Below are 144,179 nucleotides of genomic sequence, written 5' to 3' on the forward strand. Positions count from 1 at the left end.
TACTTCCCCCTAGGACTGGGGAGCCACCTCATGCTCTGCCCTCACATGCTCGCTGAGTCTGGCACACCACCTATGATTCAAAACTTCTTGCTAGGCTTCTCGCACTCCACTGTTGTCCAAGTCCCCTCAAAAGGTACTACCCAGGGTGTTTGAGACTCCATCCGCTGTCCGGCCACGTGTTGTCCTCTCTCCGAGCGAACCCCTCCTACAATCACATGCCAAATGACCAATCCATATACACCGTAGACACTGACCTGGTAGACCCAAGATCTCAATGTGCTGCCTAAACTCTCCTCCATCTAGAGTCTCAAGAAGAATCTCCTTTGGTAGGGTCTTTGGGCTATCAACTATCAACCTAAGACGAGGAACTCCATCATCTGCAACCACTCTGCTATCTGAGGCGGAAACTCAATTACCGTGCCAAAAGCTCTCCCAATGGAATGTAGGATAGTCCAATACTCTCTTGCGAGTCCAACGAAGCGGAGCACCACTAGGAATCGGGGCACATAAATGTGTTGAATCCATATCATCAACTGTAAACCCGTGATACCATGGGATGATGTATACCAGATGCAGGCCAAGGAAAAAGGGGCTCCTCTCCACAAGGTCCAAGGTGGTGTCAGGGAAGCTCAACTAGAGGAAAAAGACCTCTCCCATAGATGGTAACCTCATGTATGTGTTAACCCTCTAATATGAGGCTCGCCTAAATCCAATCATGCATTTGGCTCCTCATGGGTGTGAGTCCAACTATCCTGCCCAACACTGTTCTGTCCTGTAGTGACTTGACTACTTGCTTCACTTGTTTCTTGTCTTCTCGATACAAAAGAACCTTAACGGATTGGGGAGTCAAGGGTGCTGCCATGTGAGTTCCTCTGGCCGACCAAAGGTCACCACCAAGATTCATTCTTCAGAAGGGACAAGCAATAACACTGCGCTGCCGGAAAAAAAGGGCAAAGGGGGAGGGGGGGGGGGGGGGGGGGGGGCTAAAGAAAACCGAGGCCCTCACAAAAAACCCTTTAAGGATGGCTGTAAACAACCAGGAAAAAACAAGGTCTCTCAAAAAAGTGGGAAGGTTTTGGTCTTCAAAAACCTCTGGCAAAATTACAGAAAAGAGAACCCACAACCAGTCAAGAAGGAGACTTGCCAGTGGGGCTGTTCCGCTCAAGAAACAGCACGAAAAATCCGCCAAGGAAACTTTGACGCTCCTAGAACACCTCCAAACTGTAGCACACCGCAAGTGACTGGAAAGAGCCCTTGCAACAGCACACCCAGAAATGGCGACCTATGGCGAAAGCACCAGCCTCCAACTGCCAGCAGGACAGCCAGCTCCACAAATTGACCAGCCGAGCAGAGAAGTGCCCAGCTGTGAGGGCTACTGATGAAATGTGAGCTGGGGGGACCACCAAACACTCCCGGCTGATTCATGACACCCCAAAAGGTGACCCATGCTTCACCCATCTGTCCACGGTAAACCCACGACCTCAGCAGCTGCTACAATGGCCACTCCAAAGGCACGAGTGGCAACTGCAGCCCACCACCATGTTGAGGGTGAGGCACCAATGAACAATGGCAAGGCACAAAAGGGGAAGAAGGTGCACAAATGGCGGGGGAGAAGGAGAGAAAAGGAGGGAAGTGGGGGGAGGAGAGGCGGGGCTAAGGTGAGGGGGAGGAGGGGGCAGCAAGCAGTGAGCAGTGAGCAGGGAGCCCAGTCGTGTGTATGTGTCAGCTTTCTCCTGTTTGCAGTCTCATCATTTGTACCAACTTATGTTGTAGCTATCCTAAGTTTCTATACTGGCAGTCACTAATAGTGCTTTGTCCAGGACAACACCATTTTGACCACCTGATCATGCACTCACCTGGCCATATTTTCTTTTTTAGGGACAAAAAATAGAACTTAAGCATGACCAAAAGTACAAGGAAACAAGATATACTCCTGTTTAAAACCTCTAACAAATCAAATAGAGAAAAGGTGAGGCTGTCATAAGAGTGGAATCGACACAACTTCTTTTTATACAATTGGAACAAAATAACATTTGTAGAAGATAATGAGATACAATAAAAATGTGACTTAAAAGTACAAAGAATACTATATTTTGCAAAAGCAAAGAACGAAATGTGGAGTCAAATAAATACAAATACTTCTCCCACCACGAACTATTGCATAATTTGGATGCTCAGTATGCTAGACAGTACCCAACATGATTTGCTACAAACGCATCATGCCATTCGTGCTCCAACATACACAGTGTCGATTTGAGGATGGTGAAAAGGATGCCATTTTAAACAACCCTAGCAAGATGATGTACAAGGAATGAAGCAGCTCTGATCTTGGAGTTACTTTCTTTGGTCAGAACTTGAAGAGGATTGCAGAGCAGATGCTGGTAATACTTTGTAAGGATTCAGGATACCCTTGCCATCCAAAAGGGTCTTGAAGTTTGCCATAAGTTGTACCTGTCAACCAGACATGTCATCGAAAGAAACTTAGAAATGAAACAAAGACTTCCTACCAGATAAAGACACAACATTGCCTTTTAACACTGTAATTTTGAATAGACTTGTGATCAACCACCATACAAGCCTCAAGAAAGAGATGTTGCTTTAGGTATAAGACAGAATCTTACTGCCTTGGGGGGCTTGCTGTAGTGAATTGCATCTGGTTTCATAAAACCAAGTCCATGCTCTGCACTAATGCTTCCTTTGCGTGATGCAGTCCATTCATACACAAATGGTTCTATTTGTGCCAGTAGCTGCATCCATACCATGAAAGGTTTTGGTATACAAAGAGATCTGAAGAAGACACGCACAATCTTATGAGCCTACTCCTGTGCATATCATGCTTTGGGCTTCCAAAAAAAGCCATCCTGTTGAGCATATTTGGAATGGAACAAGTGATTTCTCTATAGGATTCTGACGAACAACATAACTTCTGGGTAGAGATAAAAATTTCAATCAAAATAAGACACTGTTAATTCAAGAATGATAAAGTCCTGAGAGAGAGTTTCGTTAATTGTGTCAAAAAAAAAAAATTGTACTGGGAAAACTGCTTAAATCCTATTCACTTATGGCGTACTCTCATTTTTTCCTTTCTTCTTTTCTTTTCAAAGGCTCCACAGGATGCAAAACTATAAACAGTAAGTCCAACTACTTTTGTTTGTTATCTCTACATAGCTATGAGGCCACAACACCTAGCACACTCTATGCCTTTACCTGCTACTGATAATTCCAGCTAGACCATGAACTGAAGGACTAAGCGACACAGCTCAAAGATGAGCTGATAATTTTCAAAGTCTTTGTTTGATTTATAACTGATGACCATGATTGTCAACAGCATTTACACCTGTTGGCAATGGCAACGTTTGCTGCCAAAAGTTTGCTATATCTATATAGTTATGAGGCGACAACACCTAGCACACTCTATGCCTTTACTAGCTATTGATAGTTCCAGCTAGACCATGAACTTATGGACAACCATGATATAGCTCAAAGATGAGCTGATAATTTTCAAAGCCTTCGGTTGATTTATAATTGACACTGTGATCATCAACAGCATTTACACGTGTTGGCAATGGCAAGGTTTGTTGCCAAAAGTTTGATTATGGAGGGGAATTGTGTGAGACAAAATTCAATCAAGACAAAATTCAATCAAACTACGAAGTATCTTTCATTCCAGCCAGGACCTTGAGTTTTTATAGATTACAATTCTTTTATGGAAATAAAAGAATTACCCCACGTGATATTTTCTAGCTTGTATTTTCCTATATCTATCTGGACCACAATATGAGATTTCCCAGGCCGTTCTGAATACCAGGTTCTGCATGGATAACTTACCTTATTTTTTGCAAGAGAAGCGTGATATTTGCTAGTTTACAAAAAAGATCAGCAGTCAAGATCTCACAAAAAGAACGAGTACTTAATAAGGCCCCCGCTCTACCTGGTCTCTTTTTGTAATATGAGGCATGAAAAACCAATTAACAAAGTTCCATCAATATTAAAAAAGGACTGACCTTATCATCATACTTTGGAGCTGAAACATTCAGATGAAGATTGCCATCTCCTAAATGGCCATACCCCACCACAACTGCTGATTCCCCTGCAACAAAGAGAAAATTATATTGGGAGCACACACAATGCAAATAGAAGCACATGAACCCTTGGAATAAAGAAACACCACATTCATGAAGTTGCTAAAATGTACCAAGTCTTTCACGCAATTCCTCCACGAGGTTATACAGCTGTGGCACTGGGATTGACAAGTCATATTTGTAAACAGCACCTGCTTTTGATAAAGCTTCTGCCACACCCTGCACACTTGAGTCACATTTTGTTGAAATTTACATTAAGCATATATGCACGATGTAAAATTCTAAGTATCATAACATGTTAAATATCCCTTTTGAGATGGCACAATATCAGTTACCTGAGTCAGAACATATAATTGACATGGATTGGATCAACGCCCTGTTTAAGATCAACTTATAAGATGAATCAAATATGAAAGAGTTGCTCCATGCATCAACACCCCCTTCTAAAGCTCACTATAAGATGATCAGATAAGATTAGATCATGCTTTGATGACTACCTGAATGCATTTTTCACGAATATAGCCCATACAGGGAGCCAAGGAAAGCTGAATGGCAGCATGCAATGTGAAATGAATACAGCTAAATCATACTACTTTGGAGTTAACTGATTCACAACTAGGTAAGGATATTGTAGGCACCAACGGGGTCTAAAGTACATATGCACATGACTACATGGAGACCTTTGCTCCAATAGCATACTCTTCATTTTTTGGCAGTCGTGATGGACGTTGTATCAAATGGGCGTTATAATCTCTAAGGGGAAGTACATAAAGAAACTCCATAGAAACCCCAGGGATTTAAGGCCACAGGGAAGGAATGCAAGTATGTAAATTGAAGAAAGCTTACTATGGGTCAAGAAACAAGCCCCAAGAGCTGGTCTAGACCATACATTCCTTTGTTTGCCCAAGGGTTTTTGAGAACCATCCTTCAAAACACAACTTTTCTATTCTGCAAAAGTGTTTTTGCTCCTCGTCATCGTCTCTCTGCATAACATCATACTGCATGACATCATACCCATGGCAATATTTTGTCCTACATGGGAAGTTCCCCCATGATGTATTTCAAAGAGTCTCATTGGCCCTTTTGTCCTTATGCACATGTTAATACATTTTTCTTTCTTTCTTTCTTTCTTTTCTCCCCTCCCCACTCTTTGTTGTGAATGGAGTTTGGGCTTGTGCCAGCCCACACTACCACGTTTCCACCCTTGCAGCCTTGGGCACATTTGAGGTGAGTTTGTTTCGGGTGTGATTTTTGGCAATAAAAAGAAAGGCATTTTCATGACCCAAGAAAGAACATGTCATGAGTATTTTGCAAGATTTAATAGGAATGACTGCAAAATTAGCAGAAACTCTGCCTTGAGACAAAGATCAAGCTCACCATACATGAGCATAATGAATAGATGGACAGCATACTTTATATGCAGGTTTGGGCAACTTGATATATCTTGGCACAATAGGCAGGTATTGCGCATGATGTTATGCCAATTCATGCACCGACCAAAGGTCACACACTAGAGAGTACCAAAACAGGTTGCAGGGACATTCAACCTACAGTTCAGTTTGAGATACATTACACAAGAGGAGGTGACCTTCAGTTACAGGGATACTGATGGGTTGGTGACTTTAACAGGTGACCACAGCAGCTCTGCATCATTTTACTGCTTTTCAAGGGTTTTGCCTGCGTAACTTGGCTCAGTAAGGAACAACCATTTTATTGTTTTTCAAGGGTTTCGCATGCATATCTTAGATTAGCAAGAAACTATGGCTCTCTCATTCAGTGAGGTTGTATATATGGCAGCATATTCAGTTACAGCTTACGCATGTGAATGAGATTATTGAGTTTCCTGGCTCATCCCCAGGAAATGGTTGCTCGACTTTACAATGTTAGTCAAAAGTGGAATTTTCATAGCCAAGCGTCATCAATTTCATGCCGATAAGGAACACATTGATGAAGCCTACGATTATTAGGGAGGCAGACTAAGGATTAGAGTGGTTGGGCAATGAGGGAGGTGCTGGGCTATTGATCCCACTCCCTTCCGGGAAGTATTTTTTCAGTGGGCCGCCCATTATGACAGATCGAGTGGAATTCCGGGGAGTGGTTTTGGCCTTCTTGAGTCGGAGCTTTGACAGAACTGAGGAGATAAGAGTTACTTTCCTACACCATGCGGATTGGTAGGCGGCCACAGTTGGAGACCCCATTATGGAGCCCATATAGGGAGGGCCACTGGGTGGAACAACAGATCTCCAAATTTTGGTCTTGACTGTGGACCAACCTCGGCCCAAGGAAGATCTCATATTTCTTCTATTTTTGGTCCATGGAGGCCTACCCATTGCCTCTCGGCTGATACAGATGCAGACTAAAAGTGGGTCAGAGGTAGAGTTTCCCACCACTATCTGATGAAGTTCCAGAATTATTGTGCAGTAGATGTCAAGTGGATGGAGGAAGGTGAGCTGGCAAATTCCCCGATGGACACAATACTCTGCAAGCACCTCAACCTAGGCAGTCCAGTGTTTCATGCGCGTACCAAGCACATTAAAGTTTACTATCATTATGTTCGAGAGCGGTTGTCAGCAGGAGACATAGAGTTGTCCTACCTCCCACAGAGGACAACATAGTAGATATGTTTACAAAGGCACTTCCTCATCCCAAGTTCGAAGTCTTTTGACAGGCTTTACACTTGGTTCCCTTTGTTACATGATCTTGCATACCTTGTACATTCATAGGTGGCTATATCCTTGTGGATGAACATGTGCCACCATGACCAGAAAATACCAGGTATTTTGAGACATTTCCAGAATACTTCAGCCCATACCATGGAGGGGGGTTTGTAGGCCATCTTCTCTCGGTTGTAGTGATGCCCTATGGGCCCTGGTATGTGCCTTGTAGGCATAGTTATAGGCACTTTAGTGTTTTAGTGCCTTTTATGCCACATAGGACATTTAGTCCTATGTGATACCTAGGACACTTAGCCTAGGGTCGATCTTCAAGTACCTTGTACTTTCGTTTCTTTCTTCCTAGTTGATGTGACAGCTTTTCAGCCTAGACTCTTGTGCTTGCTCCCACACTCACCGCACCTACAAAACTTGTGGCAAATAGGGCAACTTTCGTCAAACATGTTTAACAATAGAACCCAACTTTCCAAGCTAAATTTTATTGATCTCAATGATATTTTGCACGATTAATCTCACGTTTTAGTTTTGGATTATTACTATTATCCAATACTTTGATGACAACTTGAATTAGTCTAATTCAACTTTATAGAAAGGAAAAGAGTAAACTACCATAGACATTGTAGGCCACTCCTTGAGAGCAAGTATCTCTAGAGAAACAATATCCAAAAGAGGAAATATGACATTTTAGTGGCCAATGGTAGCTCATAATTAAACTGACCTCTCTTATACGCCAGAAAGACAATGACTGGACTGTGTCTTGAGCAATAGTTCCATCTGCAACAAGGCCTTTCTCAATGCAGCTCTCCAAAAAAGTATCAAGCTTTTCCCTAAGATATCACACATCCACCAAAATAGTATTTTATACTCTTTTTCTTGTTATCTCCAAAATAAAGAGAGGACGAGATAAGGAAAAAGCTAGATAAACGTGCTCTATTTAGATAGTATCAAGACTATTCAATAAAAATCAAAATCATTATATGTTTTTTGCTCTCGAAAACCATGTAAATACAAATGATACTTGCATTCCAAGTAAAACCAATATTCACTAGAAATCGGAATAACTAGAAACAAGAAAACGGAGATGCGAATCAGCAAATAGCTCCCGGGATGGCCCTGGCAAGGTGTGAATTTATAGAACAGCTCCAGGAAGAAGCGCTTTTTCAAGGTGGGATCTAGCAGCTCCTGGCTGGTGGCAAATCAACAAGGCGGTCTCCTGGAGGATATGTGGACAGCTGGGAAGCAAGAAAAACGAGATTCTGTACTGAGATGGAGCTGGACCATCTCTTGCTTAGCCCCCAATCCACTTGAGCCAAGAATAGTTGCCTTTGCTTGCCCTGCAAGTCACTGGATTTTGACCCTTCTCTAACCTTCAAATCCTTTGCCTTGGCCCATGGAATTAATTGCACTGAAGTGTGCTGTACGAGTTTAATTAGTTTGAGGCCAGGTCAGTCATTGTGAATTCCCAAAAATTAAAATTTTACATCCCCGTGACAGACCCCCCTCTTCAAACACACCAGACGTCCTCGTTTGCAGGTTAAAACAGCAAGCACAAAAATCAGAAAAACCAAAATACTGAGTCGTAGACTCTGCCAATAATACAGGTACATGTTCAAATATGTGCTTGAAACATAAACAACGCAAAAACAGCATTGAAAAATCAGAAAGTATATTCAAGGTATGGCCTGGTAGAGCTCGAGATAACCAGCCATTCCAGATATATAACAGAATCTTACAGTGACTAGTACACTGATCCAAAATTCTTACAGCAGATATACCGTCGGAGCAAGCGGTACCTCGGGCAAGACCGATAGTGACACCAAGCGACCTCTAAATATCAGGAGCAGTCTGAAGCAAAGGAGTGGAGGTGCTACCCCCCTCTTGAGCATCAGGAAATGCTCGAGACACACGCTCTGCTGAGTTTACACGCTCTGCTGAGTTTTAATGAGTCCCAACCGGCTCAAGCTAAAATGCCTCTAGGTAGAGCTGCAGCAACTGAGGTGAATTTGTCAGTGCACCCTCCTTCATCCACTTCACATTTATAGCTGGATAATTTTTGAATTTAACTAGATAGCGGTGGATAACTCTACCTTTTACCTTGTGTTCCTTGTGTGCCAGAATCTGTTCCGGAACTAAGATTTCATCCAATTCTTCAACTTCAGGCTGTTCTTCAAGAGGCATATCTTCTAGCACATCTCCCTAAAAAGTTTTCAAAAGGATCACATGGAACTCACTGTGAATCTTCCACTAATTTGGTAGCTTCAGCCTGTAAGCTACATCATTGATCTTTTCCAGAATCTGAAAGGAGAACCCAATCGTCTTCTTTGAATATCAACTCACAATGATGACGGTTGGCTACTCTCTTCTGCTTGTCTTGAGACCTCTAAAGAGCGATCTTGATTTTCATGTAAGCCTCATCCAAGTTTTTTACAAACTTATCAGCTTCAAAGATTTTATCTTTGGTATGCAAAATGGGAGGAACTTTCCTATGACCTTCCACAATTTCGAACAGAGCTTTTCCTGTAGAAGTATGCACTATGTTGTTGTAGGTAAACTCAGCCAGTGGCAAATACTCCTCCCATTTGGCCTTGTGCTCCCCGACATAGCACTTCAAAAGGTCGAGGACAATGGAATTCGCCTCCTCGGACTGCCCATCAGACTGTGGATGAAATGAGGATGAGAAATTTAGTGTAGTCCCCATATTCTCAAACAATCATCTCCTAAATAGACTTGTTATCTGTGGGTTCCTGTCACCGACAATAGACTGTGGCATTCCGTGGTATTTGAAAACATGAGACATGAAAAGCCTTGCCATCTGGTATGCTGTAATTTTCTTCCTCACTGGAATAAAGTGAGCATGTTTGCTGAACCTGCAAATAATGGTCCAGATACCATCATGCATTAGGGGAATTTTGGACTCAAAAAGGGCCTCTTGCATTAGGGGCTTAAGAATTGGGATTAAGCTCTAGGCCAATGAGGAGGCTAGAGCATTAAAAGAATCGAGGTTTCCTTTCTCCTCCTCATTTGGTGGAGAGGAATGGTCCCCGCTCCAAGTTACTATGATTACCTAAGGTAAAGGGATGAGGAGAAACCGCGGGCTTGTGAGGATGGTTGGATCATATTTGATCCAATGGTTGTCATCTCTCAAATCATATCCATTGGATTATGCACAATCTAATGGCTATGAATCACTCATAGCTTGGAGCGTTTAGAGGCGTTGGATCCTTTCTTGATCCAACAGTGTACATAGATTGTCATAGCGGTAGACTGTGCCCTCTATACATGTGGCAAATGCGCAAGGGAGAATCTCTGCCCTCATAATGATGACAGCCGCTGATTATGTAGAGCCCTTGGATTGACACTTGCATCTAATGGTTGACAAGAGGCGAGATATGCGTGCCCTTGGATGGGGAATTAGATCCAAGGATCTACAAAAGGCGCTTTATGTGAGCCCTTGGATCTACTAAAGGATCGATGATGAGAATTCGCACCCACCTTTGCCTCCATGGTCTATGGTGCGCCCTTGGATCAACAGTCAATCAACATTCTAGAATAGGTGCGCAATTTGAACCATTAGATTAGAATCATGATCTACGCTTCATAAGTTGCGTACAATCTTCACTTGTCAAAAATACATCAATCCTCATTATGACACATAAAAATTTCCCTCTACCACAATGTTTTGCCCTAGAGATTAAGGAATTAATATTTTTCTTAATATCCTCCTTATGAGGCCCTTTTTGAGCTCAAAACTCCCTTAATGACCTGACGGTGTACGAGGAAGATAAAAATGAAGTTCATAGCAATGCTTTGCCACGGTCTATCTGGAATGGGGAGTGGTTGTAACAATCAGGAGCTTTCTGCCTGTCATACTTCACTTTCTGATAGGTGATCCATGTCCTGACATACGATTCAACATCACGTCACAAAGCTGGCCAGTAAAAGAAGCGCTCAACAACCTTCACAGTTGCATCTATTCCTCTCTGTCCTGCATAAGGCGGAACATGACTTTCAGCCATAACCTTGGCCCTCGACTGCTTTGTGACACACAAACGGCCATGCATCAACAGAAAGCGATCTCGAAGAGCATAATGCTCATTTGTTTGTCCCTCAGACAATTGATCATATATTCTTGCAAAGTCATCATCCGTAGCATATTGATCTTTCATGGCATCCAATACATCATGATTGGCAATAGAAACTGCAGAAACCTGTGGTTGCTTTGATACGGCATTAGGCACTGGCCTTCTAGAAAGTGCATCAGGAACCACATTCTTGTTTCCAGGCACATGCACAATCTGAAACATGGTTGTTAAGACACTCGTGCCTTATGATAAGACACTTAAGACACTTAAGACACGTGTCTTATCTTAAGACACCTTTAGACACTCTAGTGTTTTTTTTTTTTGGTGGGTGGGGAGTAATAACACACATTGAGTTTGACTTAGCCATGCTATCATTGATGGCGACTTTGGATCTAGCAGTGGCAGTGACCTCATAGATTCAGATTAGGATGAATCTTTAGAGATTTGAGTCTTGAGAGTCGAAAGCTTTCTTTCAATTATATGTATCGAGATGCAGTTTTCATTCATGTCACGTGTGAGAAGATTCAATTGTCAGTTTAAACCTTTTAGTACTCAAAACTTGCGAGCTCTTCAGTCGTGAGTCTTAACTTTAACTTTTAAGTCTTGAGTGACGAGTCTTGACTCTTAACTACATTGTACAAGTGCATTGTTTCTTCTTGCATTATTTAAGTGTAGCTTATTGTACTTCTAGAATCTAGTAGCTAGCTATGCTAGCAAGTTGTACATTTGTATACTTATACATATATTAATTAAATATTTATTATTATAACCACAATGGCGTGTCTTACGTGTCTTATCTTTAAGACACTTTAGACACTCGTGTCTGAAGCGTGTCTAACGTGTCGTGTCTTAACGTGTCTTACAACCATGATCTGAAAATGAAACATAGACAGAAAACTGGGCCAGCACATGTGTTTCTCAGATAGTTTTCTCTGCGTGAGAAAATACCTCAGCGAGGAATGAACTATTTGAACATAAAAATCAGCACCTAGCAAGTAGTGCTTCCATTGTGAAAGGGCATGAATTACAGCATGCATTTCCTTTTCATAAATCTGGAAATTCATTTCTGTAGGCTGGAACACCCTACTCTCATAAGCAACGACCCTTACGTCCTTCATAAGAACACCTCCAGTGCTGTTTCCACATACATCACACTAGACAGCGAAGGGCTTTCTCAAATCTGGCCAGATTAACACAAGGTCAGAGCACAACTTTTCTTTCAGCTCTTCAAAAGCTGCAATTTCTTTGGAAGTCCATCGAAAAGATATTCCTTTCTTTTGCAAAGCATGCAGAGGTGAAGCAATCTCAGCAAAATAACAAATAAACCTCATGTAGTATGAGCATAACCCAAGAAAGCTCCGTACTTTGTGAATGTTCCTGAGTGGTGGCCGATTCCGGATTGCTTCAACCTTCACCGGATCCATCTGGACTTCATCTTTGGAAATGATATGCCCAAGAAAGTGAATTTTTGGCATGAAGAATTCACTTTTCTTTGCATTAATGACCGGCTTATGTTTTCTCAACTCTTCAAACACAACCGCCAGATGTCTCCCCCTCCTGCTCTGGTCCACTGTGTTTCTCACTCTCAAGCACCTCCTGTAGCAGCTGCTCATTCTCTCTCCACTCCTAGCTACAGCACCTCCTATAGCAACAACTGCTCATCCCCCTCTGCTCTTTCTTCCTCCATTCCTAGCTACAGTACCTCCTATAGTGGCTGCTCATCCCCCTCTGCTCTTTCTCCCTCCATTCCTAGCTACAACACCTCCTGGAATAGCTGCTCATTCCCCTCTACTCTTTCTCCCTCCATTCCTAGCTACAGACCTCTTGGAGCTTCTCTCAAGCTTCAGTTGCACCTCTATACCTTCTCCCTCTCTCTCCCTCTATCAGAGCTGCTCTCTCCCTCCAAGCTGCACTTTCTAGTCCACTATTGCTGTTGTGACCTCTGTACAAGTATCAATGCTCTACCTCACTTTTGGAGAACACAATGATGACATCAAAGAATGTCCCCATAAAAGACCCGTGCTCTCTAAAAATCATGTCCATCATAAGATTGAATGTAGCAGAATCATTGGTCAAGCCGAATGGCATCACAAGATACTCATATAGCCCAAAAGTGGTTCTAAAAGCAATCTTGTGTACATCTTTTGGTCTGATGCGGATCTGGTGAAACCCGCTCTTCAGATCAACGTGGCTGAAAATGGAAGACCCCTCAAGTGTGTCCAAGATGTCATCAATTCGAGGAATGGGGAACCTGTTCTTCACTGTGATCTTGTTAAGTGCACGGTAGTCGATGCACATCCGTCAAGATCCATCCTTCTTCTGCACCAAAAGAGCTGGTGAATAGTACGGGGAGAAACTGGGCCGAATCAGTCCCTTATGCAACAATTCATTTACCTAGTTCAATATTACTTCTCATTGAGTAGCGTTGACCCTGTACGGTGGTATATTCGGTGGGTTACTATCGAAAGCATGGTCTTCGGGTCTCTCAGGCGGAAGTTCCCCTGGTAAAGACTCAAAAAAAAAAATCCTGAAATTGAAACAAGAAATTTGTCCGCTCTTTATCCAAACCAGAAAGAGGTGGCCGATCATCTTCTCTCTCTTTTTCTTGGGCAAAAATCAAATACGCAGAAATATACTTTTTCATTACTAAAGAAATTGCAGAAGCAGATACAACTGGAATGGACTCTCCTCGAGTTTCACATCAAGTACACGATTCTTTGCCCTGTGAGTCAGGGTAACCGTTTTATTATAGGTATCAACAATAGCCCGAAGACGATAACACCATGGAATCCAAAAAGCACATCACACCCATTCAGAGTCATAATATAAATTCATCTGTATCAACATAACTCTGGATATGAAGGCAGAGCTTCCCAATAATCGTAGTGATGGATGTACTCCGCCCATGTCTGCTTGCACAAGTGAACCCATTTCTTCTAGTCAAATACCGAGCTTGCATGCTAACTCAGGAGAGATGAAATTTGCATTAGCACTTGGGTCAAAGAAAAAGTCACGAACTTTTCCCCAAGCTCTGTGTCATCCTCCTGTCTCTTATCACTAATCATATCAGGCACAAAGTCCAACAGATGGCTTTTGCTTCTTCCCCTTTTGATTGGCATTGGGTTCTAGTTTTCGTTCACTTTTATCCTTCATGGGCTGCTTTCTTTTCTTCTTATGTGGGCATTCATGCACCTGATGGCCCTCTTCCCTGCAGTAGAAACATCTATTTTGCTCCCTAAGGACTTGTATCCCTACTTCTGTCAACCTCGTGGGACGAGACCTGAGAACACGCCGACGTCTTACAACAAGGGTAGCTTTTGTAGGCTTACTGAAGTTGTCTTTCTTTTTGAACTCTTCCCTCTTGCTGCCCTTAAAACAAATTGACCTGTCCTGTAGCAAAGCATAAGCTGTATTGGCATTTTCTATCAGCCGAAACATGTTGACACCTTGGATTTCATGCAAAAGTCATGAATTTCCTTCAGCAACCCACAACAATATTTCTTCTGTCTGCTCTGTCTGCTCAGACAATGGAACATGCCGATAGGAACTCACTAGCAACAGGGCTTCCCAAAATTTCTTATTGTATTCTTCCAAATTGCGGCAACTATCTGCATCCAATTTATGCCAAGCAGTCATAATGTCAACTTTAAATGTAGTAGTCAACCATGCAACTGAAAAGACTTGGTTAAAATCCACCGAAGTGGTAGGTGCTCTGCCTTGCAAAAAAAGATTTGTCCAACATTGTAAAGCATAACCCTTCAAGAAAGTGGCAGCTTTTCTAATCTTTGATGACTCCGTAAAATTCCCACTTGAGTGGGCTGCATCAAACTGCTGAATAAAAGTAAGAGCTTTTAACCTGTCTTGACTCCCATTAAAGGTGTCAAATTTTACAACTAAGCCACCCTCTTTGTAGTCCTTCTGCTTTCCCTTGGGTGTGAGATTATCATAGGTGGGTGGCTGTAAATACGGAGGCTGCATAAGATTACCAAGATTAGTTGCACTTTGCCCATAACTCACAACAAGATTGACCATTCCTGGTCCCGTTGCAGTCATTCTAGGCATTCAAGAAAAATTTCCCATCATACACTAGGCATAGTAGTCTACATCCTGAGCTACATCCCAATGTTACCATACATCATGTTAGGCATCATAGTAGGCATACCTCCAAACATCTGTCCCTGATAGCCTTACATGCCAGGCTGAAATCCAAAAGGGAAATTTCGAAGCATCCCCATGTCTTGCTCAGGTCCAACCATAGCCTAGAATACTAAACCTCCTCCAAAATAACATGTAGGCATAGAAGATGGGGGGAAAGTCTGCTGTCTCAAACCGAAAAATAAAAGATTTTGGGGATTCCATCCATACCAGATGCAAGAAGGCATTGCAACTCACACCAGGCTGCTGCATTTTCTTCTTCTTCTTCTTGGGTTTAAAAGGAGCATTCAAAAACTCTGCAAAGCGTGGATCTTGCATCAACTGTGCGAAAGTCTGAGCGATTCCTTGAAGTTGTGCCCTGAACTGTGCATCAGCATTTGGCTCCTCAACTTCTTCCTCTTTCATGTCGAGAACCCTCAGTAGCCTACTCTGATTGAATGGGTTGTTCCTAATCTTCACCATGCAGTATAATCAAAAGATCCTAATTTCTCCCCTCCATCAGAGCTATGTGTCATGGCTGAAAATTTCTCTGGGCTGCAAATTTATTACAGCAACTAGTATTTGTTGTCCTGACCCAAGCAGAACCACGGCTCACTCTCTTGAGGAAGATGGCGATATCCCGACAAGGGAACCACTGAAACCGGCCTTCGGAATCTCCAAAGGGAAATGAACAGATAATAACCAACAAATACTTAATTTCCAGCCATTTAGAGCTTTCTAGGACAAACCAAAACAGTTTAGAACACAACACCCAAGAGCTAGATTGCCCTTGTCTTGCACCGGAGACTAGACTGGCCCTAAACTTAGTGCCCCTTTCGGTATTTCTTTATTATTCAGAAGGCATCCAAATACAAAACGTAGCATTGTCGTGTGTCAGCCCAAAATCAGCCAACTGAATAGTCCATTCACAAGCCCTTCCGTCCTACTATGCATCAGTTTCAATCACACAAAGGCATCCCAATCTAGTGCAATATCCAATGGCGGCCTTTCTTCCGATTCTGGCTGATGGTTCTAACCTAGCAGCTCTGATACCCTTCAAGGGAGTCCTGGCAGGACAGAGGCTGGCAAGACAACCAATCTTGTCTGTTCTTGGCGTATAGAAAGGATAGCTGCAACAAAGCAATAGGATCTAAAGGTTCTGAGGCAATAGGAAAGCTTCTGGGAGGCAGTCGATCGATTTTAAGGCCCTGGGAAGCAAGAAAACAAGTCTGTCTGGAGCAGTTCTCTGGCACTATGGGGCAGGCGAAATCAACAAAACCAGCCCTTGTCAGGAGAAAAACAGCAATTCCTCTTCCCTCTGCCACTCCTCTGATCCCTGGCAGTCCAATCTTGATAGGAGATTGAATCTGTTCTTTTTAGAAACCTTGAAAGCCTGCTGGAGAAATTCTTCAAGTCTAGAAGCCCGGGATGGCTTCTGGTAGGTGCAAAACTACTGCACGATCTGCTAGGAGACCCTGGAACAGCCCAGATGTCCACACTATCCCCATCCTCAAACCACATGGTGCTCTTGCGTGATAAGCGCTACCTCCATGTTTGTTCGGAGTCTTGAATAATACAAAACTTCTCCAATAGGTTGACACTTGCATGCACAAGGTTCTAGAACTGATGATTGTAGATGATCAACAGGCTCACAAGGTGAATTGCAATTAAAAACATGTGCAAGTGAGAAAGATGTAGGCAAGCTATGGGCAATGGCACATAGATCTTGGCATAGAAAAATTTCACAATTAACAAGGGAGGAAATGGGCACTAGAGATTGGCACTGCTATGGCGATTGTGAAGATAGGAGACTGATGGAGACAAAAGCAAGCTAGATCTCAACAAACAACATGGAAAAATGAACAAGAAAGCATGCAAACATCTATGAGGTATGAAAAAGCTATGAAAAGATTTTTAAAAGAAATTATTTAAATGTTTTTTAATTAAATTATATTATAATTTAAAAGGATACAAAGGATACAAAATTAATATATTAATTACTTTAAGTTAAATTTTCTTTTAAAAATTTGCCCATAATTTCCTCTACCCATATACACAATTGATTATAGAATAAACCAATAAAAAATAGAATATCCTACGCTTGCTAGGACTAAAACTCAAGCCCGACGACTCACATTTAACTTGGATTGAAACCGCTACTTAGGGCATGATGTGCACTGACTCACTAAGTAATGTGCATTTGAATGATCGTGGTATTTCTCCATTAACTAGAATACTCTTTTAAAAAATTGGTTTTGGAGATTTTGTCTGCCTTATAGATTGGAACTATAGATCTTCATTAATAGGCATTGTTACATAGCACAAGAAGCCTAGTCTAAAGGTACTACGATAATTATACGGTATATAAACCTAATAAGTGGGTATGGAAAGCATGTGGATGTGCAGAGCATCCTTTTCTAATGAGGCATGCTAAAAGGTGGAGGATAATCCAATAAAGTGAACCAACGTGCCTAATCAACCCTATGAGCTGTAATATAATCCCAAACCTAGTGAGATCCACCCCATGCACTAGCTCTCAACGTCCTATCACTAGATTTGATTGGATGAGAACCATCAGAAGTGTGACTATGGCTAACATTGCAAAGATGCCATCAAAAACAGCAAGATGGTGTAAACTCAGGTGAAGACCATGGTAAAGAGATATAACTGAAGATGACCATTGCACTTGATATGAGGAAGATAACTGGCTGGATGTGCCAAGTATTGAAACAAGAACTCAAGTGAACATGTGTACAAAATCAATAACAAACCATTGAGATGAAAATATATAATGAGTATGGATGTGAAATGATGACCTATTACACCTTATTCTCTCCAAATCAAACTTAGATTGGAATGATTCATGGTTTTACAGAACAATATGTAATAATTTTCCTAAATGAGAGAACTCGGAGAACAAATAGTCTTTAAAAGATATAATGATGAATATTTGCATGCACCTAATTCAGGTAGTTTACAAGATATGAATAAAAGGAAATTTGTGCCCAAAATTCATAAGAAACAGCATAGTTATGTCTGCAATCTCTGGATTTGGGGGTATTAATAGAGATTTGAACATGTCAAAGAAGGTGCTACAACTAAGTTAGCATATAGACACATTGAAATTTGCCCTCATGATGATGAATTCACATATTCAAAGACAACATGCATCCCCTTGCTGTAGAGAATAAGCCACCGTGACTTACCATGGACATCACATACATTACCCTGACTTACCATGAACATCATACATTTGTATTTGTCATGGCTTGGATTAGGTCAATCCCCCACTTGATAGCCACACGTAAACTTTAACAAATTTATTCCTTATTAATAGACTATCAGTATATACAGAAAAAATGTTTATACAGAATTTCTTTTCATCAACACAATTACGCAAGGAATATTTCATCCTGAACAACGTTTTTGAACTAGGTACTAAAGTATATTTGCTCAATTGCACGATCAATTGGCTAGTTCTACCTTGTCATGGTTACGCTAAGAATGAGATTACCTATCATGACTTTGGCTGCTACCAGTTGTCTCAATAAGCAGGTAGAAGTCCTGTTTGGAGGTTGGTAACGGATCTCGAGAACCATCCAAATGATTTAATACCTTCATGATCACAAAACATTTAAAATTTGTGAGATGAAATTAAATATTCCCATCAAGGCACCTAAAATTACATTGTCAATGCAGCAAAACAAATTACAGGAAAGTGATTCATGATTACAATAAAAACTTAATTGAAAAACCCATTTGCAATTGTAACTCTCATTTGCAACCCCTAAAAGCATAAACATCAGATTCATATTTGATATACAAGAGCTATGCATCCCAAAATGTTCCAGCTAAATCAGATAGATGGATGGATGGATGCTTTTCCAGGCACAAGCGTCCTTCTTCAGGTCATACGTCTCATGTGGTGGGTCTTCACCACGAGGACTAGGCTCCATAGTAGCAAACTGAGGTATCAAATTTTGCAGCAGCAAATGAAGAGCCAGCAAGCTTAAATGAATAACCAGCAAATAGAGGGGCTGATCTAGGGCTCTGAAAGAGATCAGCAGCCTTGACAAATGCAAGGCGGTCGAAGAAATGCTTGAATAAACATTTTCAGCAGCTTGTTGATGACCTTGGAGGCTCCAAAATGCAAACCCTAATGAAAACACAGCAAGGAAATGCTTCGAAATGCAGAACTGAACCAGAAGAGGAGCCCTTGTGGTCAAGATAAGTGCTGGAAATGTTGCAGTAGGTCCGAAATCAGCAAGGCAGTAGTTGTAGGTGCTCCAAGTGCGAAGGTAGGTTGTGTGAGTCATGTGTGAGTGCCACTTGTCACCATGGGACTTATCCCATATGCACTTGGTGCTGCTGTGTGAGTGTGTAGCCTATAAAGGCTTGTACTTGTCATTTGACACTTGATGAATGAATATGAGCCTTTCCATAATGTCTCCATTTCAGTATCATTTCCTTCCTCCCTAGCCTCTCTCTCTCTCTCTCTCTCTCTAGACGACAGGACTCAGAGCCAGAGGGCAGGCTGGATTTCGCAGGGATCATTCGACACTTGACCACATCCTCACACTCAGGGCACTGGTAGAGGAGGCGAAGTCACGAAGGCAACGGCTTTATTGTTGCTTCGTGGACTTCAGGAAGGCATTTGACACAGTTCCGCGATTCAGATTGTTTCAGAGGATTCGTCAGATGGGCTTCAGTGGAGAGATACAGTGGGCTATCATGGCTTTGTATGAGAGGGTCACTGGTCGGGTTCGGACACGTGAGGGGCTCTCAGAGGAGGTATACAGCACGATTGGGGTGAAGCAGGGTTGCCCGCTCTCTCCTACTCTCTTTGGATTATATATTGATGAGCTAGAGATGTTTGTACAGATGACAAGCGGTGTGGGCTCTACTCTCTCAGGATCCTCCATTCCTATCCTCCTGTATGCGGACGATGTGGTTCTCATTTCCTCTACTGCTCAGGGCCTCCAGGCACATATTGAGGCACTCCACAGGTTTTGCCAGGACAGGGGGTTGACCGTAAGCCTTGGCAAGACCAAGATTATGGTTTTCAACACCTCTAATCGTATTTACAGCACGGATGAGTTTTGCTTCACTTATGACGGACATCCCATTGAGCTTGTTAGAGAGTACACTTATTTGGGGGCAGTTTTCAGGGGACCGGTCTTCACCATGACATATGCAGCACGAGATAGGATTAGTAAAGGGTATGCTTCGTTGGCTCATCTTGAGCGTCAATGTTTTCAGTCCCACTTTCAGCATCCCGATACGAAATCTTTGCTTTTTGATACATTGGTAAGACCAGCTGCGATGTATGCAGCTCCTTTCTGGGCAAGAGACCTCGGCGCTGCAGATTGGAGACGAGTAGAGAGGTTACAGATCATCATGTTCTCTCGGCTCATTAGGGCCAAGGCTACAGTTCCGCACGAGATCATGCTAGCAGAGTTTGGAGCTACTCCCCTTGCATTGGATGCAGCGTTTCAGTCGGTCATGTATTTGCACAGGGTTAGGGAGTTTGGAGACTCAGCAGCAGGCAGAGCTCGGTTGCCATGGTTAGCACTTGCATCTTCTATGGAGTTGGCACGATCTGGGGCCCGATACTGCTGGTACTTCAGACTCACTAGGTGGCTCACATCTCTTGGACTAGACATGGATAGACTGCCTCCCTTCCGATACAGCATGGATGCCCCTCATCTCGAGTTGACTCGCCACAAGCTTAGCCAGGTCACGAGAGCAGACTTGCTGCAGCTTCATACGTATCGCACTTGGATTTATCCCAAGCAGCTTCCGACGAAGATGGCCACATATCGTGACCACTTCCTTCGGATCTCAGAGGATGGGTTTGTCATTCCACCAGGCTATACAGGTATCCACATGTCCCACTCACTGAGGATTGCCCTTGGCCAGCTTAGAGTCTCTTCGCATCAGCTCGAGATAGAGGCTGGTAGGATGCGACGCATGGAGGATGGACGGCGACCAGGCCGAGAGACCAGGAGAGATTCCTCATGACGCGTTCTATATTGCATAATTTGATCCTGAAGGTCCAAAATTCCTATGCAATACCTTTGTGTCCCATCCCCTGATTCTTGTCTTTGTTCTTTTTCCTTGTTTGATGAAGGCATACCTTTCTATCTTTCCTTGCATTCTTCACTTTTTGTTCTGTCATTTTCTGAGACTATCAACTTTTGTTGAGGTCCTCATTAGTCACAATGGGATTCCCACACTAGCATGTGCATACACATGTGCACATGCACACACACTTTTTTTTTTGTGAAACCAAGATACTTATATTACGAAACTTTCATTTACATCTGGGCAGTGCTCAAAAGAGAGCCAAAGCCCTATGCATCAGAAGCAGTAAAAGAAAAGTTGAATACAAGAGACATCCAAATCTTCCTCATGTAAGGCATCATATAATGATTGCCGCAATGAGGCTCGGAAGAACTCATATGGACGCTGAAGGGGAGAATTCAGATATGCTTGATTACGCTGCAACCAGAGGGTCCATAAGGCCCAGTATCTGATCCAGTGGAAGAAAAGAGCATACTGTGACAGAGATGCTGATAGTTTGCCATACATCCAGAAAAACCTGGAGAACCTGTGTGCTGGAAATCTGGAGATAAGAAATAGGAGATTCTGTCTAGAAGGTTTCTGGAATGTGAACAAGACCACAGTAGATGTGGAATACTCTCAGAAGTAAGGTGACATCTTGGACAAAGAGGTGAAGCTATCCGCCTTTGAGCCAATTTCACCCCTCAGGAAGAATACCAACAATACATCTCCACAAAAATAGACGTTGCTTCAATGGCATTTTACAATTGCAAATTCCCCTTCCACCAAGCTAATGGCTTGTTCAAATGCCATAGAGAATTAGCATGATGGGCAATCCAAGGAGGAGGTAATATCAATCGATAAGCCTGTATAGAAGTCAATAAATGCAAAGGCTTAGAGGAGATGCTAGTATTTGAAGACTGGAGGTGCCAATCTTGAAGCCTGTCTCTGACATTCAATGTCGGTATCGGAACTAGAGGGAGTAAGAGATCAGCAATAGCTTTCCATATAGGTCTATGATGCATCCCCAGATTGTATTGTCGACATGCTACTGGAAAAGTGAGGATATTTCCTTGCATATCTACTACATCATCAATGAAACGGATACCCATTTTCATAAGATTATAAGCTCTGATGGGTTGTTGAGCTGCAAGGGGAGAGGAGAACACAGCACTCCAATGAATACTTTCCAATCTGAGTGAGGAATCTGTAGAAGTAGGAAGGGGAGACCATTTGATGTGCGAGAGTACTTGCTTCCAGTCCTGTATCAAGGAATTAGAAAATGGACAGCGAGGTATTTTACCTTGAAATTTGCCCAGTACTACTTCCGATGGATCAACTAGTCAATGTCCATAAGCATTTGTGGTCATCTGTCCACACAAAAAAGCCCACTGTCTCTTCACGGATGGCTTTGGACCTCTCTCACGAGTGATGGACTACGAGGATCAACACTGCCTAGCTCTTTATGTCAGGGAGGCCACTATGCTTCGACGAGACTACCTCAGAGACCATCAGCACAGACCGGAGCGTGATAGAGCCCAGCCTGATAGAGCTCAGGCACACGCTATACCAGAGGACAGAGACCAGGAGGAGCATGAGGAGGTCAGAGCTCACACAAGACACATGCCTCCACCCTGTGGATGTACATATGAGATGGTTTGTAGACGCCGCAGGATCTTGTTACATAGGGGACGTACTCGCCGCTTCATCTCCAGACGATCCAGGATGATGGCAGCTTTTCGGAGGAGACTTACTCATGGAGATCTCGCCCCACCAGCCGCTCACCTCACCTTTGCTCAGATTTGTACTCTCATAGCAGGAGGCAGAGTCGATGGACAGGATTTCCAGTATTATTTTGGTTCTCAGACTCCGTGACAACTGGACTTGTATCTTTGCATTGGCATATTGTACTCATCCCCCCATCTTGCACCCAGGGGCGGTTTTCTTGCATCTAGTTTACTTTGTATTTAGGCTCAGATTTGACATTATGTACTTTCACTTGCATTGTATTGCGTAGCACTTAGATGATATTCGACGATGCCTCTTCTTTGTGGCACGTTGATTTTGTGCTATCTTGTATGCAGAGTTCTTGATGTCCCATGGGCCCATTTTGGCCTTTAGTGGACAATAATACACTTTCTTTCTTTCTTTCTCTCTCTCTCTCTCTCTCTCTCTCTCTCTCTCTCTCACACACACACACACAGTATGTTTCTAACAGGAGGATCCCACCCGTTGTGTAAAATGAGATCGATAGGCAGCTAATTATGTTGAATAATTTCATTTTGGATGAGCTTGATCTCCGAACCCAAGTGAAGCCAAAATCTAAATCCAATCTAAAGAGTCCTCACCCCTAACCCAAAAAGCCATTGGATTTGTACCAATTACTATGGCTCCTACCGCAGGGCAAAACACACTCAAGGCTTCCCTAAAAGCATGAAAAGGGTCTAAGGGAAGGCACACAAAAAAATACCATGTCATCTGCAAGCTTACTATCCAATAACTCCTCGTCCTTTCTAAGAGAGAGTCTCAATCCAAGAAAGTCAAAACAGTCGAAACTAGATCTAAGATAGAGAAACTCACGGCCTCTACCACAAATGAGTACAATAGAGGAGCAATTGGACATCCCTGTTGGACTGATCTCAAGATCTGAAATTTGTCTCCTTTGGAATGGGAACCTGGCTACAGGCTGATCTATAAATAGATGATACCTCTCTGATCCAAGAGTCATAAAAATCAAAACTTAACATTGTACCTATGTGAAGTCCAAGATTCGCAAACCATCTGGATGTCTAAGTATACCAACATCTATGATCTCCCTCGGCCGATAATGTCACAGATGAAGATAAGGCCAGCCGTGATAGTGGAACCAAAGTGTTTGAATCGATGGAGGTGATCACTTCGAAGGCTGTGTCAAGCTAGAGGGAACTCAACATCCAGCGGGGGAAGGCTTATTGCGGATCATCTGTGCGAGAAGTAAAACCCAGAGCCTCTCTACTAGAGCCCAAGCCATCTTTGATAGGTCGAGGCCCTAGCAGGGACTGCCATACATACTATGTGGGCAGACCAGAAAGTCCAAGAGAAGACACTTGGTCTTGGGATCTTGGACGTGAGAATGAAAGCACTAGCACTCGATCCTGGGAAGTGCACATGGCCCCTGCTGAATCGGGCCTGCATAGCTGGTCTCATTGTGAAGATTGGGCCAGAGAAGAGCACTCCCAAATATGTATAGGAATCTCTATTTGGAAGCCCGTCAAAAGTGAACTTCTCTCTATGTGAGAAGGAAGAAAAGAGAGAGAGAGAGAGAGAGAGAGAGAGAGAGAGAGGAGAGAGAGAGAGAGAGAGAGAGGAAAAGGGAGAACGGGAAAAGACCAAACTATTTAGTGAGCAAATCTATGTTTATCAAATACGCCAAACAATGTTAATACATGATACATCACATTAGTCAAATTATGTTTGTTGAGCATCCATAGACTTGGCTTTTAGTTTTTCAGCTTTAGTGAGTGCACATAAAGTTTTCAAGTATTGAAAGAGTGTCAAGCTAACTGAACAAAGGGTGGAACTCTCCATATGACTTACCATATCCAATGCAGGCCTGTCCAAAAACTCAAATGCTGAAAGTATTTCTCCAAGCCTGTTTTTAGCTTCCCATAAAATTTTCTGTAAATATCAAAGACTCTTCAACATCTGCTAAATAAATAAAGTCCATTTATGACACATGCAGTCTTCCTTCAAAAGTGTTTACCATGGAGATAGATAGAAGTCAAACCACTGAAAAGAGGAAGATACCTGGCAATGGAAGTAATCCTTGCAGCTAAGAAATGCCAAGTTCACAGAGGATAGCCTTGGTGGGGTCAATATGGACACTTTGGTCACCACCCCCAACGTCCCTTCAGAACCTTACAAATAGAAGAGAAGAACTGTTACTAGTGATACAAGGATAAACTTCACCCAGAATTTGTAACAGAACTGCCGAATGTTTAGTTTTCCCTACCAATAAACAACTGCTTCAAGTCATATCCAGTGTTGTCTTTTCTCAATGTTCCGAGAAGGTCAAGTATATTGCCATTTGCAAGAACAACCTCAAGCCCTAGACATAAACATATGCAGTAAATATTAGTATATGGGTCTACACGTCCTTTAAGACTAAGAACCATCCTGGTTCACTGGGTGCTGTATTTTTCAAACAAAAAGCAAGTCCAGTTCACTCTCTGGCATCAGTAACTCTCTGGGACATTTTCACAAAACATAGGAAAATGTTGTTTCCTCATGAAAAACGTTTGCAAACTGGATGAAAATGTTGGGGTATGACTAGGAAATCATTTCCCTTGGATTTAGAACCCCATGCACCCTGCCAACCTCTGTCCATCACCTGATACCCTCCATTTCTTTTGTTTTACGTATGTATGTACGTATGTACACACACTTTTTTTGGTGCGGTGAAACCACTGTATTGATTCTCATTGTATGTACACACACACGCACGCGCGCACACACTTTTTTTGGGGGTGAAATCCAGATAATTATATTAGGCAAATTTGTCTCCAAGAAGGAGAGCAATTACATCTTCAGAAAACTTGCATATATGCCAATTATTGAGAGTAATGAAATTGGTCCACATGCAGGCAATCATAAAAGGACTGCCTGATGGACCCTCTGAAGAAGGAGAACTTATTTAGAGAAAGGTCACCAAAAACCCAATGGTTTCTATCCTTCCAAACAGTCCATAAAGCCCAATAGCAAACCCAAGAAAAGAAAAGATCTATCCCTGCCGGTCAGGATGCAATCCAAACAGCCAAAATAGCCTGCCAAAGACAGCCGCTGAAAAGTGAGCCCGCAAGATCCTTTCCAAACAAAATAAGAAAATCTCATGACTCTTGACAATGCCAAAATATATGAGCCATCGATTCCCAAGCAGCTAAGCATCGATGACACGTAGATGGCCCCATATGCCTTCGAGCCAGAAGGAAAAACACCCACAACTATTCTCCAAAGAAAACCTCTTGGCGCAGAGGGAGTTTGCAATTCCAGAGGTGACACAGTCTACCTCTCCACCACCTTGCATTGCGCCTTATAGACCACATGATTTGTGCCACAAGACGAATCCCCCTGACCATATTAAAAAAATAAGAGTGCCTGGGCTCTTGCAAAGCTAGAGGAGCAGCAAAAGCCTTTGACCAGTGAATACTTTCAGCACGCAAGGAGTTACAATCCGAAGAAGTCCGACCAATCCATTTTAGATGTGAGAGTATGGATTTCCAATCAAAAAGCACCCGAGTAACGAAGGGACAACCCCGAATTTTGCCCTGAATGTGCCCAAGGAGGAAATCCCATTGTGTTGGCTCCCAGAAACTATAAACTGTAGTAATAATATGCAGTAGAAAATGACAAATCATAACAGTCCAAGGCTGATTAGCATGAAATGGAACATCATTTTTCCCTTGTGAGTCAAGATATAATATTAAGAATATTCAGTCCCCCATGCATTTTTGGAGTGCATAAGTGTTCCACAAAAAGAAGCCTGAGAGCCTTACAATGATGATGTGACCTCCAGAAGAGTTCCATAATAGCAGACATGAAGGAGTTGATGTCCTTTTTAGTAAACATCATCAAAGGCAGATAGAACTGAATATAGGCTAGTAGATTAGATTGGACAATTCGCAGAAACGAACATGCAAAGGCCAAGTATCAAATTTACAGTATTCTAGTTTCTTATTAAGTTTCTGAAGCACCCAATCCAGTTGTTGTCTGCGAGTCAGTTTCCACCCCAAAGGGTAACCAAGATGTCTGACTATCTGCATGGGCTGTATTATTTGTCCAGGCTAAAGCAGGGAATGCCATTCCTTGTCATGCAAAGGAAGGAGCTTAGATTTTCCAAAATTGACATGCAAACTAGCAGCCAATCCAAACAAAGAAAGAGCACTCATCCCTTTCTGTATTTTTTGGAACAAAGAATGAATCATCCGCATAGGCTTGTGCCACAAACGTTCTCGTATCAAGGATTTCCAGACTATGCAAATCACCCACATCCACCAGATGATCCATGTAAAGAAGCATGGGGTGAGTAGCAATGGCATACAACAATGCACTGAGAGGACAACCTTGCCAATGCACTGAGAGGACAACCTTGCCTCACAGAAGAAAAGAAGAGTCCATTGATCTGTAAGATCTCCTGGAATGATTCCCGCAGCCTTTCTGCCTCGATACAGTCAGTATATAACATGTTGCATCTTATCCCCAACACCCAGAGCCCACATAGTTTGGGCAATAAAGTCCCACTGGACAGTGTAAAATTACTTAGCAAAATCCACCTACATCGAAAGGACATCTTGCTGGGTCTATTTTGCATATTCAATTTCCACATAAGCATCGGCCATATTATCTGTAATATGCCTACGCGGGACAAAACAATACTGAGCAGGATGCAATCCTTCATGCAAGAAATCCTTAATGCGAGCAACGAGCATCTTTGATACCAATTTGTAAATGACCGACATAAGGGTGATCAGCCTCCAATCCTCAAATGTCTCACACACTTGTTTTTTGGAAAATAATTGTAGGCTCACGGAAGAAAAAGGATCCACAAGAGTGGAGCAAGAAGTGGAAGCCGTCACATCAACTAGAATGAAAATGAAAGTACAAAGTACTATAAAAGAGAACCCTAGGACCTAGTGTCCTAGTGGTACCACTAGTACTAGGTGTCATAAGACACAAAGTACTAGGTGACCTAAGTGCCAATAACTAAAGCTACATGGCACATACCAGGGCCTAGAGGGCATCAATACGACCGAGAGAAGATGGCCTACAAATCCCCCTCCATGCTATGGGCTGAAGTATTCTCGAAACGTCTCAAAATACCTGGTATTTTTTGGTCATGGTGGGACATGTTCATCCAAAAGGATATAGCCACCTATGAATGTACAAGGTATGCCAGATCACGTAACAAAGGGAACCAAGTATAAAGCCTGTCGAAAGACTTTGAACTTGGGATGAGGAAGTGCCTTTGTAAACATATCTGCTATGTTGTCCTCTGTGGGAGGGAAAGAAAACTCTATGTCTCCTGCTGACAACCACTCTCGAACATAATGATAGTGAACTTCAATGTGCTTGGTACGCGCATGAAACACTGGATTACGCGCAATGGCCAAAGCACTTTGGCTGTCAGTGTAGACCATAGTGGAGGATGTCTCGCGAATACCAAGATCTTTAAGTAACTGTTGAAGCCAGACACACTCTACTGTAGCGGTGAAGGCTGCCCTATACTCAGCCTCACAGCTGGATGTGGCAACTGTTGGTTGCTTCTTGCTGAGCCAAGAGATACATGAACCGCCAAGCAAAAAACAATTGCCGGTATGTGACACTTTGGTGTCGGAACAACCTGCCCAGTCACTATCCGTGTAAGCATGCATCGTAAGTGAACCCTGATCACCATAGAAGAGGGCTAAATCTTGAGTGCCTCTGGGATATGTGAAGACTCTCCACTGCCTGCCAATGCTTTGAATTGGGCATGTGCATGAACTTGCTGAGCTGGGATACTGCATGCTGTAAGTCAGGTCTGGTGTGGCATAAGTAAATGAGACATCCAACAGCCTGCTGGTAAAGAGTGTTAGCACATGGTGGGCTCCCATCATGAGCTGAAAATTTGAAGCCAGGGTCCACTGGAGTAGAGATTAGCTTGCAATCCTCAAACTGAAAACGATCAAGGAGCTGTCCAATATACTTGGACTGTGACATCATGATACCCCCCTCAACATGAGCAAACTGAATGCCCAAATAATAGTGCAGCTGTCCCATGTCTGACATTTCAAAAGCTTGCTAGCCTTGAAAACTGCAATATGCTCAGTATTAGGGCCCGTGATCAGCATGTCATCCACATATAAAATCAACACTAAAAAATCAGATCCACTCCCACGGACATAAAGAGTGGGCTCTGTGGGGCTATTCTGAAAACCAAGGGACAGTAAGTGTGCATGAATTTTAGCATACTATGCCCTGGGTGCCTGCTTCAAACCATAAAGGGCTTTTCTCAGCTGGCATACCTTGTTTTCAGAGCCAACAACCTCAAAGCCAGGAGGTTGTGTCACATAAACTTCTTCCTACAGATCCCCATGAAGAAAGGCAGTCTTGATGTCAAGCTGGTGCACTTGCCAATGGTGATGGGCTGGAATGGCAATGACACATCTAATAGTAGTAATCCTAGAAGTGGGAGCAAAGGTCTTCTCAAAGTCAATGCCTTGTTGTTGGGCATACCCTTATGCTACCATCAGATTTCCTTTTTAATTTGTAGACCCATCGGGTACCAATGGCATGCTTGCCGGGAGGGAGATCTACTAATTCCCATGTGTCATTTTTGGCAATAGATTGTAGCTCAGCTACGGCTTCCCACCAGTGTGGAGCACCACTACTATCGTACCGATACACAAAGCAAGAGACCCCATGGACACCGAAAACTATCGTGCCCTCATGATTGGCCACATACTAGCCAAGATCTATGGATCAGTGCTAGAGAGAGAGATCAACAGTCACACAGAGGCACAGGGGCAACGAGCACTAGGGCAGGCAGGATTCAGGAGGCAACACTCTACTCTAGACCACATTTTTACTCTGAGGGCTATCATTGAGGAGGCGAGGTCCAAACATCAGAAAGTCTACACATCTTCGTAGACTTTCAAAAGGCCTTCGACACTGTTTCCACAATCCCGCAGATCCCAGAGATACTGATTTGGGGCGTGATGAGCTTATATGAGTCAGTCAGAGGCAGGGTCCATGCCCGAGGCAACCTATCAGAGTGGGTCAAGAGCACCATTGGGGTGAAGCAGGGCTGCCCTCTCTCATCGACTCTTTTTGGACTCTACATTGATGAGATCACATCTTTCATAGATCGCCTAGGTGGTGAGGGCTCATCACTAAGGGATCTCCTCATACAGATACTATTATATGCTAATGATATAGTCCTCATATCCTCTTCAGCGGAGGGACTACAGAGAGATCTGGAGGCCTTAGAGTGTTTTTGCAGAGAGAGAGATCTGACGGTCAACCTTGGGAAAACTAAGGTTATGGTCTTCAACACCTCACGAGCAGTGACTAACCGACTCACTTTCACCTATCGTGGTGAACTAGTGGAGATAGTGCAGTCATACACATATCTAGGAGCAGTCTTCACAGGACCCATCTTCACGATGAAACATGCACTCCAGGCACGACTCACACGAGGGCATAGTGCTTTGGCTAGACTAGAGCGGCAGTGTTTCCAGGTGCACTTCCAGGATCCACCAACGAAGGGCTGGCTTTTCGACACACTAGTGCGACCAACTGTCATGTATGCAGCACCTTTCTCGGGGTGCGATCTTCCGAGGACAGATTGGAGGAGCTTCGAGCAGCTACAGGTGACGATGGGATCCAAGATGATCTGATGTAAGCCCTAAATTCCACATGAGATAGTACAGGCAGAGTTCGCCATGACCCTTCTCCGGGTTGATGCCATCTTTTAGATAGTGACTTTCATCCACAGGGTGTGGGACTTATCCCATTGGAGACTTCCGAGATTGGCCCTAGAGTCATCCGGACGACTCGCAGAGAGCGGGGCAGACACATGGTATGCACGCATATCTACATGGTTTGCCAAGCACGGCATCCAGATGGATAGGCTTCCCCCCTTTCAGTACAGCATGGATGCACCTCCTGAGTTGATCCCGCGAGATGAGATCAACCATATTATACGGTTAGACCTCCTTCAACTTCACACATCCCAGACTTGGGGGGAGGACCAGGAACTCCCCACCAAGACCCAGTTTTGTCGCGACCACTTCCTGCGAGTATCAGAGGAGGGATTCATATCAGACCCCAATATCTCGAGGATAGAGGAGTATCTCATGCACTGAGGATTGCCATTGGTCAGATGCGGGTTTCATCCCATCAACTGAGGGTTGAGGCAGGGAGAGCAGCGGGTATACCTAGAGAGCAGCGGATCTGCACGCTATGTACGCTGGGAATGGTTGAGACAGAGTAGCATTTTCTTTGTGTTTTCCCAGCCTACTATGAGATTCGAGGATGCTACCATTGTCTCTACCTAGAGGCGAATGGCTTCGGTCCTTTGTCAAGACGGACTCTATCTGATGGAGATGCGGTGACACAAGGAGGTGCTTCTACGACAGATCAGAGAGCAACAAGGGTTGGTCAGACCACTACAGGACATAGAGGGTGACCGGAGACAGCGGCACGTCACTGACTTCTATACATTTGAGTCAGTCCTTGGACACAGTGGAGTGGAGGAAGAGGAGCTAGCCGATATGAGAGCAGTCTAGATGAATAGCCAGCACAGTACTGCCGAGAGAGGGACGCAGAGGCCACGTGTGCGACAAACAGCCCCTAGAGTACACTCTATTGAGGTCCGACCCATCACAGCTTTCTTCAAAGGAGACCGACAGAGACAAGGGATCACTCTAGACATAGCCCAAAAAGAGTCCAGAGAGCGAGGAGACTGCGCCCCCCGCCGCAGCACGAGATAGCTCGACAGATGCAGATACGAGATATTTTCGCAGCCCACCAGAGAGCCATCACTGTACCAGGCTTCGGTTTCGTCCCAGCGCTTGGATAGATTGATTGATATGATATGATTTATGATTATGTTTATGATCATGATTCTGTTAGCATAGATTAGTACTCAGCAAGGGTCCTAGCGTACCCTTTGCTTCAGCCCACTGAGGCTTGTATGAGTTCGCTTTTCTGTGCGCATTGTCCCATAGGCCTGCGAGGTCTCCCGTGGACGTTAATATATCTTTCTTTCTTTCTTTTCTTTCTCATTGCATCCATCCACTCTTTGCTGTCAAAAGCATCTTTGTGGCACAAAGGCTCTTCATTGCAAGCTGTAGCAAGGAGTGCAAACTCAAGAAAATGACCATGCATCTGTCTATTCCCTAATCTTGTCCAGGCAGCAAGAGGTTGATCTTGTTTGCTGTCCCTCAATGTGTCAAGAAGCCATATGGGAACTTGCCTTTGTTGTCTATTGACAGCTCTTTCTTCAATCACTGCATCATGAATAGTGGAATCATTTTGTGCTAGAAGAGGAACCTGCAAATCAGCATGGGGTGCTGGCTGATCATTGCTTGTTGGAGGGCATGTAGGAGGCTCATGTTGCTGACCAAAGTCCCCCTCTGAGGGAAGCAGAGGTAACCAAGAGTCAAAGGCATCAAACATGTCAACTTCTGGCTTAGCTTTGCAGTCCACAAGAGGAGAAGCCAAATGTTCAGCAAAGATTACATCTCTACTAACAATAATCTTCCCAGTATTTGGTTGATACAACTGATACTCTCTGCTCTCCTGGCTATAACCAATAAATATGTATTTGATTGCCTTGTCATTAAGCTTATGTCTCAGCTGAGATGGTACATGAACATATGTAAGAGACCCAAAAACTCTCATGTGTGAAAGTGAAGGCTTCCTGCCTTTCCATGCTTCATAAGGTGTAATAGTCCTCAATGCCCTTGTAGGTGATCTATTCAGCACATAGTTGGCACACATCACTGCATCAAGCCAAAATTTATTGGGCAGGGACTTGGCCTTCAAAATGCATCTGGCCATCCCAGTTCTTCCTTTCAGAAGGATTATGCTGAGGAGTGTAAGGAGAAGTGCATGAGTGAACAAAGCCCCGTGAAGACAAAAATGCATCAAACTCCTTTGACATATACTCTCCCCCCCTATCTGTGTTGAGGGTGACAAGCTTGCAGCCACCTCTGAAAGCATGAGAACACTTCATATTTGACTTTTAAAGCATATACCCAGCAATATCTTGTGAAGTCATCAATTATAGTCATGAAATATTTGTACCCCCCCCAATGGCATTTGTCCTCATTGGGCCACAGACATCACTGTGCACTAGCTGCAATTTCCTTTGTGAGAATTTGGACAATTCTTTTGAAAAGGAAACCGATGCATCTTACCCAAAAGAAAACCCTCACACACATGTTTGGAAACTGTGTGAGTTTGAGGTACATCATTTGCCATGCCCTGTGAATGAAACTTGGCAAGAGGTCTATAATTGAGATGACCCATTCTCTCATGCTAAAGATGAGTTGCAGCAAGCTGTGAATCTGAAATAGCAAATGCTTCAATAGAAAGTGCAGCTGAGTGATGATCAAGGTGATAAAGCACCTTTTGCAAAGTGCCACTGAGAACTATGGCATTGTCATCACAAAGATCATATACTAAGCATCTGTATCCATCAAATATCACTCTGAAACCTGAAGTGGCAATTCCTGAAATTGAAATCAAGTTGACTTCAATTCCAGGCACAAAAAGAACATTTGTCAAAGTGATAGAATGGCTTGAAATGGATGTGAGCTGCACATCTCCAACTCCTTTTACAGCATAGGAAGCATTATTAGCACATGTGACAGACCCGCCTCGTGGTGCATTAGCTAAGGAATGAAATAACTGTCTGCAAGATGTGACGTGCTTGGAAGCACCACTATCAAAATATTAAGACTGAGCATCATTAGCAGTAAAGAATGCATCAACTTTGGAGGGATCAAAAGAGCAATGGACAGCCCATGCCCAATCATCCTGGAGAGCATGTGCATGTGAGGCATCTGCAGGCTCATGGGATTCAATTGCATGTGAGGCATTGACTGACAATCCTGCTTTCTTTTCCTCCAAAGCAATGTGCTTCCTGCATTCTGAAATTTCATGCCCTGGCTTGCGACAATAGTTGCATCTTTTCTTCTTTGACTAATCTACTGTATTTTGAGATGCATTGGAGGAATTGCCACTGTTAGGCGCATATTTAGGCTTGCCCATAGGCTTGGAAGCCTTGCCTTTTCCTGTCTGTTGTGAAGCAAATGCATGATCAGCAATAGTAGCTTGCCTATTAGCACGACTTTGCTCTTCCTGCAAAAGCAAAGTGACTAACTGAACAAAGGAGTAGTGGTTTGGATTACCCATGGCCACTAGTCGAAGGGTTGTAGCAAACCCTTGATATGTATATGGCAGCCCATTCAATGTGGGACTGACAAGCTGAGAATTTGGCACCACCTCATCAATATTGGCAAGTTGTTCCATGAGTTCCTTGACCTTTGTCAAGTATGCATCCATAGAGCCACCTTCATTCATGTTGGCTTCCTGCAATTGCCTTCTTAAATATGCAACACGTGCCTCATTGCGAATCTGATAAAGAGAAGCCAATTTGTTTTAAGCATCCTTTGCTCTCCTGCATGATCGGATGTGTGGAATGTCTCTTGCATGATAAAGCAATACAAAAATGTGCATTTGCATCTCTTGCATCCCATCTTGTTTGTTCCTGAGTTGGAGGAGCGGCAACAGAGGTGCTAGAGGATAAAGCATCAGGAGGAGTACCCACTGTAGAGGGACCAGCAGTAAGGGCAGCCACTGTAGCATTGGCTGGCCTCAGATCAACCCCTGAAACAATGTTCCAAATATGCCTTGCAACAAGAATATGTTTCATGAGATAAGACCACATCAGATAGTTGGTGCCATCCAACTTATCATCTTCACGAAGAATGCCAAATAAATCATGATTGTTGCCAGCCATTGCAAATGGGACAAGTCAAAAAGCACTGACAAAGTGACCCAAAAGATAGCCTCAAGGCTTGCAACTGCAAAAAATAGGACTTGCTGTCCAAATCTCAAAAAAACCCCCAAAATAAGCTGTAATTTGCAAATGTGATCAAATGGCCTGCAATTTCTTGCCAAATTCACTGCAAATCTGAAAGTATTGTGCAATCTACCTACAATAGCCCCAAAAGCCCCAATTTGTAGAGCAAAACTAAGCCAAAAGTGGGGCAAATTCAGGAAAGCCCCAAATTGTCTGCAAATCTGGAATCTACCTGCAAAATCGTAGCCCGAATGCAAAAGCCACAAATGTCACCAAAAAATTGCAGATCTGCTGCAATGTCTACTCCGGACGGTACAGAATGTATAGAATAGTACGACTGGTACGGAACTGTATGGATGCCGAAGTGCAGAAACGTACGAAAATCGAAAATGTATGGAACTATACGAAAATCCATGCAATTGTACGGACAGATTCTGACGTGCTGTATGGACGGCCGTACGGAGCTGATGCGCCATACGGAAATCCGTACACGTGTACGGAATCGTACGGATAGCAAGTCGCGTTGAAGCTGTGCGGGACATCCGGTAGCTGAGCTTGACGATGGAGCTGAAGTGCGGGAGCTGGAGCTGGAAGCAGGAAGCTAGGAGTAGGAAGCAGGTCCGAGAAGAACGTGCTCTGATACCACTGTAGGCTCACGGAAGCAAAATGATGCAGAAGAGTGGAGCAAGAAGTAGAAGCTATTACATCAACTAGAATGAAAATGAAAGTACAAAGTACTATAAAAGAGAACCCTAGGTTCTAGTGTCCTAGTGGTACCACTAGTACTAGGCGTCATAAGACACTAAAAGTACTAGGTGACCTAAGTGCCAATAACTAAAGCTACTTGGTACATACCAGGCCCAGAGGGCATCAATACGACACTGAGAAGATGGCCTACAATAATTTGAGCACCCCTTTTTCCAACTGGCAGGTAGACACTGGGAGTCCCAAGCCTCGTTAATCATGAAGAGTAGGATAGGGGAGGGATCATCCTAGTATTGCAAAAAGAATTCCACTGTAAGACCATCCCAACCAAGAGTTTTCAATTTACCACAGGATCTAATGGCATCTTTTAGTTCTCTATCAGTGAATGGAGCTTCCAAGTCTTCAGCCTGACGGGGTGCCATAATGGAGAAATTCCTGACGGGCAGCCATCACATCCTGCGATACAAAAGCAACTTTTGCAAACTGAGTGGCATAACAAGGTACAAAATTCATCAGCCAATTGAGCCCCGTATTTGGTCCAACTGACATCCAATGTCTCAACTCTACATATGTTATCAAACTGCCTCTTATAATGCAAGCTCTTGAAAAACTCCTTGGAAGAGCAGCCCATCTATAAAGGCCCTTTGCCTTGCCTTGGTTTCCCATTTACTAAGTTTTCTATGATCATTGCTCTGAATAAAATGGCGTGCCCAACATAAAGAAGTTTCTTCAACAGGAGATAATTCCCAAAGATGACCACGTTGGGTAGTTGACAGAGGGCTTTGGCATCCTCGACTTCTTCGCGAAGAGAAGACAAATAAGTTTCATCCTCAACTTCTTCGTGAAGAGAAGACAAATAAGTTTTACCATAGTTACAAATGACATGCTCCATTCGAGATGCAAATGCCAGCCACGCAAAGTCCTGATCAATATGAGCCTGCGCCCAAAGCGGAGCAATTGCATCTACCACCTTAGCTTTATAGGCATCATGCTGCAAGTAACTGTTATTTACAATAAGCATCCTTATTTTGTGCAACAAGAGGCATAGCTTCCGGAGGCATCTTGTGCATGGCCAAGGGACATTGCGAAACTATATGACCAAATTTACGACATTCAAAGCATGCATCTGCAAAAAGTCCCCATTTAAGCCTTATAAAAAGGACTCCCCGTGCGAACATTATTGACAGGGACAGAGTAGGATTCAGGAGTGGGGATATCAATATCCCAAAGAATGCAAAACCTGTTCAAATTTTCATTCTGCCTTGGAGGGCAAACCACCTTTCCCAATGTAGCAGCAATTTTGGGCAAAAGTTTTGCCATGCATTGGGGGAAGTCCACTACTTCTACCCAGACTGGGCATCGGTGCTCGATGAGAGAGGGGTAGTCCTGTGTAGGAGACCAGGGGAGGGAGACCACCTTTCCCAATGTAGCAGCAATTTTGGGTAAAAGTTTTGCCATGCATTAGGGGGAGTCCACAAATTCTACCCAAACGGGCATCGGTACCTGATGAGAGAGGGGTAGGCCCATGTACCATCTGTTGCCCATAAAATAAACGAGAATGTTCTAAAGCATCTCCTTATGCTGCTCATCCATCATAATGACCTAAAAAAAAACCCTTCCAGTAGAATGTACCTTTTGCACAAAACATCCTCCCAAAGTTCTAGTCAACCAATTACCCACATCAACTGCCACGGGCATCCTACTTAATATCAACTTGGAATAGCAAAACATCATGCTACATGTATTTGGCATATTCAATTCCAACATTAGCATTAGCAATGTTATTTGTGATATGCCTACGCGGAACAAAACCATATTGCGCAGGATGCAACCCATCATGTAGAAAACCCTTTAGCCGATCAACAATCATTTTGGCAGTAACTTTGTAAATGACTGGCATAAGGGTGATTTTCTGATTTTGCCAAGCAGAGTTCACCATATGCAGCAATGTATGCTTCAAAAGAGGCCCATATTCTAGAAAAAATTCAACTGTAAGACCATCCCATCCTAGAGATTTCCATCTACCACATGATTTGATTGCATCTGACAATTCCCTTTCAAGTAAAAGGTTCCTCCAATTCCAAAGCTTAGGTAGTGGAAATAATAGGAGAAACATGCTATAAAAGTAAATTTCTTGCAGACGGAACTTGCTGCGAGGGAGGATCTGTAGAACCAAACTGCTGAGAGAAATGGTGCACACAAACAGAAGGAAGTTGTGACCGTGATGTAGTCCATGAACCATCACGTAGAAGCACCTTGCAAATGTCTGTTTTTAATCTCTTCTTATGCAAGCTTTTGAAAAATTATTTGGACAAGTAGCCTTTATCTGTAAAGGCTCTTTGTCTTGCTCTAGTCTCCCATTTAGTCAGTTTCGTGTGATCATTGATTTGAAGACAATGTCTAGCTTGGCATAGTGTTGTTTGCTCATGCAGGGACAACGAACGAAGATGACTGAGTTCGGTGAGGTCTTGACAAGTGAATTTGGCCTGAGCAATAGATTCCCTCAGAGTCTTCATGTAAGACTTGCCATAACCTCTAATCACAACTTGCATTTTGGAAACAAAAGAAGCCCATATGGCCTTGAAAGCAACATACTGCAAATAGCTATTGTTCACAATCAGATGTCGCCTTTGAGGCAGTCTATCATCTGGCATATCATAAAAGGATAACCTCAACCATAGAGATGCATGATCTGAATGCACAAAGGCATAGTCAATCCACATTTTGCATGTAACATCACCATTTTGTTGCGGAGCTACACTATACCATCGATCCAGACGTGCCTGATATGAAGAAAGGGCATTATGTTGGAAGGTGTATCCGGGTGACAAAGGCTGCAATTCCTTCCAAAGATCAACCAAATCAAGATGCATCAGTAATTGAGACCATGCATGCCTTTCAGGGGTTAACATATGAGTATGTCCAGACGTATTGTCACCCTGTTGCGGAGCATTATTGAAATCCCCACATATAAAGGCATGATATCTCCATAGACATTGTTGCATGGCATCCCAAATTGCAGTTCTTTCTCGAGAGGATTGAGGTGCATAGACAGAAGCAAATTCAAACACCTCTTCTTGAATGATGCATTGAAGAATAATCCATCTGCCTTGATTGTCATTTAAAGCAATAACTGGCTGAAGCTCATGCTTGATCAGAAAGACTACCCTTGAAAAAGAGTGCTCCCCATCATAGAAAATATCATATCCACAGTAGTGACCTATCTTTCCTGCATAGACATGTTGATTATATTCTTGTAATGCCACTATGTCAGGCTGAAATCTATTGATATACAGCCACACAGATTTCCATTTCCTATTGTCACACATCTCCTGAACATTAAGTGTAAAGCATTTGATATGAGCAGTCATATTTACATATATTTATAGGAGGATAACAGCTATGTACAACAACAACCTTCAGAATATCAACCCTGCATTTCTACCTCAGGGTCAGGGCCTCTTCCCTGAGAAGAAACATCCGCCTGAGGAGGGGACAGTAAAGCAGCAACCTCTTCTTCAGGGAAGAGGGTTCTGCTAGCTGTCACTGCAGCCCATGTGATCCCAATTCCTGAATTGACCTCTCGAGAGTTTCCACTGGAAGATGCACCATTCCAAGTGCGAGGGGGTGGAGGTCGTCGAACAGAAATAACTTTTCTTGGACTTTGCCATCCATTAATTTGAGGTTTCGGTCCTTTTGCCGAGGTTGAATAGCAAGAATCGAAGGGGAAGAAGCAGGCCCATTTGAAATCACTGGGGCTTTGCCTTTATCCTGATTCACAAAAAGCTGTCTATTACCTTTATTTTGATTCCCAATAGAGGCAGGAGCATCCTTAGGGGGCATCTGAACAGGCAAAGTGGTAGGAGGCATTTTATGCTCACTCATTGGACACTGCAAAGCCATGTGCCCAAATTTTTTACAGTCAAAGCAAGCCCCTGCAAATAATCCCCATTTCAATTTATAGAAAGCGCTTCCCATGTCAACATTATTCACTGTGACTGAATAAGACTCTGGTGTGGGATTATCGATATCCCAGAGAATGCAAAATCAATTTGAGTTGCCATTAGGCCGCGGTGGGCAAACCACTTTGCCTAAAGCCACTGCAATTTTAGGCAAGAGTGAAGCCATGCATTGCGGGAAGTTTACAACTTCAACCCAGACCGGACATCGATGTCAAATCAGAGCCTAATAATCCCTTGTGGGGGACCATGGCAAAACATGCACCATTTGCTGTCCAAAAAAAAGTGGCGAATGTTCCAAAAGCATTTGCCTGTGAATCTCATTTACCATGATGACCTCAAAAAAGCCTCTGGCGGCATAGTGTACCTTACGAACAAACAAACCAGCCAATGTGCGGGTCAACCGATTGCCTACCTCTGCAGCAGGTGGCATCCGACCTGGGAAAAATAAAATGACTGCATTTTTTGCATATTCTCTGATCATAAACCAGTTGTGCTTCAACAGAGTCATGCACAGGGTCATGGTGGCCCTCAGCTTGCTTTTGTTTTTTGCATTGAATGGATCTGTTCTTTTGAAATGTTTTTTCATATGAATACTCAGCCATGTCTTTTGAAGAAGATGGAACCAAAAAAGAGGATACCTGTAGGGTGATAAAAGAGAAAACAGTCCCAAGAAAATGGCCCACCAACAAAAAAGAAATAGTGTATTTGCAAGGAGAAGAAAGGGAAAGAGAGATTTAGGACTTTAGAGAGAAGAAAATACAAGTTCTGAGGAAGGAAAAGAGAAAAAACCAGGAAAAGATCCAAAGTGAACTATAGATCAGAGACAAAAGAAAAGTTATGGCGATGGAAATAGTACACAAGACCCAGAAACCAAGGATGAGAGAAAGAGGGAAGAGAAAACCCCTCAAACCAGCGTGTAGAAGTAGCCCGTGAGCAACCCAGAAGCAGAGAATGAGCCGCAGCAACCCAGAAGCAGAGAATGAGCCGGCAGCAGCAGCCTGAAGGAGGCGGAACAGTCCATACACCTGTACGGAAGTCTGACGGGACTGTATGGCAGTGATTTACAGCCTCAGATAGCTGTTTATGACCACGGAATTGGCACAGGTAGCTGAAGCATGCGGGCTTATCTGAAGAGGCTAAAGGGCTGATAGGAGGGCTGGAGCAAGGGCTGCAGGTCTTCTCCTCTCTCTCACACACACACCTTTTTTTTTTTTTTGGTGAGAAAACCTGTTGTGAAGGAGGATCTGCAGAACCAAACTGCTGAGAGAAATGATGGACACAAACAGAAGCAAGCTGTGACCGTGATGTAGTCCATAAACCATCAGGCAGAAGCACCTTGCAAATGTTTTTTTTTAATCTCTTCTGATGCAAGCTTTTGAAAATTGTTTGGAAGAGCAGCCTTTATCCGTAAAAGCTCTTTGTCTTGCTCTAGTCTCCCATTTAGCTAGTTTCCTATGATCATTGATTTGAAGACAATGTTTAGCTTGGCATAGTGTTGTTTGCTCTACAATGACAATGGACGAAGATGATTGAGTTCAATGAGGTCTTGACAAGTCAATTTGGCCTAAGCAACAGTTTCCCTCAGAGTCTTCATGTAAGACTTGCCATAACCTCTAATTACAACTTGCATTTTAGAAACAAAAGAATCCCATGCATTATCAATATCAAAGTGGCTCTGAGAAGACAGAGAGTGAGATGCATCAATAACCATGGCCTTGAAAGCAACATGCTGCAAATAGCTATTGTTCACAATCAGATGTCGCCTTTGAGGCAGTCTATCATCTGGCATATCATAAAAGGATAACCTCAACCATAAAGGTGCATGATCTGAATGCACAAAGGCATAGTCAATCCACATTTTGCATGTAAAATCATCATTTTGTTGCGGAGCTACACTATACCAACAATCTAGACATGCCTGATAAGAAGAAAGGGCATTATGTTGGAAAGTGTATCCTGGTGACAAAGGCTGCAATTCCTTCCAAAGATCAACCAAATCAAGATGCATCAGTAATTGAGACCATGCATGCCTTTCAGGGGTTAACATATGAGTATTTCCTGATGTATTGTCACCTTGTTGCGGAGCATTGTTGAAATCCCCACATATAAAGGCATGATATCTCCATGGATATCGTTGCATGGCATCCCAAATTGCAGTTCTATCCCGAGAAGATTGAGGTGCATATACAGAAGCAAATTCAAACACCTCTCCTTGAATGATGCATTGAAGAATAATCCATCTGCCTTGATTGTCATTTAGAGCAATAACTGGCTGAAGCTCATGCTTGATCAGAAAGACTACACCTGAGAAAGAGTGCTCCCCGGCATAAAATATATCATAGCCACTGTAATGACCTGTCTTTCCTGCATAAACATGTTGATTGTGCTCTTGTAATGCCATTACGTCAGGCTGAAATCGATTGATATACAGCCACATAGATTTCCATTTCCTACTGTCACACATCCCCTGAACATTAAGTGTAAAGCATTTGATATGAGCAGTCATATTTACAGATATTTATAAGAGAATAACATCTATGTACAGCAGCAACCTTCAGGATGTCAACCCTGCATTTCGGTCAGGGCCTCTTCCCTGAGAAGAAACATCCGCCTAGGGAGTGGACAGCAAAGCAGCAACCTCTTCTTTAGGGAAGAGGGTTCTGGTAGCTATCACTGCAGCCCGTGTGATCCCAATTCCTGAATTGACCTCTGGAGAGTTTCTACTAGAAGATGCACCATTCCAAGTGCAAGGGGGTGGAGGTCGTCGAACATAAATAACTTTTCTTGGACTTTGCCATCCATTAATTGGAGGTTTCTGTCCTTTTGCTGAGGGTTGAATGACAGGAAGTGAAGGGGAAGAAGTAGTCCCATGTGAAACCACTGGAGCTTTGCCTTTATCCTGATTCAGGAAAAACTGTCTATTACCTTTATTTTTATTCCCAATAGAGGCAGGAGCATCCTTGATGGGCATCTGAACAGGCAAAGTGGCAGGAGGCATTTTATGCTGACTCATTGGACACTGCGAAGCCATGTGCCCAAATTTTTTACATTCAAAGCAAGCCCCTGCAAATAATCCCGATTTCAATTTATAAAAAGCACTTCCCATGTCAACATTGTTCACCGTGACTAAATAAGACTCTGGTGTGGGATTATCAATATCCCAGAGAATACAAAATCGATTTGAGTTGCCATTAGGCCGTGGTGGGCAAACCACTTTGCCTAAAGTCGCTGCAATTTTAGGCAAGAGTGAAGCCATACATTGCGGGAAGTCTACAACTTCAACCCAGACCGGACATCGATGTCGGATCAAAGCTTGAAAATCCCTTGTAGGAGACCATGGCAAAATGTGCACCATTTGCTGCCCAAAAAAGAGGGGCGAATGTTCCAAAAGCATTTGCCTGTGAATCTCATCTACCATAATGATCTCAAAAAAACCTTTGGCTGCATAGTGTACCTTCCGAACAAAAGAATCAACCAGTGTGCGGGTCAACCACTTGCCTACCTCTGCAACAGGGGGCATCCGACTTGGGAAAAATAAAATAACTGCATTTTTGGCATATTCTCTAACTGGATCCACAATTTCATCCACTTCAACCATGCGACCAACCGAAGGAGCAAAGTCTTTCCACTCTTTCCTTGTGTCTGCAAATACTTCATGCATGACATCATAAACCAGTTGTGCTTCAACAAAATCATGCACTGAGTCATGCTGACCTTCAGCCTGCTTTTGCTTTTTGCATTGAACTGATCGATCCTTTTGAAAAGTTTTTTCATGAGAGTATTCAGCCATGTCTTCGGAAGAGGGTGGAACCCAAAAAGGGGGTACCTCTAGCTTAGAAGCAGCAACACTTTACAAGGAGGAAAGCACAACAGATACAAAACTGTACGGACTTTCGTGGCTGTACGAATTTTTGACAGTACGAAAAAATTTTATTATTATTATTTTGGACAGCAAAACTGTACGAAATTCGCCGACTGTACGATCAAAACTGTACGGACTGTATGCACAAAATCGTACGGGCTGTACGGACAAAATCGTACGGATTTTTGTTAGTACGAAAAAATTTATTTTATTTTATTTGAATTTTCTGACAGAGCGTATGGACACAAAACGGGCGTCAAATTCTCTACAACACACACACTCACAATATCTCACACTCACAATCTCTCATAATCACACACACACACTTTTTTTTGTTGTAATATCCAGTGCAGTATATTTATATGTTCATAAATTTACAAGATGGGAAGTCTCCGAAATGGAGAGGATCCCAAAGGTCATAAACATAAAAAGAAAAGCTCTATGCAAGAAGTATCCATATCACCCTCATGGCAGGCATCATATAAGGATTGCCGCAATGAGGCTCGGAAAGATTCATATGACTTGTGAATCTACCGACCTAAGTATGCCAAATTATGCTCACTCCAGATTGTCCAAAGAGCCCAATATCTCACCCAAGAGAGAAATAGTGAGTATTGAGACAAAGACCTCATAAATCTGCCAAAGAGCCAGAAATGTTTCCCAAAAATGTGACTCGGGAAACGGAGCCGGAGATGATCTGAAATTTTCCTGGAGAGGTTCCTAGAACACGGGCAGTGCCAAAGCAAATGAGGGACAGTCTCTGAAGGAGCCTGACATCTTAAACATGTGGATGGTGCAATGCGACGTTTGGCAAGCGTGACTCCCACTGACAATGTGCCTGTCATGCATCTCCAAAGAAAAAGTCTTTGTTTCAATGGCATTTTACACTTCCATAATATCCGGAGATTCTTCCGCCACCATGAGAGGGGCTTCCTTATATGCCACAGAGTATTAGCATATTGCTGAATCCATGGAGCAGGCTGAAGAAGCCTGTAGACTTTGATGGAGGTCAAGGCAGGAAGAGGAACAGGATGTGTGCATGTAGCAGAGGGTTGCAATTGCCAATCCATAAGCCTGTCTGTGTCAGCCATAGGAGGAACAAGTAGAAAATGAAGTAATAGATCAGCAATTTTCTTCCATATGGACCTATGGTGCATTCCCAATGCATAGGAAGCAGTGGCCTGAGGAAAAGATAAGACATAGCCCTGATTATCTACCACATCATTTATGTATCTAATTCCAGATTGTATGCCCGCACAGGTTCCTGTAAAGCGAGTGGAATGTCAAAGATGGCACTCCAATGAATACTTTCTTTCCTCATTGAATTTGTCCCCGAGCAATTATCAGGAGCCCATTTGACCTTAGAAAGTACTTGCTTCCAGTTTGTATCAGAGCAGTAGAGAAAGGACAGCCTCGTATCTTCCCTACAAATCTCCCAATGACAACCTCCCAATAATCAGTAGTCCAATGACCATAAGCACAAGTCCTCGTGTTGACACACATGGATGCTATCATACAAGTCCATGGCTATTGTTGGTGGAAAAAAGTATGGAGCATAGTCGCCTTCCTAGCAAGTACATGATATCTTATATTAAGGACATTGAGTCCACCATGCATCCTAGGAGAGCACACCATTTCCATCTTCATTAGTCTCAATGCTTTCACAGCAGTTTTTGTCCTCCATAACATCTCCATTGCTTGAGACATAAAAGCTGAAATATCTCTGGAGGACCAATGCAGTAAAGGCAAAAAGAACTGTTCATAGGACATTACAATGGACTGTACTATTCTGAGCCTGACATGAAGAGGCCAAGTAGAAATTTTCCAATAGTCCAGTTTATGTTGAAGTCTTTGGAAGATCCATTTTAACTGCTGCTTCCTGGTGATATGCCATCCAATAGGATATCCCAAATGCCTGACTATATCTTTGGAATGCACCACCTAACCTGGCCAGAGAATAGAATGCCAGTCACATTGTTTCAGGGGAAGCAATTTAGATTTGTCAAAATTGACATGCAATCCCGCTGCCAAACCATACAATGATAGGGTGCTCATGAGCATGTGAACTTCCCGGGGAGAATTCTGTGGCATAAAGAAGGAATCATCAGCATATGCTTGTGCCAAAAAAGATGCAGCCCCAGGGATTTTAAAACCAGTCATCTATCCTGTGTTTGTAAGATGATTAAGATACATTAAGAGGGGATGGGTCGCAATGGCATAAAAGAGAGCACTAAGAGGGCAGCCCTGTCTAACTGATCTGCCCAATGCACTGAGAAGTAGAACCAGAATAAAGCCAATAAACTGCATTTGCTATCTTGGAACCAAAGCCCATCTTTGTCATGATTTGAGAGATAAAATCCCATTGAACAGTGTCAAATGCCTTAGCAATATCTACCTGCAATATGAGCACATCTTGAAGTGAAAACTTAGCATATTCAAATGCAGTCAAGGCATTGGAGATATTATCATGGATTTGTCTGCGCGGCACAAACCCATATTGATGAGGATGAAGTCCCGCATTCAGTAGCCGTGAAGCCTATACACAAGCATTTTAGCAATGAGTTTGTAAACTACAGGCATCAAAGTAATAGGCCTCCAATCTGAAATATGGTCACACAGATGTTTTTTGGGCACAAGTTTGACTATGCCATGCTTCCAAGAGTGCGGCAACTGATTTTCTTGCTAGGCAACATTGATCGTTTGCAAGAGGATGTCTTTCAAATCATCCCAAAAGGAAATATAAAATTCCACCGTAAGGCCATCCCAGCCAGGGGACTTGTATTTATTGAGGTGGAACAATGCATTATCAAGTTCTGTGTCAGTAAAAGGTCTCTCCAAGATAAAAGCATCATCCATTTCCACTATTTCAGAAACATATTGGAGGAATTCAGTCCTAGCATCAATCATTTGATTGGATGGGGAACCAGGATCAGAGAACAATTTCTAGAAGTAATTTTGGCATTCATCTTGGAGATCAGAGAAAGAGTGTGTCCAAGAGCCATCAAGCTTCCTTACCCTTAGACATGAGTTTTTCTTTCGAGTAGCATGTAAGCCCTGGAAAAAAGCTTTTGATGAGCAGCCCTTATCCATGAGGGGTTTCATTCTTGCCCTGATCTGCCATTTATGCAATTTCCTCTGATCATTAGCAGTCGATTTAATCTGAGCATGTGATAGGGTATCATTTTTTGAATCAGAGAGAGGCCGCAACTGAGAAAATTCAGTCAATTGTTGTGCTGTCCTTTTTGCCCATTTAACCTCATTCCACCATTCAGTCATGTGCCATTTGCCATACTCCCTAATGACATTCTGCATACGAGAGACAAAACTGTCCCAAGCATAATTCATGTCCTCCTGGGCATGCAAAGGCAAGGGATGAATTGCAAGTCTGATCATTTGCTGGAAACAGTGATGTCGGAGATAAGCCTGATTGACATTCAATAATTTACTGGAAAGAGGTGGCAAATCATCTAGAGGCATGCCAAGCTGCAAATTCATCCACAATGGGGCATGATCTGACAAGCCCAATGAGAAATCTATAAAGAGATGAGGGCTAAAATCTACAAATTGTTGTGGGCAAAACAAATACCATCTGTCAAGCCTTGCCCAGTATGTCGTAAGTGCATTATGATGAAAAGTATATCCAGGCACTGACCCTTGGAGTAGTAGCCATAAATCTTCAGCCTGCACGGAAACAAGCATGCTATCCCATTTCTGCCTTTCCAATGATAGCATATGAGATCTTGAAGTGGTGTTATCTCTTGGTAGGGGGGAATTATTGAAATCTCCACAGATGAATGCATTGGATCTCCATGGATATCTGCATAAAGAATCCCATAATGAAGCCCTCATGGCAGAGGTTTGGGAAGCATAAACTGATGCAAACTCAAGAATATCACCATTAATATTAAATTGTATGACCATCCATCTGCCACTGCTGTCATTGAAGGCCAATTGGGGTTCCAGCTCATGTCTAACCAGTATGCATACACCTGAGTAGGTAGTGGTACCAGCATAATATATATCATAACCGCCAAAATAATCATGATGACCAACCTTGGAGTGTTGATTATGTTCTTGCAAACAAACAATATCTGGCTGCATTCTATGTACATAATTCCAAAAAAGCCTCCACTTGGAGACATTGCAGAGGCTCTGTACATTATATGTAAAGCACTTTAGTGTTTGGAGCATGAGAGAGGTATTCTCACTAAAGTGCTTGGAGCATGAGAGAGGTATTCTCACACACACACTTTTTTTTTTTGGTAAAACCAAGATACTTATATTACGAAACATTCATTTACATCCAGGCAGTGCTCAAAATAGAGCTACAGCCCTATCCATCAGAAACAGTAAAAGAAAAGTTGAATACAAGAAACATCCAAATCTTCCTCATGTAAGGCATCATATAAAGACTGCCTTAATGAGGCTCTGAAAAACTCATAAGGATGCTGAAGAGGAGAATTCAGAAATGCTTGATTGCGCTGCAGCCAGAGGGTCCATAAGGCCCAGTATCTGATCCAGTGGAAGAAGAGAGAATACTATGACAAAGAAGCTGATAGTTTGCCATACATCCAGAAAAACCTGTAGAACCTGTGTGCTGGAAATCTGAGAGATAAAAAATAGGAGATTCTATCTAGAAAGTCTCTGGAATATGAACAAAACCACAATAAATGCGGAATACTCTCCGATGCAAGGTGACATCTTGGACAGAGAGGTGAAGCTATTCGTCGTTTAGCCAATTTCACTCCCACTGGAAGAATACCAACAATACATCTCCATAGGAATAGTCTTTGCTTCAATGGCATTTTCAACTTCCATATCATTTGCAATCTTCCTTTCTTTATGGCATCTCACACACACACACTCTCACGCACAGACACTAACACACACACACACACTCTTTTTTTTTTTGGGAAATCTTTGACTAATTATATTATATGAGTAGCAACAAAGGTGCTACAATTACATCAACTGAAAATTTCAGTACATGCCAAAAAGACCTCATGATCTATGCAGCGGGTCTGCAAGCAATCAAAGAAAGATTGCTGCAAAGAATGCCTAAAAAAGCCAAACAGAGAGAAAGTAGGATCACCAAAGACTTTATAATTCCCATATGTCCATAAAGTCCATAGTGCCCGGTAGCGAACCCAAATGAAGAAAAGATGAAACTCCGGTCTGGATGGATGAAACCCAAATAGCCAAAAGAACTTCCCAAACGGAACAGATGGGAATCTTACTCCATCTATGGCAAAGTGTAGGAGCAATGTGTCGATGAGCTAATAGCTTTCCAGATGCAAACACTCCCAAAAGAACTCGCCAAAAGAAAACCTCTTACCGTACTTTATAGGCCCAAAGTTGCTGTAATCTTTTCCTCCACCACTTGGCTGGGCGATGCATTTGCCAAACAGAATCACCTCTCTCTGAAACCGAAGGTTGAGGCAAAAGGATTTTATACAATGCAGGTACAGTAATCTGAGATAGCCTCAAAGGACGAGAAGAGAACCCTTGAGAAGTCAAAGTCCAATCTTCCAGTCGGTCCTAGAGTTCCAAAGGAGGAATCGGAACAAAGGGCGAAAGCATAGAAGTAATTTGTCACCACAAAGGACGATAATGAGAGTCCAATCCATATGTAGTGGCTACTAGAGAAAAGGGAAGCACAGTACCAGCATCATCTATAACATCAGCAACCGAGGTGATGCCTTTAAACGAGACAAAGTAGGAACGTCGAGGTTCCTGTAAAGCCAAGGGAGGCTGAAAGACTTTCGACCAGTGAATGCTTTCAACTCTCAAAGAATTCCCAAGCAAAGATTGCCGTCCATTCCATTCCAGATGAGAAAGAACATGCTTCCAGTCAAGAAGCAAACGGGAGACAAAAGGGCATCCAGGCAAAGTGCCATCAGTGCAGCCAAAAAAGAAATCCCAGTGATCGAGTTGCCATTGACCAAACGCAGAAATACTCATACGAGTGACCAGAGTCCTAATCATAAGAGCCCAAGGCTGATCACCTTGCAGAAATTGCAGCAACATTTTCCCCCTGTGGGCAAGAATATGCACATGAATATCCGTGATGTTCAATCCACCATGCATCTTGGGAGAACAAATGTGATGCATCGAAAGCAGCATGAGACTTTTTTTGCCATGTTTGGATCGCCAAAAGAGTTCCATAAAGACAGACATGAAAGATGTAAGATCTGCCTTAGTGAACATGATCAATGGAAAGTAAAATTGAATATATGCCACAAGGATGGACTGCACTATTCGAAGACGAACATGCAAAGGCCAGGTTGCCAGTTTCCAATACTCAAGCTTTTTCCGAAGCTTAGCCAAAACCCAATCAGTTTGTTGTCGGCGAGTGAGTTCCCACCCCAAAGGGTAACCAAGATGACGAAAAAACTGAGTGGGTGGAATGATATCCCTGGGCCATAATAGACTATGCCAGTCTTTGGAATGCAAAGGGAGCAGCTTAGACTTCTGAAAATTAACATGAAGACCAGCTGCCAAACCATAAATAGAGAGGGCCTGCATCACAAGGCACCAAGATCATGGGGCGTATTCTTCGGGGTAAAGAAAGAATCATCAGCATAAGCTTGAGCAACCATGCTGCAATTAGCATCCAATTCCAAGCCATGAAGTGATCCTGTATCCACAAGATGATCAATATATTGCAGCATAGGATGAGTAGCAATGGCATACAGTAAAGCACTGAGAGGGCATCCCTGGCGGACCGAACAACGAAGAGTCCACTCATCAAAGATATCCCAAGAGATAATGCAAGCCGCATTGCTATCTCTGTAAAGCCAGTAAATAACCTGCTGCATTTTTTGTCCAAACCCCAAAGCTCGCATAGTTTGCGAGATGAAATCCCATTGAACTGTGTCATAGGCTTTTGCAATATCTACCTGCAAGAGTAGAACATCCTGCTGCGTGTATTTGGCATATTCAATCCCAATATAAGCATTGGCAATGTTATCTGTGATATGGCGACGTGGAACAAAGCCATATTGGGAGGGATGCAACCCATCATGCAAATAACCTTTAATCCGATCAACCACCATTTTGGCAATGATCTTGTAAATGACTAGCATGAGCGTGATTGGCCTCCAATCACCCAGTGAATCACATAGCTGGTTTTTTAGAATCAGCTTGAGAAGGCCCTTTTTCCATGACAAAGGCATCTGTTGATTTTGCCATGCTGTATTTACCATTTGCAGCAAGGTGAATTTAAGAAGATCCCAGAAAGCAAGAAAAAATACAACAGTGAGACCATCCCATCCTGGAGATTTCCATTTGCCACACGATCTCAGTGCATCAGACAGTGAAGGGATGTTCAAGTTCCAAAGCCTAAACATCAGACAGAATTGGGTGAATATGTTGCAAAAGAAGCTGACGTGCAGACACGACCCAAGGAGAAAGAGTATCCAGATGCCCAAAATGAGTGGAGAAGTGCTGCACACATAAATCAGCAAGCTTTGAACGAGATGTTGACCAAGAACCATCAAGCATCCGGATCTGACAGATATTGGCAGCCTGTCTTTCGTAGTGTAAACTCTTAAAAAATTGCTTGGAAGAGCAGCCTTTATCCAAAAATGCCTGTTGTCTAGATCGAGTTTCCCATTTAGCAAGCTTTCTGCAATCATTAGATTGAAGAGAGAATTGAGCCTGGCATAAGAGCATGCTTTCCTCTAAAGACCAAGGGCGAAGATGAGCAAGCTCAGTCAAACTCTGACATGTAAATTTGGCATGTGCTACAGTCTCCCTTGTGGCTTGCATATAGGATTTGCCATAATCTCGAATAACTGTTTGTATCCGAGCAACAAAAGCCTGCCAGGCATAGTCCAAACCAATGCATATCTGACAAGAGAGAGGCTGAATAGCATCAGAGACCAAGGCTTTAAAGTCAGCATGCTCCAGATAACTATTATTAATCAGCAAAAGCCATCTGCAAGGCAATCAGTCAGTGGGAAATTCATGTAAGGAAAGCCTCAATCAAAGAGGAGCATGATCCGAATGTGTGAAAGCGTGATCAACCCAAATTTGACAAGTAAAGGCATCACAATGCTGTGGATCAATCTAATACCATCTGTCCAAGCGTGCCCGATAAGAAGATTGAGCATTATGCTGAAAGGTATAACCCGGAAGCATGGGCTACATGTAATTCCTTCCAAAGATCAACCAGGCGCAACTGAAGCAAAAAATCAGACCATGCCGGTGTTTCAGAAGCCAACATATGAGTGTGGCATGAGGTGTTGTCACCCGATTGAGGGGCATTATTAAAGTCACCACAAATGAAGGCATGTTGTCGCCATGGATAAGTATGCATGGCAGCCCAGATCAAAGCTCTATCACGAGAAGACTGGGGGGCATAAACCGATGCAAATTCAAAAAATTTTCCTTGAACAAGGCATTGAACAATAATCCATCTACCATGGCGATCATTGAGAGCCACAACAGGTTGAAGGTCGTGCTTTACCAAAAAGGCCACACCAGAAAAGGAGTGCTCTCCAGCATGGAAGATATCATAACCAGCAAAATGGCCTATTTGACCAGCATACATATGCTGATTATGCTCTTGCAAAGCAATTATATCAGGCTGCAATTGCCTGATATACATCCAGACCAGTTTCCATTTGTGACCATCACACATTCCCTGTACATTGAGAGTAACACACTTCAGATGATCAAGCATATTTACAGTTATGGGACAGGTATGTACAGCAACTAACGGGTTGTTTACGTCTGCATTTCCACCTCAATGTCCGGGCCTCTGCCCTAGGATGAAGCATCAACCTGAGGAGAGGACAAAAGTGCAGCAACTTCTTCTTCAGGAAACAAGGTCCGATTTGCAGTCACAGCAGCCCAGGTCAAGCCAACACCAGAGTTTTCAGTAGGTGTTTTCCCATGAGAGGATGCACCACTCCAAGTCCGAGAAGGCAAAGGTCGCCTGGCGGAGATCACTTTGCGAGGGCTTTGCCATCCATCAGTCAAAATTTTTTCCCCGTTCCCCTGAGGTGGAGAGGACAAAGGCACAGGAAAAGAAGCATTACCATGTGAGACAGCCGGGGCTTTGCCTTTGTCTTGAACAGAGAAAAACTGTTTGACCCCTTTGTTTTTTACCACAGAAGAGGCATTTGCATTCTTATTCAAAGGCTGAACCATTTCAGCTTGCACTGGCATCCATGGAGCTCGGGAAGGGCATTGTGAAGCCATGTGCCTGCATTGAAAGCAAGCACCTGCAAACAGCCCCCACTTGAGCTTGTAAAAGGCACTCCCCATGGAAACATTATTCACAGTAACCGAGTATGAAGCTGGAGTGGGATGATCTATATCCCACAAAATGCAGAAGCAATTCGAATTTCCATTGGGTCGCAGTGGACATACCACCTTACCAAGGGAAGCTGCAATTTTAGGTAGAAGAGAAGACAAGCATTGAGGAAAATCCACAACTTCTACCCAAACAGGGCAACGATGCCGAATCAATGCCTGATAATCCCGGGTGGGAGACCAGGGCAGAACATGGACCATCTGCTGGCCATAGAAAAGAGGAGAGTGCTCCAGCAAAACATGACGGTGCTCCTCATCAGCCATGATGATCTCAAAAAAGCCCCTCGCTGCATAATGAACTTTTTTGACATAAGGACCACCCAGGGTTCGAGTCAACCAATTCCCAACATCTGCAGCAGCAGGCATCCGTCCTGAGAAGAAAATTATAATGACATGCTTTGCATACTCCTTAACTAGATCAAATATATCATCCACTTCCACCATAACACCACACACACACACACACACACATGCATACATACATACATTATGTATATGTATACATATACTTTTTTTCATAGTTAAAATTTTATTGCTTTATATTACAAGAGAGCTTCCCAGAAAGGAAAAGCTGGACAATACATCAACAGAAAATCTCAATATAAGAAAGATAAACATCAAAATCTATGTAGTGAGCTTACCGACAATCAAAGAGAGATTGCTACAAAGATGCACACACTTTTTTTTTAAATAGTGAAAGCTTTGATTGATTATATTACAAGAATAGCCACCTCAAAAAAGAGGCGCTAGAAAATACATCAACTAAAGATCTCAATATAAGCCAAATATACATCTTGGTCTATTTGGCGAGTTTGCAAGCAATCAAAGAAAGATTGCTGCAGAGAACGCTTAAAGAAAGCAAACAAAGAAAAATTGGGATTACTAAAGACTTTACAATTGTGGTCTGTCCATAAAGTCCAAATTGCCCTTTCAGATATAGGACAAGTATGTACAACAGCCCAAGCCATACCGTGTAGCTGCCAGAGAAAAAGGTAGCTAGAGCCATCATGAATAACATCAGCAACAGAAGTGATGCCCTTAAAAGAAACAAAGTAGGCACGGCGAGGTTCCTGTAAAGCCAATGGAGGCTGAAAAACTGTAGACCAATGAATGCTCTCATCTCGCAAAGAATTACCTAGCAAAGATTGTCGACCATGCCATTCCAGATGAGAGAGGACATGCTTCCAATCAAGGTGCAACCTGGAGACCAAAGGGTAGCCAAGCAAAGTCCATTGATGTGACCGAATAAGAAATCCCAGTAATTGATTTGCCAATGACAAAACACAGAAATACTGATATGAGTGACCAGAGATCTAATCATGAGAGCCCAAGGTTGATCACCTTGCAGAAATTGCAGCAACATTTTTCCCCTGTGAGCAAGGATATGCACGTGAATATCCGTGATGTTCAATCCACCATGCATCTTGGGAGAACAAATGTGATGCATCGAAAGCAGCCTGAGACTTTTTCTGCCATGTTTGGATTGCCAGAAGATTTCCATAAAGACAGACATGAAAGATGTAAGATCTGCCTTAGTGAACATGATCAATGGCAAGTAAAATCGAATATATGCCACAAGGATGGACTGCATTATTCGAAGACCACCGTGCAAAGGCCAAGTTGCCAATTTCCAATACTCGAGCTTTTTCCGAAGCTTAGCCAAAACCCAATCAGTTTGTTGTCGGCGAGTGAGACCCCACCCCAAAGGGTAACCAAGATGATGAACAATCTGAGTGGGTGGAATGAATTCCCCAGGCCACAAAAGACTATGCCAGTCTTTAGAATGCAATGGGAGTAGCTTAGACTTTTGAAAATTTACATGAAGACCAGCTGCCAAACCATAAACAGAGAGAGCGTGCATCAAAGCAGAAAGATCTTTAAAGGATTTTGCAATATCCACCTGTAAGAGCAGAACATCCTGTTGCGTGTATTTGGCATATTCAATCCCAATATAAGCATTGGCAATATTATCTGTGATATGTCTACGCAGCCCATCATGCAAATAACCTTTAATACGATCAACAACCATTTTGGCTATGATCTTGTAAATGACTGGCATGAGCGTTATTGGTCTCGAATCAGTTTGTGAATCACATAGCTGCTTTTTTGGAAGGAGCTTGACAAGTCCTTTTTTCCATGACATAGGCATTTGCTGATTTTCCCATGCTGAATTAACCATTTGCAGCAAAGTAGGCTTGAGGATATCCCAGAAGGCAAGAAAAAATTCCACTGTGAGACCATCCCATCCTGGAGATTTCCATCTTCCACTGGATTTAACAGCGTCTGACAATTCTCTTCAGTGAAAGGAATTTCCAATTCCAAAGCTTGAGCATCAGAGAGAATGGGATGGACATGCTGCAAAAGAAGCTGGCGGTGGGCAGACACAACCTGAGGAGAAAGAATATCCACATGCCCAAAGTGAGATGAAAAGTGTTGCACACAAAAAGCAGCAAGCTCTGAGCGAGATGAGGACCAAGAACCATGAGGCATCCGGATGCGACAAATATTAGCAGCTTGTCTTTTGTAATGCAAACTTGTAAAGAATTGCTTGGAAGAGCAACCTTTATCTAAAAAAGCCCTTTGCCGAGATCGGGTCTCCCATTTAGCAAGCTTTCTTTGATCATTCGATTGGAGATAAAATTTAGCCTGACATAATAGCATGCTTTCTTTTGAAGACAAAGGCCGAAGATGACTAAGTTCAATCAAACTCTGGCAAGTGTATTTGGCATGCTTCATGGTCTCCCTTGTAGCCTGCATGTGGGATTTACCATAATCCCAAATAACTGCTTGCATTCTTGCAACAAAAGCCTGCCATGCATAATCCAGATCAATGTGCATCTGATGAGAAAGAGGCTGAATGGCATTAGAAACCATGGCTTTAAAATCAGCATGGTCAAGGTAACCATTATTTATCAGCAAAAAGCGTCTGCAAGCCAATCGATCATCTGGAAAGTCATGCAAAGAGAGCCTCAGCCAAAGAGGAGCATGATCAGAATATCTGAAAGCATGGTCAATCCAAAGCTGACAAGTGAAGGCATCAGAATGCTACGGATCAACCCGATACCATCTGTCTAAGCGTGCCTAATATGAAGACTGAGCATTATGCTGAAAGGTATAGCCCATAAGCATGGGCTGCAATTCCTTACAGAGATCAACCAGAGACAACTAAAGCAAAAAATCAGACCATGCCTGCTTTTCAGAAGCCAACATGTGAGTGTGGCCCGAGGTATTATCTCCCGGTTGTGGGGCATTATTGAAATCACACAGATAAAAGCATAATTCCGCCAAGGATATTTATGCATAGCATTCCAAATCAAAGCTCGATTCCTAGAAGATTGAGGAGCATATATTGATGCAAATTCAAAGATGTCGCCTTGAACAAGGCATTGTATGATCATCCATCGAGCATGGTGATCATTGAAAGCCACAATAGGGTGAAGATCATGCTTAACCCAAAAGGCTACCCCAAAGAAAGAGTGCTCTCCAACATAGATAAATGTCATAACCAGCAAAATGTCTAGATTTACCAGCATACATATGCTGATTATGCTCTTGTAAAGCCACTATATCAGCCTGCAATTGGCGTATATACAGCTAGAACAGTTTCCATTTTCGACCATCACACAATCCCTGTACATTCAAAGTGACACATTTGAGATGATCAATGTACAATAGCAAAAAGCCTTCTATGTCTGCATTTCCACCTCAGTGTCCAGGCCTTGGCCCTGAGAAGAAAAGTCAGCCTGAGGAGAAGACAATGAGGCAGCAACTTCCTCTTCTGGAAAGAGGGTACGATTTGCAGTCACCACAGCCCAAGTCAGACCAATGCCAGAGTTTTCAGCTGGTATTTTGCCCTGAGAGAAGACACCATTCCAAGTCCAGGAGGGCAAAGGTACAGCAAAAAACTGTTTTACCCCCTTAGGCTTCATCAGAGAGGGGGCATTAGAATTCTTGCTCGGAGGAGGCGGTGGCAGTTCAGCCTGCAATGGCATTTTGGGAGCACGTGAAGGGCATTGTGAAGCCATATGCCCGAACTTCTTGCATTCAAAGCAAGCACCTGCAAAGAGACCCCATTTCAATAAGGCACTGCCCATCAAAACATCATTCACTGTGACCGAATTCTGGGGTTGGATTGTCTGTATCCCACAAAATGCAAAATCTATTTGAATTGCCATTAGGCCGTGGTGGGCAAACCACTTTGCCAAGATAGGCTGCAATTTTTGATAAAAGAGAAGCCAGACATTGAGGGAAATCCACCACTTCCACCCAGACAGGGCATCTGTGTCTGATCAATGCCTGATAATCTCTGGTAGGTGACCAGGGCAACACATGAACCATTTGCTGTCCATAGAAAAGGGGAGAGTGCTCCAATAAAATCTGTCTATGCTCTTCATCTGCCATGATCACTTCAAAAAAGCCCCTTGCTGCATAATGAACTTATTTGACATAGCAACCACCCAGGGTGCTAGTCAACCAATTACCAACATCTACAGCAGCAGGCATACGTCCTAGAAAAAAGATAATAAAGGCATGCTTGGCATATTCCTTAACAGGATCAAAAATATCATCCACCTCCACCATGATGCCCATGGTGGGAACTGGATCCTTCCAACTCTTTCGAGTGTCTTCGAAACCCTCATGCATCACCTCATAGACAAGCTGGGCCTCTACAGAGTCATGAAGGGGGTCATCCTGACCCATAACCTGCTTTTGTTTTTTGTGTTGTACTGATCTTTCTTTCTGAAAAGTCTTTTCATAAGGACAATCTGCCATTTGAAGGCGAGGGAAAAAAGAACCCAAGAAAGAGGAAGCTTGAAAGGGAGCTGTAGAAGAGGGAACCCATAACTAAAAGGAAGAAGCTAAGGAAAAGAGCAGGAAAGAGCGCTGAAGTTGAACACACACACACACACATGCACGCATGCATATATATATATATATATACACACACACACACACATGCATGCATATATATATGCATGCATGCATGCATGCATGTGTGTGTGTGAGTGTTCAACTTCAGCGCTCTTTCCTGCTCTTTTCCTTAGCTTATATATATATATATATATATATATATATAAAGGAAAGACTCATTGTCAATCCAACAAGCATGTTGAAATTGGTTAGGACAAGACAATTAACTTACCTAATACATTAGCTCGTAAGGACCCATAGCGTAGCAAACGTAGCCCACCAGCATTGGTTGATATATTTCCTCCAATTTGACATGTTCCTTTGGCACCCAAGTCTAGGGGCATCATATATCTTTAAAAACCAATCAGTGTCAAAAGTCAACAATAACATTGACCAATCTTAGCAAACGGAATGAAGACATGCAAAAACACCTTTAAGATCAACAATCTACCTGCCTAAATAAACACAATAAATTTCTCATAAAACCTACATAGAAAACAATGAATAAACTCATGCCTCCTTTTAAGAGATGTTAGATGCTACATTGACAGTTACCCTTTGTTGCCAACATAGTTATCAAGTGTTTCGAGGATACAGCCTGCTTCACAGTTCAACACTCCATTAACCTACAAGATAGCAAAGATAACTTCTTAGGATAAACACAATGATTTATCAACTTATACCTAGTTAAATTTAGGCATTGCTCTAGATTTTTCGATAGGGACTTCATCCCAAGAAAGTTGTTCGATATAACACTATAGAATTGCAAGAATGAAAACTCCGATGTAAGTTTCAGTAGTGCTTTAATACTTGCTGCAAGGGAGAAGCAAAAAAAGAGTAGGATGTGTAAACCCCTTTCATACGATTCAAATTGGGGCTATGCAGCACCCCCCCAAGCTGTCCCTAAGGCAGCCCCTCTTCTAGGTTGTTGCAGAATGACGCCTTAGAGAAGGCTTAGTGGTGGTCGAGCTTTGACAAGTACGCAGGCCATCCGCCTAGCACAAGGCCTGTGAAATATTTTTTTGAGGCAGAATTATTGCCCCTTCCAGCTAACTGTCCACCACCTCATGAGAACTAGCCAATCATTCTCAAACTTGCATATACACACATGGAGAATCGAGATTATCAGCAGCTTCTTGCTGACACAAAAGAAAAGAGATCTCCTATGTTTTGAGATTATCAGCAGCTCCTTGCTGACATAAAAGAAAAGAGATCTCACTATGTTTTCACCATACCCTTGCAAGAGGCGTTTGATGGCACCCACTTGTTACTCTACCCTTGATACTCTTGCACCAGCAGAGGCCTTGGAGTCACTAGAGGATAGGATGGCAACCCTTGCTTGAGGAGTATAGCAAGCTCATTGGCATGACCAACATGATGAGATTTTGTGACTCCACAGGCCTACTTGTTTCTTTCACTTGGTATTTGCTCTTGGACACAGCTCTCAGCTTTCATGCTTCAATTTACAGTTTTTGCTCTTAGAGATGATGTATATATGCAGACTATACTTCTCCTTGAAGTTGGTTTTTATATCTCTCATTCACACATGGTAATGCTGACCATCTTTCTCCTATTCATTGGGACACATGATGATGCTAAAGGGGATCTAGAAGGTCACTCATTAGTACAAGGACGACCTAAGGACCTTGATTGTAGGAAACCTTGTACAAGGGGATGACCTAAGGGATGACATATGACCTATGGTGCAAGGATGACTTCAGTGCACTGGAGTGAGTAGGCAACATTGCTGCTTGACCAAGCAACCATGTGGTCACCATGTACAAGGTTGCTAAAATGCTAGGTGATCTAAGTGGAGGATCACTTGGTCAACCAGTGTGCATCAAAGCGGCACGCATGGAGGAGGATAAGTTGCTACCGACCGGGTCCAACTAAATATGACATATGACCTATGGTCCAAGGATGAATTTAGTGTAATGGAGTGAGTAGGTGACCTTGCTACTTGACTAAGCAAGCATGTGGTCACTAGGAGAGTAGATGATGACATGCAAGGTTGTTGACATGCTAAGTGTTCTAACTAGAGGTCACTTGGTTGAACCAGTGCACATCAAAGATGCATACATGGAGGAGGACAAGTTGCTATCAATCAACATGCTCTAACTTTGTCCATCTCAGTACCAATCAGAGCTACCAGGAGGTGGACATGAAGGAGTTATGATGGCACTAAAGAGTTAAAGGATGATGGGACTTTGACATAGTCCGATATTCGAAAGCCATTAAGAGATTGAGTGATGGAATGGATGAGGAGGAACTAATGAGAGTGGGGAGGAGAGACTCCACCACCCCCAATGGGAGAAGTTACAAGTCATCGCTAATGGATGTGATCAGTTTAGGATGAAGGCAAAGGTGTCGGTGGTGGGAGTATGATTCAATAGAGGAGAGGGGACGAGCTTCCTGTGCAGTGGTATACTAGTGAATGTGTAGGGTTGTACCAGTAAATGGGATTGAGACTGATTGAATTGTGTCTTTGGAAGCAATAGTTCTCTACACTCTTGTACCTATGAAACGTTTGTTTTGTACTCCATGGCACTCGTAGAGTTAGGGTTAGGGTTTTCATCTGTTACCCCCTGGTGCCTTTTTAGTACTTTCTAGTATATTCACACTATTCACATAAAATGGTGTTGAGATGTCATGCCAACGCCTTCCCTCAAGTGATACTTCAATCCTTCCTCGTGCTTTTCTAGAAAGGCCTAAAATTTTGAATTTCTTCTCCCTATGGATTTGTGCCTATCAAAAGCTATAGAGAGGATCATTTGGGAGTTGGACTTGTGCTTTTTCCTCCTCTAGCACAGGTATGTACTGTGATAACAAGGGAAATGAGAAATAGAGTGGGGGTAGGCCTGTGGACAGCAGCAGGAAGATGATGGGCTGTAGAGGGGCTGAAGACATAGTTACCAGGGAACATCGTTCCCCCTTCTGGAACCTGAAATGCCTGGATATTCCTCGAACCCTTACTGGGTCCGGAGCTCGAAGGAATGCCATTCAGGTGTTCCCAGAACCCATTCCCTAACATTCTAGTATCTAGGTCTGGCACCGTCGCAGGACGGGGTTAAAACAGCCAAACAAGCCGACTGGGCACCGTTTGTCATCACTCCAGCTGCTTGGACCTTGCACTCCTCTCAACCTTCTCTCAGCCCACCCTTATTCCTCTCAGCCCCGACCTCTTCTCAGCCCCCTTCTCTCAGCCCTGTCCTCCTCTCAGCCCCTCTTTCCTCCTCTCGGCCCCAGCCCGCTCCTCTTCTAAGTTCTCAGCTCCCTCCTCTTCTGCAGCAAAATTTGCAGCCCTTTTGCTTCATTTTGTTGCAGCTCCTCCCTACCTCTCTCTCTCTCTCTCTCTCTCTCTCTCTCTCTCTCTCTCTCCATCCTCTCTAAAAATGACTCCTCCACATGGCATCAACAAAAAAAAAATTTCACTTGGTGGTTGGAGGTTGATTCCCTCGCCAAGTATGAAAAAGTGAAAGGAGGGGAATTGTCGCTTTTGTAAAGCAGCAAAAAACAGAGGCACAGACATAGTACAGGCTCATTTATAGGGGGTGACAAGGCAAGGCATCTCCCCTTGCCCTTCAACTTCCAGCAACAGACCTTCCACATTTGAAGGCAACACAAAGAGATTGGACAGCATTAGATGACAACCTGTGATTCTTGATCCTCGAATCAAGCATCACCAATCCTAGGCTCAGCAGGGTCTTCCATATGTGGTAGCACATGTTCTTCTGCCCTACATCTATTTCTGTCTCCTTAGAGTAGAGCTTCATCTGCACATACAGGTGGGGCTAGCCTTGTGGCCTTGTGGCCTCCTATCCTGGAAGGAGGGCATGGATAAATGCAACAATGGGACGTTTCTTTTATGAAGCAAATGTACCCAAAGTAAAAGCCCACAAGCCTTACTTCATTAATATGGTGAAGGAGGTTGCTTCCTTTGGACCATCATACACTCCTCCCTTATGTGAGGCTAGCCTTGCACCTCATGGCATCCCAAAAGGAGGGCACAGCAGATAGATGCAACAATGGGCCGTTTCTTTTATGAAGCAGATGTACTCCGTGTAGGAGATTGCAACCTTTGGACCATAATATACTCTTCGCTCATGTGACACCCTTCGCACCACAATGTTTGAGCCAGAATCTACCATAGAGCAAGCTTTGATTCCTATCAAAGGCTGGTGGAGCTTAGGATTAGGGGCACTATTGTTGCACGCGGTACAGTATTCAACAATGATGCATGTGGCTTATGTCAAGGTGTGCAAATGGGTTCTTCATGTGTATCTGTGTCAGTTGATGTTTATTTTAATGCGGACATTGAACTTCCATTTCCAACAATGGATACATGCAAACTTGGAGATGCGGCGGGAAGCACAATTAGGTGGGAAATGAAAGAATTAAATATCTATGATAAAGATACTCCCATGCAGTTGGGAGTCCCTTCTCCAGAGACAAGTGCCCATTATACTAGCTCATCACGATAGGGCAGTGGTATCTTGATAGGATATGAATGGAGTGACACTAGGAGCTACTCTATTCATGGGATAATTGCATACGCTAGAGAGGCCAGATTTTTTGTTAAATTCAGAGGAGGGAAAGTCAGCCGAGAGGGTGGCTAGCATTCGGATGGAGGCCATTGAGTATGTGGGTGCAAATAGTGTTATATTGCATGTTTCCGATGAGGCAGTATGTAAGATTCTTGAGGATAAGTACTTTCACATTACTTTCACTCCTTGCATGGCACATGGGCTGAATAATCTTTTGAAAGACATTGGTAAGTTGGTTGGGAGGAGCCTTCCATTGAGATGGGCAATCATGTTTTTACTTTCATCGCTCGGCACCACTATATTTTGGTTATTTTTTGCAAGGTATCCCCAAAAATTCTCTTGAAGTATTCTGGCATTGCTTTGATTACAATTGCATCATGCTGCACCTGCTTTTTAAGCTGAAAACTTATTTGAGGAAGCTTGTTGTTTCTTGTGAGTAGGATGCATGGCATGAACCTAACTCTATAGGGGCTCAAAGAGTTTAATCCATTGTTTTAAATGTCATCTTTTGGATTGATGTTGACCTAGTGCTATAGGTCACAAAGCCTATTCCCATTATGCTGAGTCTTCTTGATGGGGATGACCCTTGTAACATGTAGGAAGGGTTCGATAGGATGATTGACACAATTCAAAATTTGGATGCTTTGCATAGTTGGATGGGGGAGGAGTTAAGGACACTTGCAACCTCTTTATGGACATAATATCATTCGCCTTTGGAGGCTGCAGCCTTTGTTTTGGATCTAGAATTTCAAGGGAAAGGGCAAGAAATGGATACTAGAGTGGTGCAAGGATGGGAGATAATATTGAGACAACTAGTCTCAAATGCAAAAGATAGAAGGAAAGTGTGGGAGGAGCTGTCATATTACAAGAAAAGAAAAGGGTTGTTTGGTTTGGAGGATGCACAAAATGACAAGTTTAAGATTTCCACCATTTGTCAGTACGAGGACTATGGGGCATATGCTTTTAAAGAAGAGAGGAGAGTGAGAAAGTAGACCATGAAAATGAAGGAATAACACTCATATACAATTAGGGCTCTCCATTTGCCCTAGATTTGCCCTAAAATTACCTTTGTCTATACCACTCTACTCTTAACACTAGGTGTTTACATGATGTTGAGATTGTTTTTCTCAACACCTTCCCTCAAGATCCACATCATGAAGTTGGATTTCCCTCAAGATGATGATTCTAGGGTTTGAAGAAGGACTCGGCATTACTTTCCATCACTCCCCCTTGATCGGAATGTCCTTCCTCTAAGTCAAACCAGGAGCTTGTTAGTGTTTCTCTAAAAGCCCTTCCCAAGCAATTTGGTGAATATGACTGCGACATTATCTTTGTTGTCACAATTTTGCAGTGCAATGTCACCAAGTAGCACTTTTTCTCTAATGAAATGCACATGCTTTGTCCTTAATTCTTATAATGGATTGTCTCATCAAAATAGTCAATTTCTAACACTAGTCTTCAGAGCCATATAGCTTCATATGGTCTTGTTGTGAGAGCTCTAATATGCTACTTCTACTGACGACAAAGAAACTGTTGGATGCTTATTTTATAACCACGAAATTGCTCCTTCACCAATAAAAAATGCATAACCTTAGCTTGACCTTCTTGTCTTCTAATCTCCTGCATAGTCACTATCACAATAACGATGCAACTGGATATGACTTCCTCTATATTCAATTCCAAACTATTTGGTGCCTTTGATGTATGTCAATGCTCTTTCGGCTACATTCTACTGTGATTGTTTGGCTTTGACATAAACCCTATCAATGAAATAACAGCATAACATATACCTGGCCTTGTTATTGTCAGATAAATCAAATATGCAATAAGTTGTTTGTAGTACTTAGAGGCAGAGGATGTGATGCCTCTTGCCCATTTGCCTTTGCCAAAGGGTAGCGTTTGGGAGATAGTGTCCAACATCACTACCTAAAATATCTGGTAGCCAGCTACAGTTTTGTGATGAGAGGCCATCAAGTTCCCCCAGTAGCCACCCTCATCGCCACCTGGTAGGATATCATCTACACCCTGTGTGCAATCTGGAAGTGCAGGGCTTTAGGTTCTAGAGCAACCAATGAAAGGCGGGAGCATTTCTGCAAGGATTGCAGGCCTGTAGGTATCTTTTATGTAATGACCACGTGGGGTATCCACTGGATGTATAGACCTCTACCTTGATTGTTATCCCCTATTCCAGAGATTCCCAAGGCAATGCTAGGTTCTCTGGAAACAGCCTGGTTTTTCTGAGAACCAGTTTGTTTCTCTTTTTCCATGATCAGTGCCTTGTGGATTGCTGATTTGTATGGTACATGGAACTTTTTCAATAGATTGCCAACATATTTGTGTTGATTCATGAATATGTTTTCTGCATCTATCTAAAATTCTATTCCTAGACAAAAGTACATGAGTCCAAGGTCTATTATGTCAAATTCTGCAAATAGATCTTTCTTCAGCTTTGGGATGAACTCTTCGTTGTTGCCTATCACTATAAGATCACCTCCTCTCTTATAGACATTCCTCTGCTTGATGTGAGTACCTTGATTTTTCTAGCTGTTTAGTTTTAAACACATGAACTTAAATTCTTTAAATTTATCAAAGACTTTGACTTTTCTTTGATAAAGTAGACCCAGTAGTATTTGCTATAGTCATCAAGAAAAGTCAAGTAGTATAATGTTCCATTAATGCTTCTGGTTTGTGCATAATCTCATACATCAGAGTGTATCAAGTCAAGGGCACCTTTTGCTCTAGTTGTACTTCTATCAAAGTTGGCTCTAGCTTGTTTACCAAAGCAACATGCTTCACATTTTCAAGTCTACCTCTGGAATGTGATTTATATTTGTTTGTTGTTGATGTTGATGATGATGACCACCACCTCTATATGACGATCTTCCTCTTTCTCGTCCTCTATTTGAGGCTGCAAAGGTTTGCTCAATTGTTTGTCCTTCCCTTGCTTGAATTGCCTACGTCCTTAATTCTTCATCCAACAAAATTGATTGTAGCTCTTCCAATGTTGGTATCTGTCTTTGAATGGCGATGCTTTGAATTAGGCTCTATAACGTGGATCTATGGCAGGGTAACACTTAGTGCAAAGGAGATAGATGCCTCGACTATTGAAAGAACTTAGTTGAATAGATGCCTTGTCTATGTAGAAGAATCCAATTAGGTTGAAAGCCCTCATTTCTTTCCTATCCCAACTCTTCATGATGTCTCGGATGAGATCATTAGAGTCTTAAACCAAAGGTGCAAAACAGCTGACAGCTCTACATGCTAGAAATAGGATATGGCACAAGGATGTCAAGCATAAGATCTCTCTCCCATAAGACCCTAGGGCAAGACTTCACTGTTTGATCCTCCACACTAGAAAAGTAAACCATGATCGCCAAAAATGTCTAAGGTGGGAGCTTGTTTCATCCAAACAGATTACTGGAGGCCTAAGGCCACTGGTATGAGGAGACTACTTTGACACCAAGGAATAAAAAGCAATGTAGTGCAACCTATGAGGAGTGCCCGCATACAAGGAGCATCATGGTACAAGTATGCAAGGATGTTGCGACACAAATGCACAAGAGAAGGGATGCAAGGTCACTGAAACGTTGGGGTGCAAGTGTATGACGATTGTTGTCGTACAAAGGCACTCAAGTACGAATGTAGAAGAGATGCAATGGAACGAGTGCATGAGAGAACAAATGTTTGATAGATGTAAGAGTGAGAGGGGCATATAGAGAGAAAATACACCCCAAACCTACAAGCGGGTATAGAGAACGAGTGCTAACAAAAAAAATCCATCCACTAGTACAATGCTACACATTCACTAGTATACCACTATATGGGGAGCCCGTAGCTCAAGCCTCCCTCCTCTCCTATGATAAATAATACTTTCCTTGACATCCACCTTTTCCTTCATCCTGGCTGGTCGCATCCACTAGCAATGCCTTGTGACTTTTCCTATTGGTGAAGACTCTCCTCCATTGTCATTGCGTCTCCTACTATCCCCTAAGCCATTCCCTCGCTCGGTTTCTTCATGACTTCAAATAGGGCAAGTTGTTGCCAACCAACGTGGCAGTGAAGAGTAGAGGATGATGCAACTTCGGCACAATGGGATCCATGTGCACCTCCATGTTGCGCACTGGTTCGACGGAGTGCCTCCAGTTAGATCTCCTCGCATGTCATCATCACCCTCTACATGTGCTGGTGACCACATGCTTACTCTGTCAAGCAGCCACATCGCTTAGTCACTCCGGTGCACTCAAGTCATCCTTGCACTATAGATCACATGTCATCTCTTGTACATGGTCTCTTATGTTCAAAGATCTCAAGTCATCCCTTATACAAGGTTATGATCAAGGTTTTTAGGTCGTCCTGGTACTTCCAAATTCCCTATAACAACACTCCACATAGTATCATGCTCACAAAGAAACCCCTAGACAAGGGCACCTCTTATATCATCAGCTACATCAATCGAGCTTGACAATAGGGCCATCAAATGAGGGAAAACATAGGATACCTTGGAGGGCACTTCCTTGTGCAAGTAGATATAGCAAAGGGAGATCAAAATTGGTGGTGTGAACGAGCTACTAGATGGTTTCATCTCATGAAATGCCTATAAATCACCTCACACCATACGAATACTTGCTAGATCTCCCTACAATATTCGTGATTCACTAGGCAGTCCGTTAGATTATCAAAGACGACCTATGGCAGGTGGGCATTCAGAAGACATGATTTTCACCACCAATTAACGCGACTAAATTGATATTCGACAAGAACATCAATGGTTATATCAATGTCGGCTGTTTAGCAACGGCTGTTTAGCAACTGGCAGCTCTTGGGTGGGAAAGGCTATTAAAACCTTCAAGTCTAGCCATATGATCCTACTCCAAGAGCCTAAGATTCAATTGGACCACTTCCCCTTAAAAGGCCTCGAAAAATATCCATTGTGCAAGGCCTCCAAAATTCTATCGTGTCAAGGAGTTTTCTTGAGAGGACGATGCTACAGACTAAGCTTCCAAGGTTTGGTACCTAGATTGAGAAATCAAAAGGGCATGCCGTCTCTCTATTCTAAGAAGCATGCGTGCGTGCGTGCGTGCGTGTGTGTGTGTGTGTGTGTGTGTGATTTCCCACTGACAGATTACCTTGCCGAAGGCTTTTGCTGATTAATAATAGTTATATGGAGCATGCTGACTTTAAAGCCTTGGTCTCTGATGCTATTCAGCCTCTCTCTCGTTAGATACGCATTGGTTTCGATTATGCCTGGCAGGCTTTTGTTACTCGGATGCAAGCAGTTATTCGAGATTATGGCAAATCCTTATGCAAGCCACAAGGGAGACTGTAGCACATGCCAAATTTACATGTCAGAGTTTGACTGAGCTTGCTCATCTTCGCCCTTTGTCTTCAGAGGAAAGCATGCTCTTATGTCATGCTCAATTCTCTCTTCAATCAAATGATCGCAAAAAGCTTGCTAAATGGGAAACTCGATCCAGACAACGGGCATTTTTGAATAAAGGCTGCTCTTCCAAGCAATTTTTTAAGAGTTCACACTACAAAAGACAAGCTGCCAATATCTGTCAGATCCGGATGCCTGATGGTTCTTGGTCAACATCTCGTTCAAAGCTTGCTGATTTATGTGTGCAACTCGATCCAGACAATGAGCATTTTTGGATAAAGGCTGCTCTTCCAAGCAATTTATTAAGAGTTTACACTACAAAAGACAGGCTGCCAATATCTGTCGGATCCGGATGCCTGATGGTTCTTGGTCAACATCTCGTTCAGAGCTTGCTAATTTATGTGTGCAGCACTTCTCCACTCATTTTGGGCATCTGGATACTCTTTCTCCTAGGGTCGTGTCTGCACGTCAGCTTCTTTTGCAGCATATTCATCCAGTTATGTCTGATGCTCAGGCTTTGGAACTTGAACATCCCTTCACTGAAAGGGAATTGTCTGATGCACTGAGATCCTGTGGCAGATGGAAATCTCCAGCATTGGGATGGTCTCACTGCTGAATTTTTTCTTGCATTCTGGGATCTTCTTAAATTCACATTGCTACAAATGGTAAATACAACATGGCAAAATCAACAGATGCCTTTGTCATGGAAAAAGGGCCTTCTCAAGCTCATTCCAAAAAACCAGCTATGTGATTCACTGGGTGATTGGAGGCCAATCCTGCTCATGCCAGTCATTTACAAGATCATTGCCAAAATGGTGGTTAATCGGATTAAAGGTTGTTTCCATGATGGGTTGCATCCCTCCCAATATGGCTTTGTTCCACGTCGCCATATCACAGATAACATTGCCAATGCTTATATTGGGATTGAATATGCCAAATACATGCAGCAGGATGTTCTACTCTTGCAGGTAGATATTGCAAAAGCCTATGACACAGTTCAATGGGATTTCATCTCGCAAACTATGCGAGCTTTGGGGTTTGGACAAAAAATGCAGCAGGTTATTTACTGGCTTCACAGAGATAGCAATGCCGCTTACATTATCTCTGGGGATATCTCTGATGAGTGGACTCTTCGTTGTTCGGTCCGCCAGGGATGCCCTCTTAGTGCTTTCCAGTATGCCATTGCTACTCATCCTATGCTGCAATATATTGATCATCTTGTGGCTACAGGATCACTTCATGGCTTGGAATTGGATGCTAATCGCAGCATGGTTGCTCAAGCTTATGCTGATGATTCTTTCTTTACCTCGAAGAATACGCCCCATGATCTTGGTGCCTTGATGCAGGCCCTCTCTATTTATGGTTTGGCAGCTGGTTTTCATGTTAATTTTCCGAACTCTAAGCTGCTCCCTTTGCATTCCAAAGACTGGCATAGTCTATTATGGCCCGGGGATATCATTCCACCCACTCAGTTTGTTCGTCATCTTGGTTACCCTTTGGAGTGGGAACTCACTCGCCGACAACAAACTCATTGGGTTTTGGCTAAGCTTCGGAAAAAGCTCGAGTATTGGAAACTGGCAACCTGGCCTTTGCACGTACAGTCCATCCTTGTGGCATATATTCAATTTTACTTGCCATTGATCATGTTCACTAAGGCAGATCTTACATCTTTCATGTCTGTCTTTATGGAACTCTTCTGGCGATCCAAACACGGCAGAAAAAGTCTCAGGCTGCTTTCAATGCATCACATTTGTTCTCCCAAGATGCATGGTGGATTGAACATCACGGACATTCATGTTCATATTCTTGCCCACAGGAGGAAAATGTTGCTACAATTTCTACAAGGTGATCAGCCTTGGGCTCTTATGATTAGGACTCTGGTCACTCGTATCAGTATTTCTACATTTGGTCATTGGCAACTCGATCACTAGGATTTCTTTTTTGGTCGCACTAATGGCACTTTGCCTGGATGCCCTTTTGTCTCCCGCTTGCTTCTTGACTGGAAGCATGTTCTTTCTCATCTGGAATGGAATGGATGGCAATCTTTGCTTGGGAATTCTTTGGAGCTGAAAGCATTCACTGGTCGAAAGTATTTCAGCCTCCCTTGGCTTTACAGGAACCTCGATGTTTCTACTTTGTCTCGTTTAAAGGCATCACCTCAGTTGCTAATGTTATAGATGATGCTAGTACTGTGCTCCCCTTTTCTCTAGTAGCCACTACATATGGATTGGGCTCTCATTATCGTCCTTTGTGGCGACAAATTACTTCTATGCTTTCGCCCTTTGTTCCGATTCCTCCTTTGGAACTCCAGGACCGACTGGAAGATTGGACTTTGACTTCTCCAGGGTCCTCTTCTCGTCCTTTGAGGCTATCTCAGATTACTGTACCTGCATTGTATAAAATCCTTTTGCCTCAACCTTGGGTTTCAGAGAGAGGTGATTATGTTTGGTGAATGCATCGCCCAGCCAAGTGGTGGAGGAAAAGATTATAGCAACTTTGGGCCTATAAAGTACCGCTTCGGCAACATGTTTTCTTTTGGCGAGTTCTTTTGGGAGTGTTTCCATCTGGACAGCTATTAGCTCATCGACACATTGCTCTTGCACTTTGCCATAGATGTTCTGCTTCTTCGGAGACTGTGCCTCACTTGTTTTGGCATTGTCCGTGCTCTCGTGAGTTTTTTGATTTGCTTCAACAACACCTGCGAGCGAGATTCCCATCTGTTTCATTTGGGAAGTTCTTCTGGCTATTTGGGTTTCATCCATCCAGACCGGAGTTTCATCTTTTCTTCGTTTGGGTTCGCTACTGGACCTATGGACTTTATGGACATATAGGAATTGTAAAGTCTTTGGTGATCCTACTTTCTCTCTGTTTGGCTTTTTTAGGCATTCTCTACAGCAATCTTTCTTTGATTGCTTGTAGACCCGCTGCATAGATCATGAGGTCTTTTTGGCATATACTGAAATTTTCAGTTGATGTAATTGTAGCACCTTTTTTTTGAGGATGCTACTCATATAATATAATCAATCAAAGATTTCACAAAAAAAAAGTGTTGTGTGTGTGTGTGTGTGTGTGTGTGTGAGAGAGAGAGAGAGAGAGATCTTTTCACCCCCCAAAAAAAAGTGTGTGTGTGTATGAGACTTCTACTAAGATTTCCTCGGGCTTCCTTTGGCAAGCTTTTCTGGCTATTTGGGATTTATCCTAGATGGCCGGATTTTGAGCTGTTTAATACTTGGGTTCGCTACTGGGCACTCTAGACTCTCTGGAAACATAGAAACCACAAAGTCTTTGGTGATCCAGTTTTCTCTCCTTTTGTTTTTTCCGTCGTTCCTTGCAGCAATCACTTTTTGATTGTATGCAAACACAATGCATAGATCATGATGTATATTGGTCTTACATGGAAATTTTCTCCTAATGTACACTTTCAGCTTACCTGCTTTTCTGGGTTAGCTTTCTTGTAATATAAAGTACTCAAAGTTCTCCCCAAAAAATAAAAATAAAAAGTGTGTGTGTGTGTGTGTGTGTGTGTGAAAGAGAGAGAGAGAGAGAGGGGGGGAGAGAGAGAGAGAGAGAGAGAGAGAGAGTGTGTGTGTGTGTGTGTGAGAGAGAGAGAGCGTGTGTGGGTTGGGCATGTGTGCATGCTCTACAAGCTTGACTGCTTTTTATAGTTGCACAAGCTTAACATTAGCAATGCATTGAATGATCATCATCCAATTCTGCAAGCAATGAACTAACCTCATCAAAGGAGATGATATTGTTCATTGCACCAAGGTTGAGAATTACCTGCACCAAACCGAAACACCATTGTCACCCGAAAGTCTCCAAGAGCCGTGTATACAGAGACATTTGGTAACGTTACTTTTACTTTTTAACTCAGCAGAGCCCATAAGGTTAGTCAATTACATACAACAAAATAAAAGGAGAGAGATAATAAAAAATTTCAAAGGATTTTGAAAATCACGATGTTAGCAACCCTCAGGCTGATCAGAATCCAATCCTCATCCCAAACAGATCTGCAGACAAGCACAAGCAAAACTCTGATCTCTTCTATTTCTTTGAAAATGGTAGAACTCCATTATTACCGATGATAATATGATAAAGCCAAGTCCACAACAATCTGGGTGCTCTCAATCATTTCTGACCGATTATCCTACCTCTATGGCCATATGAAAAACTATACTGTTAATACAACCACGCATTTCCTCATCTGAGCATGAATACATGTATCAATATTTAAAGTATCAAGTCAATGGTAACATATCCTGTTGTGTAAGGCAGCATGCAATATTGAGAATGTGACATGCTCTTCTCATTTTGATGCAAGATCTGCTGCCATGATTGCGATTACCCTTGAAGGTGGAATCCTGAGTGCGATCAAAATCGAAATTGTTGAGGCAACTATAGAATTAAAATGTTGATGCAACTATAGAATTCAAATGCTACACTCCATGACTGCCGGTTTGCTTATAAGTTATAGGGAGAACCCAATAGCAGGCTTGCTAGACTGCATTGCCCCACATTGAATGAAATGCTACACTCCATGACTGCCGGTGTGAGTATAGGGAGAACCCAATAGCAGGCTTGCTAGACTGCATTGCCCCACATTGAATGAAAATGCAGCAACTGAACTGCACATAGCACTGAGGTGCAGAGTCTGAGGAAGAAGCAACCCTTCAACCTTTTAGAAGGATCAGGATCAAGCCTCCTCCATCCTGCCACCACTCCCTAAAGGCCAGACCCGACCTCACAACCTACACCCAGCACATCCCTCCACCTCACGTCCTACACTGTCATGTGCACGGATTGGTATCCGACGTGTACTGGGTACACAAGACTAGCTCAGGTAGCCTGCGGAGGCTTAGAGCTACGCAGGCTTGATTCTCAAGTTGAGTGGCAAGGGTACGAACCAGTTAGAGGTCTTCGCTATTTTTGGCGCTTGGGGTCCGAGTCTATATAAGGGGCCCAGAGGTTCAGTTCTCAAGGAGCCGATGGGAGCAAGTCTCATTCCCAGGTGCTAGGTCTGATCCTGGATTGAGTCGCGGACGCGCGCCTGCATCATAGCGTAGCCCAAGGCCCATCAACAGATCCCACGCTTCACAGCGCTACCTGGTGGTATGGGACACCAAGCTGGTTAGGATCTGGTTGGGAGTTCATGCCAATAGCTCAGCTCGTGGCTTGGAGGGGACATCTCCTAATTCGGGATCACATCCCGTAGATGTCATGATTGGGTGGTGAGCAGCTTGCTCAGTTTCCTCACGTTTGGTGTGCTCTTGTGTTTGCTTGCAGGTCAGAGGTTTCAAGAGTGCTGGGGTCGTGTCAGTTGGTATCAGAGCTAACTCCTGAGGTAGGAACTTCTGTTGCGAGAATTTTGGACAATTTTTTCTCCATGTATGCCCTAATTTCGAAATTCGTGTTCATGCCTTGCAAGTATCTGTTGGTTCATCGGTTAAGGGAAGTGGTATTAGATTGGGATAGAAGAAGGAGAGAGAGAGAGTGCAAGGTGATTTCGTTGCAAGATGTGACAAGCTAAGTACCTTTTATTGGCCTAAGATGCGTGCATTTATTGAAAACTATGTGGTAGGTTGCTGGGTTTGTCAGGTTACTAAGGCAGAACGCCTTAGAAACGCGGGGTTATTACAGGCATTGCAAATCCTAGGTAATAAATGGGAAAGTATTTCCATGGATTTTATTACCGGTTTGGTTAGAACGCGCAAGGGTCATGACTCCATTTGGGTCATAGTGGACCATCTGACAAAAATGGCTAGATTCTTACCTACTAGAACAACCATCTCAGCTATTCAGCTAGCTCATGAGTTTGTGGACCACTTGTTTAAGCTGTATGGTTTGCCGTCTGACATAGTCAACGACAGGGACTCGAAGTTTACAAGTAACTTCTGCGACACTTGTTTTTGAGAAGTTGGAAACTACTCTAAGTATGAGTTCCTCAGATCATGCACAATATCTGATGGCAGTACAAAGAAGGTCAACCAATTGGTTAAAGATATGCTTCGGGCATATGTTTCTAAGAGACAGTCTTCATGGGAAGATTATCTACCTATGATAGAATTCGCTTATAATAGTGCAAAGCATTCGAGGTACTGGTTGCAGTCCTTTTATGCTTATGTACGGGTTTCAACCTAAGTCACCAGTTATGGTTGGGTTAAAGGGAATCCAAAATGATGCTGCAAAGACATTCTTGCAAGACATGGAAGAAATGTTACTGTTTGCCAAGGAGTCTATTAGAAGTGCCCAAGATCGGGACAGATTTTATGCTAATAGACATCGTTCACCTAGAGAGTTCTCTGAAGGAACGATGGTATATTTACGTATTTCCCAGGAATCCAAGAGCCTAAGAACTGGTTTGGTTCTGAAGTTATCCCCCAGATTCTATGGTCCGTTCAAGGTTATTAAAAGAATTGGACCAGTTGCATATAACTAGAATTGCCTCCTGATATTAAAGTACATCCAGTATTTCATGTCAATAGACTGAAAGAGTTACTGGGTGCGGATGATCAACTTGTTTCTCAAGAAATAATAGAAGTTACAGATTTGACTTTATTCCACATGAACCTGAGAGTATTCTTGAATTTCGTGAAAGACACATTCGTAATAGAACTATCACGGAATACAAGGTCAAGTGGAAGGATCGTGTTGAGGAGGATGCAACATGGAACACATTATAGAACCTCCAAAGAACATTCCCGGGTTTTTTAGCGAACTCAGGAGAGTTCTTAGAGGAGGGGAAGTATGTCATGTGCACGGATTGGTATCCGACGTGTACTGGGTACACAAGACTAGCTCAGGTAGCCTGGGGAGACTTAGAGCTAGGCAGGCTTGATTCTCGGGTTGAGTGGCAAGGGTACGAACCAGTTAGAGGTCTTCACTATTTTTGGTGCTTGGGGCCTGAGTCTATATAAGGGGCCGAGAGGTTCAATTCTCAAGGAACCGATGGGAGCAATTCTCGTTCCCAGGTGCTAGGTCTGATCCTGGATTGAGTCGCGGACGCGTGCCTGCATCATAGCATAGCCCAGGCCTAGCAGCAAATCCTAGGCTTCATAGCGCCACCTGGTGATATGGGACACCAGGCTGGTTAGGATTTGGTTGGGAGTTCGTGCCAGTAGCTCAGCTCATGGCTCGGAGGGGACATCTCCTGATTCAGGATCACATCCCGTAGATGTCATGGTTGGGTGGTGAGCAGCCTACTCAGTTTCCTCACGTTTGGTGTGTTCTTGTGTTTGCTTGAAGGTCAGAGGTTTTAGGAGTGATGGGGTCGTGTCATACAACGAGCACATCCCTCACATCACCTATCAAGAGATCCACTTGTTCTTTGACGTCTCCACTTCATGACCTACACCGAGCACATCCCTCACACACACATCACCTATCAAGAGATCCACTTGGACCACAAGCTAGCTTCTACCTATGCCACTCGCCTCTTTACTCTGCTTGTTGATATTAGAAGAAAGAACAGCTTTGATCACCTACTCCATTCGTGATGCCATCTTCAGCCTTACACCACCAAATCCACACACCCACTACCCATTGGATCAGTCCCCTATGGTAGCTGGTATGATGATGAGTATAAGGCATTGCACCGTCAACTTAGATTCGAGAGGTGCAGACCAAACGAGAGAACCGCCATATGGAAGAGGGATTTGTTCCATCAGACATTCTGTTTGGAAATAACTCCAAGGACTTTTGGTGGAAGCTTCTCAAGCGGACGTCCTCGTCCCCCCCTTACTGACCAGCCATCTAGCACTCATATGCATGCACACTTTATGGCATCCCTCACCAGCCGACCCTAGACCTCTCATAGCTACCCTGCCCTAGCTCTTGTTCACTTTTTACCATCGATGATATCAAACATGCAGCCCTGAAGTTACACAATGGACAAGCCAAAGATCATGAAACTGAGTACATAGCCCCAACCTTAGCAAATCTATTTAATGAAAAGGTTTGCACTGGTTTCCCTCAGACTTGCCCTCACACCATCATCTCCCTACCTCCCATGAGCCCAGAGAACTATAGAATCATTGTGTTTGGGCATGTCCAAGATTTCTATCTCAGTACTCAACACTCAGATTAGTCAGTTTGCAAAGTGCAAGGGATTCCCAACTATTGGGCAGGTAGTTTTGGGGCATTTCCAGCCTCAAGCTTGGAGCTTTACTGGCTCTTCTTGATGAGCAGATTTTTGACTCACTCAGGATATTTTGTTTTTCATGCTATGCATTATGTACCTTGCCATGAGCATTTGCTCTTGGGGCTTTTTTCCTACTTAGTAGAATTCTTTTCAAACTCATACGAGACCATACCAATCTAGATAAAATAGCAAAGTAAACGTTACCTCATCAAAAACGGGAACGCTGCCACCAACAAGCCCAGTATTACCTCCTTGTGGCACCACCGCTAAGTTTCTTGAGTCACAATAACTAAGAACTTCAGAAACCTGTCAAATGAGCAAACAATATAAGATCTGTTATGCATAATTACCAACCAAACCAGCTAAGTTTTTGGAGGAACAGCAATACTTTGTTTGACAGAAGTCACCTAATTGTGTGTTTAATATGAGGGTTTGGATTGAAATGAGTTCAGTTCTAAAAAGTGGGAGTAGGGTAGCAATGGAAAAGAAGAATGAAAGAGAGACATAGGAAAGAAGGCTTGAACAAGAGAAGGGATCTGGGGGAGAGGAGAGAGAAGCAAAAAAAGGAGAGAGCCAAGAAAGTTATTGCCTACAAGGGAAACAAGATTAAGTTTAAGAAATATAGCAGGGAAGAGAAAGATAAAGGCTTGCTGAAAAAAAACTAGTACTAGTCGGAGAGGTCAGCCATTTGACAGGTCACAAGCCAATGGCTGTTCAAAAAGACAAGCACTAATTGGAGAGGTAGGCCATTTGACAGGTCACATGCCAATGGCTGTTCAAACAGATGTTGCAGCATCTCAGAAATGCTTCCAAAGACACAAAATGTTTCTTGTTAGATGCTTTAGTTGTTACATATCTGGAACCGATTATTCAAAGGGTGTTCCCCCTATTGAGAGGAGATTGAATTGGAAATCATATTCTATACAAATAGCTTAAGAATGGGTTTCAGGAACCAAGAGTCCCTTCAATGTCCAAATATGCACCTGTTTCGTTGAGTTAGGACGAAGCAGAACCTTGCTGCTTCCTACATACTTCCTCATCCAGTCTGTATTAGCACTTTCTAATTCATCTTTCTCAATAATGACACCCTTTTGTCCAATAATTTTTTGGAATTCTGAAATGTCTCTGTCCTCAATAACAGAGTATCGTGGATCCCTTGTGGTTTTCACATATAGTCGGTCCCTTGCAATGTTAGCAGCTTCTGAAAACTGGCTACTGTGTCTTTTCTGCTGGATGAAGGGCTTCCTTGATTGAGAATCTTGATAGTAAGGAAAGGTATTGCTGATTTTGTTCACAGTTTGAGCACTCATATGGGGTTTATATTCAAAACCGCCAGGAGGCTCAAGTGCCATTCTTGACGCTGCCTCCTGTGTAGTTGCTCGATGCCAATCTCGAAAGCCTGAAATCCATTTTAAAAATCTCCGTCTAGAAAGACCTGCAATGTCAAGACAAACAGATGATATTCATCATGGAACAAAATTGTTCTCTCTACTTTGGATCAGTGCAATATCTATAAATGAGACGTAATCACAGATCTAGTCCAGAAACATTCATACCCCAACTTTTAGACTTCTGCTGCACAAGTAAAAGGGGAATCACTCTACAAGGTGGAAGTACAGAAAGAAACATCCTCTAAAAAGCGTTAAGCCCAATTGTGGAATTGTTCATGCCTATAAAAAAATGTACATAAAAAATTTCCATAAATGTCTTTACAAGCAAACGTCTACAACACATTTGTTCGGTAACTAAACATCAGGACATGGAAATCAATTCAAGAAATTTGAAAATAAAAGCATCAAAAAGTTAGGCTGAAGATTTCAAATTCAGGTTAGTGGCTGGAGACCATCCAGAGCAGCGCGTTGGGAAAGTTCCAGATTTACAGCGATAAATTTGGAGAACGATTTGAAAATCTCTCCACAATGGGAAGGCTAACTCTTTTCTTTTGGTGTTCCTTGCAGGGAAGGATTACCCTGGATTTACAGAGATGTTTTAAGGCTTTGAAAATCTCTCACAATAGGAAGGTTCACTCTTTTCTTGATCCTTCTTGCCCACAATGTATGCATGCCACTGAGTCCATCCAGCATTGCCTTGGGGATTGCAGTCAGGCCACGGTCATTTGGGCAGGGATAGCTGGGCTTACTGGAAGAGTTATCTCCTCCACTTTGCTTATTACTTGGGGTTCAGTTGCTTGGATCTCTTTGACTGGACCTCACGTTTTTCTATAAATGCCAGGTCTCATCTTCGGCTTTTTGATCAATAATATGCCCGAACCATGCACGTCTCAATACTATTGAAGTGGAAGTTCACATTAGGGACTTACTCTAAATTTATTATCAAAGAAACATATATTACCTGTCATGGCGGGCAGCAACCCAATGGTAGGCCGCTTGACTTCATAGCCAACGACTCGCGTTCGAGTCTTGGAGCTTGCTACGTATGCCCACGGCATGGCACTCCTAGATAGGGCCAAATGGAAAGGTGAGTATAAAATTCATTTGAAAAACTAGCAATTTGAAGCAATTTTGTCGCCCCTTCATTTTAATAATTCCTTGTTTCGTTATTAAATCTCAAGACCCACATGAGAAGCATGAAAACATAAGATGTTTAATAATTCCTTGTTTCGTTATTAAATCTCAAGACCCACATGAGAAGCATGAAAACATAATATGTTTTTTCTGCTCATAGTATATATATAAGTTATTCACACTGCATGCACCGTATAGTAAGAAAATAATGTTGGACTTGTATGGTAAATTAGCTATGCTTTACCAAAAAGGTGCCCTTTACCTTATGGCAAGGCTTTTAGTTTTAACCAACCTCCTCCTCCTTGAAACGGCAAAAACTTGGATGGTCTTACATACATACATACATACATCGGAGTACACTCTACCTTATTGGAACCCTTGGACAACGTGATTTGATAAACCTCCTTTCATGCCTTAATAAGAGCCTATTCACACAATCACATCTTGCAGTGCACATAATGACAATTTGTGTTGGTATGCTTATGACATTCAAAGCTTTTCAAGCTCTAACAAGAGTGAGTCCACACAAGAGGTGGGGAGCTCCTCTCTTATATGCCTTCTCCTCATAAATCTACATTAGTAATACTACATTGAGAGCTTGGTTAACTCTGTAATTCTTTCTCTTTAAGCTTGCTACTTTAAATACTTGAATTAGCACCTTACTTTCCAAAACGAGTCAAAATTCTTACAATTGGTCATTCATGTTAGCAAGGATCCAAGAAGCTTGGTGGTGACATGGGTTAAACACCTATCAATTCATTCATTGTGGGGGGGTGTCAATGTGGAATTGGTTTGCTTTCATTGTTTGCTTACTATATATTTGTGGTTATGTCTTCAAAACTAGTGATGTATGAGGTACTTTTTCCCCCTTATTTCTTAGGTATTGTTTTGATATAATGGCCGTTCTATCTTAAAATTTTGGAATTACTAGTGTTGAATGTTGGCGAGATCTTATTATCTTATTTGATTTTTAAAAAAATTTTAAATGTGATGCCAGGGTATATAATGTAGGTTAGTTGACTGTGTTTTGACTTTGTAGGGGTAGGATTTAGGGTTTCCAAGATAATTGAAGCCTATTTGTAGGTTAGTTAACTGTGTTTTGACTTTGTAGGGTAGGATCTAGGGTTTCCTAGATAAGTGAAGCCTATTTGTATTATTAGGGTAGGATCTAGGGTTTCCTAGATAAGTGAAGCCTATTTGTATTATAAGTTATTGCTGGTTAATTCTGGAGTACATTCTTGTGTCTTGCTTCTTCCTCTCTTTGTATGTCCCGTGCCAACCATTCTTTTATCATGTGAAAGGAGTAGAGAAGATTATTCAATCACTATTAGGTGGTACTAATTTAGATGTCCTTTATGTTCTAGGCATAAAGAAGAATCTTCTTTTTGTTTCCTTTTTTGGCAGAAAAGGATATGATGTCATTTTTAGGTATGATTAGTGCATTGTTAAAGATTGGAAAAGGAATACTAGATAGTCACTACAAGCACTCTATATCATGGTTTGTATCAATTTGATACACATTATAATAGCAAGCAAAATGCTTGTATAGCAACAGTAACATCTATAATAGATGTAGAATTGTGGCATGCCAAATTTGGTCACGTAAACTACCTATCAAAGTTGTATTTTATTTTCTTGTAAGACTTAAAAGCATGCTATGCCTACATACCAAAAAGACAGTTGTTTTGAAATTTAAAACTACTTGTTTTACATTCAAGGCTGTTCTTGCAAGAATATAGCCAACTCAAAATATATCAATCTTCCCCATCAAGCTTCTACAACAACACAATATTTTGTTGAATATGCCTACATTGGAGACACCTCCAAAGCATGTTCGTGAAGGATATATTCTGGCAAAATAGTAATGCCTTTCTAAGGAATGGATCTGTTCAAGTTGTTAGAAAATTGCAACTCATGCACATGATGTGTGTGGTCCCATGAGGACACCATTCATGGGAAGTATCTATATTTTTGTGACCTTTATATCTGACTTTTCTAGATTTACTTGGCTCTATCCTATGCAAGAGAGAGAAATCTAAAGTGTTTATACGTGTTCAATAGTTTGTTGCCATGGCTAAAAACCAAACAAGTTTTAAAGAGAAAACTCTGAGAAATAGATAGAGGGTATCAAATGAGGTCATGGCATATTGGGGTACAATGTCCTACACTCCCCAACGAAATGGTGTCACAAAGGGAAGGAATAGATCCTTGATGGAGATGTCTGGTATATGATTAAGGGTAGAAGGCTACTCATAGATTCTAGGTGGAAGCCATTATTTGTTCAGCAATGTTTTGAATAGATACCATAGTAAAGCCTTGAATACCATCACCCTTTGAGGCTTGGAATGGTAAGAAACCCAAGGTGGATTACCCAAAGGGTGTTTGATTGCATAGCATATGCACGTGTGCCTTAGTAGGTGAGGTTAAGCAGGATGACAAGGCAATCAAATGCACATTTGTTGGCTATAGCAATGAAAGCAAGGGATATCCTCTCCACAATCCTCAAACATCGAGGATTTTTGTTAGTACATATATAATATTTAATGAAAGCTCATATCAGCCCATGATTGAGTTAGAAAAATAGCTTTGTATAGGCCCATAAGAAGTCTTTATAGGGACCGCTCTCACAACCAGTAAATGACTATTTATAGCATGCTAAAAGCTAGCATTTACAACCTACACAACAGAATTTGGTTCTCTAGAACTAAGGCATGAACAACCAATAACTCATGCAGATGTGGAAGAAATTGTTAAAGAAGTGAGGGCTATTGTACATGAAGCCAGAATAGCTCCCAAGTGGTTGAAACTGAATTTACAAGATAGCAAGCTATTGGCCCCTCTTCAGGGTTGGTCTAAGAAGTTCTAAAGGAGCACAATATGCTAACTCAGTACATTTTATTATGCAAATGAGCTTGAGAGCTTTGAGGATGCATAAGAGAGAGAACATTGGATGAGAACCAAGCTCTTTATGGTCTCAAACAAACTCCATCGGCTTGGTACTAAAGGATACACACTTAATTGTTAAATTTCTAGATTAGGACATAAAGAAAGAAAAAGCTAATTTTATATATATATAATATATATATATTACAATAGAAAATAAATGAAAGAACAGACGACGACGGGGTATGCAACAATGCAATACATGCAAGGAAGCACGCTATATATTTAAGTGCATTCTTCTAGCTAATGTAAGTGAAGAGAGTTCGCAGAAAGTGACCCATCTATTCACTAAGCAAAGGATTTCTAAGAACACGCAATGCATGGTGAGATAAAGCATGCGCTAAAGTGGAAGTGGCTGACTATTAGGAGGTTTGCAGCCTCTACTGAAAGTAGGTCAGAGAAATCAAGTTCCAAAGCAATGTGTAACCGAGTTCTAATGCATTTGATCGCAACAGAGAAAGTGCTAGTACATGCTTGACAGGAATGGAAGCACGGTTCGCGCAAGGAGAGTCGATCCATATCTTGGTGGAAGGATCACGACTACACGTAAATTTAAGAGAAGGCAATGGGAGCCAAATAATCGTGAACATGAAGAGAGACAATGCATCAAGTAAATCAAAGAGAAGGCACGGAGAGTAGCAAGCCAAGAGACATGAAGCCATGAGGAGCAGCACGTTGAAATAGCCAACTATATTGTACAAGCACCAAACAAAGAAAAGAAGTGGCCATGAATCTGTGTGAAGGCACAATCAAGAATTAGACTTTGAAAAAGGCGAGTAGTCACGAACAGCCAAGTGCCATCGAACTTGAACTTGAGGAGCAGCTTTGTAACTCTGATCATAAAAGAGAAAAAATCAAGAGAATGTGAAACAAGAGCAAGAGAAAGAGCCGAGGTGACCGCCAGCATGCTAGAGTAGCGAGATAACAAGTGACACACGACATGGGAAATGGCCAAGGGAGAATGAGAAAAAGGTGGAAGAGAAGTTGTCGATTGCAAGTGAACTTGAGAGTTCACATAATAGGAAGGGTAGCCCAAGAGGAGGAACAACCACAAGAGATACAGTGACACAAAGAGCAAAATGATTTTTTGAGGTCAACTGGGAGCCCTACGGAGCAAGACGACAAAGAAGGTGACCTTTAAAAGAGAGGTAAGGGCGTTATGAAGGGAGCTTTCTTTGAGCTGATGATTTGCCACGCCAAGTAAGGGAAGAAAATGTGGGGCGGTCGCAAGGTGTAAGGAGAGGTTAGGTTTAGAAGGGTTAAGGAGAGGTAGAGTGAGAAGGGGGTTACAAAGGGACTAAAGGGGATAGGGTGGTTTGTGTAAAATGTGAAAAGGAGGGTTTTTGTAGCTTCTAAGTGAGTGGCAAAGAAAGTAAGTATTGGTGTGTGAGTATGTAAAACTAGGGCAATAAATATACAATGCTTATAAGCACAATGTATATTGCTAATAAATAATTAATAGTTTAAGAAATAGTGAATAAAAGAGGTGTGAATTTTATAAGTAAAAACCAAGATAGAAAGTGGGCAAAAGAAAAGAACATAAGTGTAAAAATTAAAAGAGGGGGAGGGGGGAGAGAGGGGGGGGGGAGGAATGGGGTGTGTGTGTGTGTGCGTGTGTGAACCATTAAAACAAAGACCACCAATTAAAAGAAGTATTTAAAATAAAAAAGCTAAACCACCCTCCAGGGAGGTTACAAAAGTAACGTGGTAGAAACCAAAAACTATCATTCTTTAGAAATTAAACATTATCATTAGAAAGATCATTTAAATGATTTGGGGGGAAACATGCTAGGGCAATTTGTGTAGCCATCAAGAGTGCAAGCATGTGTAAAACATGGGAAGTGCGTGCGTGTGCGTGTGCGTGTGCGTGTTTGTGTGTGTGTGTGTGTGTGTGTGTGTGTCTGAGTTAGATAAATTATTAAGCAAAATTAATGTGTGTGTGTGTGTGTTTGTTTGTTTATTGATGCTCCAGCTCCCTCACTTGACTAACTCACAGATGCTCGCCAACCCGGTCTGTGCTCGGTGAAAATGCTCGCTCTTGGAGTCCTAAGGTGAGCATGCTCAAGTGCAGAACAAGTGCCAACATATAAAAATACTTGGAAGATGGGGTTAGCTATCGTAGCAGAATCGTGTGATGACAAGAGAATACTGAGTCATGTACACACTTCAAACATTCAAGACAATGGATTATACACAATAGAATTGAATAGGCAATCAATCAATCATTCACTTCTATTGAATCAAATCCACTTGAGAACAACCAAGCCACCTCAACTTGCAATGAACACTCCCTATCCTAGCAAACTCATGTTAGAGGAAGAGAACTTTGCACACTGCTCTCTTGTTGTCTTCTCTACTTGTTACAACCATATCACTACCTAAGGAGCTGCCTTCCAAAAGGGTATGCACTCGGTGTGCCAACCTCCTTCTATTGATTGGTTGTGATGCTGCAATCTTCTGCACTTCTGTGACAAAACTGGTGCTTGACTAACTCCACCACTTCTAATCGAGGTCGACACTTGGTGATCATGTGCGACTCGATGTTAACCTAACCCAAGGGCTAACATCTTGACTCGGCTACCCTTGGCCATGTCCTCACAGACTAGCAGGGACGAGTCACTACTCGAATGCAAAATTGGTTCATCAACAGAGCTTTGGCTACTGGGTTTTTAGATGGTTCATGGGGGTGTAAACTACCCCTCTCATTTACTCTTTTCCAAAACCTATAAGTAGTTTTAAAAAAATTCCCATGATTAAGTCTATTAATCTCAGGCAATTGATTTTAGTTTTTCCCTTGATGTATCTTCTATAATGGAAATCGCCTTCATTAAATTAATTGCTTGATTCTTTTCATTTGCTCTTTTTGTGCTTTAGCTAGTTGATTTAAGTTTTCTCATTTGGGATTGGACTACCCCCCATTAACTTTCAATATTTTTCAATAATAGTTTTCATTAATTTCCAATAATTTGTTTTTAAAAAATTCTCTTTTCTCATTAATTCCTCATTTAATTTATTGTCAAACTTTATGTTCCTCATTTATTTCCTTGACAAATTATTTTATTTACAAAGAAAGTTAGGCATTTTTTGGATTCCCCCCTTAAATAGTTGGTCATCTAGTTGTTTAACTACTATAACTGTTTGGATTTCCCCTTAAATAGTTGGGCACCTAGTTGTATAACTACTGTTAGGATTTTTTACAAGTGAGTGGATTCCCTCCTTAAATAGTTGGGCACCTAGTTGTATAACTATTGTAACTTTTTGTTGACCAAACCCCCTTTGTCACCTTCACTTTTTAGCCTCTAGAACTATATTTTAAGTTCTGTTTGGCTTTAAATTGTAAAACCCCTGTAATTTCTTGCTTAATTTCTTTAAATTTTCATTTTTATCTTAGAAACCCGAAAGGTTTGTTCAAGTTCTTTGGTAAAGTGATAACAAGCCAGGGGATACATGCATTACCTGGCTACTTCATTATTCTAACAACTAGTTGGTTTGGATGGTGGCAGGTAAGTGGACCCTGACCTCGGAGCCTCGACTACCTAACAGATTCGGCACTTTTGTACTATTTCTTTTCTTTAAGTTTGCAAACTCGATATAAAGAAAAATTCTATTGCCAATCCTCTTGCTTTCCTTACCAAAAATTTGGATTGCAATATAGTCAAAGGTCACTTCAATTTAGTTTTCTTCAAAAAAGTTTAATGCATTGCTTTTTATAATTATCCAAATGAGTCCATTAATTGTGTGGTTCATTTATTGTTGGGATTATTAAATCTACACACACACACACATGTGTGTGTGTGTGTGTGTGTATGCACGTGTGCTAAGTAGAGTGGTTTGGCCATCCAGATTAGTAGGCCACTTGGAGTGAGTGGAGGAGATGGCCTTTTTCTCATACAAGACACATATACGATGGTGTCTTCTACAAGAGGCATCGACATGGACTCATTTGAGAAAGAGACATTGGCTGAGTAGTAGGTACTATTAAGCGTTAACATGGGTGGGGAAAAGGGATGAAGAGGGGTGGGAATGAAAAGGGAGACTATGGCACAAGGGGAGAGGGAGAGGGGAAAGAGGAGCATGTACATGATGGGAGGAGGAATGTAGTGATGGAGACATCAAGGGAGGATGGGGGGAAGAAATCAAAGTACTAGCTAGGTGGCTTTACAAGAATGAGCATGTCCCATCAAGGAATAGCCCCCTCCTTTTATAGCCAAGTGAGGGAGTCTCTCCCAATAAATGCATCCTCCCACATGCATGGTGTGTGTGGAAGAGTCTCCCATGTGGGCTAAGCGATTACGCACTCTCAATTGAGTGCGACAACCCTTGGCCTCATTTTTCCACATAAATCGAACCCCATATCCCAAGTCTAAGATACTCCCTTGGTCTCCTCCCAATTTTATAATACGTTCAAACATCTAGGAGGACAAGTGGAGGGTTGGCACAAGGAATCTTGCCACCTCATCCTACTTTCCCCATTATTTAACTTGCACTCTTGGACTTTCTAAACCCCCCCACATGGGCCTATCCTACATGGAGGGAATAATCCAATATAATATCCATCTCCACCTATTTTATATTATTTCTCCCATGGTCCTTGGGCCATACCTCACTAAATGCAGGTGTGGGACCACCTAGGTGGAGGGGTGGCACATGGAGGAACCATGCCACGTTATCATTTTATAATATTACTACCATGGATTATGTACAACACACCTTATGGGTCCTCTTACGTGGAAGGGTGGCACATGGTCATACCCTGCCACCTCAACCCTAGGCCCTATGCACATCATATTTTATTATACTATTGCCACACATACAAGCACACACACATATTTATGCCTTTTTCCTTGGTCAGATTTATCCATAACAGTTCCCCCCCCCTAGGCGGGGAATGCATAGCATTTCCATGCCTGGGACCATCACGCACAAAGAAGGGCTTGAGATAACGCTTGATCACCTTCTTGTCATATGGCTCATGCAGCTCCTGAACTTGTACAAACCCATTGCTACATTCCTTTATGACTTTGTATGGACTAGTCCATAGTGGCAGGAACTTCTTATCCATTTGGTGGTCCAATCTGTTATCAAAGCATAGCACAACATCCCCCTCAACAAAGTGTCTTTCCCATCCCTTGTGAATCTTAGCATCTAAGCGGGCCTTTTGTCGATTCTTTTGGATCTCTGTTTGGTGTAGTGCAAGGCATCGGGTTTCATCTACCTTCTCAAGTTGTACCAACCTGGCCTCTACATGTTCATCTTCTATCATCCTCTATTCTTGTGCCAATCTCAAGGCCGTAATCTCTATCTCTAGTGGTAAAACTACCTCAGTACCATACACCAACTCAAAAGGAGTGTGACCTGTAGACGTTTTATGAGTGATGTTGTACGCCCACACGGCTTCAATGACCTTCTGATCCCACTGGCTCCTATCCCCTGTGGCCATTTTTCCCATGGTTTTACAAAGGAGGCCATTGGTCCACTCCGTTTGACCCATGGATGCTGGATAATAGATGCTAGAAGTGCGATGATCAATACCCATGTGATCCATTAGCAACTCCACTGCTTCATTTAAGAAGAATAGACTCCCATGGTTAGATACTATTTCCATGGGTGTCCCAAACCTTGTGCAGATACATTCAAATATGAAATTTGATATTGCCTTACCATTTGCAGCGGGGAGGGCGATAGCTTCAGCACACTTAGTGACATACTGCATGGCTACTAAAATATACTTCTTTTTGCAGGCAGTCATGGGCAAGGGCCCGACAAAATCTATTCCCCACTTTTGAAACGGATGGATGGACATCACTGGGTGATGTTGCCCAGGACGCAAATCCTTCCTACCAAAGAATTGGCATGGTTCACAGGTTTTGCAATACATAGTAACATCCTTGAACAAGGTCAGCCAATAGTCTCCAGCATGTAAAATCTTCTTAGCTGTATAGTCACTACCATAGTAGCCTCCACAAAATCCATCATGATAATGCTTCAATACCTTAGGTACTTCATCTGCATCAATGGCCCATCTTAGTACCCCATCCATGCCTTGACGGTACAACACCCCATCAAATAGCATGTAGCACCTACTATCTCTACGGATCTTCTTTCTCTCATAGCTAGTACTTTCTAGAGGAAAGGAGAAAGCGGTTAGAAACCTGTAGATACCACCATACCATGGATCCCTAACTTCTATGGCCGCTACAAGGGTTACATCGAGGCACTCCTCTAAATCAATCAAAACATTCTTTAAGTTGGAACAACCCCCTTTTACAATTTTGAAAGAAAAATCATATTCTTGTAGAACTACCAACCATTTGGCCAACCGGCCTATGGGATTTGGTGATTGAAGAACTTGCTTTGCAAGACCATTGCTAGAGAGTATAATGAAGGACTTCCCAGCCACATAATGCTTAAATTTCTCAATGCAGAACATCAAAGACAAGGCATGCTTATCAGCCTTAGAGTAGCGTCATTCAATTTCAAGCAATTGTCAAGAAGCAAATCGAACAGGATACATGAACTGATCCTCCCCTTGCTGGAGAAGAATACCCGCCAGAGTGTGCTCACCAAACCTAAGATTGATATAGAAAGTCTTTGACCAATCAGGATTGCATAGAATGGGTTCTGAAGCCAGAGCATTCTTGATTTGTGCAAACCCACAATCACAATCCTCATCCCAAGAGAAATCAACCCCATCTTTTAATAGCATAGTCATGGGTCATGTCAAAGCAGCATATTGATCAATGAAGCGGCGATAGTATTTTGCTAGATTGACAAATGAGCGTACCTGACATTTGGTAGTTGGCAGGGAGACTTGAGGATGGCTTCTACCTTCTCGAGGTCACAGGCTTGACGCATTGTTGATATTGGTATCTAGATTCACCCTTAAATGGAAGAAGTTGAAAATGTGCAATTTGTGCATGTGCAAAGATCTTTTAATAAATTCAATAGTATTTACAATTTTGAATTATTTCTTTTTCCATGCACTTGCTTGCTATACGGCTCATAAGCATGCGAAAGGTCATTGCATTTCATAATACATAGCATCAAACCTGATAGCATGCCCTTTGGCTTATTTGTGTTTTGAAGCATTTTAGGCCACATTGCACTTGCTTGGGATATCCAATTCTGCTAAGGTGTATCACCGGAGGAGGGAAACCTGACGGCTGAAAATTTTGCTACTATCGTAAATTTTGAATTTTCACACCTCATGCCCATCGAATCTTGGAATATTAAGTACTTGCTACCTGCCCCTGCCCTGCAAACACCTTGCAAATGCTGTGCAACCCACATGCACCTCGACGTGTCCTTGCGCAGACTTTGGTTTGACATTGTCATCTTTCCAGTAAGTTGTCTTCTATTCTTTGCTCAACTTACAAGATAGCTTCTCACTGTTTTGGGTCTATTCTATACTGATCATTGCCATGGTGTCAATGGCAACATGCAGTTCACCATGGCTTGTAAGAGAAGTAGACAAAGACTATGAGATAGGAAAGATGCAAAGCTTGGTCAAGGCACAAGGAACAAATTGCAGGTCAAGGAAAGCAATGGCATGGTATCGAAATGGCAATGGAAGGCACTTTTGCAACGTTTGCCCAAGGAGAAACAACGAGAAGAAAACATACTCCTTGCAAAGTAGCAGCAAAAAGCAGTTGTTGTAGATGCATGCATTTGATCATTGCCATTGGCGGGGTGAAGAACACGAGCTGTTGTGTCACAATTGGTGGGAGCATTAGAGACAACAACATCAGGCCATTCAGGTGAATACTAGTCATCAAGTCTTCATAAAGCTTTAGCCTACACCCTAAAGTTCATAGAGTAACAACCATACCAATACCTCGGGAGATGCACGGCCAAGAGGATGCTCTTTAACCTAAGAAATGGCCTATAGAAAGTGAAACGGGTGCATAGCTTTGATCAACTATCTGCAAAGAGGGCGACATTAGCTATGTTGGTGTCCCTTGAAACAAAGGAGAAATGGCTTGGGTGCAATGTCGAAGATGTTGTCAATTAGAAGGACCAATGTGACTCTAGTGGTGGTTGATTGTAGTGCGAAAGCAATGCATGATCAACCCAATCTGAGAAGTCTGTGGACTTGAAAAGAATGCAAGAAAAGGAGGGACATCCTAAGTGCAGAAGTCATTGCTAGAGTGATGGCATTTTGGCACAAAAATACGAGAGTTTCTCCAAATAAAAAGGACATATGTATAAAGCAGACGAGATGCAAGGTGTTTGATGAGCACATCATACACATGCTAGATACAACTCAGGTCAGTGGTGGTTGCCTAAACTAGCCCAGTGGTTGTTTGTGATTGAGATTTGGGATAGTTTACTTGTTTCATTTCTAAATGTGGCTAGCTTAGACTTAATGTGATTGTCCTAAACTAGCCCGATGGTTGGAACATCATGCAATTATGGCTGGTTTAGCTCAAACACTAGTTATGTGATTGTCCTGAACTAGCATGGTTGAAAAAAAATTAACAACAATGTATTTCACAACAAAATGGAAATATATTGCTATTGTCCTAAACCAACTTGGTGTTTGGGACATCATGCAACCATGGCTAGTCAAACGACATTTATGTGATTATCCTGAACCAGCTTGGTTGAATAGACATTAGTTGTTGACCAACCTGGTGGTTGAAATTAGTGTGGTTCTTAGTACTTAAATTAGTTAAACTTAATTTCCTACTATTCGGGACATATACCACTTAATTTCTAGATTGGGATGGCTTTGGACTTAATATGATTGTATGAAACCAGCTAGTGCTAGTTCAAGTCAAATAGTAGATACTCATTGAAATTGTGGTTAAACAAAAATAAAGAAATAAAAATCAATAAATTGGTATTGTTTGATTGTGAAATTTAGAAATGAAAAGCAATAGTTGAAATTGTGACTGTCCTAAACCAGCCTGGTGGTTGAAATTGTGATTGTGTCCTAAACCAATCTAGTGGTTGAAGTTGTGATAGAAACTAGCCCGGTGGTTGAAATTGTGTCTATCCTAAACCAGCACAGTGGTTGAAATTGTTTTGTTTTGCTAGTAACTTGATTAGTTTAATTATTAGATTTATTATTTGTTTGTATTAAACTAGCTTGAGGGTTGACATTGTTTTGTTTTCCCATAGGTTGATTAGTTTAACTTGACCATGTTTTTGCACATACAGTGTTTTGTTTTGTTTTCCTCATAGTAGTGCAAAAAGGGGGCTTAGTCTATTGTTGTTTCCGCATGTTGGGTCAACAGACGGAATTGTATCTCAAGTTTATGGATCAGAATCTTGACATTTCAATTGGGTAGAAGATCTTTGAGAATTGTTAGCCCTGGTATGTCAGGAAACTCACTGCATGATCCGATGGCCTGCGTGCTCCCACCCTGTGCATGTTTTTTGCTCTGGGGTGTTTGTGCATGCAAGCTTAGTATGTAGACTATGTAATGTGCCACTGCCCAAGTAATGGACAGATCAAATGTGTCTACTTGCTATAGCTATCCATAGCGAGGAAGTAGATGTTGAAGCTCAATTTTCCATTTATTCAAAAATTACAAAAGACAAGGAGCTTGAATTGAAGGAGCCCAACTGGCTGCAAAGAAAAGGAGCTTGAAGGGAAGAACTAGTCCCCTTTAGATAAGGAGAAAGAAGGGATGAGCTTGCAACCAGGGAACTCAAAGCAAGGAAAGAGGAAGCAACGTGAAGGGAGGGGCTAGTCCCTTGAGGGAGGAACCAGCCCCCTTCAGTAAAGGAGCAAGGAGGGCCGAGCTTGTAATCAAGGAGCTCAAAAAGACAACATGCTCAAAGCAATGTGAAACTAGCCCATAAAGGTAGGAACCATCCCCCTTTAGGAAAGGAACAAGGAGGGCCGATCTTGCAATTAGAGAGCTCAAAAAGGCGACCTGCTAAAAGCAATGTGGAACCAGCCCCCCCTGAAGAGAGGAACCAGGCCACTTCAAGAAAGGAGCAAGGAGGGCCGAGCCTACAATCAGGGAGCTCGATAAGGCGACCTTCTCAAAGTAATGTGGAGCTATCCCCCTAAAGGAAAGGAGTCTTTGAGATGTAATCTATTGAATTATTAATGTTCTCCTAAGTTTACTTGTGCAATGCATCTATTTTACGATAGCACTTTGTAGCAATGTGATTCGTTTTAGTATAGGATTGGTTGGTTGTAGCTCGGAGGTTAGTTGCACACTAGGATATTAATTTCCACCAGTGTGGTGGTTTTCTTCTATTATTACAATATGAATGGCATACAATTCATTCATTCAAGATTTGTGTTCACTAGTCCGGTGGCTGAAATCTAACAATAGATAAAGAGAACCGGTCTAAAGGGGTCTTAGTTGTCCTCATCCACCACTCCAAGACACCCCAAGATGTGCTCATGCGTGTCTAGATCCAATTTTAAGACACTATTGCCCTTCTTTTGTTGTGGCACAGGTTGCATTTGGAACTTAACATCTCTTACTAGATGAGAGTACACAAGTGTTTGTGAAATCTTATGTAGCAATTCGTAATTGTGGCCTCTCTTGGATGTTTTTTTGTACCAAAAAGCTCCAACTACTACAACCCATTCTCATAGGTTGTTTCCAAATTATTTTTAAATGCTTCCTCAAGCTTGTGCTTAGATTTTGTGCACTACAAAACAAATTGTGGGTCATCTTCCTCATTCTCCCTAGAGCTAGTGACAACTGCAAAGTTATCCCCCTCTTCCAGATAGCTAGTGAGAGGTCATCAAAACTCTCCGCAAACTATGGCGAGTCGTTATTTGTCTCTCCATTTTTTGTCACTCCATTTGAACATAGAGGGAAAACTTGAACTTGCTCCCATGTCTTCACAATTGCAATGTTCTCACAATTGTCATGATCCCCTATGATGCACGCATTGCGGAAACAAGAATGTTTTCTTGTTTTGATCTCATTTTGATCAGGTGGTTGTTTGAAAATCCCCATATGCTGAGCAAACCACAAACTCCTTTAATTTTCTCGCTATCATGTCAGATTCTCCTCATATTCTCCTTTGCACTTCATCCACTTTCACTTCATGGAACACTTTATGCACTACACTATTCTTAAGGCTTTTTTAATTGTATGTTGAATGCATGCCTATGGAGAGGTTGATTGTAAGCCATGTTATAGCATCATGGGCATCATTGAGCTTCTCTTGAGGGCATGTTAATTGGTGTTTAAATAGATATTTCTTAATAACATCACCACATCCATCATGTTCACCCTTTCCACCATGGCTAGACCCAAAGAAATTCCACATCATGTCTAGACCAGTCAAGGATTTGAACCTTGAGACAAAGTAGAATCCATGGGAAGATTTCAATTGAGAGGCAGTGCCATCTGACCACACCCAATGTTGTTTTATATTTTCTACATGGGGATCTTGTTTTTTCAACCATTCCCAATGTAGCTGCACAAATAAGATGGCATGTTCCCTATCATCTAAAATTTAGAAATGGTATGTACGTTGCACTGACCTAAACTCCTATGAGTCAGCCAAGTAGATTGGAATTAGTCATAAAAGAACCAAGCAGAGGATTGTACGTGATATGCACAAGAATTGTTATCTGCTTATTGTACTAGTGAGCACTTGTATCTCATCTTGTTCTTGAAATGAATAATTTTTTGCAAAATCTATGATAGAGACAATAGTGTCATGGGGAGAATAGACAAGGCATGTCTTGAACTACTTATCTTGCCAGTTGGCCATGAAATTGTGAAGCACATATTTTGGGATGGATTGAACCACATGACCTATAAGTTCCCTCAGTTGAGTGCTCTTATACAATAGTAGCCATCTCTTTTTATCGGATCCTTCAACATTGACATTTTCAAATCTCCTCCATTTTAGAGCAACAAGGTTGTCTTCCCTCATTTCATTTGGATAGACATGGAATTGCCTCTTCTTAGCTTCATACTACAATGCTTGCATGTGCCACGAATGCATTCAGTGGTGCCACTCAGAGTCTCTCTTTAGACAAGCCACTGGCTCCCACAAAGTCCTTAGGCTATAACCTGGTCTCCCTTATAACACATGATAAGGATCCAGGTGGCCTATAGGCTGCGCATTCATCAGGGAGACATGGGCATCGATCCCCATGGAGCAATGCTCCATCTGATGGGGGTATGGCAACAGACCATGAATTTCAGAAATTATCTGATTCCCTCAACATCTCTTGAAGCTGCTTAAATTGATCAATAGCTTCAAGATGGGCCATTTCTAAGACTTCCACTCTAGTTTGGAAATCTCTCATGATGATGGATTGCTATTCAAAACTTTTGAAAGCCACAACAAGCTCATGCACAACTTTATTGTAATCTTGTTGCAGGGTCTTGTGCTTAACTTTCCAAAATTACAAAAGTGATTCTACATAACAAGTTTCACTGTGGTTGCTACAACTTGCTCCACTGTGGATGCTCTCTGCATCCTTCTTGGCCTTGAGAGCTGCCTCATTGTTTTCTCCACCATGGCTACTCTCTGCTACCCCATCCTTCCTAGCCTTGAAGCTCTCTCGCAGCTCTTCTACTTTGCTCCACGCACCCACCTCCAGCTCTCTTCAATCCCTACTCTATTTTTCTCCATGCTCCCTCCTCCAACTCTCATCCAATCATCTACTCCCCTGCTCATCCACTCCACTGCTCACCCACTCTTTTCACCATGCCTATTACAACTATCACCCCTCGATGCAACGTGATCACAATCTTGTCTTTCTTCTCATATAAGGTCATTGTGTTGCACTTGTTAGGACTTGAAATGCTTGCTCTTGTGGAATCTCTTCCTTCCCTTGGACGATTCTCCACACATCTGCATGTCACCACCTTGGATGGCATGCACACCCTTGGCCTCTATTTGGCTGTGCTCTATGGAATCCCTGGAGATGTTGACCAAGGGATAAGAATTTTCATAGAAGAGTCCTCTCGTTTTATTGGGGGAGCCATATTCTAAGTCCTGCACTTGTGCAATGTGCACGGTCTTTAGTCTCTCCATCGTCTCCTTAATTGGCTCACCAAAAATTTGAATGCAGTAAGCTGGGCTGGCTACAATATCGATCTGTACAAATATCCTCTTGCTATTAGTAATCGACAATACTAATTTGTACAGATATCCTCTTGCTCAAGAGGCTCATAACCACTCAGCAATGGTTGGATGTAATCTTTTGGCCTCAAAGGCTCTCAATGTACTTTTGGCTCGCTGGATGTAATCTTTTGGTCTCTAAGGCTCTTAGTAATTGCTCAGTTTTTACAAATGTAATATCTTTTGTTCAATTTGAGGCCCTCCATATAAACTATTGTTAATTTTTATATAAACTACTCAATAACCGCTGAGTGGTTATGCTCGCTAGATAATCTTTTGGCCTCTAAGGCTCTTAGCAATTGCTGAGTTTTTATAAATTAATGTAAGATCATATCTTCAATTTTTGCTCAAGAGGATCTCAGTATAAATTGTTGTTAATTTTTATATAACCTATTATTGGATGTAGATGTAATCTCTTTTGCTCAATTTTTACTCGATGAATTGTAGTTGATAATCTGGATGGCACCACTGGGCCTCCAGAAACCATGGTGGCTCAGAATATTTTTTCTCTCATTTAGGATTTATTGCAACAAGGACTAAAATACTAGTAAAGTAGGACTATATTTTCCTTAGTTTAGGACCAAGATAGCGCTAAAATAGCTCTAACAACCCACCGTGGTGGTTGCATGGAGATACATCTAGAAATATACAATCAAACTTTTAGAAAATGCAATTGATGATATGGTACTTGAGGGGTCTCCTCTAGGGGCAAGGGCCATATCAACATGCATTATATAATACCTAGGATGCCACTAAACAAATATGGCATGTCGATATGGCCCTTGCCCCTAAAGGGGACCCCTCAAGGGACATATCGACAATTGCATTTTCCTTGGTGCACTAATACATAACTCCAAGAACCAACACGCTAGTTGTCATAGATCTCTTTCTATTTGCCAGCATGGTGGTCATGATATATCTCCTTCTATAATAAGTAAAAATAGATAACTCCATAACTCCAAGGACCAATGGGGTGGTCACTTCAAGCAAACCTTGTCGTGATCTACATGGGCGCACTGCCCAATGATAGGTGGAGAATTTGCTGCAAAAGGTTGAGCGATGATGTGTAGTCTTGACGGTGACTCACGTGTCATGAAGATCTTGAAGGAATGCCGATGGAGCTTGCACTCCAAGCTACTCCTTAGGAGAGCAATGCAAAGCACGAGCCATTTGCATGTGTCACTCAAGTCCTGGATCCTTGCAAAGTGTTTCCATGAGAGAAAGAGGGAAATGGGAGAGGGGAGAAGAGAGGGGAGAAGGGAGGGAGAAGGAGGAGGGAAGGAGAGAGTGAAGCGGGATGGAGTGCCAAACACAAAGGCACTATAAGGGAAATAAGAGAACACCCAAAGACACTCTTGGAAGAGAAGAGGTAGCTTGTATTCCAAACTTGTGCATACAACAATGAAGACCAAAGTCAACCATTTGGCCTTTTATAAAGTCACCTTTTTAAGGGAGGGTCAACCCTTTTCCTTTTAGCACTCTCTCTTTCTCTACAGTTATTTAAAGTCTCTTGGGCCAATAGGGTGCCAAGCCATCTTTACTATCCTTTCCATCTCTCCTCTATTGTTCCATTCTTGTGTGTTGGAAATAGCACTTGTGTTAACCATATAAGATCGCCAAATAGTGCTTGTGCTAGCCTCGTGCCTCTGAGTCCTAAGCCGTTCGAGGCTCAAAACCTATATATGAGTCTGAAAACTTGGAGTGGCAAGGCCAATCTTGAGCTATTTGTGGTCGGAGCCCCTAAGGCCTATAACCGCTTGAGTTAGATCGCGGAGGAGTAAGAGGAGAAGGTGGTTGAAGTGGACTGCTACAATGATGGTTGGATCAGGGACAGAGCCGTATGTGTCGTTGAAGGACTAGAGGCGAAACCAAAATCCCTCTTGCGTCATCCCTTTTGGAAAGTTGTACTTGGGAAATTTATACAAAATGTTGGGGTCCTGTTGTTGGAGCTCGCAAAACTCAGCCCAAGTCCATCGACATTCCATGGGCATGTACAAGGGATGGATCCATTAGTCGACATGGGCACTATGGTAGTAATGCCAAAATTGCTCCTTTTTTAGGAAGGGATTGTGCCAATGAGGCTGGAGACCAACGTTGGCATTGGCCAAGGGAATTAGAGCATCGAGGGCGAGGTGTTAACCTCCTCATGTGCACTTTGGATGTGTGCACCGCCAGTCATTGAAGGAATAGGTGATGAATTGTGTAAGGGGGTGCACCTCCAAGATTTCATAGAGGTGGAGGTGGGAGCCTTTGAGGTGCTTCTTCTGGTGGTGCATGAGGGCACTATCCCAGCAATTCCTAGAACGATTGTAGGTCGGGTATCCACTATACATCTTTCAGCGGGGAGGAGGGAGGAGTTTGAGGAACCTCATCATCTTCCATTGGCATTGGTTCCTCCTCCACTGTCTCTATGAGCACCGTGTAGGCGGGGTATGTACAAAATGGGCTGACTTAAGTAGCGTATTGAGGGCCTCTTCTGGGAGGTCGACTGGGGTAGTACATGAGATGGATGGGGAGGTCTTGTGCTGTGTGGTCTTGGTGTTAGAGGCATTAGAAGAGTACTTAGAAAGATTTGTGCGAGGAAGGGGGGGGAAGGGGTTGGGTGGCTTGTTGGGTGGGTTGGGCGAGATCCATGGGAGGTGGTTTGACAAAACATGTGTGCCTCAGGATCTATGGAGCACTCTAAGGTGGATGGAACCTATGTGGAGACATGATGAAGAGAGTGCTCATGACATGTGCCTCAAGTCAATTAGGTTCCAAGATAGATTAGCTTGGACTCATAATAAAGAGAATCTTGAGATAGTGCAAAGTGCTTGATTGATATTACTTCAAATGAGCCTCCCTTTTATAGGTGAGGGTACTTACATCCATTTGCTTGCTCACATGTGGGATATATCCTCCATGCCATGCCATGTGGCAGCTTTCCCTTTACTCATACCTTTGCTCTACAAGTGCTCATGGCACCACAACTCTCAGCACCTCCCCTTGGTGCCATGATCCTTTGGCTACTGCAAGGTGGTCAGATGTGAGTTACAAGATCAAATCCTCCCCTGGGTGCCTTCATGGTTACTCTCCGGTGGTCAGGCTTGATTTACAAAATATAGGCAAAGTTGGCAAGGTTTTGGTTTCTCAATACATTCCATTGATGTCACCTTTTGGCTCATGGCTTGATGACGACTCCACGTAGTTGATTTGTTGGTTCTTCAATCTGCAATCTTCTTCCTTGTGTAGCTTCATGCATGATGCTTTGTTCTTCCATGTGCCTTGATGCTTTATGTGTGGATTCCATGCTTTCTGCTATGGTCATCTCATGCACTTGTGCTTTTGGCATGCTTTCTGCATTCATGCGTTGCTTTTTCATTTGTTGCAAAGGTCTTACCAATTGATTTCTTTCAATATTGGCAGTTTCTAACTGCATACAGTGATTCTCACTTAACAAGCACGTAGAGCTCGAAAAGACGATCACTTTTCCTTTTTGGAGCATGTGCAAATTCTTCCTGGATTGGAAGTTACGACTTGTCAAACTTTATGTGAAGAAGAGGGGGCTTGATGATGTGGCAAAGGCTGTTCGCATGCAGCTTGCAAGACTATGCTTAGCAAGGGTGCTGAGTGCTTAGGTGGCACTTTAACTAACCCCATAACCTAAATCTAACCATGGTTTAGTGTGGGTTGAGTGGACCAGACTTGGGTTTACTTAACCATTGACCAAGCTAAGTTAAATTTAACCATAGTTAATTCTTATCCTGCCACGTGGCATTTATCTGAGACCTTGGAGAAGGAAGAAGGAGGCTTGAAGCTTCTCTGCAATGAACTTGTGACAACGACGGCTTCGATGGAGAGAGAGTTGCTGCTACTGCAAATTCAGGCTCATGGAGGAGGAATCAGAGACTTGCGTGGAGCACGACCTGCACTGTTGGCAGTGCGTCTGCTTGAGGCGCTGTCAGTGGCTATGAGTGTTGGAGCTGCACTCATTTGCCTCACTGCAACTACTAAGGAAAAGCTTGGGTTGGTCTGTTGGAGCGCTGTTATGCATCACGAGCTTCAGAGCTCTGGTAACTAGGTGCTATGAGAGCTATGAGGCTCCGCAGAGTCGGTGGAGTCACCCATGCAGGGGCCATTGGTCATAGAGGAGCATGGGATTCAGGTGTATGCAGATTGTGATCGTTGCAAAGTGGCTTCGTTGCTTGTAGTGAGGCAGCTGTTGATATCGTAGCATTGCTCTATCCATGAAGGCTAGGTCGCTGGGAGCTATGGAGGTTGTAGCTGGTCGTTAGGAGATAGGAGCACCTCTCTAGAGCTGTCAAATGGAAGCACTGCGAGCCTATTGATAAGGTTGCAATGGCAGATAGGGTCGCGCTATAGATAGGAGCTTGAGAAGGTGTTTGATCGTTGGGAGTTGAAGCTACTGCGAGTAGAGGTGTGCCATTTGATAGTCAGGAAGCTCACTGTTTGTACTTACTACCTGAGAACAAATCCATATCTCTCTTTCTTTCTTAGACTGAATCTCTCTCTCTCTCAAAAAACACAGAACTACTTTGCACTCTTCATATTTCTCTCCTTGGAGAATTGAATCCCTCACAATGGATCTCTCTAACTTTCTCAATGATGGAATTTCCTCAATGCAATGGAAGGAATCAATGGATGGAAATTTTCTCTCTCTAGGGACGAAAAGTTGTTCTCAATCTAAAACTAAAACAAACCTAGGAGAACTCATGAGTTCCTAAGGCATGTCTACAACTAATCTAGGAATGGGAGCAATCCTAGTGAACTACTAATGAGCTAAACTAGGAGAGCTAAACCTATGCTCTGATACCATGACAAAACATGTGTGCCTCAGGATCTATGGAGCACTCTAAGGTGGATGAAACCTATGTGGAGACATGATGAAGAGAGTGCTCATGACATGTGCCTCAAGTCAATTAGGTTCCAAAGATAGATAAGCTTGGACTCATAAAGAGAATCTTGAGATAGTGCAAAGTGCTTGATTGATATTACTTCAAATGAACCTCCCTTTTATAGGTGAGGGTACTTACATCCATTTGCTTGCTCACATGTGGGATATCTCCTCCATGCCATGTGGCAGCTTTCCCTTTACTCATACCTTTGCTCTACAAGTGCTCATGGCACCACAACTCTCGACATGGTTATGGAAGCTCGGTAGGTGGGGTGGAAGAATTCAATACTGTGATGGCTTCTTGACCCTCCTCCTTGGCAACTTCCTCAGGGTATACTATGTGGATTGTTGCAAAATTTCTAACCAAGGACTCAAGTGAGTCTTGGAGAGCTTGTAGCACCTGGTTGTAGAGTATTATTATGTCGAGGGGATGGTAGGCAGTGGATTGGTAAGCCATGAAGTCCTTAGCCATGGATAAAGGGGTTTCTTTTGCCTTAAGGGATCCTTGGGCGACCTTAATTCTATCTACTCTATCTCCCAAATTAGAAGAGAATTTTTGGTGTGCCATAATAGCACTTGCATATCTCAACCAATGGAGGTTGGTCTTGACCTTTCATATCCTCTTTCTAGCCTCAAGTTCCCTCAAAACATTAATCATATTTAAGGGGACTATAGTCCCTGGCACCTTGGAATCATAGGCTGCAATTCATGTCCCTATCTTCTCACCTGCATCTATGGTTTCGAGGATGCCCTTGCGTTTGTATGGTAGAGGCTCGGTCATAGGTCTATATCCAATTGATGTCAACTTGCATACTGAAGTGCAGACCCACAGGTTGGGATCCTCAGGCTTGGATAATTGCATCACATCATTGTCTAGAGGATAATTTGTGGACTCCATGATGACATGGCACCATGCCTAGAAGTTAAGAAAAATTGGATGGGCGACGAGGGTTTGGAGGTCAGAGGGGTAAAGGAGAGAGAGACTAGATGGCTGAAGGTCTAACGAGAAATAAGACATGGTGAGAATGGGGCAACAATGATTGAGACTACGGCGGAGGATGGTTTAGAGGGCGTTAGGAGGGAGTGGAGTAGTGAGGTCAAGGTGAAAGATGAGATTCTATGCATGGAGTGTGTCGAAGTGCATTTGGAATGTTTGGGGGACAGTGCGTAGGGCGAGTGTGTAAGTGGCTAACTATGTGGAGACCTCCCTGTACATATGAAATTCTTGCTGCTTGCTCGGAGTCCTCTAGGTGGCCAAGGGTACGTAGCCACTCAAGAGATCCTGCAAGGTCTGAATCTGGCAGTAATAGCCCTCCTGAGTCCTTACTTGCTGTGCCTCTCCTTGCACCTGTTGTTCATTTGCAGTTCAGAGGTAGGACTATGCTTTGTCGGCCTGGTCCATGAGTGTTTGGACCATGGATTTGCTTGTGGTGGTAAGCTCATCCTTGAGCTTGGCAAATGATAGCTCAAGCTCCTCTGCTTTGTTGTGGTACTCCTCTGCTTGATTAAGGGCCGTTTGCCTTAGGCCTTGGGTGACGACCGGCGACCATTAAGGTTTGGAGGTCAGAGGGACGAAGGAGAGAGAGACTAGATTGTTGAAGGTCTAACGGGAAATAAGACATGGCGAGAATGGGGCGACAATGATTGAGATCATGGCAGAGGATGGTTTGGAGGGCATTAGGAGGGAGTGGAGCAGTGAGGTCGAGGTGGAAGATGAGATTTTGTGCACGGAGTGCATTTGGAATGTTTGGGAAACAGTGCACAGGGCAAGTGTGTAAGTGGATAACTGTGCGGAGACCTCCCTATACATATGAAATTCTTTTTGCTTATGGTCTTCTAACTTGGAGTCCTCTGGGTGGCCGAGGGTATGCAACTGCTTGTTCTATTCTTGCAATGACACAATCAACGTGTCGTTCTTGTGCCAAGAGATCCTACAAGGTCTGGATTTGGCGATCGTATCCCTCCTGAGTCCTTGCTTGCTGTGCCTCTACTTGCACCCGTTGTTCATTTGCAATTCATGTTGAGATATTGAGCTCCACTCATGATATGCTAGGGTGACCATTGTGCATTTATGTCACCGACTTGTTAGCTGCAGATGTGGTTGGTACACTGCCCATGAATAATAGCTGGATGACAGCTATCTTTATGTACTCTAGTTACTGGCTCAGTTAGTATGCCACCTTAGTTAGCTGAGTTTGGTTTGACACCCACATATAGAGTTCATCTATTCTTTATACTTAGAGTTCTTTTGGATTTCACAACTAAGAAGAGGAAAACTATTTTCAGCCTCCACCTGTGTGTGTATTCCCCCATTGTGTATGTGAGAAAGCCGCAAGTGAGACTCCTTCCTTCTCTCCCACTCTCTTCAAATGGTATCGGAGACCAGTTCGTGGTAAGGAGCTCAAGAAAGCAAACCAAGTTCGTGGTGTCCTGGTAAGAGGATCAGTGTTGCTTTCCTTTTTTGAGTTTGGGAGCAAATCTCTATAGGTAGCATAGTTGGAAAGTGCAAGAGTGCACTGTCTCAGATTGGGACACCCTTCGTAATGTGGTGAGAGGGCAGTATATGCTGCAAGGCCATTTCATGGCCCGTTTTTGAGGCCATTTTGGGGCTCATTTTGGTGGTGAAAGTTTTTCGTAGGCACTCAAAAAAGTGCTGTGTTTTTGCTGTGTGCGACCACTATTCTGCAGATCAGTGAAAAGTTATCGTAGAAATTACATCGTATGCCTGTGTGCAGAGATATTGGGAGTGACATAATCATTCTTATTGCCTATTGATGCAAAATCGTCACTAGGAAGTGACTGTGTGGTCAAATACCACTTTCGTTAGTTTTGCAGATTTGCCCTTGTGAGGCAGAAGTTGTGTTTTTTGCAGTCTTCTGTAATGGTGTTTGATGCTCTTTCATAGATTGTCATTGAAAAGCTTGACAAGAACAACTTCCAAGTGTGGAAGTTTAGAATGACGAATTTCCTTAAGGGAAAAGGCTATTGGGAGTTCATTATTGGAGTAGAACAAGAACCAGTTATTCCTAATGTTCCCAATCAACAGGAGTTGCAGGCATTTTAAGGCTGGCATGAGAGAGCCAGAAAAGTTATGTACTGGCTATATATCAATATTTCATATTCTATGATTGTGCATATTTAGGATGCAAGCACGCCAAAGGAGGCGCGGGATACTTTGACAAAAATATATAGCACAAATACACAAGCCAAGAAAATGTAGCTTAAGCAGGAGTTGCATAATGTGCAGAGAGAAAATATGAGCATCAATGACTACCACATGAAGGTGAAAATTTTGCGGATGCACTTGCTTCCATTGGGTCGCTAGTGGAAGATGATGATTTAGTTTCTATGACCTTGAATGGTCTAGGAAAGGATTATGCACAGTTTCGGACATCCATTGCCGTCCGTGAGAATTTTCCTGATTTTGGGGAGTTCATTGCTCTTCTAATTTCTGAAGAGCAGAGAAATAGTGGTGCATCTTCTTCAGGAGGAATTTCAAAAGAAACTGTCTTCTACTCAAATGCTGGAAGAGGTAGAGGCAGAGGTAGAGCAGGCCAATCTGGAGGCCATGGCAGAAATCAGAATATGCAGCAAATTCAAGAAAACCAGTCCTATGGAGGAGGACATGGTAACTTTAGAGGCAGGGGGAGCCAAAGAGGTCGTGGTGGATGGCAGAGGGGCCAAAATGCAATCAGCAATGTTGAATGCTACTACTATGGTACAATGGGTCATATGGTTAAAGACTGCTATAAAAAGCAGAATGACATCATGACTGGAAAATTGCAGCAAGGAAATTATGCATCCTTTAGTAGATAGGGTGATGACAGAAATGAGCATCTGTTTATGGTGCAGCACATGACCAATTCTGTGACAAGTGCAGAAGAAAGCAATGATGTGTGCTATGTTGACTCAGGTGCATCAAACCACATGACAGGTCATGTAGAATCAATGCAGGATGCAAGAAAAATGGAAAGACTAGGATTTGTGGAGACTGGTGATGATATTGCACATCCTATTGTGTAGATTGGTAAAATTCCTCTGTCTATGTAGGATGGGAAAAAGAAATACCTGTCTGATGTATTTCATATCCCGAATATCACCAAGAACCTAGTTTCTATTGGTCAAATGGTTGAGCAGGGCTTGCAGGTCAAATTTAATCCTCATGGATGCTTTGTTGAGGATATGAAAAATAAAGGTCGCGTGATAGCAAAAGGGAAGAAGAAGGGCAGGATGTTTACGTTGGATGCAGACATGCCTAAATTGAGTGGAGTAATGTTTGCACCTGGGACCGGTGTAGTTGCAGATATTTATATCTGGCATAAACGCATTGGTCATGTTAATGTACATCGACTTAAATTAATGCAGGCCCAAAATATTGTTGCAGGATTGCCTAAGTTCAAGGTTGTAGAAATGCATAAGGTATGTGATGCCTATCAATTTGGAAAACAGGCAAGGAAACCATTTCCTAGACATGTTCAAGAGAGTAAGAGGCCATTAGAATTAATCCACTCTGATGTGTGAACCACTAAAGCTGCATCTATTGGAGGTTGTCATTATTTTGTCACTTTTATTGATGACTACAACATAAAAGTTTGGGTGTATTTTATAAAAAAGAAAAGTGAAGTGTTTGGGCATTTCAAAGCTTTTAAATCTATGGTTGAAAAAGAAATAGGCCTACAAATAAAATGCCTAAGGTCAGATGGAGGGGGAGAGTACCTCTCAAATGAGTTTGCAAGTTTCCTGCAGGAGCATGACATAAAGCAGCAATATTCATGCAGTCATACCCCACAACAAAATGGACTTGCAGATAGGAAAAACAGGCATATTGGAGAGGTATCTCATGCCATGCTCAACGAAAAAGACCTGCCAGATTATTATTGGGTTGAAGCAGTTGCTACAGCAGTCTACATAATGAACAGGACTCCCACTTCAGCAATACATGGCATGATGCTAGAGGAGAGGTATACTGGCAGGAAACCATATATTTCTCATTTGAAAGTTTTTGGTTGTATTGCCTATGTTCATGTGCCAGATGAGTTGAGATCCAAGTTGGATCCAAAAGCTAAGAAGTGCATCTTTATTGGTTATTCTCTGTAGCAGAAAGGGTATAGATGCTATAACCCTTCTACTCGTAAGTTTATAGTGAGCAAAGATGTTTTTGATGAGATGAGCAGCTGGTATAAACTAGTAAATGTGATTGATGATGTAGATGCACAAAATGATAATGCTGCACAGAATTCGCAGCAGCAATCACAAAATATTAGTGGACCTATAGTATCCTCTAGCAGTGGTTCACATACTTCACCATGGATAGGCAGATTGAGATCAGGAGGATCTCCTCAATGCAATGCAGATAGTGGTATGCAAGTATCACAAAAAGGAAAAGAGAAAGCAGATCAGCCCATGGTTGATGTGAATGCAGGTCACTCTTATGTGGATGGTGAATCCAGTGGCTTAGAACAGAGCCTTGATGATGAGTTGGGTATTCCTTCTATTGTTACATCTGGAGTAAGGAAGACCAGGGATGTTTTCAGAGCACCTGGTAGTGAGCCTATTTTGCACAGGTCTACTAGAGCTAGGTATCCTATGGATAAGCTAAAATATGATGGATTTACAGCCATTCACTATGCCTATATGGTCAAAGTGATACAGGAACCAGAACCCACTTCTTTTGAGCAAGCCATGGGAAAAGAAAAATGGGAGAAAGCCATGGATGAAGAAATGGATGCCTTGGAAGCAAATGCTACATGGGAATTGGTGCCTTTACCTAAAGACAAGAATGCAATTGGCTGCAAGTGGGTTTGTAAGGTGAAGCACAATGCAGATGGTTCTGTGAATAGATACAAGGCAAGATTAGTTGTCAAGGGTATGAACAGACATATGGCATTGATTATAAAGAAACATTTAGTCTAGTTGCAAGGATGGCAACCGTAAGAGCAGTCATTGCTATGGCTGCATCAAAGGGATGGTCTTTACATCAGATTGATGTAAAGAATGCTTTCTTGCATGGTGATTTGCAAGAAGAGGTCTATATGGAGCAGCCACCAGGTTATGTTCATGCTGTTCATCTTGAGTTTGTTTGCAGGTTGAAGAAAGCCTTGTATGGCTTGAAGCAAGCACCCAGAGCATGGTTTGACAAGATAGGACAGTATATTGTCATTATTGGTTTTCAGATTTCCAAGGTAGATTTCTCACTTTATGTGAGAAAAACAGAGAAAGATATTATGCTACTTGTCATTTATGTTGATGATTTGATCAATCACAGGTGATAGTGATGAAGATATCCTTCATGTGAAAATGCTATTGAAGTAGAAGTTTGAGATGAAGGATTTGGGAGAGTTGCGTTACTTCTTGGGCATTGAGGTGATTAGATCCACAAGTGGGATATGGCTCTTGTAGAGGCAGTATGGATTGGACATGCTGTCCAAATATGGGATGATAGGTTGTAAGCCTATTTCAGTTCCTTTGGAGCAGAATGTGAAGCTGAGTGCAGATTCAGGTGAGCTTTTGGAAGACCCTACTATGTACAGATGCATAGTAAAAAGTCTGATTTTTATGACTATTACTAGGCCAGATTTGAGCTATGTTGTTGGTTTGGTAAGTCAATTTATGCAGGCTCCAAGGAAACCACATTTGGATGCGGCTAGATGCATACTAAGGTATGTGAAGTCCACATTGTAGTATGGACTATTCTGAGACTGGGGTTCAGATAAAATTGCATGGATACACTGATGCTGATTGGGCTAGTAGTATTTCTGATAGATGATCTACCAGTGGATATATGTTCTCTTTTGGGAGTGCTGCAGTCACTTGGAGCAGCAAGAAACAACCTACAGTTGCCTTGTCGAGCACAGAGGCTGAGTACAGTGGTGCAGCCATGGCTGCATGTGAGGTAGCTTGGTTGCATAAGCTACTTTATGATATGCATCACTCTACAGATGGGCCAGTTGTCATTTATTGTGACAACATGAGCACTATACACATGGCAAATAACCCAGTCTATCATGCTAGAACAAAGCACATTGAGGTGCATTATCACTATGTGCGGGAGAAGGTTCTAGTAGGTTTTATTGATCTAGTTTATGTTAGCATAGAGGATCAGGTAGCTGACATATTCATGAAGGCATTGGGCGCAGAGAAGCTGCACAAGTTCAGAGACCTACTTGGTGTGCAAGAATTGAGATTGAGCTCGAGGGAGAGTGTTGAGATATCGAGCTCCACTCATGATATGCTAGGGTGACCGTTGTGCATTTATGTCACCGACTTGTTAGCTGCAGATGCGGTTGGTACACCGCCCATGAATAATAGTTGGATGACAGATATCTTTATGTACTCTAGTTAGTGGCTCAGTTAGTATGCCACCTTAGTTAGTTGAGTTTGGTTTGAGACGCACATATACAGTTCATCTATTCCTTTTGTACTTAGCGTTCTTTTGGCTTTCACAACTAAGAAGAGGAAAACTATTTTCAGCCTCCACCTGTGTGTGTATTCCCCCATTGTGTATGTGAGAAAGCCGCAAGTGAGACTCCTTCCTTCTCTCCCACTCTCTTCACAGTTCAGAGGTGGGACTCTGGTTTGTCGACCTGGTCCATGAGTGTTTGGACCAAGGATTTGCTTGCGGCGGCGATCTCATCCTTAAGCATGGTGACTGATAGCTCAAGCTCCTCTACTTTGTTGTGGTACTCCTCTGCTTGATTGAGGCCTGTGGCTTGGCCAGCAACCATTAAGGTGTGGCTGTCTCGTGCGGAGAGCTGTGCCTAGAGGAGAGTCTAGGAGAGTTGAGAGGCATGTTCCTACCATCTCTGTAGAATTGTTCATGCCAATTGTGGGAGTTGGGCCATTGCCTCAAATAAATGCTGCTCCATTTGTCGATGCAGGAGAGCTACTTGTCATGTGGCTATAACCACTTGGTGCCCGATAATGGTGTTGGCTTGGATCTTGATAGCTCGTCCTCATGGGGAGGCTTCTATTGCTCTAAGGTTCTATTCGTATCATGAGATTGGCTTGGAGGTGAAAATAAAGGCATGGGATTGGCCCATGCAATCAGCTTGCATGATTGGCTGTCTTTGCATGCATAAGTACGTGGTAGAGTCGCAGTTCTTAGAGCACGTGGTCATGGCTCTTGGAGGTTCTTGAGGGTTCTAGCTTCTATGAATACGCATCTTCATTCGGGTTCTTGGAGCTCCATACCGACTTGCTAATGAGAGTAGACTCTAAAGGTAGATATAGTCTAGGATATAGAAAAGATATTGGCCATGATTGTGAGCTCCAACAAGGTTGGTTGACCTGAGGAGACGTGCATGGCCAAGTATCTATTCATAAGGATTGTCGATTCATAGGTGGTTGATTAGATGCTTGTAATAGAAGATTCTATGGGTTGATGATTGAAGAAGAACTCTCTGTTGTCATCTTTTGTAATCCCTTCATTTTATGCAGACTCTCTTGTTCCCTATTTACATGCAAAGCTTGCTAGACTTCTATCAGTGGTATCAGAGTGGCATCTAGGTCCTGAGAGCCGAGGTGTGTGTGAGGATTAAAGGAAAAGTTCTCTCATATGTCGAGGAGGTCTATCCATATTGATAACCCAATCATCATTGTTCCTTAGAATCTCAGAAAGTCGAGAACTAGAGGTCCTAGGAAGGTAGAAACGTCTTTGGATGTGCATGCTAAGCATGTTTTCATGTTTTATTGAATCCTCATAGGTCTTGGTGATGGATACAACAAAGAAGGACAAGAACGGAGGAGTGCTTGTGATTTTCAATGGCAAGAATTTCGTATCCTGGCAACTTGCTACACGATTACTATTCATGCAAAAAGGATTGTGGGGAATTGTAGCCAATACAAAGAAGAAACCCAAGGGTAATGCATCGGAAGCAGAGAAGAAACCCAAGGGTAATGCGTCAGAAGCAGAGAAGAATGCATAAGACATAAAGAATGAGAAGCCTATAGGCTATATGGGATGAGTTCTCACAACTGAGTTCTTCCACCATCTTGATATGAAGGTCACGGCATCAGAAAACTAGCAGATGCTAGAGATATTGTTTGGAGTATGCATGAAACATTCCAAAGCTAATCTCAAGTAGGAACATTTGATCTATGCATGCAAGAAGATAAGCACTCGGAGTATTTTTGAATAGGATGCAAGCATTGCTAAGGCAATTAAATGAGCTGGAAGCAAAAGTTGAAGATGAAAACAAGAAGGTGATACTGCTCAAAACCAGTCGATCAACATGGAGAAGTGGTATGTATATTGCGCCTGGATGAGGAAATGGATTTTTTTGACTTTGTTGGAATGTTTCTCAGTGAGGAGAAGCGTAATAGTGCATCTCTTTATGATCCAAGAGTATATGTAGTAACTGATAAGAAAAGATCTACGCGAGATGTATGAAAGGATAGAAATGTCATTATGTGGTAAAGATGGGATTATCGAAAGATTCTGCTATACCAAACAGCGTGATGAGATACTGAAAGGTAAGGACAAAGAAAAAGTGTTAGCTATGAATGAAGGTGGCAAAGAAGAATTCGGTATGATGGTTGAGCCAGATGTTCTTAAGGACAAAGATTGGGACTTCTAGCAGAAGTATGTTCTTTGTGAACGAATCGATTCTCTGTGTCTCAGTATGAGTTTGTATTTTTTGATTTGGTCATAGTATGTTTTGATTTGAAGCTCTTTGTGAGCATTGGCAGTTCATACATGGTACTCTTTGTGAGGTGATGAGCTCTTTGTGAGCATTGATATCTCCATGGAAGTTTTTTTGATTAAGCTGTTTGTGAGCTGACGAGTATTTTTCTATTATCTCCTCATTTTGGTTGAGGGGGGGTATGTTGGCTTGGAGCTTGATAGCTCATCCTCATGGGGAGGTGTCTATTGCTCTGAGGTTCTACTAGTATCATAGGATTGGCTGGGAGGTGGAAAAAAGGCATGGGATTGGCCCATGTAACTAGCTTGCATGATTGGCTATCTTTGCATGCAGAAGTACGTGGCAGAGTCATAGTTCTTAGAGAACGTGGTCCTGGCTCTTGGAGGTCTTTGAGAGTTATGGCTTCTACGAATACACATCTTCATTCATGTTCTTGGAGCGCCATACCGACCTATTGACTGTCTGATGAGAGTCGACTCTAGAGGTGGATATAGGCTAGGATATAGAGAAGATAGTGGGCATGATTGTGAGCTCCAACAAGGTTGGTCGACCTGAGGAGACATGCATGACCAAGTATCTATTTAGAAGGATTGTCGATTCACAGGGTGTTGATTAGATGCTTGCAATAGAAGAGTCTACGTGTTGATCATTGAAGAAGAATTCTCTGTTTCATCTTTTGTATTCTCTTCATTTTATGCAGACTGTCTTGTTCTCTATATACATGCAAAGCTAGCTAAACTTCTATAAAATGGGGCACATTGCAAAACTATAGGGCTTCTGTGAGGCTTGCCCATGGAGAGGAGGAGGAGCCGGTGATGAAGGAGGTGGTCTCCCATGGATGGGTCGTGGTGGCTAAGGCCAAGACCTGGGGCATAGTGGGGGTTGCCGGGACAGCTTGATCTCATGGGTGGAGGCCAATGATGACCATCTCATCTCTCGGGAGATCATCGACCGTGATGGGCTCCTACTGTACACTTTTGACCTTGGGTTGGGGATCCAAGTGGTCAAGGCGGTAGTATCAGCGTAAGCATGCTTGCAGCTGGCGATCCTCATATTAGGCAAGCAGCTGACCTTGGTTAGGTTGTGTGGGGCGATTGGCTAGAGTGGCCTGCTCTATTCGTGCTGAGGCAACCTCTACCTCCTCTTGATCTACTGGTACCGGTCCTATGGTTGTCTTGTTGGTGGGTGGTTGCTGCTGCAACATATGATAGAGAATGGGCATGTAGAGCATTGGGTTGGGCCGATGACCTCACCATGTGTCTTGAGGTCTTCCCGCATCTAATTACAAAAGTAATCTACCTAGTTAGTGACCCGGGGTTTTGCCAGCCTCAGTAAGATGTTTGGCATGATTGACTGGTGGTCTCGGGGGGTTCACCTCATAAAATTTTAGTGTACCATTTGCATTCAAAAGGAGTGGTATTTTAATTTAACTTTTTGGAAAATTTTAACAGGTTTACAATAATAGGAGGGGTTTTTAAATTCAACTTTAGAAAAAAATCACTTAGTTCATAAGTAAACCACTGTGTGCACCCCCCCGAGCTAGTTGTGGATAGTGTGCCTCACTTGGGTAAACCACTGTTGGGCCCGTACTGGCTTTTCCATTTCTAGCTTGATGAATTACGAGAAATATATGCACTCCTTGCTCTTTTTGTGATCGTACTGATAGATTTTACTAAGGGCCTCGGGCATCTTCTTCTTTACTGAGTATTTATTGCCGATGACTGGTAGGCCGAAGGCGGCTCACACCCCATCCACATTGAGGTGGTAGAAGTAGGGAGTGCTCGTCGCATCGTGAAGGATGCCAACATTCGTGTTGGAGTTCTAGGCTTAGAGAAATTCTCCCAAAAGCCTCATATCCAAGTGAAAGGGAAGGCGGTCTGCCATGGATCCCAGACCTGTCACACTGCGAGTGCATCTTGAACTGTCAGCTTCTTAAGCGCTTAATGTGCCACTACGGTGTGGTAATGAAGGGTGTAGTCATGACCCTCGTATGCATAGCGAGAGTGGATGGCACATTTGTTGAGCTATTGGAGCCAGGCCTCTCCAAGCGGCGAGTGTGTTTGTGATCACACAATTTTGTATTCCCCTTCTGTGGAGGCCGAGGTGCGCTTCCTTGACGTCCTTGAGGGTGGCGTGCATGTTGTTGTAGGCACCTCTTGGGTAGCCTATTGCATAGAGACATCTTCCTCCACTTGCAAATCTTCAGTTGGGAAGTCGGAGGGCATACAGATCATGGTCAAGGGCATGCTCTGTGATTCGGAGGGACTGGTGTCCTGTGGGATAGGGGGTTGGGGGTGGAGGCCAAGCTCAGACTCAAACTCAAAAAACTCATTTTGAGGGTCCATGGGGAAAAAGGATGGCAACTGAGTCATGAGGGAATTAGTAGAAGAGGAGGCAGCTGAGGACATGAATGAGTGCTAAATTGCTATTTGGAAGAGGGTTGAAGGCTAGGAGATTTTTAACAAAATTTTGATAGAATTTTGGTTGTAGCTGCTATGGCAATGACCCGGGGGGATAGTGTGCCTTTATATATATTTTACTATCCCTATAGTCAAGGGGATGGTGTAAGGCGATGGTCGGCGGGATATCAAGATGTCAACAATCTGTGGGATAACGAGATGGTGATGGTCGATAGGATATCGGGATGGCAATGGTTGGCAGGATAACAAGATGGCAATGGTTGGCGGGATAATGCGATGGCGACAGTCGATAGAATATCAAAATGGCGACGGTTGGCGGGATAACTGCTAGGGCGACGGATCGTGGGGATGGGTGGAGAGTGATGACCGGTGGGATGGCAGAATGGTAGCAGTCGGGGAGATACCAAAATGGCAATGACTGGTGGGATACTAAAATGGCAACGGTTAGTGAGATACTAAAATGGAAACGGCTGGTGGGATACTTGACTGAGAAAAGTAAGGAAAGGGAAGAAGGGGGAAAGTGGAAAGGATTGGGGTGGTGAAAGGGAAGAGTAGAAGGAGGGTGAGAGAGGGGAGAGGGAATAAGGACAGGGTTATGAAGGGTGGTTGTGACCATGATGTGTATGGGTGAGGCACGTGGTGGACTGTGAGGTCAGTGTGCAAGAATGGAAAAAATGGAATGGACATACTAACCATAATCACCTAGTGCTGACTGTGCATACGTGTATAATCATGAATTCACTGGTTAGTATTGCTATAGTTTCATTGAGGAAATGAGTTCCTCAGTCACTGACTAGCTCTAATGGACATCCAAACTGCATGATAACTTGCTCATATAAGTATTTAGTAGTGGATATTGCATTTGTCTTCGCAGTGGATCTCCCTTATGTCCACTTGGTGAAGTAATATGTGGCCAAGATAATGTATCTGGCCCTTGTTCCTTTCACTACTGGGCTTATAGGTCCAATAAAATCTATGCCCCATTTCTCAAAGGGTTGATCAGTTAATATTTCAGTTAAGGGCATCATGCCCACCTTACGTGGGATTTTGACAAGCTGGCAGGGGTCACACCGCTTGATAAATTTGACTGCATCTCTGAAGAGATTTGGCCACCAAAGGCCAGCCTAGAGCACCTTATGTGTTATAACATCAATAGAAAAATGCCCTCCCACAATTCTAGAGCGGGCTTCTTTGAGCACCTCAATGTATTTGTGCTCACACACGCATCAGTGCATGATGCCATCTTTGCCCATGCGGTATATTTGGCCTTCAATTAGCTGATACAATGTTGCATCCTTGATGAGTTTGTGGGCTCTGTCTTTCTTGAGAGCTTGGCCTAGGGGTAAGCATTGGCTAGGTAGTGACCGATCTCGACAGCCCATTCGATGTCGATGAGAAACCATTGGGGAGGTCATCTTTGACTCTCATCGGAGCTTCACCATTTGGGATCCTCGAGAGGTGGTCGGCTGGGACATGGGTCTTCCCTTTACACACAATGACTGTGAAGTGAACATCCAAGAGGATTAGCATCCACCTGGTGATGTGTTCAATCATACATGGCTTGTTGACCAAGTATAGCAGTGCTTGGTGGTCCACAAAGAAGACAAATTTGTTGGCAACAAGTAATGCATGAACTTCTTGACTGCATAAACCATGGCCAAACCCTCCCTCTCTGCTGTTGTTGTGTAGTTTACCTCGGCCTCATTCAATTGTCGACTCGAAAAGTACATCGGGTAGTCCAAGTTTTGCTCCCCTGGTTGGGCTAATACACACTCGATAGCAAAATTGGAGGCATCTATGTGAACATGGAATATTAGATTTCAGATTCAGGGCTCTCAATATTGGTGTGGTGGCTAGGGCTAGTTTGAGGGTTTCTAAGGATTTTTGGCATTCCTTCGTCCACTCAAAGAATATTAACAGTTTGTATAGTGGGCGGGCTATGTTTGCATAAAACAAGATGAACCTTTGATGATAGCCCGTGTGGCCAATAAATCACTGTACTCCCTTGGTGTTGGTGGGGGTGGTGATTCCAAGATGAGCTTGATTTGGTTGTGGTCTGTGGAAATACCATTCTGGGACATTATGTGGCCAAGAATTACACCATGTTTAACCCAAAATTGGCACTTAAGGGGGTTTAGGGATATGCGGTACAACCGTTTCCTAGGACTAGTTTCAAGTATTTCAGGTGATCATCCCACATCAAGCTCACGCATATGTCATCCAAGACCAAGAAGACTTCCACGAAGTCCCTCAAGTACTCCTTGAAGATAGTGATCATCAACCATTGGAAGGTGGTAGGCACATTGGTCAACCCAAATATCATTACTCTAGTCGCATACACACCCCACTCGACTGCAAAGGCTATTTTGTGTTGATCTTGAGAATCCTTCTAGGAAGCTATAGGCTTCCTTTCGGGCTACATGTTCCATGAATGTCAAGGGGTAGTGGTCACACCTGGTGGTGGTGTTAAATTTTTTTAAGTCTACACATACTCGAATCTTTCCGTTCTTCTTTAGGACTATCACGATGCGTGTCACCCAGTCGGTATGCTCTATCTCATAGATGAATCTCGCATCTATGAGTTTTTGGATTTCCTCCCTCACTATGAGCATGTATTTGGGGTTCATAGGGTAGGGATGTTGATGTACCGGCCTGACATCATCAAGCATGGGTATCATGTGCTACATAACTTCAACAGACACCCCTTTCATATATGTGTATTTCTAGGCCATACAGTCCTTGTAGTCTCGTAGGAGAGCTAATAGAGCGTTCTCCTCATTGGGGGAGAGATCATTGGCGATGAATATAGGTTGGGGTTCCTGACCTTCCGGAGCCAAGTTTACCTACTTGACTGGGGCCTCTTCCCTCTCATATGGTTGGAACAACTTCAGGGACATTGTCCGGATGGCTATGTTAGATTCTGCAGCGAAGAATTGTCCTAACAATGGGTGGGCCTTGCAAGTGTGCAAGTCCACCCGCATGATTTGTTCCTCATGCCATAGATAGATGTTATCAGTATGCTAGTCGTGTATGAGCCCAGACATTCACAAGAAGGGCCTGCCTAGGATGGATTCATATCCTGACTGCTGGGTAAAGTCCATGACTACAAACCTGACGGGGTACATGAACTCGAATACTTTGATGTTAATAGTGGTGAGGACTCCCAAGGGTCCTACAATTACTCCATTAGCTAACTTCACCACTAGATGGGTTTGCTCGAGTGCAGGTTTTTCACACTTCAACCAGCATTCCTTGGTATAGACACTCACTCCCAGTCCCCCATCCAGGATCGCATCAACCTTTTGGTGCTAATAGGTTATGGGGATAGCCACATTCATGTCGTCACCTTCAAAGTATTGGCCTAAATTATTGATGGGAATCTTGGGTAAGTTATGCCCCTCCTCTGGCGATTGATCGGCCTTAGGGCTCTAGTAGGTCTTAGAGGCAGGAATCATTTGTTCATCCAGTTGGATAGGTCTCGCCAAAGGATGGGATTCCCTCTCAACAAGGAGGCGATCGGCATTTTTACCTCGGTCAAGAGGAAGACAGCCAACCCGGCACTATTGCAGAGTTCCTGTGAGGTCTCCCTTCCTACTAATAGCAGATCCCCAAAACCATAAAGATCTCCTTCTTCCTGTAGGTTTTGCAATATTAGGTCCTCTTGGAACATTCAGTGAATCAAATCTGGAGCCTCTGACTTACCAAAGCTGAAATGTTCCTCTTCTTCTACCCTTTCCAGCACCCTGAGTGCCTTTGCCCCTCGATGGTTAGTCAGGAGGGTTGGGTGGATGGTATCTGACACTCTGCTTGCCTTGAGTCTATGCTCAAACTTTTCTTGGCAGTCTCGTACCAAGTTCTGAGCCTCTATTACATATTGTTTTTCTAGGACTGAGGTTTCTTTATATAGAGGCAGAGGTGTGAGGCCTTGGGCCTACACTGGCTTGTTTACATTTGAGCATGTAGGTACACCCGGTCACCTTGGGTGGAAGTACATCCTAAAGGTAGAGGCGGTGGTGAGGGTGGCTATCTCCTCATCGGAATCGTCTTGAATGAGCACCTGGTCGGACCCATCACCTATCCGTATGGCTTTCTTGGACTGGGTTTGCGGGGGTTGAGAAACCTCAGAGCTTTGCGGTAGGGGCCATTTATCCTCCCTTGCCTTGTTTCTTCATTGCCCTAACTATGGCTTTGGCTTGCATCCTTGTGATCACCTTTAAGGGTATCGCGGCCACGTGGCCTTGTTCAATACTGAGCAAGTTAAGGCTGGTGCACTTAGGCGGGGTGACTGGGGTCACTGATCTTCTCAAGGGACAATCTTTGAATAAATGCTCAATTTTGCACCTTGCACATAGGGGTGTAGGGCCTGTCGTGGGGGGACCAGCTATGGTAAGATGCCTGTAAGGGTAGTACTTTAAGAAATGCGGCCCTTGACACTTGAAGCATGACACTGGAGGGTTTGAAGTACCCTTGTAGGGGCACTCACTTGCCCTGTGCGGGGTGTGGTAGGTATAGCATTGGATTGGGGCCTTCGAGTGACAATTTATGTCTATAGCCCTTGCAATCAAGGGGCTGGAACACTAGGACTTGCTGATCCTCTTGTAGGAGGTAGTGACTTAGGGCACCACTTCCTTCCTCGTAAGGGTAGTAGTTGAGGGGTCCGTGGTTCGGATCCATCTCCTCCCAATCATTGGGCACTTCCTCTACCAATACTTGATTGACAAGAGTTATATGGGGTGGGGGAGGCTGGGGACCCAGTATGGGCAACGGTAGTGGAGCATGTTGTGCTCTGTATTGGCCTGGGCTAGCCAAAGGGGAACCTTGTGTGTTTATAGGGCTAGGCGGGTCCGTCAGGGCTAATGGGGGTCTCGCTTGATACATAGGTTGGGGTAGGGACCTTGGAAATTGGCATTGGGAGGTATCATGGTTCCCCCAAGTGTGTGTAGTAGAATGCTGGCCTTGCCCTAAGGAGGGGACACTCATTGGAGGGATGGTTGCTATTACATATCCCGCACTAGACGTTGTCTCTCCATGGAAACAAGTGGGGGTTGCTTGGCACCTCCTTGGAGGTCCCTGACCTCCACTGTTGGCCCAGCTAATTTAGCAAATTCGAGGCTAGCTCACGCATATCTAAGCCCTTGGGCTTGTTGTTCTCTTTCTTAGTCAGCTCCACACTGGAAGACTTGACCTCTGCAGGGGTGACAAAAAGGAGGAGTATTGTAAGGGGGCATAAGGGGTATGATGGAGGTCGGACTATAGGGGCAATCGAGGCCGACACTAATGTTGATGATGCTGATGCCAAAGCTAAGGCTGGTGCAGACTATCATAATGCCACCATGGGGTCAGGGTTTTATCGGAGGTTACCTTGTCCATCATATTATCACTCATATGGATAGCTACCTTGCTGCATAGTTCAAAGGAGGTAGGATTCATAACCATCAGGTGGTCATCCAGCTTCGGGTCTACCAATCCGATGAGGAAGCGGGGCATGTTCAATCATTTGTCGCTCATCTGCTCGTATGGTTCACAGTGGGAATTGAGGTGCTTGGTTCTAGCTATGTAATCCCAAAGGAATTCCTTGTCATTCTGCTTCACCTCATATAACTGATTAATCGGGCTCCATTTATGTCCACTGGGGGCGAACCCTACAATGAAGGCTTTTCTTAGTGTCTCCTAGTTGACCTTTTCTTTCGGGGTGAGAGCCATATAACATTGGCCTGCCTTGCCATCTAGACTGAGACCAAACGCATTAGCCATTTCTAGATCTGTGAGAGCTCCAAAGGTTTCACATATCTACTCAAATTGCTCCACATGGGAGACTGGGTCTCCTTCCCCAAAGAATTCGGTCATCAACTTGGAGATGGCTACATGGGTCGACTACTTGAGGGATCTGTGATCCTTGCTGGAAACGCTGGTGCAAGCGGGGGTGGTGTGGCCCCACCTAGCACATTCACCAAGATGTGCATGGCCTCATCTAATAGCACCGTTTGGGTAGTTTGTGGAGGTGGCACCATTATGGGCCTAACGGGATGTAGGGGTGGTTAGTCCAAGTGGTGGAATCCATTAAGTTGCTGGTACCGGCATTGGGGCAGGTGCACCAAGGCCTCCATTCATTGGAGCAATAGATGCGGGTGGGAATGGTCAGACTCTTGGAGGGGGTGGGTCATTGGCATTGGCATGGAGGTTCCTTGCATGGGGCAATAGGGTGGAGCGTCTGGGGCCACATAGCTGGCAAAGGTCGGAGGTACTTGGAAGGTTGGTAGTTCATAAGGCACCCCTCCTTGGGAGACTCTTGCATCTTCCCAGCTAGGGTGTTGTCCCATGAAGTCCCTCATCCATGGGTCTTCATCCTCCATGCGTTCCCACTGAGGGTGCCTTGCGAAAGCTATGGGCCCTGGGTCCACAAAGGTGGTTTCAGTCCCTCTCTACGGTTCAGGAGCTGGTTGTTGCTGACCTTCCCTTCCCCTAGAAATGTTGGCGAAGGGGTTCTCCATGTCTGCCAAATATGTTCAGCCTAAATGTCCAAACATGTTGGTGATTGTACCTCTTAACCTGGATGCTATAGAAGGAGCAGGAGAGTTGGGGGGAGCCAAACTAGTGAAGGGGGCTTCGAAAGCCCTTGGACCCGTGGGGTCTTGCATCTCCTTGTTCAAGCTCTCCGTCTCGTTGGAGCGAGATGGATCCTCCTGTCTGGGTCCTATTATGGAGTGGGGGCTAGGAATAGAGCTTTTAGTTTGGATTAATCCCCAACTGAGGCAAAAGGTGGGCTGAGCATAGCTCAAAGCACTGTCCTCAGCAGGCACGGGCTCCTTGGACAAAATTCTTCTAGATCGCAAGTGCATGTATAATACCTCTAAAAGGACACACTCTGGCTGAAACTTTATTTCTGTAATTTTTTTGGACTACCCCAGAGATATCCTAACGGGTGTGGGGATAGGACTATGGTGACGGTCATAGGGATAGCGCTAAGGCAACAGTCATAAGGATGGGTAGTGCTACATGTAAGTGGGATAGGATGCATGTGGTATCTCCACGGTCATGGGGTTGAGGCTAAGACAATGGGCAGAGGGATGATAAGGTCGGCGAGATAATGGTATGGTCATAGTCATGGTGGGGATATCAATATGGCAACGATTGCAGTGATGAGCTTAAGGCACTGATCGATGGGTTATGAATATGGCGATGGGCGTGGGGATATGACTATGGCGACAGTTGTGAACTTGTGTTCAAGGCCATGGGTCAACGACTGTTAGTCCGGTGGGATACCTCATTTTGACACGCATTAATTAGGGCAGCAGGTTAGATGGTGGTCAAAAGTTAGGTTGTGGGGATAAGGGCTAAGGCCATGGGTCAACAAACCAGTGGGATAGTGCTATGGCGACGGCCGTGGGGATAGTGCTATGGTGATGACCTGTGGGGATAGGAATGCGCAGTGTCACCGATTCATTTTTGACGGTTGTTAACAGTTTTGGAGTTTCTATTCAAGGTTTTTTGTAGTGGGGGGATGCTAAACTATCTATTCTACTAACTCAATGCAAAAAACAAGAGAGAAAAACAACATTTGAATGCAAAACAGAAGATTTCTTAAAGGGTGACTATCAACACTCAAAATAACTTCAATTTTTGGCTTGATTCCTCATTCTTGGTTATTTTTTGTGAATTTCAACATCATACACACCTTAGCAATCTCAGGGGTGCCATGGCATCTTTACTATCCTTTCCATCTCTCCTCTACTATTCCACTCTTGTGTGTCGGAAATAGCACTTGTGTTAACCATAAAAGAGCACAAAATAGTGCGTCCTAAGCCATTTGAGGCTCAAAACCTATATACGAGACTCAAAACTTGGAGTGGCGAGGTTGATCTTGAGCTTTTTGCGGCTCGAACCCCTTGAGGCCTATAACTTCTTGAGTTATTTGCAGCTCAAACCCCATGAAGCTTGCACTGTACTCCTTCCGTGGTTGCAACCGTTGAAGTAAACCATGAAGCCTAATCACCTCTAAACACTGATTACCATGCATTTTGCGACTATACCTTGTGGATGTTAACAGATGAGAGGTGGTGAGGCCGGAGACTACGCTACGCAAAGCAGGGCAGAGTTGCCATGTGTCAAGCTCTGCGGTGTTTAGAATGATAGATTTTGTCTCATTATTATGCCAAGAACCAGGGCGGTGGTCTCTCCAAGCCAACCTTGAATTTTCATAATCTACATGGACGCGTTGCCTGGTGACAAGTGGTAAAGTTGTAACAAAAGGCTGTGTGATGCCACGTTGTGAAGCCAGAGAATGCGCTGCATGAAGCAGTGCTGAGATGCATGATGTAGTCAGGCCATAGACTATGTTGCATGAAGTAGGGTAGAGTTGCCATGATTCGAGCTTTGTAGTGTTCAGAATGATAGATTGCATCTCATTATTATGCCAATGTGGCATCATCATGACGTCAAAAAAAATTTCGGTGAGGGTGTGGGTCCATCCTAAATTTAGAATCTCACCCAAGAGTGAGTCGCATCGCGGTTCGAAAATGGGCCTGAAAATAGTTTCGCTATTGTCTACACCCAAGCAAACGTTGACCCATATAAAAATGGTGCATTTAATATATAATAAAATTCAAAAATAAGGACTTTTAAATAAGAGCCTTCGTAGCTTAATAACAGAGAAATGTAAGAGAGGAGATATCTAAATGAATGTGTAAATTAATGTATGTACTAATCGGAGAGGTCCCATTCTGGCTCTGATGCACTCATTATATAGCCAAGTCCGTCTTTATTGTTTTGCATCCCACATGCATAAGGTGGAAGGGCATCTTTGCCTAGTACCTAAGGTGACAACCCGTAGCCCCATTTTCACATAAATCAAGATCTTATCTCATGATTTAAGAGTAGATGACTCACCTCCTTGGACACTTCCCCTATTCTAAAATAAATTTTCTCCTTACCCATGGGACCATATAGAGATTGAAGGTTGGCACAAGTGTAACAAGTCCTTAGACATAGAGGGATTCTTCTTTGATTACCTCCCAACCATGGATTCCGTGAGCTCCACCCATGCCTTTTGTGAATTGCCTTTAGTTCCTTTTCTCATCCACTTTCCATGTGGAGCTCTCCTTCTAGAATCCTCCCCCTTGCTCAACACTTGCTACTTGGCCTCTAGCTTTAGTGCCACATGTCCCACAAGGGACGCCTCTCTTTATAGTCCTCTCTAGGACTCCTTATGCACCACCTCATAAATGCCTACACCTAGGCGTGGCCCTAGATCCAAGCCCTTTAGGCCCTATTAATGCAAGTGTTGCCAAGCCCTCTGGCTTCGCGCCTTATACCATGGTCACATGGTATTATAGTTGATGTAACATTCCCTTCCCCTTAAGAAATGTTTACGTCCTCAAAAACAAAATTGGGAAACCTCCTCTGGAGACTGCTTACCCTTTCCCATGTTGAACTCTCTTTAGATCTATCTTTCCACTTAACCAGACATTCTTTCCATATAGTATGTTGCGTTATTTTTTCTTGTGTATCTAAAATTCTTTCTAGTTCATGTGGTAAAGATGCAAGTTCAATGAGTTCAACTAGGAGCGAAGTAGCAAGCTAAGGGTGTCCACTTTTTGTTCACTCCCCAATCCTTAGGAGGTGGAAAAACAAGCTTTTTAGCACACAAAAATGCAAATCTCACCTACTTCCCTATGGATCTAGTCTTTGAAGTCTTCAGACACAACATCACACATGCTATTGTGCACACAATGGTATAGTCTGATCAAAAATTCGATGCACACACTAAAAATTTCTTTGTGTCACACGGCATGGTTCCAGGCCGGTCACACCTTTGTCACGAACATAGAGTGTCATTTAAAATTCTAAATTTCTCACTCATTTTAGATTAAATGTTATTGAAACTTTGTAGGTGGTCTCTTTACATTATGTAGAGCTTAACATGATTTTTTGGTAATTATTTGAATGATTTATTTAATTACAAATAATTATTTATAATAAATAAAGTCATAAAATACATGCATTTTAGTAGCACACCACCTTTTTTTAGTATTTTGAATAATTAAGCAAATCCAATTTGGTGGAAGGTTAGTAGGCACATAAGGGTGTGTGGTTCAATCATCAAATCCCAAATCCAACGGTTAGATTTAGGAAGATTGAAGTTTAATTTTTACTTTTACTCCTTAGAGGATCAACAAAGAATATTGAAAATAAATCTAGTAATTCTCAAACATGACCAAACATTTCAAAAATGTCAATATTTTTAGTCCTTTGCATGATGAATAAGAGGAAAAAAATTTGGTTAAATTTGAGTAAGGGAAACATACAATATGGCCTCCAAGAGTGAAATCTCCCTTTTGTGGGGGAAAAAGGACCACCCAAGCCTAATACCAACACAAGGTAGGCTTGGTATTAGGCTTGGTGAGGTAGGCTAGGAGCATCACTGACCTTAGTGGCAAGCCTTTGGAGTGTGCATGTTGCCCATGTGGAAGGCTGAGCCATCTATTTTTGCCTTGCAACCATGCAATGTTGTTAGACCCCATAGTGCCATGTCATCAAGGAGATGTGACATCACTCCTTTCCATGTCACCTTAGATTGCCACACGTGCTGCCACATCAGCCACATGTGCCACCTCATCATTCCACATCATAGGAACTCTTGGAGCCATGTCATCACACCTTGCCACCTTGGCATACCTCGTCAACATTGCCACATCACCAATCCCTCCACCTCAATTTGCCATGTCAATCTACCACCTCATGAATGCCAACTCATCATGCCACATCACATTTCCACGTCATGGAAGAGACTCATATATTCCACACCATATGGCCACATCATCACCATGCATGGTGCCACATCAGCCACATGTATACACATCATGATGATGGTGAGCCACGTCATCAACATGCATGGTAAGTTATACATGCATGTGATTTAAGTGCGTGAGGCTTAGAATACCATGATCGAGGTTTATGACCACGATGTGCACAAGGCATAGAATACCACAATTGAGGTTTATGACCACGATGTGCGTGAGGCATAGAATACCTCGATCGAGGTTTATGACCATGAATACCTCGATCGAGGTTTATGACCACGATGTGCATGAGGCATAGAATACCTCGATCGAGGTTTATGACCATGATTGAGGTATTTGGAAATGGCAAAATGATCAAATGACAAATCAAATTGTCATGGTTTATGACCACGATCGAGGTATTTGGAGGTATCCAAAGGTGGCAAAATAATCAAATTGTCATGGTGTATGACCACGATCGATGTATTTGGAGATATTTGGAAGTGGCAAAATAATCAAATTATCATGGTTTATCACATAGGTTATTCTCAAATTGCATTAACAAAAATGTTAATCAAGATAGGCACATATGTTATGTGAATATTAAACTGAAATAAAATCAAATGATGCAAATATTCAAAATTAACATTGGATTCCATGTATATATAATATGATTAAAATCAACTTATTTGAGTAGACCACAAAAATTAGTTTCAAAACAAAATCAAACGTAATTTTAGTAGCCAATTATTTTCAATCTTAGCACCTTCTCCACCAATAATAATCAAGAGCAATCTAGTGGATGAGTTGAGGCTCTCTATAAGACACCACGTTTTGGTTCATTTCACCCATTCTTAGTCATTCTTGTCTCCCCATCACTTTGTCACACCTTCCATCCTACTTTCATTGAGAATGGGTTCTCAAAGCTGTAGAGCTAGTAGATGTGAAAGATGTAGGAACCCCCCCCCAAATCTCATTGACGAGGAGTGCAAGGGGAAGGCTCGTGAGCGCAAGAGAGCCTCTAGAGCTAGAGCTCGCGCTGCCACCACCAATCCACCTCCACCTCTACATCCCACCTCCACCTCCACCTCCACCCCCACCCCCACCCCCACCCCCACCTCCATTGTCCCCCCCTCCATATCCTCATCCGCTCCCCTACCTCCAGCCTCCGCCCTTCCCCTAGCCACCTACATTTTGCCCTCCACCTCTACCTCTTCCCCCTCTTCTAAGTAGTGTTTGACGTTCCTATGCTTCTATTAAGCATAGGAACTCCAGTGATGCCTTGGTAGCACGTCGTGCTATTGTGGCTGCCATTAGTAGACCTCATATGACAGGCCATGTGCGTACCACTTTACGTCTTCTTCAAATTGCACCATGCACATTGTGAGCAGGCATGATTAGGAGGCAGAGTCTAGAGGATAGTGAGACTGATGCTCTTTGGGCTTCAAGTGGTCGTGCACCTCGCAGCGATCGATTGTTGGATGATTCCACTAGGTCCTTCATAATACAGTTTTGGGAGGAGCATTGTAGAGCATCCCCGGTGTTCAAGAAGGCATTGCAGAAGAGGGTGTCACGCGGTGTGTACATTGAGCATGGTGCATGTTTTTTGGAGTGTACCCAGACTGAGTTGTACACTCAGTTTGTAGAGGCGCACTTGGAGTTCAAGATTGGGCAGAGGTCATTTGAGCGATGCAGGCCATAGTTTGTGCGATGCTCTCAGGAGTGTGACACATGCTGTTGTCGCTACCATGTGGATTTTGGATTGATGTATGACGTATTCCGTTCCCTTGATGGTCATAGGGAAGTGGTTCCTACTAGCCCTCATGACTTCATTCATTCCATATTGTGTACACGAGATGGTGATGCTTTATTCCACTCCCTTGATTGTGTGGAAGGCAGGTGTACTTTGTGTGGTGACTTTGCTAGAGTGCCACGAGTTGCACTAGATACTTGTGACGTGCAGATGGTTCATTGGCAGCAGTATGAGTATAGTACCTTGACATTAGATGGTGGTGCACAGTCGAGGAGGTTGCAGCTTGTGGGGAAGGAGACACCACGTGTTGTATTCGTTGACAGTTTTCGAGGGAAGCTGTACTGCTACATATGCCACTCGCACATTGTGAGTGGGAGGATCATCAGTTCCATGCATGTTTGAGGACATATCCTATAGGGGTGGTTGTCTCAGTGGTGGACTTTGTGGAGAATTATACCTTTGCATCATAGCATGAGATCCAATTGGATTATTATTTGTCCGAATAGGTGACGTGTGATTGAGTTACTAGTTTTTTTATGGCCTCATTACATTGAATTATTTCAATAGTCATACTTTTTTTCAATGCCATATTGCAGGTTGCTATATTTGTGCACATTAAACACCATATTAGAGAATTTGGGAAAATCCTGATAATTTGGGAACTTTTAAGGGGTTGTAATTATGTAACATTCAATGTTTTTCATTGATTTTTCCCATAGATTTGGGAGTCCATCCAAATCTTGCAAATGTGCATGGTTTGCATCAACATAAATAAAATGTCAAATGTTGAGGTTTCGACCAATGCATGGTATTTTTTGAGGGGTTACAATTACAATGCATTGAGTGCACTCCATTGGCTTTCTCCCTGGATTTGGCCATGTATATGAAACTCACAATTTAGAGTGTGCCTGTTCTGCATTAGCCGAGAAAAAAACATCATATGTTTGAGTTTAACGAAGCATTTTTTGCCTCTTCTCAAAAAAAGGTGGTGTTCAAAAACACCATTTTAGTTTAGTTGGAGAAAAAGTAAGAATGCAACACTAGTCCTTGATATTTTGTCGAGTGTGCAAAACTTGCAACCACAAAGCAATGGTCTGCAAAAAAAAAGATAAAGAAAAAAGATCAATGTCATACCTTCCAAATATTTGTTAGTATTCAAATAAATTATTGTTGTGCAAGGAAAAAAAAGTCATGCTTTTCAAGTACCTTCACTCCATTGTGGAGTCAGCATCAGAGTCGAAATCTGTTCTATGAGCCAAATTAGATAAAGCTCGCTTGCGTGCAATGGTTGGTATCTTCACCTTGATGGGGAGGTTGCTGCTCTTCGAGGAAACCTTCTTTGAGAGGTTACATTTTGGAACCCATGACCATACAATAGCATCAACAGATTCCCAACGTGGAGGATCACCTTTATTGCACATCCAAATCTTGTTCCAACAATCTGCATACACCTCCTCAATTTCTGCATTGTGTCTTTTGCATATAGGTGCCCAATATTGTATGAAAACCTTCTTGAAATTTTTAGATTTATTATCCTTCTGTACATCAGTTTGAGCAATGCCTAGCCAAATTGGGTAAATTTTTTCTGCTGGTCGGACCAAAAGAAAGTGTCCTTTTTGTACATCAACCATTGGATCAAATGATTGTTTTGGCTTTTTCCTTTGAGGTCCACAGTAATGATCATTCAACTCTTCAATTCCTTGAAACTCATCGTTTTCATTATCAAATACTTGCACACAATCAATATGTTGCGTCTTTGGCCAAAATCTCTCGTACATGCCCTCTACACTATTGTTTGGTTTATCAAGCTCATCAATCATGTTCTTCCAGTACTTCACTACTGGCTTGTAAAACTTTGTGAAAGATGCATCTGGACCTTGCAGGTGTGCCCATTTTTCCCAAAAGCGTACATACTCCTTGATACCAACTATCACATCTAAGTGATCCTTCACATACTTGAACATGGTTACATAAGGTGGCTCTCCACTTGGTAGCATTGGATGACCATCCGGATGTCTCTTCCACAACTCAATGCCACCTTCACTTGGTTGCCAATCTAATGATCGTGGATGCACTTTATATTGCATGATAGGAACTTCATTTCGCATAAAGAACCGAAATTGGAGAGGCTTTGAGTGTCCCACTAAAGAATCTTTCCCATCGCATAGGCATCCATCAACATAGCTCTTGAAATCAGGGACTTCCGTTACCAAAAATGGCATTGGAGAAGACTCCTCACATTGTCTAAAAGTATCCATGAGATGTGCAAATGTTAATGTTTGGCTAGTTCTTAACCTCTCTGAAAACCTGCTAAACATTGCATCAATATCCTCATGTGTATGCCCAACCATCAAGAATCCCAATTGAATTGACTTGAAAATCCCTCGAGCAACAAGTAATGATAGGTATGCAAACAAGTACCTATTCTTGTTTTCAGAACCACAATTATCCAACTGCAACAATAGGTGTTCGGGTAGTTTCTTATAAGGATTTTCTTGATGGGAACTTCCAAGTCCAAGGTCTTTGAATGTTCCACCCACTGCTCCAAGATGAAGTTGTTGCTTGCCATTAGAAACATAGTGAGAATCCAATGCTTCTCTTGAGGTTAGTGCATTTAGCAGAGCGTTGTCAGACCTTGGCATCCCATCATGTACCAAATCTCCAAGTGCATGGTTATCAAGTCTTTCAAGATTTCTCAAACACAAAGCCAATGAACCAATTGTGAAGTTAGGATCCGATGGCCACAAGGATAAAGAAAAGTGACCATAACGTCCTTGACCATGTCCATGTGTTATCATGCCAGTCAAAGCCACTGGGAGCTGAAAGGACTTGTCTGTGTCCTTTGAACGATTGCGTAATCTAGGGATGGCTGTCTTCTTTTGGTCCATCTTATCATGGATAATGCATAAGTATGTCTGAGGATACATTTCAGAAAATTTGCGCCAAGTGTAGTACACATTTCTACAACTTTTTTGTTGTAACATGTGTTTTCTTCTATCTTCCATCAACTTATTACGTTCATTTTGGCATTTTGTCGCTGCAAGCTGAGCCTTGATTGCACTACATAAACCACACTTAGAGAATTCACTTGTTTTTGACAAAGTTACATGCTTGAATTCAGAGTTCCATATGCGGTTGAATGTGGAAGTTGACATCTCCTTACAACCCAAACTATGCTTTAATTGCATGTTAACTTCATAGAGAATATCAACCTGCTTGTATACATCCGGTATCACCAACTGTGTTTCCCTTGATCCATCCTGAAGTGTTCTACTTTTGTGTGGCATACGCTCAGAATTGTTATCCACAAAATCTTGGATTATGGCTCTACCCAGTTCTCTGTGGTCCCAACCTCTTCGCACGATTCCTTTATTACCATGTATGCACCTTCGTATACCAATTTCAAATTGCTCCCTGTATCGATAAAATGTTGTTTTTGGAATACCATGCATTTCATACCATGCTCTACAACAAACTTGAATACCATTCAATGAAAAGACATATTTGAACTGCCCATTGTCATCTTTTCGACAAGCAACCCCAAGAGTGTCATATACATAATTGGTGCGAGCCTCCAAACTTTGGCCCCAATACTCTATGCGTAATTTGGATATCATTTGACGATCGGCAAATTGACAACAATTTTGTTTACAACAATCAATCATAGATACTTTTATGACTGCATCCCTTGTGAGTCTAGATGATGCTAATGGCATATCATGTTTTTTAGCTTTTCTCTTTATCATGCAGTAACGCCTCTTTTTTGTGGATTTTTCCATTGGGTCCTCATCTTCCATGTGCTTTTTCCCAGAACCACTTGAAGAATTCATGGTGTCATCAATTCTTAATGAAGTTCCATCTAAAAAGGTTACTTGTGCAATGGGCCATTTTATTAAGTGGATGGTATCGATGCCTGATACATCACTATGATACTTTTCAATTCCCACACCTAGATTACCTTCACCAAGCATCTCAAAATTTATAGGTTCAAATGGGTAGACATACAAAACAATACCCTCTACAATGCTCTTGGTTTTCTGCTCATCCCATATTAAGACTTTCTTGTCCTTCCATGATTCTCGAATGGAAAACTCATCATATTCACATAGAGGTTCAACGTCAATGGTATCTGATGTTATATCATTCATTGGTACAATAGCTCCATTGACATTGTCCACACAACTCATTGATCGTGCTTTCCAACGAACAACACTACCCAAAGCCTCATAGACTAAGAATGCATCCATTGTAGGAAATGGAAGAAGTGCACTTTCATCCATACAAATATCGATCGCCACCGATACATTGTTTTCTCCCAAGGGCACACCTTGGCACATGTCATCATGTGATGTAGAGAATATTGTCCCAATGGCAACAATCTTTCCACTGACAAGCAAGTTGACTTTAACCCCCACTTTCAATGTGGCACCTGCATATTACATAGCATTTGTTATAGTTCAATATTGATATCTGATGGTGTGACTTAGGATGAAAATGCTTTACAAGATTTCATTGCAAGACCAAATCTTCCTAAACCTTCGTGCTTTGAATTGTAGGCAGCAAAATTTGGCTACATGGCCAAATCTTCACAAACCATGGTGCTTTGAAAGGGAGATAGCAAGATTTGTCCACACAACCAAATCTCCCAAGACGCTGGTGCTTTCAAGAAGCCATCAAGATTCATCCACACATCCAAATCTACTTAGACCTTGGTGCTTTGAAAGAAGCCCACAAGATTTGGCGACATGGTCAAATCTCCCCAGACCCTGGTGCTTTGAAAGGAGCCAACAAGATTTGGCCACATGGCCAAATCTCCTAAGACAGTAGTGCTTTGAAAGAAGCAATAAGATTTGGCCACACGGCCAAATCTGCTCAGACCTTGGTGCTTTCAAAGAAGCTAGCAAGATTTGGATGCACGGCCAAATCCTTCGAGACCTTGGTGACTTCTTTCAAAGCACTGAGAAGATTTGTTTGTGGCATTCTTTCAAACTTGGGGAGATTTGGTCGTGTGTCCAAATCTTCTAGGCTTCTTTCAAAGCACTAGGGATGGAGAGTTTTGGCCGTGCAACCTCCTCTTGCATGCTTCTTTCAAATCACCAGGTTCTGGGAGATTTGGCCATGTGGCCAAATCTTTCAAAGCATTAGGGTTTGGGAAGATTTTGCCGTGCTACCAAATTTTTCTAGCTTCTTTCAAATCACTAGGAAGATTTGGCCACATGGCCAAATCTTCTTTCAAATCACTAGGAAGATTTGGCCACATGGACAAATCTTCAAACGTTAAATTTAAAAATTGAAAATCCAGATTTTAAAATTTAAAATTTAAAGTTCAAAATTCAAAATTCAAAATTTAAAATAAAAAATTCAAATTTCAAGCGTCAAGTTTCAAATTTTGAAATTCAAATCTAGAGATCCTACTTTCAAAAAAATCGTCATGATTCACGCTATCACACTTTAAAATCATACTATTACTTTAAAAGCAAACTAGAAAATGTAAAACTATTAAAAAACCAAAACTTTAAAAGGCAAAGCTAAACAAACCTTTTAAACCAAGCATAAAAAGTAAACCTATGAGAAGGAATTGAATTTGTCTTCATGGGGGATCAAGTGCTAGGCTCACCTTGTTCTCTCCCTTCCTAGATCTCCAATGTGTACGTAGGGTGGTTTGAGAGCTTTAGGGCAACGTCTTAGATGGGGTAGTTCTTGGAAAACACTCCTCCACCTTGTCTAGCTAATTGCAAGCAAAAAAGTTCAAAACTATGTCAAAATGAGAGGTCCCGGGAGGCTCCCCATCCCAGTTTGTTCCTAACAATGTGTACTTAACTATGTAGGTTTTAAACTTCCATTACCAATTCAACTCTCCATAGATTCCACACACAATAGTTGGATTAGAAAGAGGTCTTTTTTTTTTTTTTTTTTGTTGCTCTTCATGCTTTTGGGTGGATTGCTCCTTCCCCCAAAACATGCTTTTTGGGTTGGGGGGGGTCGAGCGTAGGGTAGAGGAGCATGAGTGTCGAGTGCCGGGGAGAAAGAAGACGTCGTCGAGCGGTGGCGCGGAGGGGAGGAAGGAACTCTGCGTCGAGGAGGAAAGAAGTGCGTCAAAAGTTTCGGCCTGCTCTTGCCTTCAGTGACAGGTTTCCTTTGCTGGACGACGTTCCTTGGGTAGGCACAAAGGACAAATCTATTTCTTCTTCATAACCCTCAGCAGGCCACTCTTTCGAAATGAGATCTCATCTTGACGAAATCCAAACAGCACAAGCTCACAAACAACAATGGCTACTCAATCATCCAAGTAAGAAAACGAAAGAAATCGAAAGTGTACCTAATTCATGCATGTTCTCCATTTTCTCCATTTCAGAACACCACGATTTGAAAGAAAGACTCTTGTAAAAGTAGGAATCTCGAAGTGTGATTTGAAAGTAGGGTCTTTAGTATATGATTTGACTTTCAGATCTTCAAATTTGAAATTTGAATTCTGTATCTAAGATTTTGAATTTTGAATTTTGAATTTTGAATTTTGAATTTTAAATTTTGAATCTAAGATTTTGAATTCTTTAGATTTGAAATTCGAATCTTAAGATTTGAATTTTAAATTTTAAATGGGGAGATTTGGCCATGCACCCAAATCTTCTGGCTTCTTTCAAAACATACAAGATTTGGCCGTACGGCCAAATCTCCCTAGACCTTGGTGATTTCAAAGAAGCTATAAAGATTTGGCATCACAACTAAATCTTCCTAAACCTTGCTGCTTTGAAAAGATTTGGCCACACAACCAAATCTTCCTCGACACTCGTGATTAGAAAGAAGATAGCAAGATTTGGCCGCATGGCCAAATCTCCCTAGACCCTCATGATTAGAAAGAAGCTAGCAAGATTTGGCCGCATGGCCAAATCTCCTTAGACCTAGGTGATTTAAAAGAAGCTAGAAAGATTTGGCATCACAACCAAATCTCCCCAAATCCTGCTGCTTTGAAAAGATTTGGCCGCACGGCCAAATCTCCCTAGACCCTTGTGATGAGAAAGAAGCTAGCTGCATAGTCAAATCTCCCTAAACCCTCGTGACTTATAAAAAGCTAGAAAGATTTCGCATCGTAGCCAAATCTCCCTAAACCTGGTGCTTTGAAAAGAATTGGCCGCACGGCCAAATCTCCATGGATCCTTGTGATTGGAAAGAAGCTAGCAAGATTTGACCGCACACAAATCTCCCCAAACCCTGGTGCTTTGAAAAGATTTGGCCGCACAACCAAATCTTCCTCGACACTCGTGATTAGAAAGAAGATAGCAAGATTTGGCTGCATGGCCAAATCTCCCTAGACCCTCATGATTAGAAAGAAGCTAGCAAGATTTGGCCGCATGGCCAAATCTCCTTAGACCTAGGTGATTTAAAAGAAGCTAGAAAGATTTGGCATCACAACCAAATCTCCCCAAATCCTGCTGCTTTGAAAAGATTTGGCCGTGCCCTAGACCCTTGTGATGAGAAAGAAGCTAGCCGCATAGTCAAATCTCCCTAAACCCTCGTGACTTATAAAAAGCTAGAAAGATTTCGCATCGTAGCCAAATCTCCCCAAACCTTAGTGCTTTGAAAACTTGGTGCTTTGAAAAGATTTGGCTGCACGGCCAAATCTCCCCAGACCTGGCGCTTTGAAAAGATTTGGCTGCATGGCCAAATCTTCCTAAACCTGTGCTTTGAAAAGAATTGGCCACACAGCCAAATCTCCATAGACCCTTATGATTAGAAAGAAGCTAGCAAGATTTGACCACACACAAATCTCACCAAACCTTGGTGCTTTGAAAAGATTTGGCTGCACGGCCAAATCTCCATAGACCATCGTGATTAGAAAGAAGCTAGCAAGATTTGGCCGCACGGCCAAATCTCTCTCCCTAAACCTGGTGCTTTGAAAAGATTTGGCTGCACGGCCAAATCTCCCTAAACCTGGTGCTTTGAAAAGAATTGGCCGCACGGCCAAATCTCCCTAAACCTGGTGCTTTGAAAAGAATTGGCCGCACGGCCAAATCTCCATGGATCCTTGTGATTGGAAAGAAGCTTGCAAGATTTAACAGCACACAAATCTCCCCAAACCCTGGTGCTTTGAAAAGATTTGGCCGCACGACCAAATCTCCATAGACCCTCCTGATTAGAAACAAGCTAGCAAGATTTGGCCGCACAGCCAAATCTCCCTAAACCCAAGTGATTTAAAAGAAGCTAGAAAGATTTGACTGATTTGAAAGAACCTAGCAAGATTTGGTTGCACAGCCAAATCTCTCCAGACCCTAGTACTTTGAAAGAAGCCCACAAGATCTGGACACAAGGCCAAATCTCCCCAAACTTTAGTGCTTTGAAAGAAGCCCATATGATTTGGCCACACATCCAAACCTCCCCTTCCAGTGCTTTAAAAGAAGCCCATAAGATTTGGCCACACGGCCAAATCTCCCTAGTGCGGCCAAATCTCCCTAGAATCTAGTGCTTTCCAAATCTACTACTATGTCTAGTGTCAATTCTAGATTCTATTTCAGATATGTTTATCGATAATGTGTTTTGTCTAACATTAAAGATTATAAAGATGATAGTTTGTATATTGCTTGGGTTTTTTTACAGGAAAGACACAAATGTGAAGAAGGTTGAGAAAGTTGTAAGTGGATTTGCAGAAAAAAGCATACCTTGGTACTTTGACATATATAGTATTGAGGGAGCACAGTTGACACGAGTTCACTTATTTGTTTTGTTACCTAATAAAAGTGCATACACTTGTGTTGGATCGGTACATCAAATCACTGAAGATGTGGTTGGAAAAGAGGGAGATATTGGATTGTTGATCATTATAAATCAAAATAAGAAGTTTCTCTTGGATCCCAGCGATTATGAAGCATCTCGTATGAAGTCTGATGTAGATGACAACATGCACTCAAGAGGCTGGATAAGTGTTCAATCAATTGATGGAAATGAAATTGACACAGTGACAACAATCATTGAATCATATCGCAAAGTTTCAGCAACATTAAAGAAGCGTAGGAGTGGGGAAGATAGTGGGGAAGGAACAAAGAAAGGAAAATCGGCTATGGTTCAAGCACCAGGTGGTAGCGGAGAAGGGGCAAAGAAAGGAAAGCTAACTATAGTTGATGTACCACAAGAAGGAACACCTCCAGAGGGTATGCTAGCAGTTGTGGAAAGAAGCAGTGGTAGTGAATTGGAGCCAAGTGGAAAGGTCATAGGAAAAAAAGGGCAAAAGAAACCATCAGGCTTGGTGGAATATGAAAAATACTACCCATTTGGGTTGCATGCAACATTTTCAATTCCAGTTACAAGATGTCAAAAAGCTCCTCCAAGCTATGTATATAGAGGGTTGAACAAAGAGCATGTGGAGAAGCTTGCTGCAGACTTCGGTTATAACTCTAGGCCTCCTGCTGCTGTAGCGGATTTAATGCCTTTCAATCCTGAAACAAAGCAGCCCCTGGAAAGGGTAGATAAAAAGGAATTAACCAAGTGCCACTACTGGATACTATTTGGACAACATTCAATATATGCTGCTAAAATATTCACATCTAATGATGATAATAGCACGGCCCAAAGAAAGAACTACTACCGCACCCGCCAGGCGAGGATTGTAGTGAATTGTCCCGCACGCTTTTGTGTGGAGATATCAAAGATGGCAAACCTGGAGTCTCAAAATATCTTGAGACAATCTCCATACATTGATATACTTAAGCAGGTGAGGGGACAATGGATTCTCTTTAACAGACCCAAGAAAGCACAACAAGGGCTTGCAAAAGGACATCCAGATCGTGAGAATTGGGATGTAAGTATAGCTTTTTATTATGAATCATTTTTTACAAGTCAGTTTTTGTAATTATTGCATTCTAATGGATTCATATATTTTGCAGGCTTTCATTGACACTGGCAAGGTAACATTGGGCAATAGCTTTGCCACGAAGGATGTACATATGATAATCACAAGCGATGCCATTTATGATGGTTGGATCTCCATCCTTGAGGATTACATTGCAGGAAAATATTCACAAGATGGAAAATGCCATAGGCAACCCACAGTCTCAATGTTTAGATGCTTGCGTGGATTGAGTGATGATCAACTTGGTCAAATTCAAAATGACATTAAGGAAGGTAGAGTAGTCATAGCTAAAACAAAGACTGATGCCATGATTCTTGATATTGAAGGACGAGCTATGCAGATCAAGAGAGATGCTGCACTACAAGAAGAACTTTATATGTTTATATCCGCAGAACGGCCTTCTTTAATGTTAAAAAATTGGGATGAGTGCAGATTACATTTCAAAATTACTCCAGAATTGTATCATCGGATTCGTGGTTGCTCTGACTCATGGTTAAAAGTGAAGCTTCAACAGGGCAAGGAAACTCCACCATTGCCTGATGCTGCAAAGGGGTATCTGAGGTGGATTATGGGACAAAGTGAAGGTGCAAGTCATGGACCGAATTCCACCCGGCCTTGGAGGTTCTACACAGTCGGTTCAAACATGGAGGGAATGGAATTTATACATAATGTGTACCAAGAGCCAATGGCAATAGGGGTTGCCTTTTTGGATGTAATGTATGGACCAAGCAGAAGTAGAAATTGGAATGAGGATCGCTTTGAGTGTTTGTTGAAAAGCTTGATGACAATCGCTTCTCCCCCAGTGCAATTCCTTCTTGTGGTGTTCTTGACCATGGATCATGTATCATGTTTGAAGAATGCATTAAATAAGACATGCGGACAATATAAAATACACTTCGGTTGCCTTAATTTTGAAACTGCAGATATATTTGTCACTGGATCTATGGATGGCTTAATTGCCTGTGTACTGGTAAGCAAGGAAAAGCATTTCAACGATATTGAGCGCTATACCAATGCACAATGTAAGCCATCGATATATGTTGCAGATGAAAAATATGAAAAATCAAGTGGTGCAGAAGAATCAGGTGATGAGGATGATGATGATGAGGATGATGATGATGAATTTGACATTGAATTGTCCTTGAAAAGAAAACGTTCAAGTATCATGAAAGACATGATTATGGGTTTCTGTCGAGAAGATGAGTATGTATTGGACTTGTTCTCTGAGGGGCTTGCTGCAATAGAGTCTCTTTCTTGTAAGAGGCGTGTTGTTTCAGTTGTTGAGACTTATGAGGAGTTGGCAAAGGTTGAAAGTATATGTTGCACGTATGCTTACAGTAATCATGAAATTCGACAATGGGCTGGCTTGCAAGAACCAATATTGGCAATAGAGGGGGTGCCAAAAGAAGATGATACAATTGAAGGTGGAGGGGATAAAGAAATTGATACCATACCAGGACAAAAGCTTCAACCGTTCAATGAAGAGCAGCGTGAGCATTTACAAAAACACGCTTCAAAGTTTTGGGAAACAGAAGAGGAAGCAACAGGTCCTTGAAATTGTCCTTTTATATGGTGTTCGTGTTTTCCATATGTTATCTTGCTATATTCTCCATATGATGTATTAATTTTGTTCCAAAGATCTTTTAATATTTCTTGGAAATTTCTTCTATCTCATTGCCATAATTCAAACATTCATATGTATTCTTGAATATGTTTAATTTTCTATATTTCATGAAAAGATGTGTTTGCATGTTGTAATACCTTCGGAGTGTGATACACATCCAAATTTATTTATGAGTTCATAAATGTTAAAAAGTGTGTTGAGTCTTGATTGTGATGAATGAATTAGTGTAAATTGTTGTTTCTATCCTTATTCACTTCATATGAATGCTCAAATATGTTTTGGCCGCTTGGCCAAATATTTTCTTAGTGGGAACACTCGGGCAATGCTAGATAATGTTGGACTCCACTCTATCTATTACGCAAAGGTTTTTGGCATTGTAAGGATATGTAGTTTTGGGGATTAAAATAACTTGAAAGGGTATAGATTCAACAACTTTAGGGGGTATACTAAGCATATGAACATGAATGCTTTCTTTTTTTTAGTATTCCAATTTTGTTTTGAAAAAGAAAAACATGAATGCTTTCACACAAACAAATTGCATTGAGAGCACACAACCTAAAGTTTGACAATTTGGTTTTCCATCTCAATCTTCAGTTTGTTTCTACTTATGAATTTCATTTCCTTGTTTATCAACAGATATTGGCCATCTCAATTTCTCATCGCTAGAAGCATTGCATGTACATGTGACACCTGATCCAATGATTCATTATGTGCCTAATTTGAACATTAGCATGCAAGTTCCAAGCTCAACATGGTTGATTGAAAATGTTGAGGATGCAATGTCTGCAGTTAATGTTCCATTGACAAATGTGAATGCAAGCTTAGAAGGTAAAGGAGAAGATGCAGTGTCATTGTATGAAGCCAAGGTGCAGGAAGAAATCTTAGAAGGTAAAGGAGAAGACATAATGTCACCCTCAGAAATAATGTCAAAAGAGGTGATAACAAAAATAAGACTAGCAGTGATAATAGATTTGAAAGGGTTATTGCTCGAGCATTGTTTTTCGAAGTCAAATAAACATATGAGCTTGCACAATGGGAAGCATTGGCTTGTTCTCCGTCCTGGGTGTTTAGAGTTTCTACAATGGTTGCTCGATCACTACCATGTTGGCATTTGGTCCACTGGAGGAGAAAAGGGCATGGTGCAACACATGCTGGACACTTTGGAGCATCATGTTAACAGAAAGTTACATTTCTTCATGGTTTGGGGTGCGATGGCATGCCACAAGCATACAAAGAGTAGAATCATTCGACCAGATAGGATGAATGTGGAAGCGGAGTTTAAACCATTAATGAGAGTGTGGTGTTGTTTCAAAGAGGAATGCAAACCAGCAAGAACAGTGTTCATTGATGTTTCGCCTTACACGGGTTGTGTTAATCCAGCAGAAAATTGCATTTTCCCTACAAAATTTGATATAGATTGTGGTGATTCTATTTTGCTTCATGAGTTATTACCATACCTACAGATGCTAGATGATGCAGTAGATGTGCGTAGTGCCATCTCTTCTAACAGATTTGGTCAAGCTCCGATTGTCGAAGGGCATGATATGTTCTATTATTTTCAACCAGTGATCCTTGAATTCAAAGAAAAAAACAAAGAAGTTCTCGAAAGGATGAATGTCGAATCTCATATGTCTACTCGTAGTTCAAAAAAAGACACAGAGAAAGGTATTACTTCACCTATAACCAAAACTAGAGTGAGAGGGACTTGTCCTACTACAAGAAGTATGGTGCATGCTCATCATGTTACATTGAATGAAGAGGAAGAATGCATGCTAGGAAAAATTGCCAAAATGGGGCCATTGAAAGATAGTGAGGCAAAACGCTTTGCTATGGTTCTTGGATGCAAGGAAAGGGGAATCACTGCCGATGCTGCAAGGGCATTCTTAGCCAACTTGATTCGATTTTATTGCATAGACAACCCTTAGGGAATGTGAGTGATCTTGTTAATTAGAGTTGCAAACACAAATGCTCAACTAAAACATTTGTACCTACATTCTGATTTATATTTGAACTTTATTTAGATCTGATTTGCAAAACATTATGTTTCAATTTGTTTTGTGAAAGAATTAATAGACATTGAGTTAGTACCTTGTCCAAAAAATGCTATGTGCTTTATGATGTGAGTTTGTATTCCTCCACTAAAAGAATGATTCTTTGATTTTAAACATATGATAGGTGTTGCAGATTGTCCTGAAAAGTTGAAGAGCTATCTTATTACAAATTTTGATCCTGCATCCAATGGCTTATGGAAACATAAATTGCCCATACCCATTGAGCATGTGTTCGAAATGAATGGCATCCATTATGAAGTAAAGAAATCAACAATACCTGGGGCAGGATATGGTCTTTTTGTACATACGAGCATCAAGAAAAAACAAGATTTGATGGTATATAATGGTCCAAAGTATGATTATGATACTTGGAGATCTCTCCTCAAGTTTTTTCCAAGGATGAAGACTTATGGAATGTTTGAAGATCCATTCATTGAGCCATTGACAGATGTGAAATGTATTGTGGGAGATGTATTGTATGGAAACATTGCTGGATATATAAATAGCTCAATGTATTATAAAGAAAGAACAAATGTTATATTTGTATACATCCCTAAACTACCACCTTGGGCTCAGAAGTCACAAGGAAATTTGAGTGCCCATGGCTACATTACTGTGCAAACCATAAAGGATATCTCCTTCGGAGATGAGCTACTTTGTGAGTATGAATACTAGTATAGAATTGTTAATGATTATGTTAAACGATGTGGTGCAAAATTGGCTATGTGTCAATGGTTTTGATTATATTTAGTACAAGAAAGAAATTTAAAAAAAGGTTTTTATCAAGACCATGTCTCTGAGTTTCATGAGCTCTATTGTGATGGAGAGTTTCATGAGCTCTATTGGGATGGAACGGTGTTTTTGAACACCACATTTATATGATGGATGTCAAAGCTCTACCATAATCCTATTGCATATGTCAATACTGCAATTTATCAACATAGAAACATATGCATTTGACATTAATTTGATACATCTAATATACCAAATAAAAATTGACAGTTGTTGCAAGTTTATTTTTGTTTTTGAAGACCACATTTATATGATGGATGTCAAAGATCTATAACAATCCTATTGCATATATCAATACTCCAATTTAATTTACTCCAATGAATCTTCCTAATGCAACATCTATAAATTGGCTTTTGTTTGTGGTTTCGATGTATACGAAACAACAAACATCTTTCTTTCACTAGCAAATCAACAAATGTTTTGGCCATGGAGCCATGTTCACATCTATTAAGGCCTTTTGCCATAGCAACATACGGAAGATTTTTGCTTGGGTTTCTAGGAATTGGGAAAGTATTGTGCATGGTTTAGTCTCCCCCAACATAATTGAAACTTGGGTCCTCAATGGAGCTAATGTTTCAATAAAAAACATCAAATTTTACTTTTGAAGTGACTATATTTTATTTCGTGGGAATTGGGATTTTCCCAAATTCTCTAATATAGTGTTATTAGCTATTGTCATGCACAGGCTCATGTGGATGGCATTGATAGCACCATGGAATCACTCGTCATTGTGCGAGAGTATCACTTCTACATTAGTGATGATCGATTGCATGATGCCCATTTTGTGCAGCATTGCTTCACTTTGCATGATAGTTTCTTGAGGGATCATGGTGTCACATGGCAGCAATGTTGGATTTGGTCAGATGGCTGTGGTGGTCAGTTCAAATCTACTAGACAGTTTTATTGGTTCTGCAGATGGCACCGTGGGACAGGCATTCCAATCACATGGAGCGGGCACGATAAGGGAGAGCACGATGGTGCAAGTGCTTGCGTGAAGCGTGATTTGCTTTGCGTTGATACCAATTGCGTCACAGTACCGATCGCTTCAAGGATGCACATGATGTGGTGCGGTGGTGTAGCCAGCACTTATCCACTAGTGCTATCTCCTCGTTTCAGTCACGTGACGATAGGGTGGTGAGCCGGTATTTTTGGTGCATGGACATTGGGAGTCTTGATCGGTATTTTTGGTGCGTGGACATTGGGAGTCTAGGCCTTTTGATTGTCATTCACTGTCTGGCACTCTTGATTTCCATTCCATCAGAAGCATAGGTGAGTCTCACCCCACGATCTTTTCTCGACGGTTTGCATGTTTTTACTCCGCATGCATTGATGATGATTGGGGAGGGTGCTCCATGATACCATGGGCCGATCCATGGGCACGGTGAGTGCTTTCTCCCTTCCAGCCTTGGGAGGAGATACATGATGATCAAGATGCGGGATTCAATTCCTCTAGAGATTATGACCAACTTACAAATATGTTGCATATTGGTGATATCTTTGCGGTCATTGCTTCAGAGGGCAATGAGGAGGGTGTGGATTATTACTTGTTGCAATGCTCTATGGTGAAGAGTGTGCTGAATGAGGATATAGTGGATGGGCATGGGATGCACTTCAATGCTCATAGCATGATCGTAGGTGGCTATTATTTTCAACGGATATAGAGGCGTGGTCGCTATATTGAGTTCCAGGAGTACATGGCGGATTAGGAGGCATACATGTATTCTCATCTTGTTGTTGCGATCAAGATTACTTTGAGTCTTGTTCGCACTCGCAAGGCAACGTCCACTCCACGATGGTGCCTTGCAGTGGAGGATCACAAGAGCATACTTGCAACTATTGGCATGAAGCCGATCCTGAATGCCAGAGGTTGTTGAGATAGAATATATGGACATCAAGAAAAAGGCCTTGCGGTCCACTACCCAAGGTAGAGCAATTGGTGGTTTAGATGATGGTTCTCCATTCAGCTTCTCCTATGATATCCTGCTGTCAGAGAATGATACAAAATTTGCACACATCAATGGCATTGATACAGAGCATTTCATAACAATGAGCGGTCATGCTTGGGAGAAGCCATGCATATTTTTCATAGATGAATTGCAAGACCTTGCAGTGTCATGGATAGTTGAACTTGTGCGGTTTATCGTAGAAGGTCTTATGGCAGATAAGAAAAGATCAACGTTGGTCCTGTTCGTGATAGAATCACAAAGGGGTGCCTTGTATGCGAAGTTGACATCTGCATTTGGGTATTTACTTTCAAAAGTATACCATGGTATAGTCCTACGTAATCATATGACTATCTTGGAAGGCACTGCCATTCAAGTCTTGCAGCCTTTCTTGATGTGCTTCTTATCCAGGGGTGGTGGCAATCTAATACAAATTCCTTTAAGGACTCTCGAGCTTCATTACTTTGAGGACAATAAGGTTAAGCTTGATGCAAAAATGGTGGATTACAGAGAGCCGATGGATCCTGATGTGATACTAGAGATGACAAAGAATTTACTGAATGATGGGTGGGAAGTAGCATTGTATCGAATGGGTTTTTCTAATGAGAAATTGCTATGCCAAGGTAGAAATGTAAATGTCATTGATACCCCCCATCAAATTGAGTTCTTTGACACATATTACAGTTGCATTACCTTCTTTGAAGAGGAAAATGTCAAAGAAGAGGGTAGTGAGTCTGAGGCTGATGATTCTAGCTCAGGTGATGATGAGGATGAAAGCTCTGCATCTGATGACTTACGGCAAGAAGAAATACGCACAAAGAATAAGGGTGATCAATTGTCAACTAGAGTCAAGGAGGTTCCACTCATCATACGGGAAGGCTTGCGACAGCAAGAAGTTACAGTAGTACAGCACGTCACAAGAAAAGGTAAGGCTAAAGAGGTGGAAGCACTTCCCTTGAAATTAAAAGTGAGGAAGGCACCCTTGATCTTGGGTGAAGGACAGGCAAGTGGATCAAGCAAGGAAGCCTTACTCAAAGAAGGTATGGACGAGGTAAAGTATGATCAGGAGGAGTTACCAGGAGGCATAGATGGTTCTTCAACCATGACCTTACAGACTCCAAAGCAGCCTACTAGTCAGGAACCTAGTCGCCAGGTCCCTACTCACCAAGAACTTGGTCATGAGACTCTAGAGCAGCCTACTAGTCAGGTGCTTGGAACTGAAGAGCAAACTACTGAGGACCTTGCTACTGAGACTCCAGTCTTAGAGCAGCCTATTAGTCAGGACCCTAGTAGTCAAGGGCCTGGCATTGAGGACATTGGTACTGAGTAACATGATGGCTGACGGCTTTGTAATCACAAGTTTTGAACTTTTATGTAAAGCGAATATCTAATAAAAAGTTTACTACTTTTTTGATTTCTTTACTCTCATTATTGTATATAAAGATTGTTTATGAGGGCCATTTTATACTTAATGGTGTATTTTAAACTTTATGTCAAATGTATTTTTATAATTAAGGGTGTTTTGAAATACCAAGTGAGGTGTATATGTACACCACTTACACATAAAAGGATTTATCTACACCACCTTTCTAAGGGGTTTATGTACACCACCTTTCTAAAAGAAATGGTCATAAAGGTGTGTGCACACCACTTATACATAAAGGTGTTTATTTACACCACCTTTCTAAGAGAATTGGTCATCTATTATTGGTCATCTATTGATGTTCTTAGGTGATAGTAGCTCAATTCACAAGAAGTTATGAAGATGTTTATGTAGACCACTTTGTAAGAGATTTTTGTGAAGTTATGAAGATGTTTATGTAGATCATCTTTGTAAGAGATTTGGTTATGCATTGATGTTCTTAGTACTTAATCATCAAATCTTTTATTTTGAGTTGGCAAATCTAGTTCAAAAAACAACATTACTAGTATATTCAAAATTTTCTGACTGTTTTTTAGTCCATTTCTCAAATTGGACTTTACACAAGTCCAAAAATTTTGAATAGTGTGTTATTGCTTTCCATATTTCAGAGAAGTGAGGATCAAACTCACATTTCCTCTTTAAGGACTCTAGGAAATTGAGTAAAACTCAATTCATTAACAATTGGCATTCGGCTCAGAGAGTCTGCTACCAGATTAAACTTTCCTTTCCTATATGTCAATGGTATATCAAACTCTTGCATTAACTCAGCCCATCTAGCTTTTCTACCTTTAAGCTCTGGCTGATTACAAATCCACTTAATGCTCTCCTGATCAAAGATGATCTCAAATTTTGCACCATATAAATAGTGCCTCCACTTTTTTAAAGCATAGAATATAGTTCCTTCTCATATGTCGAGTAATTCCGTTGGGCTCGATCTAACTTTTTGCTTTCAAAAGCCACTGGTCGACCTTTTTGTATAAGTATCACTCCAACAGCACAATCACTAGCATTTGTCTCAACCACGAATGGCTCATTGGGATCCACTACTTTTAAGATAGGAGCTGCTGCTATAGCTACCTTTCATTTTTCAAAACTTCTCTTTTGAGGTTTATCCCATATGAAGGTGCTTCCCTTCCCCTTAAGCTGGTCCGTCATTGGCGGATCAATAATCCTAGCATAATCTTGGATGAATCTCCTTATAGAATCTTTAAAAACCTAAGAATATCTTTAATTCTTCTAGATTTATAGGATGTGGCCATTCCAATATGGCCCTTACTTTGTCAGGGTCCATACGTACCCCTTCTTGGGATATTATATGTCCCAAGTATTTCACTTCTTTTGCAAAGAATTCACATTTGGATTCTTTAGCAAAGAGTGAATTATCCCTAAGTAACTAGAACACTTTTCACAAATGTTCCAAATGCTTTTTCATGGTTTTACTATAAATAAGGATATTGTCTAGAAATACTACAACAAATTTCCCTAGATATGGTCTTAAGACACTATTCATAAGTGTCATGAAAGTTGTTGGAGTATTTGTTAACCCAAATGGCATTACCTTAAATTGATAATGCCCATACCTAGTACGAAATGATGTCTTAGGGACGTCCTCTTCCCTAATTTGTACTTGGTGATATCCTGATCTTAAATCAATTTTAGTAAAGTATTTTGCCCCTTGAAATTGATCAAAGAGCTCATCAATGCGAGGCATAGGATACTTATTTTTTATGGTGATTTTATTAAGTGCTCGGTAATCTATGCATAAACGCATAGTACCATCCTTTTTCTTTACTAGTAAAATTGGTGCAGACCAAGGTGAGCTACTTGTTTGGATTTGGCCCTTCCTAAGATATTCCGTTAACTATCTTTCGACCTCATGTTCCTCTGTTTGACTAAGCCTATATGGGGGTTTACAAATAGGGGTAGATCCAGGAATTAAATCTATTTTATGATCTACTTCTCTCTCAGGAGGTAAACCATAAGGTAAATCGGACGGAAAAACATCTTTAAATTCAAACATTAAATCATTGAAAGAAGATTTATACTTTTTAACATTATGAAAAACAACATTACTTCTTTCCGATGCAGAAGACATAAAATCACCAATAAAAGTAAGTTCACAAAGATATACCTCACATTCTTCTTGGTGTAGTAGTCATTTCAATTCCATCAAACAAATAAGAGGAGAGTTAGGCACATCATGTTCTCCTTGAATCTAGAAGACTCTACCCTCTTTTTCAAACATAATGGAGTTATTAAGATAACTCCTTTGTAAGCTATGCCCAAGACTATACAGCCTCCAACCAAAAAATGGGAACTCCAATCACCAACAATGACAAACTACCTTTCATATATATCACTCAAGCCTTTTCTCAAAGATGAATGGTCCATCACGGCCACACATGATTAAAGCTATTAGCTTCAGTCAATCGTCGATGAAGCACCTTCCTCCTCTTGTCATTGTTGCGCATGAAAACCTCTTGAAAGCACTCCTCAATCCATTTGATTTGGCTCTGATACCAATGTAATGGGTCCTCAAACATAGAGGGCTTCTTCTTTGATTACCTCCCAACCACGGATTCTGTGAGCTCCACATGGATAGTGGATGAGAAAAGGAACTGAAGCCACCAACTTGCCTCCCACATTTTCTTATCAAGTCATCCATTCTCTCCATCATGGATGATTTTTTCCTATTAGTTTCGTTAAGAAGTGAAACTTTCATATATTGGTGTCGAAAGCTTGTATGTCCTTAAAAAAATAAAGGTTTGAAAAATTCCCCAAGATTTGAAACTTTTATGTGAAAATTTAAAGTTTCGCTAGGATTTACAACTTTTTATTTGAAATTCAAAATAAAATATATAAAATTATAGTATGCTCTACAAATATTGTGAAACGAAAAAAACTAGCTTGATAAACCTTTGCCAACATTTTATATCAATATATAAGTATAGCTTAGATAAAAACATTGGCCCTGGTCTCCATGTCATTGTGTTTTAGCTCTCTTGAGACTATGCTAAAAACCTCATCG

At 42.4% G+C, this 144,179-nt stretch overlaps 1 protein-coding gene across 3 annotated transcripts; it reads right to left on the reverse strand.

The window, feature by feature from the left end:
• Positions 1–2,207: 2,207 nt before the first annotated feature.
• Positions 2,208–77,917, reverse strand: D2HGDH (FAD-linked oxidases family protein). Of its 3 annotated transcripts, none has more exons than XM_087374671.1 (15): positions 77,811–77,917; positions 76,442–76,893; positions 75,663–75,764; positions 71,054–71,101; positions 57,956–58,026; positions 57,633–57,751; positions 25,025–25,120; positions 24,820–24,929; positions 24,610–24,690; positions 18,485–18,585; positions 7,473–7,581; positions 4,196–4,301; positions 4,005–4,090; positions 2,622–2,747; positions 2,208–2,451 (listed from the first exon to the last, which is right to left on the reverse strand). In XM_087374671.1, the coding sequence occupies exons 1-15, from the start codon at positions 77,905–77,907 to the stop codon at positions 2,335–2,337; spliced, it is 1,821 nt and encodes a 606-aa protein (XP_087230797.1). In that variant the 5' UTR covers positions 77,908–77,917; the 3' UTR covers positions 2,208–2,334. The 3 variants fall into 3 exon arrangements, 2 of the variants coding, with proteins under 2 accessions (XP_087230797.1, XP_087230798.1); XR_015541001.1 differs by having other exon boundaries at positions 2,317–2,451; positions 2,622–2,787; XM_087374672.1 differs by lacking the exon at positions 71,054–71,101.
• Positions 77,918–144,179: the final 66,262 nt, after the last annotated feature.

Source organism: Dipteris shenzhenensis, chromosome 5 (genome assembly GCF_047967505.1).
Source record: "Dipteris shenzhenensis isolate YYH24624 ecotype China chromosome 5, Dip_SZ_1.0, whole genome shotgun sequence".
Taxonomy (NCBI): Eukaryota; Viridiplantae; Streptophyta; class Polypodiopsida; order Gleicheniales; family Dipteridaceae; genus Dipteris; species Dipteris shenzhenensis.

Coding starts and splice junctions, on each gene's coding strand:
- D2HGDH (XM_087374671.1), bottom strand. CDS start 77,907: ATGCCGTGGGCATACGTAGCAAGCTCCAAGACTCGAACGCGAGTCGTT. Junction 76,894..77,810: donor GTTGCTGCCCGCCATGACAG/GTAATATATGTT, acceptor TTGACATTGCAG/GTCTTTCTAGACGGAGATTT. Junction 24,691..24,819: donor AGGATTACTTCCATTGCCAG/GTATCTTCCTCT, acceptor TGATATTTACAG/AAAATTTTATGGGAAGCTAA.